This window comes from Haliotis rufescens, unplaced genomic scaffold, assembly GCF_023055435.1.
Source record: "Haliotis rufescens isolate VD_foot unplaced genomic scaffold, xgHalRufe1.0.p SCAF_2, whole genome shotgun sequence".
Taxonomy (NCBI): domain Eukaryota; kingdom Metazoa; phylum Mollusca; class Gastropoda; order Lepetellida; family Haliotidae; genus Haliotis; species Haliotis rufescens.
Genome location: NW_025963890.1, coordinates 67683661 through 67827839, shown reverse-complemented (window position 1 = coordinate 67827839; position 144179 = coordinate 67683661). Strand labels below are relative to the sequence as shown.

At 41.9% G+C, this 144179-nt stretch overlaps 3 protein-coding genes across 12 annotated transcripts; 1 reads left to right on the top strand and 2 right to left on the bottom strand.

The window, feature by feature from the left end:
- Positions 1–33271: 33271 nt before the first annotated feature.
- Positions 33272–45352, bottom strand: LOC124134606 (MAP kinase-interacting serine/threonine-protein kinase 1). Of its 3 annotated transcripts, XM_046499532.1 has the most exons (7): positions 45319–45352; positions 41356–41459; positions 36486–36672; positions 35997–36353; positions 35708–35856; positions 35183–35586; positions 33272–34933 (listed from the first exon to the last, which is right to left on the bottom strand). In XM_046499532.1, exons 1-7 carry the CDS (start codon positions 45335–45337, stop codon positions 34627–34629), a joined length of 1527 nt encoding a protein of 508 aa, XP_046355488.1. In that variant the 5' UTR covers positions 45338–45352; the 3' UTR covers positions 33272–34626. The 3 variants fall into 3 exon arrangements, with proteins under 3 accessions (XP_046355488.1, XP_046355489.1, XP_046355490.1); XM_046499533.2 differs by lacking the exons at positions 41356–41459; positions 45319–45352 and adding an exon at positions 38499–38771; XM_046499534.2 differs by lacking the exons at positions 41356–41459; positions 45319–45352 and adding an exon at positions 38040–38184.
- On the top strand, positions 41452–101098 carry LOC124134605 (calcium homeostasis endoplasmic reticulum protein-like). 7 transcript variants are annotated; one of them, XM_046499529.2, is made up of 20 exons: positions 41452–41734; positions 66988–67158; positions 72294–73237; positions 73982–74119; positions 75692–75768; positions 77264–77338; positions 77869–77980; positions 78589–78639; positions 80015–80023; positions 87085–87123; positions 87585–87756; positions 88724–89016; positions 90553–90691; positions 91721–91923; positions 93392–93525; positions 94830–95051; positions 96590–96769; positions 98126–98232; positions 99861–100052; positions 100986–101098. In XM_046499529.2, exons 1-20 carry the CDS (start codon positions 41710–41712, stop codon positions 101012–101014), a joined length of 3312 nt encoding a protein of 1103 aa, XP_046355485.2. In that variant the 5' UTR covers positions 41452–41709; the 3' UTR covers positions 101015–101098. The 7 variants fall into 7 exon arrangements, with proteins under 7 accessions (XP_046355485.2, XP_046355481.2, XP_046355482.2 ...); XM_046499525.2 differs by having other exon boundaries at positions 94830–95057; XM_046499526.2 differs by having other exon boundaries at positions 93392–93528.
- LOC124134607 (RAB7A-interacting MON1-CCZ1 complex subunit 1-like) lies at positions 98543–121924 on the bottom strand. 2 transcript variants are annotated; one of them, XM_048400446.1, is made up of 7 exons: positions 121823–121924; positions 117693–117814; positions 115072–115165; positions 111595–111647; positions 110474–110605; positions 108129–108243; positions 98543–98677 (listed from the first exon to the last, which is right to left on the bottom strand). In XM_048400446.1, exons 1-7 carry the CDS (start codon positions 121920–121922, stop codon positions 98655–98657), a joined length of 639 nt encoding a protein of 212 aa, XP_048256403.1. In that variant the 5' UTR covers positions 121923–121924; the 3' UTR covers positions 98543–98654. The 2 variants fall into 2 exon arrangements, with proteins under 2 accessions (XP_048256403.1, XP_048256402.1); XM_048400445.1 differs by lacking the exon at positions 98543–98677 and adding an exon at positions 103178–107338.
- Between the last annotated feature and the right edge of the window lie 22255 nt (positions 121925–144179).

Sequence of the window (144179 nt, the reverse complement as noted above, 5' to 3'; positions counted from 1 at the left end):
ACTATGGTACAGAATCATACCACTATGGTACAGAATCAGACCACTATGGTGCAGATTCTGATCACTGGTACAGAATCATATCACAGGTACAGAATCATTACACTATGGTACAGAATCATACCACTGTGGTACAGAATCAGACCACTATGGTGCAGAATCGGACCAGTGGTACAGAATCATATCACTGTGGTACAGAATCTGATCACTGGTACAGAATCATATCACTGTGGTACAGAATCTGATCACTGTGGTACAGAATCATATCACTCACTGGTACAGAATCATATCACTGGTAAAGAATTAGACCTGTGAAGTCAAAGAACACGTCCTCCTAGCTCTACATAGACCAACATTTATTCTAGGAAATCTTATATTACACAATTCCACAGTCATGGTGAGGACCAAGCCCTATATTACACACACCGTTTTAGTTTTCCATTACATACATTTTCTGTGTGTATCTGGGGCGGTCGGGTAGCCGAGTGGTTAAAACATTCGCTCGTCACGCCGAAGACCCGGGTTCGATTCCCGACATGGGTACAATGTGCGAAGCCCATTATTGGTGTCCCCCACCGTGACACTGCTGGAATATTGCTAAAAGCGTCGTAAAACCATACTCACTCACTGTATGTATCTACATGATACACAGATCTTTTTTGTTCAACATTACATTCTACTTTACACGCAGTTTTTCTACTTCTACATTGCGAAATCACTCGCACGTGCCGCCAAGCATAAATATATGATCCATGTTTTCAAACCCTACAAACCCTGTGATGTGACACCGTGACACAAGCACGCTCTATATCGCACACTGCACATTATGTGCCGACCTTCTATTTAACTTGTTGGCGTCCCCTGTAATGATTCCTATAACAACGTGCACACTGTATTCATCTCCCGCTGGGAGTTACACCTGAGTCGATTCAAAATTCAAACATTGCCACATCACACAGCCAATGTATACGTTGATATTTAAAACTATCGCATGGTTGGGTATATCAGCGTGGCAAACAATCGGTCACATGACCATCACACGTATGGTCGCACAACAGTCACGTGACATGTCAGCGTCGCTTGCAACAATCCGTGCCACTTATATGGCACGAGACAGTCAAGTTTGCTGCGTTCACGAGACCTGTTCCAAATCCCGTCTTGATAGAACGGAAACTCCTTTTACTGTCCAATCAGTTTCTTCTCACTATGTTGTCAACATATGTTATCTCTGTATCTTTGGGTCCAATATATGTTTGTCAGTTTGTCTTTTGGTCCAATATATGTTTGTCAGTTTCAGATTTGTTCGACCTCTGGTCAAATTAGACATGGTCTTCTGAATGAAAACATTCGCGCGAACACGGTTTGGTATGTAACGGCGCAGTGATTGAATGTGAAAACACAGGCTGATGCAATATAGACGTGGCCCCGGATGAAGAGATGGCGTGGCGCGGAGGGGGAGAGGTGGGAGGCGGGGCGTCCCTGTCAAGTTCGGCTGTAATCTCTCTCACAATTGACCGAATTCCAGCTCAGCTAAGATGCTATGTACTCGTACTACTGTAACACTGTTTAGTGGGACTGTTTATCCTGTTGCGTAGCTGAAACAGATTTTCTTTTTGTACAAATGTTTTGTAAATAACCATAGAATACCTCACAGTGACAGGCCTCAAAACATGATGTTTGCTCGATCTGCTCATCTGGGAATCACAAGGGCAATGAGTTGCTTATGCATTTGGAATACTGTTATCGAATAACGCTGCAGCACTATGCAACTGCTAGCAAGCTCCTTGCAGTGTATCATCACCAAGGTGATGTTTCTGCCTACCATTGTAAAATTGTGTTTATTAAATTCACATTCATGCCCCACCTTAAATTACTCATCGCTAGCAGTTGTTGACCCAAAGAGACTGGGAGATAAACACATATATTTCATCATGTTCTTAAGAAACACACATACAGTAAACTACGGTTATAACGAACTCAAAGGGACTACTAATTTTAGTTCGTTATAACCGTATTCGTTTTAAGCATATATGCATCATAACTACAGCAAATAGTCGGGACCAAAAAAGTAAGTTCGTTATATCCGTCAGTTCGTTATAAGCGTGTTCGTTATAACCGTAGTTTACTGTATTTTCAAAACTAGAAAACATGAAATGTAAGAGGTGGGGTAACTGTTAAACGGATTATGTTGAGTTCTGTTCTTTCAGTAGTAGGTACCTCGAATGTCGCATCATAAATATTTCAGCCATTTACAACAAGTTATTAATTTAAAAACATGCCATTATTGCCATTAGTGCATCAAAGTTGTAAATTACACTTATTTAATAGATATTCTTCAGCGTACCTTAACATTATTCAGTTGGCAGCAAGCAAGGGACAGATTTTCCGCCAGAAAAGAACGTTTTTACTCTAGGAAATATTTCGCATGAAAGTTTTTTTTTCTGAACTGTCCATTTCTTATTACATTACTTCTACTTGTATGCAAGACGTCCCTCGTGTGATTCCGGATCATAGTAGTCAGCACCATACCCGTGCTCGTGGGTTTCACCGAAGTGGTAAACGTCTGAGACCTGCATCACTTCGGGCTTTCCTCCCACATTAAGCTGACACGCCGCGATATAACTGGAGTACTGTTAAAAGCGGCGTTAAACCCAACTCACTCGCTCACTCACTCACACTCACTTTGCAGGACGCAGAGAGCACAGGGCCACGGATAGCCATACTATACTGACTGTACTGATTACAATAATTACATTTTTAATGTAATCAGTACAGTCAGTATAGTATGGCTATCCGTGGCCCTGTGGCAGAGAGTATCCAGACACCCCAGTAGAGCCTCGTCTTGAAAAGAAAGATCAGTTAGGATTTCGTGCATAGTCATTGACTTTTTTAATTTTCAAGGAATCTTTTTCTTAATCACATTACAATAATGGACCACATTCTCGTCTCGCTGTGCTGTAACAGGTATCAGTTACCAGTCATGAAGGCGGCAGCACGCCACCACAGATCGTCACGTGGAAGGATGCTCTCCGAAGTGCTGCGGAGACAGGAATAGAAACACCGGCATGTTTTTGCATGCAATCTGCTGCCACATAGACACAGAAGACTGTAACATCTGCTCAAAGGTCGACACTACCGTGGGAATCCTCCTCTCCCAGACGCACGTGCTCTGTTGCAGTTGGAGCTCAACAAACTTCATTTGCATGTTGAGAGGATTGTGCGGAGAAATTCCTTCTTTGGGTCAGAAGAAGACTAACATCTAGTCTCTGAAATGAACATATCGTACAGAAAAAACAGTTGTTCAGTTATCTTAATAAAAATATAATATTCATTTTCAGATACTGCAGTAATCTAGACTTGCCAAACATTATAGACTTGCATGGGCTGTATTTGATATATATTTGTATCAGGGTTTGTCAGACAGACTAGGTCAGAAGCAGATTCGTGTGTTCTTATGATTATATCGTATTTGTATGGATTTACTGATGCCATCTAGTGAAATTGAGTTTTTTCCTGTAATTATCTCAGATCACAGTTAATGTTGAGATCCATAATCTAAAGTTAAGATCAGAGTATACCCTCCTGCCTTGGTGGCACATTTGCTGGCCAAAGAAAGATGCATTACTGGTTTCATTGGAAATGCGGTGGGATAGCCTAGTGGTTTAAGCGAAAACCGGGGTTCAATTCCCGACATGTGAAGCCCATTTCTTGTGTCCCCCACCGTGATATTGCTGGAATATTGCTAAATGCGGCGTAAAACCATACTCACTCACTCCTGCCTTAATGCTGAGCTCGGAGATGGTTAGGTCGGTGGGGTCAGAAGATGCGTTGTGACAAATACAGATGTAATGGCCTCTAGATGAATCGTGCAATCAAAGTAATATGTGCCTTTTAAAGTGTTAATTCAGAAAACAACATTCCATTTTCGCATTCACTTAATGGCGTCTTACTCCAATGTCATTTTGACGTTAACATTTGAAATTATATAATATTTTAAATAATAATGAACATAAAAGATTTCGAATTATAAAGATTCGCGGTCCAGGTGAAGACAGTAAATGCGTTGTTGTTATTAACGTTATTACGACCGTCAGGGAACTAGGTAGTCTCTCCTTTGTTATACTAATTTCCTAAGCAAGAAGCTACTGTGTGCGACAACCCGCGCTCAGCAATATTCCAGCTACATGACGGCGGTCTGTAAATATTCGCACCAGATAATCAAGTGATTGATATCATAGGCATCGATCGCAATTGGGATACGATGACATGCATCAACCAAGTCAGCCTGCCTGACCACCCGATCTCGTTAGTCGCCTCTTACGACAAGCGTAGTCGCTCGCCTCTTACAAGAAGCATGGGTTGCTGAAGACCTATTCTACTCGTCACGGGTCTGCATGTGCTTTGTTTGGCCATGACAGAGAGTAGTTAACCTGGTACAGCAGCACAGGTCGTCTGTAGAACGTGTTGATGCCTGGGATGTTTTTGTCGACCTACGTCTCTTATACTTTTGTTATGGTTGAAACTAAAGAAGTGAGAAAATAATCACGATCAACGGGGACGGCGTTTGTGTAAGATCGTGTAACGTACATTCACGGAGTCTACACACGCGTACGTGAAGGATGCAATTTATGCGTTGTAAACAAACAGGTCTATTTCTATACCCGTCTCTGGGGTAGGACGAAATGTGGTGTGTGGTGTGGGGGGGGGGGGGGGGGGGGGGGGGGGGGGTGCATGGGTGGGTGTGCCTGCGTGTGTGCTTTGCTAGTCCGTACTATTGCGGATGGTATAGTGCTAGTTAGTACAAAGGGATACAATACCGCAATTAAACATGGATATCCGCTCAGACACAGACTACTGACTCAACCGACTCTCTCAAGCAGACGCTCTATCCACTACACCACAGAGGCGGTTTACACGTCGCTGAACAAACTGACCTTGACCTTTAACTTGGAATACAGACTTCAATCTTGAATCACTGCATGGAATTGTGAGTAAGAGTGAATCGTTTCGCTGCTAGGGAGTGTTATAGATAGACTTGAATGAAAGAGATTTAACCATAATTGAAATTTAGAAATTCTGATGTTTCCTATAGTTGGACTTTCTAACGAGTCGGGTAAGCGTCTCCAATAACGCTAAACAACTGGTAAATGTGTGGGCAAGTGTCCAGGTTCTATAAATACTATTGTTCTTGTCTTCATACTGGACGGTGTGGAGGGTCGTTCATGCTCATTAGCCACAAGCTAAACAAAGCGTAATGTTATATAGGCGTGATACGGTGTAAAACAGCGTTAATGTCCTTGTCGAGTGAGTGACTGAGTTAGATTTATTGTCATTGGTTTGTTTGTTGGTAAACGCCGCGATCAGCAATATTCCAGCTATATGACGGCGGTCTGTAAAATAATCGAGCCAGGACCAGAAAATCCAGTGATCGACTTCAGAGCATTGATCCACGCAATATGGATCGATGACATGCATCAACCAAGTCAGCGAGCCTGACCACCCGATCCCGTTAGTCGCCTTTTATGACAAGCATAGTCGCAGTTTTTTAACGGCGTGTCAGCTTAATGTGGGAGGAAAGCCCGGAGTGATGCAAGTCTCAGACGTTAACCGCTTTGTTGAAACCCAAGGGAAGCATCTTAGACGACTGGGCCATCCGTAGTCCTGCACCATGACCGTGGAATATATTTATTTTATGAAAACATAATAATCTAGAAATGCATACAAAAGCAAGTCTAGCCAGCTCAAGCTAGCTCTATTCTGAAATCAGCATAGGGAATTTTTTTTATTTTTAGAGTCAAGAAGGATATTGTGTAATATAAGATTTCAGAGACTAAATGTTAGTCTAGGCCACCCGTGCCAGACATCGAGCCACGTTAGATATGCTTGTATACAAGAACACATTGAGACAGCTGTGAAAGGTCAGAGCACCAAAGGCTTCCCTGCTATGTAGATAATGCTTATCTCGCAGGACTCAACACAGAACACCTCAAGAGCGGGTGCATGTGACACGTGACCTCTCCTCACGTTCCGCTCCGACTCACGCTCGGCTAAACCGGGTCGCCGTGATTCGGATTGACATTATACAACCATTCGTCACCACTCGCCCCTTTCCGTAACCTGCTATTCGGCTTGTCTCGGAATAACACGAGTTGGTCACGAATGGTTATACAACATCACTCAACACAAACCAGGGTATATTCATGCGCGCGGATGTATAACAGAGTATATGTCACACAATTAAGTCCCTTGCATACTTCTTCTTGTATTATGTAAACTGAAAATGTAGGGCTTTAAATAGCAACTTCTTGGCTAAGATTGCGCCATTCAAAGAATCTTTATTGGTACCACTTCTATATCGCAGCACAAGTACCCTTTAATTGTCGGCTAACCCTGCCAACAATCGCCAGCAGCTAGAGGGGTGGTGTAAGTCTTGCTGGGGACCCATGCAGAGGGACCGTACGTCCACATTGTCCCCAGTAAGGTGCCCTACTTTTGGTTGCTGGCTATCTGTAGCCTGGGGCTGTATTGTGTCTTCGTTTAATAGTCTTAGTACCTTTCCAAACTAGCTAAAATACCAATCTGTGATGTTGCAAGTTTTTTAATTGTCCTTGGGTGACAGGTTTTTAGAAAATATAAATGTTTATTTGGCGACGTGAATTTTTACTCATTCACCTAATCACTCACCCATTCATTCGTTCACTTACTCACTCACTCAGTTCTTGGCCAAGTGGTGAGGTAGGGTTAAATGGGGTTTAACGTCCCGCCCAAGATTATTGCACTTATAGTGACATGCATGCACGGTTATAAGCATGGCTACGCGTTATTTCATGGTCTTCCATTCTCACTGTAGCCTTGACGTGTTCAATTATATTCTGACTACACGTTATTCTGCGGTCTACCCATTCTCACAGTAGCCTTGACGTGTTCAGTTATAGTTCTGACTACACGTTATTTCACGGTCTTCCATTCTCACTGTAGCCTTGACGTGTTCAGTTATATTCCTGACTACACGTTATTCCGCGGTCTACCATTGTCACAGTAGCCTCGACGTGTTCAGTTATATTCCTGACTACACGTTATTCCGCGGTGTACCATTCTCACTGTAGCCTTCACGTGTTCAATTATATTCCTGACTACACGCTGTTTCACAGTCAGGTCCACCAAGTACCTTGCAAACATCATCACGATGACGGATATAGGGCGATGGGGAAGTATATGTTGCTGAAAAGTTTAATTTATACCACTCTATGGACACGATTTATGCGGAAGTCCAATTTATGTAGAAGTAAAAACAACTCATTCAAACCGTTGTCACAATGACTTGCTGTCTGTGGGATAAATTGATGCTGTTTTTTTTATTCTTCCTACATATACTGTTCAATTGTATTTGCAGATGTGACGTTTCTTGGAATGATGTCGCTTTCGCTTTGACCGGAACTTGTTTTTGGCCGGAGTTTTACACATTTTGACTAAAAAAGGTGACTATGCTTGTCGTAAAAGGTGACTATGCTTGTCGTAAAAGGTGACTATGCTTGTCGTAAAAGGTGACTATGCTTGTCGTAAAAGGCGACTTACGGGATCGGGTGGTCAGGCCCGCTGACTTGGTTGATGCATGTCATCGATCCCAATTGCGTGGATCAATGCTCATGATATTAATCACTGGATTGTCTGGTCCAGACTCGATTATTTACAGACCGCCGTCATATAGCTTGAATATTGCTGAGTGCGGCGTTAAACAACAAACCAACCAACCAACCAACAAACCACGATAGGCACATAAAGGTACCAACCCAATTATGTGAAAATGTTGTTTTCGCCAAATTAAGAAGACTATATGCACGTGGTGGTGACCAAAGATGAAGTTGACAAATTGACCCATTTTCCGTGTCTACATCTGCTAAAAACACATCAACTCGCTGCTCTTGCTCATACCATGAGTTCACACACAGAAAAAGCCGTCTGTCATGAAGCAATAGTGTGTGTGTGCTATTAGTGATTAAGATTAGGTGCCATTCGTGCAAGAGGGTTCGAATCCCAGATTCGTTTAGATCCTTCGTCTGCCAGCACATTGCCCGCCAGCGCTGGTTCATTCAAGTCTTAAAGTCTACAACCTTCGACATAGACATCCCACCCTTTTACAGGCGGCGTGAGAATACCCGACGTGAAGTCAAACGCTGACAGAAGGTTGCTTCTTTTGACTTTCGATCCCAACATGTGTTACATGCAAAGTTTCATCGTTCACATACTACTGGTTCTGGAAAACGCCATTCAAAAAGTGAACATCTCTGTTGAGTGGGTCCAATATTCCTGACCACTGAAAGTCACCCGGAAGTGTAACGTGTGCCTTACTCTTAAAGTCGAACCTCGAGTTATGCGTAAACGACGTTTTCTTTCTGATGGTCATTATGTAAATCCTGAATTATTATCCTGAATTAAGGTATCGAAGATGTCTTATTCCTGAAGGTAACTCTCAAGGCGGTTGTCCAAGATGCCTTATTCCTGAAGGTAACTCTCAAGGCGGTTGTCCAAGATGCCTTATTCCTGAAGGTAACTCTCAAGGCGGTTGTCCAAGATGCCTTATTCCTGAAGGTAATTGTCAAGGTGATTGTCCAAGATGCCTTTTTCCTGCTGGTAATTCTCAAGGCGATTGTCCAAGGTGCCTTATTCCTGCTGGTAATTGTCAAGGCGATTATCCAAGGTGCCTTATTCCTGCTGGTAATTCTCAAGGCGATTGTCCAAGATGCCTTATTCCTGAAGGTAATTGTCAAGGTGATTGTCCAAGATGCCTTATTCCTGCTGGTTATTCTCAAGGCGATTGTCCAAGATGCCTTATTCCTGAAGGTAATTGTCAAGGTGATTGTCCAAGATGCCTTTTTCTGAAGGTAATTGTCAAGGCGATTGTCCAAGGTTCCTTATTTCCGAAGGTAATTCTCCAGGCGATTGTCCAAGGTGCCTTATTCCTGCTGGTAATTCTCAAGGTGATTGTCCAAGATGCCTTTTTCTGAAGGTAATTGTCAAGGCGATTGTCCAAGGTGCCTTATTCCTGCTGGTAATTCTCAAGGTGATTGTCCAAGGTGCCTTATTCCTGCTGGTTAATCTCAAGGCGATTGTCCAAGGTGCCTTTTTCTGAAGGTAATTCTCAAGGCGATTGTCCAAGGTTCCTTATTTCCGAAGGAAATTCTCAAAGAAGCCAGCAGCGTCGTACCTGAAGGATGATTATCCCCTGAATATTGATGATACAGCTGCAGCATGGGTCCAGACGTTCACCATACGTATCTGGCAGCATTAGGGAATGGAGCTCCATTATGGCTCCATTACTTAGTTCTGTCAGAAGGAAGCTCTCAATTCATCATGACATGCTAACTTTGAATGAAAAGCATCCAAGTTTTGATTTGAAAGGGAAGTTATCTTTCGAAATACCAATACCAAATATCATTTTGGGGTTCGGCAAAAGATTTACACATATCATCTTTCATCTTCGCAGAATGCAGTTTTCGGGCCTGGCCTACAGTGTGTAGAAGTGGGTCTCGGTTATTTTCAGCCCAGTTGCAGAACGGTATGTGTGTGCATCAGGGGTAAGTGTTACAACATCCTCGCACAGGTATTGCTGACTGGCGCGCAGTAGGTCAGATACGTAATACCAGCGGTAGTCTCAGATACGTTGCCACTGACAACGGCTTCAGTCGTCAAAATTCGTATGTTCCAACTTGTAAACGTGTCTGTATATCACATGTATTACTTTTAATTAATATGACTTTTTTAATCGTTGGAAAAACTCATTCTTAAGTCCTATGTTGCTATTTGTGCGCATGTCAAACTATTTTGATTAGCCGGGACATATTTAAAGTCAATCTTAATACATGTAGCTTAAAACTATTTTACTGTTTTTTCGTCGCACGATGCACTAATTATATTTTTTGAGCATCAGTCGTTGAACTTTGGGGATTGAGAAAATTATTAACTTAAAGGAGTAATATAATGTTTATAATGTTGTTTTAATTCGTGAACAGTTGCATGTATTTGATTCAATTATTATTTCACTTACGTCAACAGTAACTAGGCGTTCCAGTCAGGTTCGGTAGCACTGGCAACAGTCGTCATGTAACGGCAACAACGCCATAAGTGTGAATAGTTGGAATAATGTAATACCGTGATCGGTTGTGTCCAAGTGCCACATGGGTAGAATGTGTGAGTCCCATTTCTAGTGTTCTAATTTTTCTGGAATATTGCTAAAGGCGGTGTTAAACTATTCTCACTCAATCCAGCCGTTGTAGTTGATCTGATAAAGGCGTAAAATACAATTGACTCACGAGTTCGTCCATGTCTTCCCTCGTCAGATATGACCACTAGAATGTGTGTCCCATTTCTGGTGTTCCCCGCCGTAATATTTCTGGAATATTGCTAAAGGCGGCGTAAAACTATACTCAATCACTCCAGCCGCTCTAGTTAATCTGATATAGGCGTAAGATACACATGAGTTCGTCCATGTCTTCCCTCGTCAGATATGACCACTAGAATGTGTGTCCCATTTCTGGTGTTCCCCGCCGTAATATTTCTGGAATATTGCTAAAGGCGGCGTAAAACTATACTCACTCACTCCAGCCGCTCTAGTTAATCTGATATAGGCGTAAAATACACATGAGTTCGTCCATGTCTTCCCTCGTCAGATATGACCACTAGAATGTGTGTCCCATTTCTGGTGTTCCCCGCCGTAATATTTCTGGAATATTGCTAAAGGCGGCGTAAAACTATACTCAATCACTCCAGCAGCTGTAGTTAATCTGATATAGGCGTAAAATACACATGAGTTCGCCCATGTCTTCCCTCGTCAGATATGACCACTAGAATGTGTGTCCCATTTCTGGTGTTCCCCGCCGTAATATTTCTGGAATATTGCTAAAGGCGGCGTAAAACTATACTCAATCACTCCAGCAGCTGTAGTTAATCTGATGTAGGCGTAAAATACACATGAGTTGGCCCATGTCTTCCCTCGTCAGATATGACCACTAGAATGTGTGTCCCATTTCTGGTGTTCCCCGCCGTAATATTTCTGGAATATTGCTAAAGGCGGCGTAAAACTATACTCACTCACTCCAGCCGCTCTAGTTAATCTGATATAGACGTAAAATACACATGAGTTCGTCCATGTCTTCCCTCGTCAGATATGACCACTAGAATGTGTGTCCCATTTCTGGTGTTCCCCGCCGTAATATTTCTGGAATATTGCTAAAGGCGGCGTAAAACTATACTCACTCACTCCAGCCGCTCTAGTTAATCTGATATAGGCGTAAAATACACATGAGTTCGTCCATGTCTTCCCTCGTCAGATATGACCACTAGAATGTGTGTCCCATTTCTGGTGTTCCCCGCCGTAATATTTCTGGAATATTGCTAAAGGCGGCGTAAAACTATACTCAATCACTCAAGCAGCTGTAGTTAATCTGATATAGGCGTAAAATACACATGAGTTCGCCCATGTCTTCCCTCGTCAGATATGACCACTAGAATGTGTGTCCCATTTCTGGTGTTCCCCGCCGTAATATTTCTGGAATATTGCTAAAGGCGGCGTAAAACTATACTCAATCACTCCAGCAGCTGTAGTTAATCTGATGTAGGCGTAAAATACACATGAGTTCGCCCATGTCTTCCCTCGTCAGATATGACCACTAGAATGTGTGTCCCATTTCTGGTGTTCCCCGCCGTAATATTTCTGGAATATTGCTAAAGGCGGCGTAAAACTATACTCAATCACTCCAGCAGCTGTAGTTAATCTGATATAGACGTAAAATACACATGAGTTCGTCCATGTCTTCCCTCGTCAGATATGACCACTAGAATGTGTGTCCCATTTCTGGTGTTCCCCGCCGTAATATTTCTGGAATATTGCTAAAGGCGGCGTAAAACTATACTCAATCACTCCAGCAGCTGTAGTTAATCTGATATAGACGTAAAATACACATGAGTTCGTCCATGTCTTCCCTCGTCAGATATGACCACTAGAATGTGTGTCCCATTTCTGGTGTTCCCCGCCGTAATATTTCTGGAATATTGCTAAAGGCGGCGTAAAACTATACTCACTCACTCCAGCCGCTCTAGTTAATCTGATATAGGCGTAAAATACACATGAGTTCGTCCATGTCTTCCCTCGTCAGATATGACCACTAGAATGTGTGTCCCATTTCTGGTGTTCCCCGCCGTAATATTTCTGGAATATTGCTAAAGGCGGCGTAAAACTATACTCAATCACTCAAGCAGCTGTAGTTAATCTGATATAGGCGTAAAATACACATGAGTTCGCCCATGTCTTCCCTCGTCAGATATGACCACTAGAATGTGTGTCCCATTGCTGGTGTTCCCCGCCGTAATATTTCTGGAATATTGCTAAAGGCGGCGTAAAACTATACTCAATCACTCCAGCAGCTGTAGTTAATCTGATGTAGGCGTAAAATACACATGAGTTCGCCCATGTCTTCCCTCGTCAGATATGACCACTAGAATGTGTGTCCCATTTCTGGTGTTCCCCGCCGTAATATTTCTGGAATATTGCTAAAGGCGGCGTAAAACTATACTCAATCACTCCAGCAGCTGTAGTTAATCTGATATAGACGTAAAATACACATGAGTTCGTCCATGTCTTCCCTCGTCAGATATGACCACTAGAATGTGTGTCCCATTTCTGGTGTTCCCCGCCGTAATATTTCTGGAATATTGCTAAAGGCGGCGTAAAACTATACTCAATCACTCCAGCAGCTGTAGTTAATCTGATATAGGCGTAAAATACACATGAGTTCGCCCATGTCTTCCCTCGTCAGATATGACCACTAGAATGTGTGTCCCATTTCTGGTGTTCCCCGCCGTAATATTTCTGGAATATTGCTAAAGGCGGCGTAAAACTATACTCACTCACTCCAGCAGCTGTAGTTAATCTGATATAGGCGTAAAATGCACATGAGTTCGCCCATGTCTTCCCTCGTCAGAAATGACCACTAGAATGTGTGAGGCCGATTAATGGTGGTCCTCGCCGTAATATTTCTGGAATATTGCTTAAGGCGGCGTAAAACTATACTCACTCCAAGCCGTAGTAAATATGACATTGCTCCACTAGTTCGTCCATGTCTCCCATGTCGTCGTTGCGTCAGACATGACCACTGAATACATCTTTGCATTAAATATGTTCGCTGTGTTACGAAGGTGTTGGCTCAACTGTTTTGTACGTAGATATATTTAGCAGTCTCGGCCAAGTGGTCTACGGTGCAATGGGGGCGGTCGGGTAGCCTAGTGGTTTAAGCGTTGGCTCGTCACGCCGAAAACCCTGGTTCGATTCCCGACATGGGTACAATGTGTGAAGCCCATTTCTGGTGTCCCCCGCCGTGATATTGCTGGAATATTGCTAAAAGCGGCGTAAAACCATACTCACTCACTCACTACAGTGCAATGAAGAAGAAGTACTCAGCAATATGTCAGTTATGTGACGAATGCCTGTATATAATCGAGTTTGGACCAGAAACATTTCAACAAGGTGTCAGTGTAATCAACATACCTTTGTAATGAACGATGCTTTTCTATACGTGATGTGGAACACCTACGTAGATATGCTGAAGTAGTTGTGATAACATGATTCATTCTCTCTCTCTCTCTTTCTCTCTCTCTTGCTTTCTCTCTCTCTCTCACATGGAATTTTGTTTTACTAACAATGAAAACATGACGTTTATCTTCAATTAGACAATTTGACAGTTTTGACGTTCAGGATCATTTATGTCAGTTTGTTATGTCGGCAATACATACACCTTAAAGTTATGACAAGAGGATGGACTTTCTGACCTAAATTATCTTTTAACTTTGGGATATTCAATCTATCTGTGACAATATCACAATCATAATCATATTTCACGTACGGTTTATGACATTGACACCTGGGTTAATCGTCCCTGACTGGGAACACTTGGACGTTGAGTGATTCAATGGATGCTGGTTTACGCCGCAATAAGTTTAATGGCTATTTTCAAGAATGAGTGAAAGAGTTGGCAATTCGCGTTGAACACCCGGGTTCGATGTCCCACAAGTGTGAATCCAATTTTTGGGCGTCCCATATGAGGAAATTGACTGAACAGTTCTAAAAGCGGTACAAAAACATACCCACTGACCTAATGGACGCATAAAGTAAAAGGATATATCTTAACACGAAACAATATTTCGCAATAGTCCGAGTTCGACATGGATGATTTTCTTTGCTGTAAATAATCTAAACCAGTAGGAGTACCGAATAAACGAGGGCGATGGGGTAGCTCAGTGGTTAACGCGTTTGCTATTCTCACCGAAGACCCGGGTTCAATTCCCAATGTGGGTACGATGTGTAAAGCCGTCATATTTCTAGAATATTGCTGAAAGTGGCGTAAAACAATACTCACTCACTCTGAACAGGTGATGATAAAACATCCAATTGCGAGACAGTTCTTTTTTAATTTTGATGTCAGTGTATATTTAGAAGTAGCCATAAGGTGCCAGCAACCTTGACCCTGCCTGGGGACATGTCTGGCCGCTGAAAACCTCACCATCTCCGAGCGACCTCGCCATCTCCGAGCGGTGATTGATGAGGGAGTCTAACTGTGATGAAGTGTGTTTTATCATTTTGTGGTCTTTTTTCATATAACAAAATAAGAATTCGTATAAGCGAGTATAAGTGAATCTATCACAGGCGACAGAGTACGCTGTGTCATATTTTCGAGCATCCTCTCCAGTCAATCATAGGGACTCTTTGCAACACCATGCGGGGAAGATTTTGCAAGCCAAGAAAATCTTAAATTAGATATTAGGAAACTTCATTAACTAATTATAAAAAATTGTAGACATTTAGCACATGGTGAACCAGTTTACGAGTAAATAAAATAATTACACGATACCAATCGCATTTCCTTTTGTGGCTCCATACGGCAGGTATATGACTACCGAAGAATTGCTTATACGCATATCGTACACATCAAGAGTGATTCAGTTGAATACGACCAGTGAAGATCCGGGGTAGAATAGGTCTTCAGCAACCCATGCTTGCCTTAAAAGGCGACTAACGGGATCGGGTGGTCAGGCTCGCTGACTTGGTTTGATGCATGTCATCGATCCCAATTGCGTGGATCGATGCTCATGATATTAATCACTGGATAGTCCGATCCATACTCGATTATTTAAAGACCGCCGTCATATAGCTGGAATATTGCTGAGTGCGGCGTAAACAACAAACCAAACCAAAACCAGTTGAATACGAGGGCTGGTCCAAAAGGTCTTAAGCCTAACAAACAAAACGAACAATTGTGAAAGTGTTTTTAATTTTATTTTTCAACATAATCTCCCTGCTTTTCAATACACTTCTCATTTCGATAGTGAAGCTTTTCAATTCAAATCAGGAAGAAGTTTTCTGAAGTCACCCTGAAAAACCCATTCACAGCAGCTTTGAGGTCATCGTTGTCGTCATAAAGCGCTTTCCACGAAGGTGTTCTTTCAGTTTAGGAAACTTTGGCTCTCAACGAGCAGATATCTTATTCATCTTTAAATGTTCATGAATAATAGTTTGAATGGATCCATGTTCTAGACCTGTGTCTTCCTCAAGTTCAGCAATGGTAATACGCCTATCTGACAGTGTACGTTTTTCGGTCTCCTTGGATTGAGTCTTCATTGATGGAAGTTGAGGGGCGTCCAGAATTAGTGTCATCATCAAGGCTTGTTCTCCCAGCTTTAAACATAGCTGCCCAACAGTGGGATAGCTAGGGCACTAATCCCCATACACTTGTGACATGCGGTCATGAATTTCTTTAGGAGTACGTTTCACAATCATAAAGTCAAACACCTGATGACTGCTCGGTTCTCGTTCTTTTCCATTTCTGTGTCCATTTGGACCTCTATCACGTTCAACAGGCTGTCACAAACATACAAACTGCCTCAACAGACCAAATACACTTGCAATGAACTACTCAAACAGTGTACTACATGGACAAGTTCACTTTGTTATGGACCATAGTTGATAGTCAGGCTTAGAACTTTTTGACCAGTCGACCCGTATATATTTGTAAGCTTTATACTTATATTGTGGTTAATTTTCATAATTAGCCACACACAATCATAAATTAAATCAACATTCGCGTTTGAAATAAATAGCAAAAAATGTTCCATATCAGCATTCTGCATTTTACTTCACCGTTTTGGCTGTACAGAGTTACTCCTATTTAGTATAACTTGATTGAGTGGTATAACTAGTATTACTGATTCGAGAACTTGATTCGAATTTGATATAATCATTTCACTGTCGCGTTATTCAAGCTCATGACCTTTCGGAATAATAACACCATATTGATAACATCACAGACATCGTACGATGATAACAGTATGATAACACACTTTATACCACTATCATGTTTACGCTCAGAGTCGTGACGTCAGTGTGTGGTGTAGTGTGAATCATGTGCATACAGATCGAAGTACACTGGTGACCTATATTTTCTTGAGTGCAGACATACAAAAGCATTTATTATTTCTTAGACATGGTTCACTACGCCAAGAAAGTCAAAATCATGGCATGGCATCTTCCCAAAATGACAGTGTAGTGTAATCTGTAATTTGACTCTGTTCCATCTTGAAGGGGTGGTCGGGTGGTTAAAGCGTTCGCTCGTCATGCCGAAGACCCGGGTTCGATTCCCGACATTGGTAATGTGAAAAGCCCATTTCTGGTGTCCTTCGCCGTTATATTGCTGGAATATTGCTAAAAGCGTCGTAAAACCATATTCACTCATCTTCCATCTTGAAAAGATCAACATTGAGAGAGGACAGTTTCCGCCCCTTTTAGCAATAATTAAACAACATCACTGCTCGAGACAGTAGAATATATTATGCTTTACAAATTATACCAATGAGGGAATCGAACCCGGATCGTCGGTGTGGGGAACATCTTGTTAATGCGTTATGGGAGTCGCAGGGACGCCGTCGACGACCTAGTGAGTCAATGCTGTTTTAAGCCTCTATCAGCTTCACTGCCGCGGCTTGGAGTGGGTGGGTATGGTTTTGCGTCGCTTGTAGCATTTTTCAAGCAATATCACGGCGGGGGATACCAGAAATGGGCTTCACACATTGTACCTGTGTGGGGAATTGAACCCGGGCCTTCGGCGTAAAGAGCTAACACTTTAACCCCGAGGCTAGACTAATATTTAGTCTCTGAAATCTTACATTACACAATATCCTTCTTGACTCTAAAAATTCAAAAAAATTCCTTATGCTGATTTCAATAGAGCTAGCTGGAGCTGGCTAGACTTGCTTTTGTATGCATTTCTAGATTTTGTTTTTTCATAAAATAAATATATTCCACGGTCATGGTGCAGGACTACCCCGAGGTTACCCCCGCGGGGTGTGGAAGTAATGGAGTCTTTTGTGGCGTGATGACACCACCAGTAATCGGTCTCACAAGCTAAGAAAGGCTCAAAGATTCAGACTTCAAAAACAGTCGTAGCTACGATGATAGCTTCTTGTAGCCTCCAGGATCAGTGCAACCCTAGACTTGACTTTAAGCGTGGTCTTGTGTTCTGATGATTAGTTTGTTTGTTTGTTTAACGCCTCACTCAGCAATAATCCAGTTATATAACGGCGGTCTGTAAATAATCCAGTCTGGACCAGACAATCCAGTGATTGAGCATCGATCCACGCAACTGGGATACGATGACATGCATCAACCAAGTCAGTGAACCTGACCACCCAATCCTGTTAGTCGCCTTTTACGACAAGCATAGTCGCCTTTCACGGCGAATATGGGTTGCTGAAGACCTATTCTACCCCGAATCTTCACGGGATGAAGTTAAGCAACGTTGGTCTCGGAAAGTAGTTGACTCCTGCGAGTTTCTGGGGCTTCGGTCCTGCCCCCCGCTGAAACCCAGGTAGCACATCGCTTTATTCAAAATATGCTTCTGTCTGTTCAACTAGCAGTAAATGGGTACCCAGTAGGATCACTGAATGTTGAACCTTCCAGCGAACGCCACAGGTAACATTCGTCTCATCTATGTGTATAGGTATTACTCCAAGTTGTCCAGTTTATCTCTTGAGTTTTATAAAAAAACATTCCGACCTAATGAAAGGAATGGGTGTGTGTTTAGTACGGGTGTCAGAAACTTGAGTGTGTCATGCCTAGTTGGAAAGGGTTTGTTTGTTTGTTTGTTTGTTTGTTTGTTTTGATGAATCACAATAACCCCGGAGGCCCACGGAAAGTGAAATGGACTGTACTCAAAACTAAACAATGCATTTGGGAACTAAATAGGATATTTCAGGCCGTTACTATTGTCCCATGTATCTGGCACTTATCATCACTGCGTAACGTAAACCATTTCGCTATTTAGATTATTTTTTTGATTTGACAAAAACAGATAAAAACTAAATGCACATTGTGCAGTGTTGACGTGGTGTCTGTATGGCAGGTTTCACGCCTCCACGCTGTCGGTGACGGTGACGACGACAGAAGTGTCTGTGTCGGTGACAGATCGGGTGCACTGTGTGTCACTAGCACAATACTGTTGACAGTTATAGGCCGATATCGGCATCTATGACGCTCTGAAGGCCGATAACGCCATGACGTCCATCTGACTTATGTCATCAAAGTTCAATGAGAGAATATACTTGTTGATTTACACCGCACTCAGCAATATTTCAGTTATCACGGAGCCTGATCAGCTGATAGACCTTACGACCAAAATAGGATGCTGGGGACCTACTCCAACCTGGGATCACTAGGGGGACAGAATGTAACAAAGATAAATTGGCAGCGCCATGTTACCGCCCTTGTACAATCGTCTGTGCCCCAGGGTTGTCACACACGCCTTCAATAATCAATTAATGATGATGATGATGATGATGATGATGAATATTGATGATGATGATGATGATGATGAATACTGATGATGAATAATGGTGATGATGATGATGATGGTGATGATGATGATGATGATGATGATGATGATGATGATAAACCAATAAATTGTTAGACAAACGTTAATAAGTAAAAACTCCCTGCTCAATGACATCGTTTCCTTTGGATATTTGTTCGAAACTTATCCATGTACTATTTCCCTACGGAGTATAGGGTGATATAAAAATGCATGTGACTCCATAGCTAATGGAATAAACCATGTTATTCATAAACACACAACGTGTTAACCGTCTTCGAGCTATGGTAATTTGAAGATGGCCAGACATATCAATATCCAGGTGCCATTGAGGGACATTACTCTACACAACGAATTCCGGCGCTTCAGAAAACTCGGCCACCATTACCCCATATGAGAAGCAAGAATCGGAATGAAGAAAGTCAGTAGATGGTATATCTCTCACATGTGACCTTCACATTTACAACTTGGTTTGTATGATTAATATTTATTTTTTAAACAGTTATCGTTCTTTATAAAAATCAATATCAATACATAGGTAAGTGGAAACACGCTTTCGGAGAACAATGCAACCATTAGATGAACGAGGCTAGAAACGGTTAGGTCTCAAGGCGATTGATGAGTTTGGTTATTGCCATAAGTTTTCAGATTTCTGGATACGACAAGGATACGGGGGAGAATGTACAACAGAAATTTCTAGTGGTCATCGTTTTGAGGGGCGGTCGGGTAGCCTAGTTAAAGCGTTCGCTCGTCACGCCGAAGACCGGGGTTCGATTCCCGACATGGATACAATGTGTGAAGCCCATTTCTGGTGTCCCCCGCCGTGATATTGCTAGAATATTGCTACAAGCGGCGTAAAACCATACTCACTCACTCACTCACTCATACATTTTGAAACTCCAATACGCTGTTCCATAAGATATGAAGACACGCAAGCGCCTCCATTCCATTGACCATTATTTGGCAATCGTCCTACATGGCCCCGTGCACTGCACACAGGTCACAAATCAGGTGCGTCCTAGGATGACCGTGTTCAGCAGCTTGGCTCCTGTGAGTTTGGGTCCGGCCCCACACAGAAGCACATGTAACACATGTGGCGTCGCCTTGGGCAAGTGACTTCGTTCGAAATGCGCCTCTGTTAACCCAGCAGGGAATGCTTACCGCTAGGATGAAATGGCACCTAACAGGCAGCTTGGGTTGTATACTCCTCGGGGAGCTGAGAATGATGTTTGAGTACACACTGATCAAGTGACCGGGCTGATAATATGGCTTTGACTATGACCCTGCTGGTGTGAAAATTGCACAATTTAAATGGCCTATTGTTATTATTATTATTCAATCTGAAAATGTGTCAGTCCTGATGACCACCTGATTTCACCAGGAACTGCACTGTCCGGAGTACTGGGAAGTCACCCTATCTCCCTGCACCGATACACGTGAATATTGTCACATAGTCCCTGAACCATACTATTTCCCTTCCGCCAAGCCCTTGCTATAATGATATAGCTCTAAATGAAGCAAGTCTAGATTTCCACAGATTCATCTCACTGGGTCTCCTAGTCCTGGGCCATGACTGTTGAATATATATATAAGGAAACTAGACTAGGTTTAGTTTGATCTAGACTTGCCTAGTAAAAAGAATATCTCCAATATATATAATATGACTCTATCTATATTATAGAGATAGACTAGATCAAACTAAACCAAGTCTAGTTTCCTTATATAATACGGCAGAAGGGGAAAGGTTCCTTTGAATAAATAAAATTATAATTATTTTTAAGAAATGCTTTCAAATCTATGTTGCTCCTTTTTACTCTAGACCCGTGAAGATCCGGGGTAGAATAGGTCTTCAGCAACCCATGCTTGCCGTAAAAGGTGATTATGCTTGTCGTAAAAGGCGACTAACGGGATCGGGAGGACAGGCTCGCTGCCCTAGGTTGTATGTCTGATTCAATATGAACAAAATGACAGTTTAGGTTTTATTCGAATCTTATATCTTCAGTACTAATACTGGACGTGGCTGAAATAGTCCAGTCGAGCGATCATTGGTTCAGGAAGAAAGTAGGGCCGCAGACAGGTGATTACAGTTATCATCGACGATCTGCCGTCTGCTCCATGTAATGGAGCCACCTGGTCGCTGTGTGGAGTAACCTTTGGTCGTCTGCTGTTGGAGTAGACTGGTAGTATAATCATTAAAGTTAAATATTCATTACGGAGACTGATAAAGGCAATATATAGCAACAGAGTTCAATAATGTCGCCCACACTATCTTTGGACTGGTTTTACTGATGATGTGCGTTCACGCAGACAGCCAAGTCAGAAGTGACCTTCAGACGGTTCCTGAAATAAGATAGGAAATTCTGACTCGTATGAAACTTGAATTAATAAAAATCGCCGTCAAAACAACTACAATAGAACATGGATATAACGAACTACAAGGGACCGGAGAAATCAGTTTGTTATATGCGTTGTTCGTTATATACATTTTCGCTAGGAAACGTCCGCCAACTTGGCTAAAACAAAACACAACACACACATACGTTCACATACACGTTTCCTCCCGCATCTACCGGTGATTTAGTTTAAAAGTACCCAATGATTACAACTTCAAAAAATATTGATAATTATAACTTTATCAGAGTAATATATTCCAATATCGTGTTATTTTAGTTACAACTTTCACCACATATATTTAAAAATGATAAGAACCATACGCGAAGCACTTTGGTACAGGTGATGGCCTGTCCTCATCTGGCCTACACCTCATATCGCCTACACTACTATCAAAACACATTTATGGATGAGTGCACATCACACTTGTACCCTAATCCCTTAAGTAAAATGAACTCTTCCAACAAGATAACAAATAATGAAAATGACTTTTGATACTGTAATTTCATTTTGTATATGAGATCATCTTCACAACTCAAAAGTTTTCACAACATCAAATATCATAAATACACATGTATTATCATAGCACTGTACATTTATATCCATTATCTTCATGTTTTATAACATTAGCACTACATCATTACTAGCAAAATAACAGTAATTTGATGAAATGTCAGACTGCATCCAGAAACTGGATCACTGATCTTCTGCCAGTAGCAAGCTGCTGCTTCAGTCTCTCGATCCTTGCATCTCGGTCTGTCAACACGAGCACGAGGTCTCATGGCACCACCAAGTCCAATCTGCCTTCTTGGCCGTCTATCTGCTGTCTCGATGTTCTTGAGTTCTTTGACAAACTGGAAGATGTTGGGATGGGCTCTCCGCATTCTCTTCTTCAGGCCGTTGTGGAAACCTTCAAGATGGTTGTTGGAGCATGGACCGGTGTTCTCGTGTTGATTCCACAAGGCTCGAGGGAACGTGGCATTGAAGTCCACCCATGTGCTGGTGACGTAGTCGTTGAACCTGGTGATCTGCTGCCCATCTGGTCCTTGCACCATCACTTCAATCCAGGCATCTTGGCCTTAGCTAGGGGTGAAGCGGCAACGCTGCAGCTCTTCTGATGTGGGTCTGCACTGCTGGGTTGTCGGTGTAGTCTCGGACCAGGCCTCTGTCCACAACTTGTCTCCACAGAGCCTGGGCGTAGTGGAAAAAACATCCCTGACGGAACTTGATGGGAAGATGATGACAGCTGCTTCGTAGTCTGTCTAGATGATGTCTGGAGAGAGGTCTACACCAGTCCTTGCGCCAACAACATCCTTCAGCAAGGTGAACAGTCGGACATAGGTCTGCTTGGTCTTGTTTGGGAGTAGGGAAAAGGCGACTGGGAACATCTTGCCATCCACAAGGCAATGGATAGTGTACACATGCAGCCACAAGGCAATGGATAGTGTACACCTGCAGCGACAAGGCAATGGATAGTGTACACCTGCAGCCACAAGCTAGGGCACACGAAGAATGTCCCATCCATGAAAATAATGTCCTGCTCACTAAGGATCTCCAACATCTCAGTTGTCGCAAACACTAACAGTCTATCATCAGCACCATCATCTATGCACAGGAAGTCTCTTCCATCTTCAGTCTTGGTCCAGGGTTCTTGTAGGTCGACAGCGGCACGGGATTCTGGCAGAGGTGGGGTGGACTTGGAGCGGTGTCGGTAGAGAGCAGCCTGGACACTGGCAAAGGACGGCATCGTGGCAGCAACATCTTCGTCAGCTCGGTCAGAAATTTGGAGATAAGTATTACCTGAGTAGACCTGTTAAAATGCTCAGATTGGATTATATCAGGTAAGGTAATGTATACACATTTACAAAACTTTTGAGATGAGTAGACTTGTTGAATGATCAAAGTGGATTATAACAGTAATCCTGTGTAAACAGTCAAAACAAACTCAAGGATCAGATACCACTATGAAAACATCGGATTAGTTCAAAGGCCCATGTACTCAGGTCATTAACTCATATTAATGAATGAAATCATTAATGGGTTAATGGACAGTACCATTGTACACAACAGGGGTGTGGAAGTAACCATTTGTATTTAGTGAAGGTTATATGAGGTGTAGGCGACATAAAGTGTAGGCCAGATGAGGGCAAGCCCAGGTGATTGCTATTGCCGGATATTTTCACGTATGGAACAATTTGACCAGTCACCGTAGGGACTTCCCGCGCTGCATGTTTTTCGAGTGCGAAAACGTTATGTTGACATTCAATAGTCAAACTACCTCAAATAGGACTTTTAACAAGTCAAAGTATGTATAGTTAACGCTAATCATTATTATTAATTCAACAATGACTCTGATGAATGATTGATTCTGAAAATAAAACTAAAATCGGGTATCTAATTCCATTCGATACTTCAAAATTAACATTAAATCTGCCCATTCGGTTCCAAATTCAATTTAGCGCAGTTAAATCAACACCTAACCCAGCTCTAAGTTGAAAACACTATAGGCATATCTCCTAAGTGAGTTCGGCTTAACGCCGCTTTGAACAGAAGTTCGGTTATATCACGGAGGTCTAAATGTGGGAAAGCCCGAAATGCCATAAACCGTATATTTACCACACTGTGAAAAAGCTTGAGCATGGATAGACTGCTGACAAATCACGAATTTGGGATTCGAACTCTAAACCAAAGATCTGTGGTGTCACTGAACCACTTGTACCCCGACCCGTGAAGATCCAGGGTAGAAAAGGTCTTCAGCAACCCATGCTTGTCGTAAAAAGCTACTATGCTTGTCGTAAGAGGCGACTAACGGGATCGGGTGGTCAGGCTTGCTGACTTGGTTGGTTGATGCATGTCATCGTATCCCAATTGCGTGGATCGATGCTCATGACATCAATCACTGGATTGTGTTGTCCAGACTCGATTATTTACAGACCGCCGTTATATAGCTGGACTATTGCTGAGTGCGGCGCTAAACAACAAACAAACAAACAAACAAACAAACAATCCCTCCCAAGAATATAAAAATGGACGTCATCGTAGGGGTTGTGTCCAGGTATCCTTATATAATCTGCTTTGTGTAGCTGCATATGAATCTTAGAAAATTGTTTTAGACATGAACAAACATCTAATTTCTAATATAGTGACAATGCGTACTTTGAACAATGTTGTGCTGAAGATCGTTCTCCGTGTGGTTGGAAACGTGCCAGAAACATATTGATGCATATACTAACGAAACAGTTTCTTAGGATCTGTTTTAAATTATTAACATTAGAAGTAGGTTAATTCCTTATGTTACCTCATTCCACATAGTTAAATACATTGATTGTACAAATGATTTAGATTTGATGACAGCTGCAGTGTTGGGCATGATCGGTTAGATGGTGACTACATACCGTTAACTCACCAGCATGATATAAAACCTTTTTAATGCACTAGTCATCTCAAAATAAAACATTCAGGCATACACACACTTTTCTTTTTCAGTGGAGAGGATGATTTCATTTCCAGTGAACAAAAACATAACAGTTATGACCCTTCGTGGGTTGACCGACATTAAATGTAAACAAGTTCCTAGTCAATCCAATCGAATACGCCTTTGCAAGTAATTGCTGACGCGATACACAAACAGTGGATCAGCTGATCTGAACCACAGCACGTGACCACGATGTATCACGGCTTTGCTGATGTATGCTTCAATATATGCAACAGATATTATAACAGCTCAAAATAAGTTAAAGAGATGAGAAATGTTAATGTAAATGTACTTGGAGAACTTGGTTAGACAGGATCGGTCACGATTCTTATGCTTTCAGATCGGGCAATGCTCAAAGGTCGATCGACCATTTACTGGTTAGGATTACCATGATGGCGTAATCGGTGACGTGTAAATGTCTGGCATTGCCCTGTTCATTTAGATTAAATGCTAGATTGACAAATTAAAGTTGAGTCAACAAACAAAGTGGATTTTGAATTGTTTTAATCAAACTTGCAACGACGGCTATGACCTGAACCAAATTCCACATTAATATGTGTTATGTTTGTTTGTTGTCTGTAAATAATCGAGTGGGGACCACACAATCCAGTGATTGACATCTTAAACATCGATCTACGCAACTGGGATACGATGACATGCATCAACCATGTCAGCGAGCCAGACCGATCCTGTTTGTCGCCTCTTACAACGAGCATGGGTTGCTGAAGACCTATTCTACCCCGATCTTCACGGGATATTCATGTGTTAAAAAATTCCAAAACATGGTATCGATTTCAAAGGTCAGCTAGATTGTTGACACATTGCCATTATCTCAGTTATTATGTTCAATTCATTAAACCATTTTGGGCAATATTTATTTATTTATTTATATATTTACCACACTTCCTCATGCATATATGTTATATATGAGGGTATAAAAGAGTTAATGTTCGTTTTGCAGATCAACCACTTTAGATGCATCATCAAAATAGAAATCAAACGTGAAGCAACTGCTTCGCCAAGCCATTGGATCAGTCGGTTTTCCGGAACACACGGAAACACACGAGTGCTTCCAAGTAAAGTGACCTACCAACGTACATCCTCGTGACGATGATTCATCATCAGTCGTACGATATGTAATCGTGACAACCCGGTCACATACTTCGCTCACTCGAATCGATACTTCCAGTCTATGTGGCAGCACAACTGTGCCAGAAAGACGTGTTAGTGACACGTTCTCAGTCGTGTGTGTTCGGTGCTTGTCCATTGTCTCCCATGCACACAGGTGCGCGGCTGGCGAGAAGCGTCGTGATGTAGATATAGATTTATGTCAGTTTGTTCAGGTAATGAAGCACACCGACATGTGGCAGTTCCAGGGGCTGCCACAAGCAGAGCACACGTTGACCATATCCACATACACAGGAGGAAAGCTTTAAGTGTTTGTGCATGTGTGTGGAGAGAGAGCGAGAGCGAGAGAGAGAGAGAGAGAGAGAGAGAGAGAGAGAGAGAGAGAGAGAGAGAGAAATCCCTAAAATTTCTTTTTTCACAAGAACCTTTACTCACCTGCTTAGTCAAGTAAACTAGACTTGGTTCAGTTTCATCTAGACTTGCTTAGGCTTTTAGTCACAGGAACTCGTTATTGGTCAGTAAATAAAAATATATAATTTTATTTACTGACCAATAACGAGTTCCTGTGCTTTTAGTACATTTATATAGGTCATAGTTCTAAAATCACTATATATTTAATCCATAATTATAGTGGTCATATATTCCACAGTCATGGCGCAGGAATAAGACATGCCCTGTAACATGTCGTCAGCAGACATTACAGACTTCTTCACCCATTGTGAACTTGCAACCAGGCAGTATCATGTAAATAAACATATCAGCTGCCCAGCCAATATAAAAGTAACTAAGTTTGCACCAAAACATTGTATTCCCTTGAAAATATATCACAATCTTCAAAACTGACCTGCTGTCATATACTGTCATGATTTTCATATACTTTCGGTGATATTCCTAGCCGTTAACACATAGCTGACCTATGCATGCACGCGAAGAGGTCGAGCACCGAGCGGCCTGCGAAGATGATGTGGTTGGCGGGGGCTGTGACCCTCCCCCCTCTTGATAATAAGTACGTACATCCCGCGTGATGTGTATTATGACGTGTATAGGAAAGGAGTAACGAACTTTGCAGACCCTCGTGTAGAGTTTGTCTTAACGGTGCGCTGCTTAGATGTTTGATCGCATTTAGCTGATGTAAACATGATATTTACCATTTAATAAATATGCTGATGCGGGTCGGATGCTGGAACCGCGTTACTGTATAGCGCCTCTCGCGTCCTTTTTCTCCCATCCCTCGCGCCTTGGGAGTGGCGGGTTTGCGTCCTGAGTTGTGAGGACTCGTTTGTTTTGATTAGTGCCATACTTCAGCCAAATACATCTTTCATACCGGGTCGCTCATCCCATGCTAACAAAACTACATGTCGGGTGAATCTGAGAGTGGGGAAGTGAGTGCGGTCGACTCCATCTGTACCACATCGGCTAAATGTCTCGGACAGGCAATTTTCTCTATTCAGAGATAGGCCCTCCCCTTCGGTGCACGTTCACACACCACCGGGCCTCACGATCATCAAAATATTTATATAGCTGTAATCTATAATTATTAGTATACATTATAGATCCTTACGACAGGCGTATGTATAGGATGCAGGGACATATGTTAAAACTACCCCCGAAAGTGATATTCCGGTTACCGCATCGTTTCAGAATTTCACTATCATGTATCGGAGTTGGTTTTTTCGTCTTAGCTATTCTTAATCCTAGCCAATAAAATATAAAAAAATGCAGCGTAAACATAAGTTAACGATTTCTGATTTTAAAAATGCTTTCATTTGACTTTAAAACGTGTCCACATATTCAAATCGTAAGTTGGTAGCGCGGTTTGAAGGAAATTCGTTATAAAAATAAACTTAGATATACAACGTATCGTGTTTCCCGTTGTATTTAAAAGATAGTTTTCCGTTTGCCCTTTAATCTGTTTAAGGAAATACCGCCAGTAATCACACAGATATGCATCACCTGTTGGTTTCGAGAAATAATGTCATAATGACAATATCCATTTAACATGTTCGCGGATCAGAGCCGATTTTTAAATTTAACCTACGGCTCCTTTGAAAACGTTCACGTCCATGTGCACAATAAAACCTCTACCTTTGATGATAACATCAGGATAGAAAAACGCTTAGTCTTTGAAAATATATAATATTGATAGAAACAAATAAATCATTTCTTTCTTTCACTTTTAGTTCAGAATTGGGGGCCACATGGCGAAGATTACAGTTTTTATACATACTTTTTACAGTATGTATAGATAACATCTCAACAACAATTATTATAAAGTATTATTTTCATTTTTATGTTTCTTTTCAAGTACAAGGCACAACCTTTCAATGTATTTATTTTTGTTGAAGACATCAATTCAGTACGTTTTGGGCGGGTAGGGTAGTTGTAATAATTCGGGATAAACTCATTTCTACTTTCTGTTCAATGAGTTCAAACCAAAAGAAAATGGTACTCATCTTTGATAACCATATAATCACAGTTTTGACATATTAATATATTTTGGCCTACATCGACTTTGCTATAACGCATTATTGGTACTTTTAGATTACGGGCAAGAAAACGAAATTTGGTTAGTGTGCCGAATATGTGCCATGTGGTGTGTGGAGTTTGCAGCGGTAGAACGCGACACGCATCGGCTCCGTAAAATAGCATACGGTCGAAATACACATTTGACTCCACAACAGAAGCTGTAAGTTCAAAGTCAACACGTAAGTGTTCAGTGTGCATGAGCGCGGTGGGGAAGCCTCGTGCTTTAAGCGTTCGCTCGTCACGCCGAAACCCGGGTTCGATACCCGACATGGGTACATTGTGTGAAGCCCATTTCTGGTGTCCACCGCCGTGATATTGCTGGAATATTACTAAAAGCGGCGTAAAACAATACTCACTCACTGTGCACGTTGTCTTGTGAATAAGAACAAAATATTTTGTTCAGAGATATTTGACGTGTTTTATATTATAACAACGGTAGCCAAGTGTGTGAATGTGAACAGTATAGTTGATGTGTCTCCCGAATTGCACGAAGGACTACATGCATGGATATCTTGGTCCAGCGTTGGCTGTTCTCCTCCGAGGAGATATAAAGATCACTTCGCTTGTAAATCTATTAAACTTTCTGAAACTCTCCTATCAAGACAGATACTAACATGGATTATTTTGAATCAATGTATATATTTGAGCGGTCACGTGCTACCGGATTATGCAGACCGTGTTCCATGTTCATGCCGGGGGTGGGGTTGAGAACGGACAAGTTATCAATCGTATGTTCCAAGACTTTTAGAATTATGTTTGGACATACAGTCGAATGTCCGCGAAATAACTCCATTTAAATTGAAAAGGAGCCCCGGTGGGATGGGAGTTTCAGAACCTGAAGAAAATCTAGACTTGCTTCATTTAGGGCTTTTTCATTACACACGTTTTTGTTCTTGTTTTACGCCGCACTCAGCAATATTACAGCTATATAACGGCGGCCTGTAAATAATTGTGTCTTGGACAGACAATCCAGTGACTAATATCATGAGCATCGATCCACGCAATTGGGATACGATGATATGCATCAACCAAGCCAACTATCCCGATCCCGTTAGTCGCCTCTTACGACAAGCATAGTCGCCCAGTACGACAAGAATGCATGGGTTGATCTTCACGGGTCATCACAGAAAGGGATGGGCGGAAGGGAAAATAATATGATTCAGGGATATATATACGTATTAAGAGTGAATAATTTGATTTTAACATTTTCCACCAGAAAAATAAACAACATAAGTCACTATCGATAGATTAGTCTACACTTTAGTCTAAATGTGATGCAGTGTGTGAATTTAACACGCTTTGAACATTACTTATGTTAAAGCTCGGAATATATGATACGGTTGAACATCACGCGAAAAACGTTTGATTTCTACTTTTAACCCATGAGCAAGGGTATATGTTCGGACCAACCAGTGATTACAATCAGGGCGAAAATTGGGTTCGAATCCACGATCTGCTGATCCTGGAACAAGTGAGGCACACAACGTTGCAAAGCAATGTCGACTGTCGGTGCCCCTGTTTATTTAACGATACAGCTTGCACGGCCGGCGAGAACGGTAGTCAGGCCTGAGCTAGACGCAGCTGTGATCGATATGGCGTTGGATGCATGAGCAATTCTCCACGTTATTGGGTTAGATGACACGCTAAATCAACCCGCCATATCTCATATGTGATCCTCTGTGGGCGGCCTTATCGGTTAAATGGCCGAAAATCGAGCTGTGTCCGTTTACTGACCGTGGATCGAACTCAGTTTGGTCCCGATTATGATCATGATGGTAGGTCGGCATCATGATCATAACCATGATGGCTGCACTCAGCTGGTACCGTAATTGATCTGGGCGCTTTGGGCTTTCCACCCAGTGCACTGACAATTTGTGATAGAACTCACTCACTCACTCACTCACTAACTGCTCAAGGCTATGGTTTCTCGGGAACCGCGTATCCGCATTTCGTGGGGATTCATCACGAACTAGTTTTACCATATATGTCGTGTCTATCCCCGTCACCCCAACGAACCTCCGACGCTCAAACGCCATACCTAGACGCCATACCTAAACGCCATATAGTCATACCTATAGACGTCATACAGGGATACCTTAGACGCCAAACAGGCATACCCAGGCGCCATACAGGCATACCTAGACGCCATACAGGCACACCTTGACGTCATACAGGCATACCTAGACGCCATACAGGCATACGTAAGACGCATACAGGCATCTTAATTTAGGCGCCATGAAAATATACCTAAACGTCATACAGGCATACCCAGACGCCATACAGGCATACCTACACGCCATACAGGCATACTTAGACGCCATACAGGCATACCTAGACGCATACAGGCATAACTAGACGTCATAGAGGCATACTTAGACGCCATACAGGCATACCTAGACGCATACAGGCATAACTAGACGTCATAGAGGCATACCTACACGCCATACAGGCATACTTAGACGCCATACAGGCATATTATTTTAGGCGCAATGAGAATATACCTAGATGTCATACAGGCATACCCAGACGCCATACAGGCATACCAACACGCCATACAGGCATACTTAGACGCCATACAGGCATACCTAGACGCATACAGGCCTAAGTAAGACGCCATACAGGCATATTAATTTAGGCGCCATGAGAATATACCTAGACGCCACACAGGCATACTTATAGGCGCCACACGGGTATACTTCGTCATACAGGGTCACCTGACACCGTAGACAGGAAAATTTAGGCTTTTTATACATGTTATATACAGTTTTACTTTACAAGCCTGTGTATCAAATCCCAAATACTGCCATATGTCAACAAGTCTGGTCAAAGCCGCCAACAAATCAAAGTTATTGACCATACAACTCTACACTGTGGAAACATGGAAGAATAGCGGGCGTAAAAATTATTGTTAATTAATACATTCTCCTGCCTAATTTCATTCAGGACGTGGTGCCCCTAAGATCAATGCACACTTTACTTAAAAGATGAGCAGATAAAATACACCTGGTTTCAACAACAAACATTACGATCACATTACAGCATACATAACATTAACCGGGCCACAGGAAAGCGAACGAGAATATTCCAAGCACCTGTCATCAACCGGCGCCCCAGGGTGCGACTTAACCCCCACCATTTACATCCCCGCCCTCCGTCACATCAAGCCAACAGTATGCGAAGATCTGCTCCATCACGGCAGGGTGTTGTCGTAAACACGGGGAATGTGGGGCAAGGCCATCGCACTTCCTCCCTAGAATAAACAAGGTTAGACTAGTCCACAAAGTTGAGAATCCTAGATGGACGAGTCTACTCAACTATATAGGGTGTGAGTATTTGATAAGAAAGAAAATCCGTCGAGTTGGTTAAAAAGATAACACGTTTTGACTCAAAACCAATAGCAAATATTACTAGAGGTAAGCAATTTGTGCCTCCAATGATAGATAAAATGATTTACTGGAAACAAATCACACTCATGTAGTGGTACAAATTATTGGGTTAATTGATTTTATCGTGCGTGCAATGTATCATTGGAAGCTTCCGGAATGGGTCTGTTTACAACAGCCACGTTCGCAATAGCCACGTATATGTTCCACAAGTTTCTAAAACATTGTGGGTTGCTTCACTGGAGAATATGACCATTGTCAAGTGCAGATACAGAATTTTGGAATGACGGGGTGTCTTTTCGAGATTCGTGTTTACCTATTGTGTAATTATGTTGAAAATATCACCAAGTGGGACGTCATAGTGTTGTCATGCATTTTACTTTTAGCTTACCTGATCATCTAGAAACTTTCTGAATGTATAAATTTTAGTATGCCTTTGTGTGTGCGTGTGTGTGCGTGCCAGTTCATTTCAGGCGACATAGTTAAGACCAATGGGCAATCCACTCAGATTTCTGGCCAGTCATTCTATATATCTATATGCATATTGTGTATGTATACCAGAGCTAACTGAGCAAAGACAAGAGTTCAAACACGGCAAAATCATTATTAAAAAAATATGGATTAATCTCAAGTGATTGGACAAAGGTCATAGAACATTAACCATAATCTATCTTCCAAGTGCAGATCCAGCATTTTTAAAAAGGAGGGGTCAAGATATCAAGATCTTCTCGAAGTCAATTTTACTGCCAGCAACATACTACCCCTGTTTTCAGAGTAACAACTTGAAGGCAGTCCGGGATAACATGATCAAAACCGATGTCAATGTACATTTATCTGGCCTTATTGATCAAGGCCTTCCTACAACATAGGATTGTCTCGTGGTGAGGATTGGATCTGGAGACATAAAACCTTGATGCTGAAAGGAAATCATGAAACAAAAACAGACAAGTTGCATTTTTTTGAAAATAGATTTATTTTATGCAAAACTTTCTCAATTAAAAAAAAATGTCGTTTCCAAAAAGAAACTGTACATCCCACCATTCTGCAATGGCCTTAGCATTTTGCCAGTACAATCACACCTTCACTTCATCACAAGCCCCTGTCTGGTGGAACAGGGGATCTCTCTATCATATGGAATTATTTGCACTTTTCATACATTTAAGATGGACATTTCACACCGTGAACAGACTCTCCATTTTTCACTTTTAAGACTTAGCACCCATGGATAACAGTCTAGGATTGTACAGTTCATTGCCGATGAGCCTCCCTCTTGTACAGGTACATAATTTCCACTTAAGTTTTATTTCTTACAGTGTAAAAAATTGCACAGTTTAACTGAAGAGTACTTAAACTCTTAACATTGAGGATTGTTTTCAGGGGTAAAAAGAATGAAAACGAAAATGCAATTTTAACTTTAAAACAAAATTGAGTAATAAAATTATCCTATACATTTTCTACTCATATTTCTCTGTCATATAATCTGCATCAATATAAAACAGTTGATATTTGAAACTTTGGTGAGATAGTTCAGAGGTTGATTGAATTTAATGCGAGATTCCAAGTCCCGAATCACAAGGCACCTCCAGCTTGGTATACACAGAAGCACTGAGTTTGCCATTTATGCTTGTTTGGCATTCAAGTATACAACATCAAATATCACAGTTTCCTTCAGAATCAGCCTCGCGACATTGGACACACCAACTTGTCGAAACTGGAGACAAATTCTGACCTTGCTTCTCTTACAACCGTTCTTTAAAGCATCCATGCTTACAAGACATGATTATGCAAGCCAAATGGCTCTTGTTTGCCCTTCTTAGGACCCTGAGATAGATCTCTGAAATGTCATATTGAGCTAAATGTGTAGAGGTACCATCGAAAAAATGATTTAACTAAATATTACTAAAAGATCCATTTCCTAGTGTATGCTGGTCCACTATCATGCAAGAACCAATTAGTCTTGTAAGCAAGGAGGCAATTCATGATTAATTTGAGAAACATGTCATAGTATTCCCACCATATCTATACCAAAATGCACTGTTCAAATGATAACGGAATGATCCACTTGATTGACAGTGGAATGACAGTAATGTACAATGCACTGTATACACAGACAACATAATGGTGGTGACAGGGTACAGATGATGACGACAATGGTCATGAGAGTTTGGAGTTTATCCACTCCAACAATGAATGATCAATTCGGACATGATTCTGGAACAGTTCACACATATTTTGAATGCTTGGGCTCAGAACCTGGACACTCATTGCAGTTTCTGGATAAGAGTTCATGGTCTCTTGCAACTATCAAAAGCACTATGTCTGCTGCGAGTTTTTTTTTCTTTTTTTTAAATATGAGATCACCCCAACAAATGTAGTTTTCCACAACGTGTCAAAGGTAGCAGAGCCTGAATATCCTGAGTTGTAACAAAACCAGTGAAACGGAAACCCGACATGCACCACAAGGCAGCCTCCATTGCCGAGTTCGATTTCAAAGGCTCAATAAAAAAATACATGCAAATGTGTCAAAAATACAAACATAATAAAACAGGACGTAGACAATGGACGATACACACTGATGATGAAATAATGAACAATGTATGTAAAATGGTAATGATTAAAATACTGAATCTGTGTAACAAGTCTATGCAACATCTCTTCCCAAGAAGATGTATCTTCCCACTCGTTCTTCCTTTCTCTCTCTCTCATTCACCCAACCCGCAAGTTTTGGCTTCCCTCCCCTATTCCCTACGCACCCCAACATGATGAAAGACATGGCGATTGGTCTGACTCGATATTATCTCTATGTAAAACAGTCATTTTATGCCCAACTGCCAGAACTTGGCAACGAGAGGCTGTCAACACTGGTGCTTGATCCGTAGTGTTCCTCGTCGTCACTTTGGCTAGACCGCATCGCCCGCCTCTTGGCCAGACTCGAACCTCCAGGGGGCGAAAGTCTCATGCGAATTTGAATTTGTTCTTCCATTGAGTCACTGTCATCTTCTTCAGTCAGTGACTGACCCACAAAGAATGAGGGTGGGTCTGATATCATCAAGTGTTGTTGCATCATACGGTTGATAGAAATAGCTGCCTCCGCAAAAGATTCCAAATCCTTGGTACTGTTATTTCTGCAAGAAAACAGAATCATAAGCATTATGATAAACATTTAGCATGTGAATAATCAATTACATAGAATATTACATCATATCACATAGATGTATTAGAAATGGGGTTATCATTTTTAAACATATTATGATGACAAAGACTTAACTCTCATCCTTAATTTAAAGACTGCAAGTGATAGATTTATAGATGCTTAAACCACATAATAATTGGGAGAGTGAAATTAATTGAGACAACTTTGTAACACAACATACCTTGTGAGCACATGTGGAGTAGCCAGGGGTGTGGCCGCTGGTGGCTGGCTGACCCATGGATGTTTGAGAACATCAGCAGCTGAGTAACGAGCCCGGGGGTCCCGCACCAACAGATGGCGGATCAAATCCTGAACAGGTTCTGACACCTCACAGAACTCGCTCTCCGGGAAGTCGAACATGCCATCCTGGATGCGAGTGAAGAGCATCTCCTGGCAGTCCTGACAGTACTCGCCCCGCTCCCAGCCACAGTCCTCTCCGCACTGGCCGTAGAACGGAGGGTAGCCGCACAGCATGATGTACAGGATAATGCCCAGGCTCCATAGATCACACTTCTTGTCGTAGGAGAACGACTCGCCCACCCAGGCATCCACCACTTCAGGGGCCATGTATTCAGCTGAACCCACCTGAGGACACAAGCAACACATTTAGAAACGCTGTTATGAGACAAAATACTGTTCTCTTGTAACACCACTCATGCATCTTCAAATATTTTCACAGGTCTTTCTCACATCTATGAATACTTACTGGTGTTAGAAGCTCTGGGGTGCGGACATCAGAATCTCCACTCTTTGGCACTCCGCTTGCCAGGTCAAAATCGCAGATCTTCAATGGAACAACCTCATCCGATTTTTGACAAAGGATATTTTCAGGTTTCAGATCTCTGTGAGCAATTCCTGCAAGAATAAGATGCAAATACCATCAAAACCTGAATTCTCTGAAATTCATGAATGTATAAATCACCATTGTTACTTTACTGAATGAATTAATGTACAAATACATAAATATTAAAAATAATAATAAAGAGTTTCCTTACCTTTGCCATGTAAAAAGTCCAGAGCTTTTGCAATTTCCTTAACGACCAAACTGGCCTCTCGCTCTGAAAGGTGCCCTCTGCTCTCGATGTTGCCCAACAGCGTCCCACCAGCCATCTTGTCAAACACCAGGTAGAAGTGCTCCTCCTCCTCGAAGTATTCCACGAGGTTGAGGATGTGCTCATTCCCGCTGCACATGCTGAAGATCTCAATCTCCTTGAACACCTTGCTCCTCGACAGACAGTGATGCTTCTCAATTATCTTTACGGCATATTCCTTGTTGGAATCTTTGTTGACAAAGGTCTGGACTGAAGCATACGCCCCATGTCCAAGGATCTCACCTGTTGATTTGTACAGGTCTGCAAAGATAATATATAGAATCAGTTACTATCCAAGTAAATAAATGCAATTGTTAATATTACAATGAATAATACATAATTCAACAAATGTTAATTCAGTACGAGATGTGAGGTAAATGATGAGGCACTCACCGTCAAACTTCTTGACAGGAATGTCTGCGGCTCGTCGCTTCTTCTTGCGACTGCCCTTCTGTCTGTTTAGGTGGTTGTTGTTGTCCATGTCCGAGAATACCATCTCCATTTCCATCGTGAGTGCGTTATCCAACATCAGAGAATTCGGTCGGGGTGGACTTGGTCGTGATGTAGATGAACTGTCCAGCTGAAGAGAAAAACAACCTATTAGCATACTGTGTACATTGGAAAACAAGGATGCACAATAGTGACATCTTTGAAATATAAATACAAGACTCAAATAGTAAGTTACATACACACGTCCTGCCTCTATCAGCTTCAAACCCTGCACTGAACTCATTTCTTTCACTTGCCAGTTATCAGCCATGGATTCAGTTTCACAAACTGAAATTCCTGAACTTACCACCACCTTCATACAAAGTGAAATATCAATGACCAATCAGATCGTCAAAGCAAATTGTGACTATCCCTGCAGGGAAATCCCCTTTGGGACTAACCTCCGCCAATCAGAAGCAAGCTATCAGTGGTAGGTGATGACTGGTCTATTTTAAGAGGGGATTTCCTATGACAGCAGAAGCAGCCTGTTGGTGATCATTACACCATATTAGGTTGGATGACAGCCAAGCAGGGTATACAGACACATGACACAGCCTGTAGCTAGCATTACATCCACCAGGGCATGGAACAATGAACACAGTCAGTCATTCAATAAACTAACAGGCCACCTGCCTCAATAATGAGGTGATGCTTCAGTGAACACAGTATTTCTTAATGAGGGTTAGTGCTGAGAGCATTGATGTATTTATGGCCCAGAGAGTATTTAAACAAACAGAAGAGATAATTGACTGCTTGTTAGCGAAAGTGCCTGAACATGTTGACACAAACCTTTGTCTAAAATATCTGCTTGCACAACAACAAACTCCACATCAACAAAATGTAAATTTGTTTAAAAAATAATTTTACTTCGAAAATGTCTTTCATACTCCGCAGGTCAAATAAAAATCTGCCTTATGCTGCAGATATTTCAAGGTTGCTTATTTTAGTTTGTTAATACTAAGACCTAGTCAATCCTCAGACATGTCATTACGCTGCACTTCCTCCTAGCAAGCTAGCCACCACTCACGGAACTTGGCAATATGATCTACACATCCTCTTACACGTAGGTCTATCCTGTTAGGAGTGGACCTGTGCCATACTACGAGCCTTGGGTAACCAGTAACTAACATCAGTCATATTTATCCCGTCTTGTTCAAGCCAAAAGATGACTGATAAGAAATATTACATCAGGGAGAGTCTATCCAAAACCAAAGTTCACAACATATACAAAAACAGTTAACTAGACATGAATCTTGACTTGAATATTAATTGCTAATCTTAGGCCTAATTAAAATTCACTAGATCTAGATCTAATCAGCAACTTGAAAATTTCATGAGTTGACTAAATTACAAATTAGACCATGTGATTTTTGTTTAAATACCTGAAAACTCCACCAAAACTGAATCAAAATAAACCGTAAGGAAGAAAACACTTGATCAAATGTAAAAGTTCCACACCTTGCCTCTTCTTCCCTGGTAGCCTATCTCCCTCAGCTCCGCAGATACCTTCACCAGCTCTTTCCCTTCTATCGCTAGGCCTACCAACCAACATATCCTCTCTATAGCTTGTTCCTGACTGAGCTGATCACTTGCCAGTCAGCAGGTAAATATCTAGCCCTGTCTAAAATTACCATCGGGTTGGGCAATGAATGAGGGGGAAACGAAACCGCCGACTGGGGTTAACCCTGCCTCAGCCGAGCGGAGCTGTTGACATCAAGATCTATTTATAGCTGGCCTACCTCACAATCACTGTGTGGCTGGAGTGCGGGCAAAACAACAACAAAGGAAGCTCGACTCAATCATGACCAAGGTGATTTAGACACCTATAGACTGTTCCCAAAACAACCCGATCGCATGACAGTAACGTTACATTCAGTGACAATGTTTGCAACAAAGATGACATCATTGAATACTTACATTTCTCATAATGAATGATAATTTTTCCAAATAGTCGCTGGTGGTTGAAGCCTCTGCTGACACAGTGCTTTCTGTTTGAATTTCCAAAATATCCTGCCCTGATGATAGGAACAGTAGCCGTGCTTCGATCGACTTTCGTTAAAATGCCTCTCTCCAACGTTCAATTTGCTCAACTGACATTGCCATAACAGCTAGGTGGCTAAAAGCCCAACTTTCCCGATCACTCGCTTTCCTCCATTGTGGTACTGATCCTACACCCTGTGAACGGCTGGCTCAGCCTTATATAGCACAGCCGTGCTACGTGGAGGTTGAGTCACGCCACCTGACCACCAATCAGAAGCCAGACAGTCACCTCAACACTGTTTACATCTACAAACTCGCAGTACTGCTTGCCTAATCACTAGCTCTGAGCTGGGCTCGCCAGGCAAGTGGGTCAACTTTGAGCTGTGGCTAGTCTCATCTAGAATGTGCCGTTACAAGGCTGCACAGCTAGCAAAACACTGATAATAATATGGCTGCCTGCGCTATTATCAGCACGAAAACAAAGAACAGAAGTTCAAATGTGAGACACATGAAGGAGATAATCACTTATTGCAGTTTAATTGACGCTAATCCCCTCCACAAACAGCTAGACTGATATTGACAGAAGTGTTGTTTTTCTTTCAGTGAAGGTCAATTACCCTTAAATACTTTATTGACAACATTCTATTAATCCCTTGGTAACAGCAAAACTAAACTTTCAGTTTTGAAGCCTGTCATAGGCTTAGGTATACAAACATTATTCATTAACATAACACAGGTGCATAAAGGGCAGTTTTGTTCTGAGGATAACCTGTAGTGTGCTTTATGGGTGCAAGGTGGTAGAGCATAAATACTTCTTTTCATATAACTATGGTAGAAATCATGCAAAATCTCTTCAGTAGTTTTTAATTTGTTCCATTTATAAATTAACATTTTCCATACTGATTGTATTAATATATTTTTTCTCAAATCTCCAATTTCACATTATGATTTTCAGGTATCAGTGCAACAAATATACAACTTGAGCAACGCAAAACAGCTATTCATATATTTATAAATGACCACAGTACTTTTCATTCAACAAAAAGCAATTAGATATCTATCTTTATATAAGCTAAATCCCTGTCCTATAAGAAACATTGCATTACCTTTAGTTTAGCCAACAATTAGTTCATGGCCCACAATCTCAAAAGATTTGGTGCCATGCAGAGGACCTTGTTACAAAAGATATTTCTTACTTTGAAAGTTAAATGACAAAAATTTGAATAATAATTATGCTATACATATTTCACTTCAGTAAACAATGATCTATGATATATAAGTATATACGGTAAATCGTCACTAAAATGATACCCAAACTTCTAAAATACAACATAAGCTTAAGGCGATGCTGAGCTAAAGGAATAATTAATGTTTGTTCACCAACATTGTTACAGCCTTTTGAGCATGTCAAGTTTATAAACAAGTTTAGTATACTTTACTATTTGTTAAACTTCAATCCAAATTTCAAGAGGATAAAATCTGCTAAATCATATATAAATATATGAAATACCGAAAATGGCATATAAAATATATGCAGTACATGTTGCGCATAACAAAACAAATATTTGAAGCAGTATTTAACATGTTCAAAATATTAATCCGGTACTCATCCATGATTCCAAACTAAGTTAATTTGCAAGGCAAACTGGCAATATAAGGTGATTTTGTTCAAATATTTGAATAAAACATTTCTTTTTTTAACATTGGATCATTGCATTTAATGCAATAATTAATATGAAACCAAAACTTCTTCCTCTTCCTCATAATATTGGGCCTGCTATCAGTGAAATACAAGTGACCTCTACAAAACCATAACTTTTGCTTTAGACATGGGGCTGAATATCTGCCTCTGATCAGTGATCACATCTAGTTCAATTCCTGCTAATATTAAGACATGGATTTGGAAATTCAATCAATAGCTAAATAACAAAAATAAACAAAAGTAAAGTAAAATGTCTCATAGTTTCACAAATACTATAAAGTGATAATAAAAGTGTGAAAAAGAAATAAGGGAACAGACATGGACAACTAAACTTTCTTTGTCTAAGTTAAGTGAGCCGTAAGTATACACTTTACAATGTTACAGTTTGCAACACATGTTCAATACAGAATAGTCTAGAACCTTATTGATGTTAATCACAGTTGATTTCTGTTAGTCATGGGGCTGTGAGTGTTCAGTAACCACTCACAGTCACTGCCTAAGGCGCTTGCTGATATTTTCCAATTCAAGCATGCATGATCAGGGCAGTGACAATTAGCAATATAGACCTTCAACATGAGGCATTATCTGAGAATTTTGTCCAGATCGAAAGAAATATAAGTATATTACTATATCCTAATTTAGCAAAACACATGACAAACATGAAAACGTTTTCAAACGAAAACAAACAATATAGGTAGTCTAATATATATCGACATAAACATGATAAATGCCACGGTTTGACTCAGAGGCAAATATTATATGCATTCTCATTAATTTATTCATGTTAATTTTATTTTTTCAATTTTAATAATCAGCACCATGACTTTATTGCAGGGGTCGTCTCAAGGACTAATTAAAAAAAAGATCGCAGCTGAACGCGTCGATTCAACGAAGCGTATAAAGCCGATAAGTCGTGCTACAAGTAGCACTATCTCGAGGAATGTTTACATCACATCAAAGTTCCCTAGAACTTTCTGGGACGTTCAAAACAAAGCCGATATTACTTATCCGGTTATATAATAAATAATTTATTGGAATGCATTTGGGGCTTTGTATAATTTAAAAATGGGCTCCGTTGAAAATGACACTTACTTTAGTCATTTCTAAGTTAAAAATCCGGTTGTTTTCCATTACATGCACTCGCATCCCTCCATTATTTTTGCAGACCGCCGCCACAGGAATTCTCAGAAACGAGGCTGCATAAATTAATGAAAAATATCGTTATTACAAATGGGCAAATCTCATAAAGTCACAAGCATTCACAATGGCGGCTATTACGACATCACAGCACTTTGAAGTTAACGAGGTCTCATCTGACCAAACAAGTAAAAAAACAGTGGAAACAGTTTTACCCACAATTCCCGTGAAGGCTTAGACGGAAGTTAGGTTAGCGGCGGACTTGTGGTGTTTTGTTGTGACTAAATCTAAACAAATATCTTAATAAGTATGGATCTTCCCAAGCCCCCAGATGGTAAGTTTATATATAGCTATATTATATGTATTATCTTCACAAGTCTTTCTTTAAAAAAACTCGCTTAGGTACCAGACAGTCAAGATCAGGGAATAATTGTCACCTGTTTTCGTGCTATTTCACATGGTGGCATGCAGTAGTGTGAATCCTTTGGTGTGTTTACAAAGACATCGTCGAATGTTATACTTAGTATATTTTAAAGATGTAAGCTGTCAGTAGATTTACATAGCGAATTTGATCGAACCATATATCAATATTAGGTTAATTGGACATGTCTTTGTCAAGAAGAAGGCAATAGCCTATTAAATTATGTTATGATAAATGATGGTATATAAATGAGTTGGCGTCATCAGCAGATTAGTGTCATAGTGTTAGGTAAGTAACTGGCCCTTCTTAAATCGTTTATGTGTTAAGAAGTTAAAATAGACTTCACCCCTTGAAATGTTTCTATTTGTGGTTATCTGGGTGCAATACACAAGATCAGGCATGTTATAACTGATTAACCATATTGTAGTGACAGAAACTTGAAGACAGGTTCACTATTTTATATTTTCTTATTATGGGTATTATTAATTATTACTTAACTGTTTCTATATAATTTTATAATTCTCCTTTGTGGATGTTTTAGACTTGAAAATTTGGAAGAACGTGATCTCATCAGTTTGCATATTGTGCCTTTTATTAACACGGCAAAATACACATTTTGGTATCACCACTTGGTACCTGGTAGATAATGGAATGTGACAACTGAACTGTTATCAAATGTCATCAGGATCACCTGTAAGTGTTCGTAGATTGAATCACAAACAAGCATATTTGAAGCTGCCCTGGAATTTCCACCTAAACCAAAGCCACATCACTACACTTTGTCAGTAATGATTGAAACTTTGTGACCTATGGCATAGATCCTCCACCTGAGAAGTTGTGGGTGTATTTGAAAGTTGCTAAATATATACCTAATAAACAGCATTCCTGTGCACAATAATAAAGACTGCTAACATCATGCGACTGGTCAACTTCAAAACTTAGGCCTGTATAGTATCTGTATCTGCATTGCTATTGACGCCACGAGTCTGCTTTTTAATCTTTAGACGAAGTGTTGTGATAGAAAGTATCTTAGGTGGAAATTCCATAACAGTTTCCAAAAGCCAAAACATCTGACATGTCCGAAAGATGAAGTTCTTGTGGTAAACAAACAGGTTGATTTATAATGGTTCAGTGGTTGGCGATCATGTAAGATTCAGAGTATTTTTTATGTTCATGATTCAGAAATACAATAGTGAATATCTGTCATTAGGAATGAGAGGAGACAGCTGTTTTCCCGGTCCCTGCCCATAATGATTATCATTCGTACATGTAGTAATAGTTTCAACAGAAGGAAATGTGAGTAGAACCCCAGAAAAACCCCTCCACTATCACTGTTGTAGCACAAGGCAGACTCCTTTGGAATTCAAATACAATGTGTCTGGTGAAGTCACAGTAACATTATAAGTGTCATATATTTACACAGCAGTAGTAGCGGTTGAAAATAACAGTTTTAGTCCACTAGTCCTTATTATAACATTTTGCAAAACCCATAAAAAGGGCAGATTTCTACTATTACTTATGATACCTAAACTATTGGACTAGTGGGGGCGGTCGGGTAGCCTAGTGGTTAAAGCGTTCGCTCCTCACGCCGAAGACCCGGGTTCGATTCCCGACATGGGTACAATATGTGAAGCCCATTTCTGGTGTCCCCCGCCGTGATATTGCTGGAATATCGCTAAAAGCGGCGTAAAACCATACTCACTCACTATTGGACTAGTGCCAATTTCTAACGCTGAGTAGTACTCTTTGAACTGGTGCCTATGCTATGCATTGAATGTTGTAGGGCACGGGTGACCAAGATGCTATGTTTACATGTAGTTGGCAGGTCAGAAACATATGATCTCGGGTTCATATCTGGGTTCACCCTGATTTTGTTTCTAGGTTTGTGAGCACCATGGTCGTGAGTTCACCAGCGGTAGAAATTGGCACTAGTCCTGTAGTCCTTGCCAAACTGCCCAATAGTAAGGTATCATAAGGACTAGTAGAAATTTGCCATTTTTAAGGGTTTTACTATATGTTATCATTATAAGGACCTGTGGACTAAAACTGTTAGTTTCTACCGCTGTTTACAATGGTGCACAATGTGGCATTAAGCCCAGCTCACTCGCTCATTGAATATTCTCTAGGAGTCTCAGATGTAATTGTTTGTTTCCTGCAAACCTCAAAGTCGAAATATTTACCTTGGCCTTGATGCCAAGTAACACATAAACACTAGGGAGAACAGCTTTGAGGGTTGGTTAAATAGCAGCACCAGTTGTGGTTTGAGTCGCTACGTAATAAATATGTTGTAAGTGATTGTGTGCCATTTGATTGGCTAACCAAGCAATTCTGTTTGTTTCCATAAACCCAAAAGTGTGAGGCCACACCACTAATGGATTCTGTTTTCTGATTGGCTAATAATAGAATCCGCCGGCCTTGTGTTGCATTATTGTGTTTAACGATGTCACTGATTTCGTACTGTTGTCGACAGGTTTGTCATAATAATAATAATAATCATAATAATTCTGGTAAATGTATTTATGTATTATTAATATTGACTTCAATACGTTTTTGCATTTATGCAGGTACAAACACAGATTTAAACAGTACATGAATGCACACCAGTTTTTATGTTTTTACCTCCATAAACGCAAAAAAACCACATACTATTACCAGACAAAGAAATGTTTTGATGAATGCCCTACCCTTATTTACCATGGCTTCTGGCAGGAATTTTTCCATGTTGTTTGAATACAAGATTCACCCTGATTATTATGCTTTTTAGTGTGATTTTTTATTTGTCAGCTCCCCCCTTTGCTCATCTATGGGGTTTCACCAAAGTTGTAAACACAGTCATAGTGGCCCAGTTGACATACATTCCTTTTTTTATCTAAAAACAGTGAGAAATGTCCTTGGCCCAATTAAGCTGAACAAATCTCATGGAAAGGGATAAATATAAGAATATAAGAATATTTTCTTTAAAATGAATTCTCCTCATTGGCAACTTGAATTCCAAAGGTCATACCCAAACATTTTTGTCAGTGCCCACGTCACACTTTAAAGAAAACAGACCTGTGAATATTCGGGTTAGAATAGGTCTTCAACAACCCATGCTTGTCTTAAGCAAGTGGTAAGAAGCAACAAGCAGAATAAGGTGGTCAGGCTCGCTGACTTGGTTGAAGCATGTCATCGTGTCCAAATTGCGTTGATTGATGCTCATGATGTCAGACTTGATGATTTTACAAACCGCCATCATATAGCTAAAAAGTTGCTGGGGGTGGCATTAAAGAACAAACGACACCAACTTTAATAAAAATGTCTATACCTGCAGATACTTTGTACATTTTTGCTGTTGAAACATGGTCATCCTGGGATCTGTATTTCTTAGTCTGACACCCCAAAGTGTATAACCCAGGACTAGCAAGGTAGACACCAAGGTACTTCTCTGAGTAAATAGAATCTTGGGTCAAGTAATGCACAGTTTCAATGAAGCTGATTAGCTGTATGACAATACTCACTGTTTGTTGGTCCAAGCATTGTGATTCTTCTTTGTGAGGGGTAAGATAACAAGGTGCCAATTAACATTAAGACCTTCACGCTTTGTGATTATGTTATGATCTGCTGTAAAGCAATAACAACTGCATTGATAGCCCTTTTGTACATGAGTCAGTGTGACAGCTGTGTGATAGGGTGATGTGTGTCAGCCATTGACGAATAAGTTTCAGGGCGTACCTAGGTAAATCGACACATACCAAAGATGTGACTGATTTTAATACTTTTGGAATGATATAGAAAGTGACAAATCTTTCAGTATCTAGGTGCATTTAATAATGATGGTGTGATCATATTGATTATTTTTGCCAAGTTGCAAACAAGACTTCATGTGTAGTCTGCCAATTGGTCTCTTTTATAATATATATGATTGATTGAAGTTTCACAATTTGAAGTCATTGAGTGTATACTATTGTTGATAAATGCAGTAATTTCAGTAAATACAGCTACTAGTCAGCAGTGAGCTGGTCACGAATCTGAGACTGTTCAAAAGTTGTAACATATTTTAATCATAAAACCTTATCATACTTATATATTGAGGTCAAGGGATCCTTGTCTTAAATGTAATGTTAAAAGTTAAATTCATGGGGCCTCCTAGATTCAAAATACTATAGCAGGAACCTGAAGGTAAACAAATTCCCCAGAATGTTCGGTTCTCAGCGATGAAGAGGGATTTTCAAATCTTTTTGTCTGCTGTATTTATTTTGCTATTACTGTGTCAAAAGGTAAGCTGTCAGATACTTAATAGCATAGGGTACCTATTTCCTATGATGGGGGACAAGTGTGGTATAAGTGGATAAAAGGTTCACTTGTCATGCCAAAGGCCTGGGTTCGATTCCCCATGGGCACATTTTTTAAAACCCATTTATAGAAATAGCTATTGTCCATTTTGTTACATGTTCATAATTAAAAGTTACGATACAATTAAGGAGCTGATTATAAATGGTTTGGTTATTTCTTTTCAGATGAATAATGTATTAAACATAGGTTAATATCTTTTCACTTTGTTTTCTCTGCGCTTTGTAATCCTGAAGTATATGCAAACTAAATGGTAGCCATCTTGGAAAAATGGCCACTTTTTACATTCCTTAAACAGCCATATCTCAAAAGGTGTTTGACATAATTTAAAAAAGAAAAGTGTTCTTTTTATTCATATTTACATGAACTAAAAGTAGATGTATAAACCTGAATAAAATAATGTATGTTCAAAATGAGCCTGACCCCCTTAGTACTAGGACAGTGTAAACCCACGTCACTCACTCACCCTACCATATGGTGCCCAGGAACCCATGCTAGCCAGAAAAGAGGGCAGAAATGATGATTGGTTAGTTTCAATATCTGTCACCTGGCTCATTATCATAATTAAACTCTTCCTACCAGCCTCTGATTATTTACAGAACACTATTATATTGTTGGAATGGTGATAGGTGTAGCATAAAACAAGACTCACTCTTTTATTCTCACCATATTCATCAACTGATGGGCACTAGTTCTGGAGTAATTGTCAGTGAGCATAGTCAGCACCACATCAGCCTTCTAAGTTGCGTTTTTGGGAGGGAGCCAAGCGATCCTAACATGAATATTTTAGGAGCCAACAGATATCTTAAGTAGATATTGTCACCAGTTATGTTGACTTTTAGCCGTAGTTTTAGGTAGCCAGTGGCAAGCAGGAGATAACTTTAGGTCGCCAACCATCGATTTAAGTTGCATTTGGCCACCTATATGGTCACTACTTAGAGGGCTGCACATGTTTGTTTTAATTCACTTGACATCTTGTGATAATACTGAACCAGTACTAGTACTGCTCAAAGAGGTTTTGAGCCCAATCGACTTTCACTATTGTGAGTGAGTGTGGGTTGATTCTATATTGAACAGTATTTCAGTTATGTCTATGGATGGGTGTTGGAGGTTTAAAGTGTATCACAATATTTTGCAAAGCACAAGGCCGTATTGCGATACGTATCTCGATATATTGTATAAGTCTAAATTTTGAATTCAGAAAAAATCTGATACATTAAGGAATGAACTGAAGTTCCTAAATGGAACAAAACAAGATGCTGGTACAACATAATGTTTACTCAGTCAATAAATACGCAGTTATCTTGGGGCCCCAGATGCTCGCACCTGGGCAGCGGAGGCATTTGGCAAGTATACATTAAACACATGATACCAATTCCAATTATAAATCACCCAATATATCGAGCATGAAAAAATGATATTGTGGTACATATCTTTGAAAGAATAAACCTCAACTTACTGTCAACCGGTAATACCCCACACCCTTAGTTATATCACAGTGTGTAAGCTCAATGTCAGAGGAAAGGGTTGAGTGATGCAGGTCATACTGTTTTACCACTTTCATAAAAATAACACTTTCCAACCTCACTTACAGTTCATTGTTCACAAGTATATCTTTGTACAATAGAACCTAAATGATAGCATTTCATGGCACAGTTCAGACAAAGAATCGAAGTGTTTTATTGTATCCGATGTGTTTGTGTTATAAAACAGATGGTGTGAATATCATTGTGTAAACTTGGTAAACACAGTAACGTTTATTTGTTTATTTATTGTTACTTACATCAGCATCCTTTTCACAAGGTTATTGTGTTCAGTTATGAGCTCTTTGTTAGATGGGCTTACAATGCTTATTCAACTGAATAATGTTTCAGGAAGGCTTCAAAATAGTGGTTTAAGCCGTAGACTGTCCTATGTATATTGACAATCCTCATATATGCATTTTTTTGTGTGTTTATGTGTTATTGTGAATACAGGTTTATCTTGATTCTGTTTACCAGTTGTTCATATAAAAATGGAGAAAAATGTAGACCATGTGAGTCACTTGGATGTCCCGTGACAACAAGGCTGTTTGTCAGTTTTCCACCTGTTGGTTTCCAACATACTTGCAACATAGGAAATGCCTGCACTTAGTGACTCACAGGTTCCTGCTTATCTCTCATGGGTACATTGTACTTTGTCATAGTTCAGTCTTCTTTTTAGCAGTCTTCTTGTTTGTTTCATGACCCACAAAATTAATTAGCAGTGTCACTGTCAGCATTTTTATAAAAATAATAATTGCAGGCTATCTGGTTTTCCTGTAACCCGTTAAGATCCGGGGTAGAATAGGTCTTCAGCAACCCATGCTTGCTGTGAAAGCGAACTATGCTTGTCGTAAGAGGTGATTAACGGGATCGGGCAGTCAGGCTCGCTGACTTGGTTGATGCATGTCATCGTGTCCCAACTGCATGGATCGATGCTCATGCAGCAATAGAAACTAACACTTTTAGTCCACTAGTCCTTATGATAACAACATCTAACAAAACCCCTAATGTGAAAATGGCAAATTTCTAATCGTCCTTATGATACCTTAACTATTGGGCAGTTTGGCAAGGACTACAGGACTAGTGTCAATTTATATCGCTGTCATGTCAATCACTGGATTGTCTGGTCCAGACTCAATTATTTTTCGGAATGCCGTCATATAGCTCGAATATTGCTGAGAGCGGCGTTAAATAAACAAACAAACAAATCATATTTCCTGCATATTATGCGGAATATGTTCCTTCTCTGCATAAAGTCAACTGCAGACGTTCTGAACTTCCTTATAGATAAAAATCCGTGTAATTGTTTTGTGAAGTTCAACTTGACATGAGACCCGTGTAGATCTGGGGTAGAATGGGTCTTCAGCAACCCATGCTTGCTGTAAAAGGCGACTATGCTTGTCGTAAGAGGCGACTAACAGGATCAGGTGGTCAGGCTCGCTGACTTGGTTGATGCATGTCATTGGTCCCAATTGCGTGGATCGATGCTCATGATATTAATCACTGGATTGTCTGGTCCAGCCTCGATTATTTACAGACTGCTGTCATATAGCTTGAACATAGCTGAGTGGGGCGTTAAACCACAAACAACTAACCTTGCCATGATTACTGAATATTTTCTTAGTTTCAAGGACAAAAGGGAAACTTTGGTTATTTGATTTTTATTTTGTACATTAATCACTGTTAAGGGTTGATTTGTGGGTCTGTTCAATTTTAATAGGTCACCTGTGAATGGAGGTAGTTTTAGATGGAAAGGTAAATGTAAACTACTTTTTAAATATTCAAGATTAAAAAACCCAAACATTTTCTGTTTCTCAAAGTATGTCAAGATTTTTCTGTTTTTACTTATGTCTACCTTTCCTCCCTTCCTGCATATATTGGGAAAATAAAGGACCAGAGTCCCTTTATACCTGGTGTTAGAGCTGACATACTGTTGGGTTAGTGCAATGGATGGCCACTACCTTACATGTTGTCTGGGTTAGAATTGGTCCTCAGCATGCCTTACTAGTTGTATGAGGCTACTTGTAGTCAGCCTTGGGGACTCGGTTGATTGTGTTTCATTATGCCCCAATGGCATGGACCGATACTCGTAATATCAATCACTGTGTTGTTTGGTCCCAGCTCAATTTTCTAAACAGGCTGCCATCATATATAGCTGGAACATTGCTAATTGTGGCCTTAAACAACAAACAAACTTAAATGAGGATTGGGTGTGGACAATGTGGGCCCCAAGGTTGTGTTGAAGTACACGGAAGTGGCAAGTGCTTCATCATTGAGTTACATATTATTTACAGGCTCTAGTGAAATAGCTAGACTATTGCTGACAGTGGTATAAGAAGCTCGCTCACTCACTCACTCACTCACTCACTCACTCACTCACTCACTCACTCACTCACTCACTCACTCACTCACTCACTCACTCACTCACTCACTCACTCACTCACTCACTCACTCACTCACTCACCCACCCACCCACCCACTCACTCACTCACTCACTCTGCCATTAAACGTAGCTTGTCAGCCCCTTGATGGAGTCGTATCTACTGACAGAGCAGTGGAGGTAAGAGACTGATAAGACAATTTCAGCCTGGGTAGGGCATTACGTGATTCCACCTGAGGCTGAAGCAATTCACTGCAAGTTTGTCAATTTATGGTCACTCTATGTCCAGTGCCCTCAGGGAAGAGCAGGAACATCAATATTATGATGGTTATGGAAAGGAGGTAACCCTACACATGTGATGATGTATTTAATTCGAAACTGCTTGCAACTATTATGGCACTACACGGCTCATTGTTACACTAAAGATATGGCATTACCGTATAACTGGATACATAAAAGCATCAAAATGCAAGCTCTAGGTTGTCAGAAAATGTGTCAATTTTATACACCAGGGGTCCGGAAAATTTTAAATCCCAATCGGACATTTGCATTTAGGCCACGCCCCCTTCAAATGGTGTATTTTCGTATAACTTTTCACACACATTAATAGTTGTTAGGTATGGTGTTCCCTCGTTATTGCGCGCTTCGGTTATTGTGCGCTTTGGTTATTGCGCACTTCGGTTATAGCGCGCGTTAAAGCATGGCTCCCAAAATTTACCAACATTTTTAATAAACTCAAGTTTTCCAATCACACGATATTTTCCCCCATCTAAAAAAAAAACCATTATCAGCTGATCACCGCGAACACGTAACACCAGAAATACTAGTATAATATACACTCTCTTTTCAATCAATTCCAATAGTGCTTTCTGCCCAAAATGTACTGACAAGCACACATTGAATATTGTATGATAATAGAGCTCTGCAAACAACTCTACAAGTTGTACTCAATAACTGTACATACATGATCCTTTCAAACTGCAATCCCCGGGTTTTGCCTTGACGTACAGAAGTGGGTCCAGAGAACCCTAATAATTAATTGTAAGGGTCCTTGCAGGCAATATGAGGGTTGTGTAAAGTCATGTGATTATGTAATGTGCAGGACATTTAGCTAATCACTTTAGAGCCTGGAATGGATCAGTGATCATGTGGACAGTGGTCATCTGATGGAGGAAATGACAGACTGTGCTGTAGGTACTATGAAAATAATTGTGGTTGGTTGGTTGGTTTGTTGTTTTACGCCGCACTCAGCAATATTCCATCTATATGACGGCGGTCTGTAAACAATCGAGTCTGGACCAGACAATCCAGTGATTAATATCATGAGCATCGATCCACGCAATTGGGATCGATGACATGCATCAACCAAGTCAGCGAGTCTGACCACCAGATCCCGTTAATCGCCTTTTACGACAAGCGTAGTCACCTTTTACGGCAAGCATGGGTTGCTGAAGACCTATTCTACCCCGGAATCTTCACGGGTCGAAAATAATTGTGCATCACTTGGGACGCAGTATATATTTTTCTGCGTCCATTCTCTACATTTGTGCGTACTGGAGGCGCATTTGTGCGTCACGTAAAACCCTGAATCCAACATAGACTGAAAAAGAATTACTTTATCAACCGTTACATTATCTGGTGATTATTGTGATTTGATACCTCTAATCAATCAATCTATCAGAGTTCCAAACTCACGGCAGCAACGTACGTCACAGCTCCCCGAAACTGTGACCTAGTAAAGATAATGAACACCGAGTATGGATGTGGCTTTGACGCGCGATGTGGGATGATGACACAATGGTTTGTCCCAGCCCAGACATATCACAGTGTTTACAGGTGTCAGTAATATGTGCAATGCGATAAGACTTAATCAGTATATTATAGGTTATCTGAAGCAGACAGCCATCTCATTGTTATTGTTGTCTACCGAGTTTCAGATCAATGTTCTCGGATGTCCATAACAACATCGGGTGATGTGCTTATCTCATAGCTGGAGATGTCATTGTATACTTGATATTGATGTATTAGTAAATTTTTAATATTAATCCTATTTCAATACAAATTTATGAATGTTGATACTAAATTAACTATTCACTTCAGAAACATTTACATCAATAAGATAACCATGGTTAAAGTTTGAACATTAAAACGGATCAGTCCAGTTTATATTTAGCATTAGATTGCAGGTCTACATCAGTGATTTTTGTCTTTGCACATACAATTTCCAGTCAATGACACCCCTGCTGATAACCTTCATCAAGTCATGATCAACAGGATTTAGAATGTATTTGTGTTGATATCTTTGTTGAAGGAACTAACCTAATTGCAAGAGCACTTTTTGAGTGAGTGAGCGAGTTTGGTTTTATGCTACTCTTTGCAATTTTCCAGCTATATTACAGCAAGAGACACCAGAAATGGGCTTAACACATTGTACCCATGTTGGGATTCGAACCTGGGGCTTTTGCATGACAAGAGAACACTTTTTCCACTTGGCTACCCCACCGCCCCATACTTTGTGAAGGTGCACTTAGAGTGACGTTAGCATGATTAGAGCTGCAAGTTATAGGCATAATTCTGTTGAAAGAATGGATCACTGTCAGTTATGCTTAGATAATATTCGCAAGAATAGGCTGTGAAAGGTCTCAAGATATATAATACAGTTATTGCAGTGTAAAGAGACAATCCCCACACGACAGTAAATGACTAGAATTTGAGAGTTGTCTTGAACATGTTGAAAATGCCTTGAATTGGAGATTCTTCTTGAATATGTTGAAAAGGCCTCACATCGAAAGCTTTACCTTGGAAAGTCCTTTAATTTTGAGGATTGTCTTGAAACAATCTTGAATTTTAGGATCGCCTTGAGAAGCCCCTTGCATTTTGAGGTTAATCTTGAAAAGGTCTTGAATCATATGAATTGTGAAGTTTTGTCTTCAAAAGGCCTTGAAGTTAATCTTGTAAGGCCTTGAATCTTGAAAGTACTTTTGAAGCCTTGAATTATGACAAAGTGGATTGAAAAATCTTCAATTTTTGTACTGCAGATAACTGCAGATAACTACGGACTGGTGAATTGTTCATTGAATAAAAGATGACATATCGCTTTCTCAAATTATGCAAAAGTGAGAAGTTTTGAAGGATCATTGACATTAATGTTCAGTTAAAGTACTCTGTCTGTAGCCTGACATTTTGAAATAAATATGATTAAGATTATGGTGTTTAGTTGGCAAAGCAATTTACATTGTGATGACAAACCTGCCCTGGGCCTGGTTGAAGTATTTACCACGCTGAGCACCAGGTTTCATACTCAATATGGGTAAAATATGTTGAGACACTTTCTGGTGTCCAATGCAGGGATGTTTGTGGAATATTGCAAAAGAAGATTAAAAGCATCTGCATCCCTCACTCACTCAGCAGCCTCGGATGTTTCTCGACCCTGGACCATGACTATACAAGGAGTACTTCAGCACAACGGTACCTGAGCTGCTTCGTGTTGTGTAACAGATCGTGAAGCACAGCTTAGTGGGAGGCAAAGAGGATTTCTACCAGACAGTCAATGTCTCTTTTTACGTCTCCAGCTAAATGTCACAGTGCCACACCCTAAGAAAGCTATCAGACATTTGGGGAAGAGAAATCAAATAATTAAAGATGTGAATTGATTTGTGAATTATTTGTTGTATAACCTCATTCGACTAATGTCATGACATGGCATGACCCAATCAAGCATTGGCCCAATACATCAAACTTCAGTCTTCAGTGTTTTTTTCCAGACTTGGGGCAGTCGGGTAGCCTAGTAGTTAAAGCGTTCGCTCCTCATGCCGAAGACCCGGGTTCGATTCCCAACATGGGTACAATGTGTGAAGCCCATTTCTGGTGTCCCCCGCCGTGATATTGCTGGAATATTGCTAAAAGCGGCGTAAAACCATACTCACTCACTCACTCCAGGGGGGCGGTCGGGTAGCCTAGTGGTTAAAGCGTTCGCTTGTCACGCCGAAGACCCGGGTTCCAATTCCTGACATGGGTACAATGTGTGAGGCCCATTTGTGGTGTCCCCCTGCCGTGATATTGCTGGAATATTGCTTAAAGCAGCGTAAAACCATACTCACTCACTCACTCACTCACTCCTTCCAGACTTGGTAGCGTGGGGCCTCTTTTGGGGTTATAAAACAGGAAACCAGTACCTCATGCTACCACTTTTACCAGATGGCACTGATCACTTTTTGCAGATTAGTGTAAAAGATACATCTAACTCTTTCAGGTGATGACATTATTGTGGATGCATTATACAAAATGCATTTCATTTTGGATCCAAAATGCATTTCATTTTGGATCCAAAATGCATTTTATTGTGGATCCAAAATGCATTTTGCCTTTTACATATGCTTGTGAATCAAGGGTTGCACCTTTTTCAAAGCCTAGTGGTCATTTCTTCCAGTCCAGGACTTGATCTGTTGTAATTAGTGCAATGTGTGAAACTGAAATAGTGTTTCGATGTACAAATTGTGCTGTCACGCATGCAATCCTTGTTAATTAATATTGTTGGACATATCTTTCATGTCTTGATCTTGTCAGGAAATATGCTTAATGCCTTTAGTCAGTTTCCAAGGACGCCAAAGACTCCAAGAACATTGTGTGAGAAGGTTCCGTGTGGCGGCGGCGCTAAGACCCACATTGACATGATAGGATTTGGGGGAACCGTTTATCATGTTTAAAGTAATCTCATTAATTGCTTGCCGGTACAACTCCGAGGCCTCACACCACCAATAGTGCACATCAGTGACGTGAATGATTATATTTTGGTTGTGGTTTGACGTCAGTATTGAGGGTCGTGCCACAATAATCTCGTCAGCACATGGAGCTGCAGGTGACGCTCGGATGGAGTGGCTAAGGATAGCACCTCAAGATCGTCTCACTACCCAGAGGCAATGGGATCAGTGTTCAAGGCTATCTTCTTGACATCACAAGGGATGTAGGACTTTGGAAGTCCACATTTTGAGTAATTGTATCAAGGGAGAGTAGGTCACAGATTCAATTGCGGGGTTGGAAATTAATATTTATTTTCACTTGTCTGCAAAAATTATCTGCTTTAAAGTTGACATCTACTCAGTGGTAAATGCAGCAGTCCACAAGGAAATGTCACTCGTCTTTCCTGATTTTTACTTGTCTTGGACTAGCAGACTAGGGCTGGGACGGGTAACTCGGGTACTCGGGTCGGGTGGGTACTGAGTAAGACCCGGGTACCCACAGGACTACCCGGACCCGTTGTAAGTCAAGTGATTATATTGTTTAATGGCAAAACATATTTTGAACTCTATGGTTACACTATAAGTGACAAATATCTGTCTGATTATACACAAATTCCTTCTGACTTCATATGTTTGCATAATTATATAACTTCAGTCAACTTAAGTGTATGCATGACCAGATCGGAGTATACATGTATCTAAATATATTTTGACAGGAGTACGGTCAAACGTTTCCCAATCAGACATTTTGTACACCTCTCTTGTGACCTTCAGCGGGTACCCGGGTAGGGTCGGTTAATAGGGGGGTGGGTACCCAGGTAGTACATTTGGACTGGTCCCAGCCCTATAGCAGACTTATGTCAATATGATAATTCCTGGTGATGAATAGTTTAATTAACTTGTTTACTGTTTGCTTGATTGGGTTTACTAAGAGTTGCAGGGATCCAGCCTGCTAGCCCATCTGTTTGTCTAATGTTAATGGTATCCTTAGGGCTTGTAGAACTTCCAGCTGTTTAAGGGTGTGTCATTCTATCATATTATTCAGTTGCATCCCTGGACTTTGGTCCCTTGAACGTAATTCGTGGAGCTGATATGTTACCACAGTTTAAAACTCTGATGTCATACTTGGAATAAAAATTTCTTATTTAGTTTTACATGTCTTTTAAATAGAAAGAGGTGAAACATTTTGATTTGGTATTCTGAAATGGAAATGAACATCGAATCCAAATATTAACAACTGTGAATAACTGACCAAAATAAGTAAACAGGTAAAGCCATTAAAACCTGCTGGTGTAATCCTGCCTCCAGTGCTTACTGCTGATGAGGGTTCGGATGATGGGAATTACTGTCGAGGTGACCGTAGCACCAGGAGTCTGACTGCCATTACTCCCATAGTGTATCCTAAGTTACATTAGGCACAGCAAGCTTACTTTAGTTGGAGTAGGAGAAGCATGTCAAATACATTATACACCCTACAGTGAAGGTTTCAAGTCTACAAGGGGCGGTTGGGGAGCCTAGTGGTTAAAGTGTTCGCCCGTCACGCCGAAGACCCGGGTTCGATTCCTGACATGGGTACAATGTGTGAAGCCGATTTCTGGTGTCCCCCACCGTGATATTGCTGGAATGTTGCTAAAACAGTAAAAGTAGCATAAAACCATACTCACTCATTCAAGTCTACAATGCAAGCATGACTTGTACCAGTGTTAGGAAGGGTGATTGTTAATTATAAGAAACATGAATTAAATTTTTATGAGAGCCTGAACTCCAAATAAGATGAAACTGAATAAATTATTGATAATAAATTATTTATTATTAATACTTAATAAATTATTATCATACAAAAAAAATATAGAATCAACTTATTTAACATGCATACATATGTTACTGTGTTGACAGGACAGGAGACTGTCTATTGTAGGCAGATTTCTAACCAGAACATGCCACCTCCGTGGTCTTCTGGTAGAGCGTCCGCCCGGAGAGTGACAGACCCTTATGTTATTCTTCTCTACTGTATAAAACCGCCTCCATGGTCTGGTGATAGAGCATTCGATCCCCGGCCGCGTCATACCAAAAGACGTTTAAAGATGGTACTTGTTGTTACCCTGTCTGGCGCTCGGCATTAAGGGGCTAAAACAAGGACTGGTCGGCTCTGAGTCAGTATAATGTGTCTGAGTGTGGTATTCATGTTAAACTGCGGGATGGTATCTCAGTGGACTAGCACTGCAAATCAGCATCAGTCCAGACTTGTACAAGCAGCCACATACACATAAGTGCAATAATCTTGGAAGTGACGTTAAACCCTATTTCCCCTCACCTCACCTTATGTTAGAGCTTAAAGTTAAATCCCTTGATTCAAATACAATGTACTTACCTCATGCAACACAGGGACCCATTCATTTCAAACATTGTCTGTTATTATAGCACTTACTTCAGCATATTTATTCCTTCAAATGCACTATGATATTATTGCTAAACATTCTTGAAAGAAATATTTAATTTCTATAATATTACTGTCAAGAATGTAGCTTAAGATTGTAGGCATGTAGGGTCATTAAGCGTTTGGTAATGAATATCTCTTTGATCAATGTTTGTCTTGAGTTCGTTACTGTGATGAGTCTGAATGTGGACTAATGTTTGCGTCACCAGGTGTTTTAAAACAGCTGGGTATTTCAGCCCCATATTGGGCTGCGTATTAAGTATTCAATGGAAAGAATAAAGTTTTCATGCTGCAACCCGCGTGAGCTGATGTTAGTCATGCCTGTTGAATCATTCCAGATAGGCTCATTGATATGCAGCCATTCAAACACACACCTGCCCTTGTCATTGATGGATGATCTAAAAATAGCAGCCTGGAAAAACCCACAACCAATTGCCAGCTGATTTGAAACTTCCTCATGTATCAGTGAACAAGGGTCTGTGACGTAGAATAATCCATTGAGTTGGAGTTAATTGTAGATGTGACTCCATTGTATTATTAGTAATGTATGCTTTGGAGAAGTGTGGCCTGATATGATGTGATGTGTCACTTGAAATAGGATCGGATGATGACCTAATTTCTGCCGATCATCATATTAAATAGTTTTTGTTAATTCATCAGTATGATGGCTTGTGCATCCTCCACATGTTCTAATGATTTTGATTTTTTTCTTTTTTGAATCACAAGATTTTGATTTTGCTTTGCCATATTTTCAATTATTTATTTGTTTCGAGTTTTATACTTCTTTGAAGATTAAGCATGAAACAAATGAAAAATTGAAAATATGGCATATCAAAAGCAAAATTTTACTCTTTCTGTCTGACAGGTAATTTTCACAGGATTGAAACATCATGAATGTACAGGCCTGTGGTCAAATTACTGCACAACCAAGAAAAGTACTGGAAGATCATTATCTAGATTTAGAAGCCACATGATTTGCTGATAAGAAAGTTAACCTAGCACGACATATAGTCGTGTCTTCCAAACTTCATGCAGCGATTTATCATATCAGAGTAACAGATCTGATTTTAATGAGATTGAGAAGATCAGCGCTGAATTCAGCTTTCCTTATCTTTAAATAGGTTCTCACCATTTGAGGGGTGTGGTTGGAAATTTTTTTCAAGGCAGGATTGTTTTTTTCAGTCACTGTTTCTAAACATAAAAAAAAGATTCTCTGAAAGAAGAAGCATAGCTTGTCATGGTGTCTAGCATGTCCAAGGAACTATCAAAAACTATTAAAATCAGATCTGATTTCTTACAATATCACACAAAGATCTGAAGACATCCGATTACAGGTCAGTCAGAATGACCTTACATCCGACCAATCAAAGTGTCCCTTACAAGATTGCGAAAGTGAAAGTTTGAATGTGTTTTCTAATCACCCAACCTCGAAAAGGTTAACATGGGACATTCCTACCACCAATTATGGGTTGTGTGACTAATTCTCTCACTTCTATTGGATAAAACATTTAAAACAAAAGAGACTATCCTTTTCTCATGGGAAGTACTGCTGTACAGTCTTCTCTGTTTATTAGACATTCCATAACTTTCCTTCGTTCAGTTTTCAAATTTTGAATCGAGGTAACAAATTTTGAATCCATGGAATTCATGGAATTGTACTTTTAGTTTGAAAATCCCCAGCCCTCCTCATCAAGTGATCAGCCAAAGTGTACCACTGACAGATGTCACAATATGGAGTGAGTGAGTGAGGTGGGTTTAACGCAACTTTTGACAGTATTCCAGTTATATTGCGGCGTGTCAGCTTAATGTGGAAGGAAAGCTCGATGTGATGCAGGTCTCAGACGTTTACCACTTCGGTGAAACCCACGAGCACAGGTATGGTGCTGACAAACCTAGAAACATAATCTGGGCGAACTGGGATTCGAACCCACAATCATAGGTTTCTGGCTTGCCCAAGGGACGCAACTCTGCACAGCGAATCGCATCACCTTAGATGACTGGGCCACCCGTGCCCCCCACAATATGGAAGTACAATACTTTTCCCCTATAGCTCTCAGATGGAACTTTTAAAATCTTTAAAATGCTCTTCCAATCTGCTGCACTCACTTCTAGAATTTTTGCCTTGTCCTGAGGAATGTGTCTCTTTTAATCCTAGAGGAGATGTCTCATCTGATCCTAGAGGTGGCATCTTCACGAGACAAGGGAGTTAACTGGCTATAAATGTGGTGTCTCGTCAGATCCTACAGGTGGTGCTTATGGTAGAGTCAAATCATGTGTGAACAAATGTCCCATCATGCTGTAGACAAGAAAATGAAACAAGGTGGAGAGAGCAGGGCTCAATTTAAGGAACTTGATTTAACCTGCACCAGCTGCATGTTGACATGAAAATGTAGGTGCACCAGACAAAACAAGGTTGCACCCTGGTCCCATAAATTTATCAAAGTTTAAACACAGATGGATCAACTAGTCTAAGTAAGTAAAATCTCCGATCTGCACATGGTGCATTTAGATATAAATATTTGGTTGCGTTTTTCAATAATAGGTTGCACTGTTGCATGTTTTATAAGCTAAATCGAGCCCTCGAGAGTAAGCAACCAGGTCAGCAAAAGTCGGTCAATCTGCTATGAAAAGAATAATAATGTCAATCTTTGGTTGACACATTTGTGCTGTGAAAACTGAGGACAGAAAAGACAGCTGGCTGATAACAGAGGTCAATGGTGACAGTGGTGACTGCCAGAAATATTCCTGTATCAATCTGTGACAAGAACAGGATGCTCAAACTTTGCATCATTTATCAATTCTTCTTTCCATATGATTTATACCCTACTAAAGTTAGTATTTGCAATAGACAATCTGCATGACATCAGCTGTGACCTGGGCAGTCTTCTTGTATCACATCAGAGCTCCAGATAAGATGCATATCTGCGTAAAATACGCATCAGAAATGCAGAAATACGCAGTAAAATAAAATCCAAGCGTATCAAATACGCAACAAACATTACAGATACGCTACAAAAATAAAACTTTTGCGTATCATAAAAATATTATGAAGTAACCCTGCGTATTCGATTAGCAAATCAGCAACTTATTTTGAAATTATAAACGGGCATTCCGTCAACCTTGCCAAACCCCATGATGACAGTTACATCACGATCATTTGCCATCACACTTTCTTATGGAAGTATCGTGGTATTTTGGAGTCCTATAAAGCTCTCTAACCCACACGACACCAGTTTGCAGGGACTCTATGATTAGTGTTTTTAAATATTTAACTTAAGTACCCACATGTGTAAAAACTAGTGGGTAACAGAAATTTGAAAACCCAGATAAAATTACTGATACCCAATGATTTTAAAATGCATGGGTAAAATACCCGCAACACCAAAAGCTTATCTGGAGCTCTGCACATAGGTCACTTGACTTTCAAATGGAGTCAAACTTGAGATCCTGGAGATTATCTGTAAACTTGTCCACTCCAGAATAAGAGGATGTAGCAAATAGAAGTATGATAACCTTAGGGTTACAGCAATAGAAGTACAATTACCACAATACTACCACAGTGTAGATACAATTACCACAACACTACCACAGTAGAGATAAAATTACCACAACACTACCACAGTGGAGATACAATTACCACAACACTACCACAGTAGAGGTACAATTACCACAACACTACCACAGTAGAGGTACAATTACCACAACACTACCACAGTAGAGATACAATTACCACAACACTACAACAGTGGAGATACAATTACCACAACACTACCACAGTAGAGGTATAATTACCACAACACTACCACAGTGGAGATACAATTACCACAACACTACCACAGTGGAGATACAATTACCACAACACTACCACAGTAGAGGTATAATTACCACAACACTACCACAGTAGAGGTACAATTACAACAACACTACCACAGTAGAGATACAATTACCACAACACTACCACAGTAGAGGTACAATTACAACAACACTACCACAGTGGAGATACAATTACCACAACACTACCACAGTAGAGGTACAATTACAACAACACTACCACAGTAGAGATACAATTACCACAACACTACCACAGTAGAGGTACAATTACAACAACACTACCACAGTGGAGATAACGAAATCGACATTTGGTCCATAAACTGACATGCTGATTTCGGTTGATTGCAGGATTTGCGAAGCATGTGTACCGTCACCTGGGCATAGACAGATATTTTCCAAATCATTCCATGTTTTTAATCAAGGTGCTCATGTGATTTGATGCACTTTGAGAAATAAGATCCATTTTATCACACTATAGATTTTAATTATCGATGACTGGGCGCCGCCATTTGTTTTAAGCGAATGCAAGTAATATGAGAGATGGGATCTGATTGGTCAATAGGAGGAACATAGAAGGGACATAACAGGTAATAGCCACTGTTGGTGCTACGGTCGAGTCCAGAAATTCCATCCTAGTTCGGCAAGGGTGGAAACTGGACTTTTACAGTCCGTTAACTCCCTTACCTTGGGAAGATGGTGAATGATGACAAATACAGAGGTGTAGGGTTTATGCCATGAAACATGCATAACAAGAAGGGGTAGAAATTGTTGTTGTTGCTGATGGGGATTACTCAAGATAACTAAATCGGCCCTGGCTAGACGACTGAAAGTTTTAGTGTTGGTTCCCTTTAACGCAGGGATTTTTTCTAGGATTCCAAACATTTGAAAAAACCCAATTTCGTTCAAAATTGGGAATTTTTAAAAGCCTGCCTGACCCTCCAAGATTATCTACGTTGCTGATGGATGGTCAATTTTGAAAAGTTGAACGCCTGATGGTTGGGAGTTAAAGTTACTAAGTTGACAATCTGTTGTTATATCTGAGAACAAACATTAAACAGTACATTACTTATGTTTACACTTTGATAACTTTTGTTCGTTAGTCCAGCAAATGCTGGACCGGCAGCATTTTATCTGGTGTGGTAATTTTCCAATGTTGCCAGTCCCACTGACTGACTGACTGAACTTTTGGGGCTGAAGCTGATGTAGAAAGGTTATTTTTCTAGATTGTGTATCAATATTTGTCCACTCAATATCAAATAGCACAAGTGTTGGAGTAGCATATACTTTTATTGATATATTTGTACCCTAATTTATTTGTACTACTTGAATATTTGGCCAGTAGGTCATTCTTTGTTAATTCTGGGTTACTTGACGTTACTTAATGATGTGCACATAATACAGGCCATCTGTTGAAAGATGGTAGGTAGTCGTGCTACACGCGAACACTGGAGCCACACTGGAGCCACGTTACTCTCCGTGTGATTCAGACTTATTGATATCCATACCTGGGGATGTGGCAGACACACGTTGACAAGTATGTGATTGATCTAATCATGTTCATAAAGAGTGACCCGAATTTGTAATGTGGGTTATGGTGTCAACGTTGGGTTGATATTGCAGCAAAAGCAATAAATATGTTGTATGAAAACTTTATTTTGATGTGTAATAAATTGATCTGGTAAGCATTGTAAATAGTACCTTTGACTTCATGATGCTCTGTCCTCAGCAACCAAAGTATCGTTTATCTGTTTGAACAAGTTCAAATGGAATTGGAGTTTTTATTGAAGTAAGATATGTTTAATGTGCCTTGCAAGGACACTATCAGTTTCATGATCTAGTGCATTATTAGTTCATGATCTAGGACATTGTCTTTCATGACCTAGGACTTCATCAGCTCATGATCTAGTGCATTATCACTTCATGATCTAGGACTTCATCAGTTCATGGTCTAGGAGATAATCAGTTCAGGATCTAGTGCATTATTAGTTAATGGTCTGGGACATTATCAGTTCATTATTTAGTACATTATCAGTTCATGCTCTTGTGCATTATCACCTCATGATGTAGGACTTCATCAGTTTGTGATAGGGACATTATCAATAATTTATCAGTTCATGATCTAGGACATTGTCAGTTCATGGTATTGGAGTAGGACATTGTCAGTTCATGATCTAGGACAGTATCAGTTCATGATCTAGGACGTTGTCAGTTCATGATCTAGGACGTTGTCAGTTCATGATCTAATACATTATCAGTTCATGGTCTGGGACATTGTCAGTTCACGGTCTGGGACATTATTTCATGATCTAGGACATGATGAGTTCATGATCTAGGACTTTGTCAGTTCACGGTCTGGGATATTATTATTTCATGATCTAGTGCATGATCAGTTCATGGCCCGGGACATTGTCATTTCATGATCTGGACTGTCTCTAGGCCTGAGGATCAATCATCGGCCGTGTCATACCAGAAAACGTAAAAAAGACGGTACCTTGCCCTATGTGTTAAAATGTGTCTGTCTGAAGATTGTTTCTTCTTGTGACAATTATTTGGCTGCCATTGTCACGGGCAGTAAGCTATTTACATATTTAATTGGGCTGTGTATTGACCAGGAATTTGTATTGCAATATATTGCCATACTTTAACCTGTATTGTGAAACGTATTGCAATATAATGCCAATTTACATTTTCATGAATTAATCAGGAGTTATACCCTGTATAAATGTCAGATACCATCAGTCAGTTATACTCTTGGTATAGAGAGCTCTGCAAACAGGGTATCACTGTGAGGAGCTTGAGAGTCGTGATGTGTACACGCTAATTGATTAAAAGATTGTCAGAGGCAAGTTGTCTCAGACAGATACTATTTTCCATCTCCATATCAATTAGGAACACATAAATATACTTATTTATATTTGCCCCAATATATTGCTACATTTACAAACGTATTGCAATACATATTGCTAAAGATTTGCACCACAATATACCATTGTATCGGTAATACCGCACACAGAGCTCCAGATAAGCTGCGTATCTGCGTAAAATACGCATCAGAAATGCAGAAATACTCAGTAAAATCAAATCCAAGCGTATCAAATACGCAACAAACATTACAGATAAGCTACAAAAATAAAACTTGTGCGTATCATCAAAATATTATGAAGTAACCCTGCGTATTCGATTAGCAAATCAGTAACTTATTTTGAAATTATAAACGGGCATTCCATCAACCTTGCCAAACTCCACAATGACAGTTACATCATGATCATTTGCCATCACACTTTCTTGTGGAAGTATCGTGGTATTTTTGAGTCCTATGAAGCTCTCGAACCCACACGACACCAGTTTGCAGGGACTAGATGAATAGTGTTTTTAAATATTTAACTTGAATACCCACATGTGTAAAAACTACTGGGTAAAAGAAATTTGAATCCCCAGATAGAATTACTGATACCCAATGATTTTAAAATGCATGGGTAAAATACTCACAACACCAAAAGCTTATCTGGAGCTCTGCCGCACACCCTTAATATTAAGCAGCGGTAGAAACTAACAGTTTTAGTCCACTAGTCCTTATAATGATAACATATAGCAAAACCCTTAAAATGGAAAATTTCTACTAGTCCTTATGATACCTTAACCATTGGGCAGTTTGGCAAGGACTATAGGACTAGTGCCAATTTCTAACGCTGTTAAAGGATAGATGCGTAAGTAAGTGTGGAAGGTGCTGAGGCTGCATGCTCCAGGGATGGGGAGGTAGCACGTGGAGCGGAGTGTGATGCAGCATCGCATGATGGCGGTTGGAGGGGACTCAGCCAGTCGTAATTACCGATTGGCGCCATGAGTAGTCTTTTTAGATCTTATGCTTTATAGATTGTGTGCTTGCTAATCAGGCTAATAAGCTTTGGTAGACTGAAAGTATATATTGAGTTTGTGTTGCTGAATATATTTCATATTTTTTAACTGATTATGTTGGATAGTTTTGGGGGTAAAATATTAATGACATTACTGCTAAAGTTCTGAATATTTTCACAGCATCATGTATATATTATTATAAACTTCTCTAAGAGCATGCTTTGTTTTCTTTATAAATGTTTGCAGATCACAGATGCTTTATTCTCATGGTATAAATGTATGTGATCAATTAATATTTTAAAAGTTAAGTTAAATTTTGTTGGAGTTTCTAATCAATTAAAGATTAATATTTCTTAGGTACACCTGATGCTCATGGTACAGCAAATATATGTAATACTGCCTTTTTCTTTAAAAAAAAATACAAACTTGTATGTCTTTTTGCTTTAGTTGGTGGAATCTGTAAACTGAAAAACAAAAATATGTCTCCTTATTTTACATTCAATGTTTGTGGCTTAGTGTGGCTACATGTCATGTTAGAGTGGGGTAGTTGAGTGGTTAATGCATTCTCTCAACATGCCAAAGGCCCAGGTTCAATTCCCTGCATGAGCACAGTGTGCGAAGCCCATCCCCATGTGTCCATCGATGTGATATTGCGGGAATATTTAGTGATGTGACACATGCATGACAACATGTATATTAAGCATGAAAAGTCATGAAATAGATTTACTTATCACCACCTCTGTGGTCTAGTGGCAGAGCGTGAGTGGAAGGTTGGGGGTTCGTTCCCCGGCCGCATCATACCAAAAGATGTTCAGAGATCAGGCATTAAGGGGCTAAAACAAGGACTGGTCAGCTCAGAGTTGTATCTCAGTGGGCTAGCACTATATAATTGACATTACTCCAGACTAGTACAAGCAGTCACACACACCCACATACACCCATGCATGCACATCGCTATGTAAATGCAATAATGTTAAACCCTGTTTTTCCTCACCATATATCCAAAAGTTCAGTGATAATAATAATATTCACCTGTCCGCAACAGGGTCAAACTTCCGAGATAGCCTAGGCTTAACACCAAGGTGAAAAATGATCTTCACATGAAAGCAGGCCTTGATGTAATGTCAGAAGAAATGTGAGATGAGACAGGGACATGCCCGCTTCTCTTATATATAGTCCAATTAGCTTCCAGAACTTTTCACACAGTGCCAGACTAGTCTAATGTCACTAGAAAATTACAGAAGATTCCACATGTTTCTATAATGCTTGACATCCGTCCATGCTATTCCGGAAGTTTACAGATAATTCGAGCATCTAGGTACATTAAATAGTACCACATTTCTAAGTTAATTCTAACAACTAATGATTGTCCAAATACAATGCAATGGGCTTCTCCTGAAACTCAACAGAAACAATGTAATACAGTACAATCATTGTTTAACACTGCCATGAAACACTTAGCATGCTTTTTGTTATTATATATGCTTCACATAAGACTATTAGCATGGTCATTGATAAAGTCTGATACTAGCGTGATAGATGAGCGTGTTTTAGAGACTAAGCTGGATTCATCAGCTTTACTCCATGCATGTAATGCATGCTGAGTTGTTATGCATGCATAACACCATTGGTGACTCTTTTTTACAAAGACGGATCTATATGAGACTTATCAGAGACATATTAGGGCATGGGTGCCTGGTTGTCTGAAAGGCTGCAACTTGATGTGCAGAGTTGCATCCCTTTGGTGTGTCAGAAACCTATGCCCATGGGCATGAATCCCAGGTTACCCTGATTATATCCTTTGGTTTGTCAGCACCATACCCATTACTGGAAATTAGGGCTGTGTGTTATGTGTATTGCCTTTGATTTTATAACCAAGTTAATAAAAATTTGTATGTGCGCTGGTGCAAATATCACATCACACGCACCAGTGTATTGTTTATGTCAGCCGGACGGCATTGTTGTCATCATTCGACTATTATTGTGACGTAATGTCAGAAACAAACAAACGAGCAAACACAGAAAAGTCATCACATTTCACCTTTGTAATATGTTCAATTTTCCTCTTCCAGATTTAGATTTGAAAAACATCATTGACAAGCTGGCCAACTTCGTCGCCCGAAATGGTCCCGAGTTTGAACACATGACAAAGCAGAAGCAAAAAGGCAATCCTCGATTTTCCTTCCTCTTTGGTGGAGAGTTCTTCAACTACTATCAGTGCAAGGTGACCACGGAACAAGCCAGTAAGCAGATACTGTCATATATAAGTTTGATGGGTAGCCAGCTCGTGGGGGATTCCTTGTCACTCTCAAAACCCAGCAAGTTGGTTCTGCAATGCATGCAGGCTTTATTCTTGGCTGTGATAGTGAAGTAGTGAAGGCATGTTGCTAAGGCAAAACCTTTTGGGGAAGGAGTGGGTTGAGGTGTGTAGGGGGAGGAGGCCTGTTTTGGTGGTGAAACAATTGGTTGGTAGATGAAAATAAATGTATAAAAAGATCTATGTAATCTTCTGAAAAATGTTTTGGATATAGGAGATGAAAAAAGAATTAACTGATCTTGGCCTGGTTTGAGTCTTTATAAATATGACAACTCTAAAATCTGACAGCAGCATTTCATTGTCATTTTTGTTATCAAAGTGGCTGTGGTGGGGTAGTCTAGTGGTTAAAGCCGGGTTCGATTCCCCATAGGTACAATGTGTGAAGCCCATTTGTGGTGTCCCCCGCCGTGGTATTGCTAAAAGCAGCGTAAAACCATACTCACTTACTCACTGTTTGGTTGTACAAATATTTGCTTCCCCCTCCTTCAAAAAACTACGGCCTTGGTACACTAAACATTTGGGTGCAGTTCACAGCTTTCAATCCTGTTTGTGACATGACTCCTCTCAAGTTAAGCTTAATCCTTTAGATATTTCCACCACAATTATTCTTGTCCCTTGATCAAGAAAAAGTGCATGAAGGATTAACAGAATAAATAAAGGGAGGCAACTCCAGTAAGTTAGTTTTGTTCCTAGTCATATGTATGCATAGTTTGTTTCTTGCTCAGCAATATCTCAGCTGTTTGACATTGGTCTTTAAATATTCATTGATATTGATGCTCATGATGTCAATCACTGGATTGTCTGGTCCAGACTTGATTATTTACAGACCGCTGTCATATAGCTGAGTGCTGCGTTAAACAACAAACAAACAAACAAACAAACAAACAAACAAACAAACAAACAAACAAAAGCTTGTCATAAAGTTCTTATAGGCCTGTTAGACAATCCTATACAAGTGTTTTTACTATCTGATGTTTGAGATGCAAAGCCAAATCCCTTTTGCAAACACTTTGTATGTGTTACTGATAAAAGTTGGCTAGATGTTTTTGGCTTGTACATATACGCTCTCCCGATCCCGAACATACTGAAGTGTCGACATTCCAGGCCATGACTGTCTGGGATGAAGCTGCAGACCTTACACCTGTGAATGTCTTCACACAAGGAAGAGCGCACTATCAATACAGGCTTTGTTAAACATCCACTTTCTCGCCTTGAAAATTGTGTTGTAAACAGCCTAAAAAATACTTGTCAATAAAGTTTTGGCGATCAAGCTGTGCCTAGGGAGGGCCGCAATTTACGTGAATTGTTTGAAATATATGGATTATTGAGATGTATTTGATTTGAGGAAATGTTTTTGCTATTGTCATTTTCGATGGGCAACACCTCTTGGCATTGAACATCCTCCCATATTTGCACAGACGCAGGAACAACGATTTAACTCGTGGCACGATCGTGTCGTATTACATATACGCCTTTGGCAGGAAATCGTGTATTTCATTTGATTTGAAGGTGCGCTTGTTATCGACACATGTGCTATTTATTGATAGTTTTGGATATGTTTGTTATCAGATTTGAGCCCAGATTGCACTGGAGTTCAAACCTCCACTCCCTTTTCACCCTTTTGTGTTTGGAGTTCATGTCTATTGTGCATGCTGTCTCTTACTGTGCATATTCAGTATTGGGAAATATTTATATAGTTAATGAGATGTTCTGTATATTGATTATTGTACAATGCAGTTATAGTAGAGGAGAAGATGGTTTAATGTGCATATTGTTTATTGTGTAATTCAGTTATAGTAGATGAGAAGATTGTTTATGTGCATATTGATTATTGTATAATTCAGTTATCAGGTTATAGTAGATGAGAAGATGGTTTAATGTGCACATTCATTGTTGTATGATTCAGTTATAGTAGATGAGAAGATGGTTTAATGTGCACATAGATTATTGTATAATTCAGTTATCAGGTTATAGTAGATGAGAAGATGGTTTAATGTGCCTATTGATTATTGTATAATTCAGTTATAGTAGACATGGTAGATGAGAATATCGTTTAATGTGCTTATTGCTTATTGTATAATTCAGTTATAGTAGATGAGAAGATGGTTTAATGTGCATATTGATTATTGTATAATTCAGTTAAGTAGATGAGAAGATGGTTTAATGTGCTTATTGATTATTGTAAATTTCAGTTGTCAGGTTATAGTAGATGAGAAGATGGTTTAATGTGCACATTTATTGTTGTATAAATATACTGTTCTTATAGAAGAGGAACTATTATAATAATCCCATGATAAAAGATGAGATGATTTTGTGCATATTATGTAATACTGATAAAATAGATAGGGGGATTGTTATGACATATATATCACATGCGCGTGGCAATGCAATAGTATGTCAGTACATCATGTTTGTAAGAAGCAGCATGTGTTATCTGGGTTTGTAACACACAACCTCAGTACCTCGTGTTTGTAAGAGACAACCCCAGTACCTTGTGTTTGTTACAGGCAACCCCTGTACCTCGTGTTTGTAAGAGGCAACTCCACTACCTCGTGTTTGTAACACACAACTCCAGTACCTCGGGTTTGTAACAAACAACTGCAGTACCTTGTGTTTGATACAGGCAACCCCTGTACCTCGTACAACCCAAGTAACTCGTGTTTGTGACAACAGGCACCATCAGTATGTTACATCAAAGTATGCTAACTAACCAATTGAAGGGATGGCATGTGTGTTATGATTTATGTGGGGTAACAGGCAAATTGTGAAAATAAATCTCACATTGCTTTAAACAAATATTAAATGTAGTTAGCAATCTAAGTGTAAAAGTATATATAATAAAACTAATTTCACATTATTGGTCCCAGTATCAATAAATTAAAGTAACTTTTTAAAAATATATTTAAATATTATCACAAGTAATAACCTTAATTTGGAAAAAATAAATTGTGAATTGTGAACGTTTGCTGCAGACCTGGGGCTGAATGGTGCCCTTACCTGGCAACGCCTAGATTAATTCCTTGCAATATCATGCTTGTGCCTTGTCACACAGCAGGACAACACAACTGCTAATTGTGGCACAACCTTTCTGTTCACAATAGTACATCCTGCGATTTGCCTGTCATGTGTTGTAAGTCTTTATTTGTTTAAGGCTGTTACAACAACACACACTGCAGAATGCTTGAATCCATCAAGGAAATGTTTGTGTCAACAAAAGTAAATACCTGCGAGATGTGGCGGAAGTGAGGCCGGCGAGCTGAACACACCACAGTGTTGTCACTTTCATAAAGTAATTCTCCAGGGCAGCTTCCCGGTCCTGGCAAGTTTAGTTGTCGCCGTCTACACCTACTCCACCTAAACACTGACGTTTCTTGGACTATACGGAAATACAATCGTATTTTTTCAATGATTGATCAAAGGACTGAAAAAGATAACAAAAGTACTTTATAAAAAAAACTTGGTTGTTTTAATTTATCATTAGACATTCATGTTTCTCTAGACAAAACTTTGCAAAAGAATAAGTAAATGTATGGTTAGTATTAAGATATGGAGAATACTCAGATTTGGTAGTTGACAAATATGTTGTTTATCTCTTCAAGTGGGGTGGTTAGTATTGATGGATTATTATCATCACCAGATGATAAAGCAACATATTTGACAACCGGCATTAAATCTTCTATTTATTATAGAATTCAAGCTGATTTTGCGATTAGGTATTTCCTGCAAGCAAACCGAGGACCAGTACATTCCTAATGTGTTGGCATGGTACTTTGATGCATAGACAAATGTTACAAACTGTCAGTTGTTAGGGAATACTTGTTACAGTAATACTAGGAATACATTCATTGTGTCACCAATACAGAAGGAACAAAACAGATATCATCATTGGGAAGACAATGTTTAGGAACACACAACAGGCCGGACAACTGCCTCTTATCAAGTGTCAAGTGTCATTCAGGGGCGGTCGGGTAGCCTAATGGTTAGAGCGTTCGCTCGTCACGCCAAAGACCTGGGTTCGATTCCCGACGTGGGTACAATGTGTGAAGCCAAATTCTGGTGTTCCCCGCCGTGATATTGCTGGAATATTACTAAAAGCGGCGTAAAACCATACTCACTCACTCACTCAAGTGTCATTATCCCACATCAAGTAGTGAGTGAGTGAGTCAATTATGAGTTGTAGCAGAATCATTCTGGGTACATGGGGTTTTATGCATACTTCGTTAGTTTTGAAACCTAATAAGGGCCTCATAAAACACCATGTTGTACCCCTTGCAATCATGCTTCAACGAATTTATCTTACCGACTTGTTTTAATGTGACATTGTAAAAGAATTTACACAAATTCAAAATTGACAGAAAACAGCTCGATGGATATGAGGTTAACTTGTACAATGTCACATGACTTCCATTGACTCGGAAAAAGCGTGCAGCTTTTTGCTTTGAAGCAGGGTATAAGGGATTTATTCTGCCTCTGAGAAATCCACATGCAGCCGGTATTGCTTGTGGCGGGGTATGGGGGAATAAATCTCTTATACCCCGTCATTTAATTACTATGTTAAGGGGCTAGAGTTGCATGTACAAATTATTAATAAACATCAGAAAATGGACCGTGTAATGATAGATGGAATATCAGAAGCTCTGCCCAAGTAATGTCTACTAGGCCTGTACACACCACGACCTGTTAGACCAGGCACATGGTCCTGTAGGGTCTGGTGTAAAATATTGGACCTAATGTGAAATAGATAATGTCAATGAAAAATAAAAGGAAAAAAAAGAATTGGCTTCATACATTGTACCTGTAACTTAAAGTTTTATGAACAGCTTGCTGTGACATAGCATGAATAGTGCTGACTGCAATGTCAATAAGCATCACTCTCTTACTCACACACTCTTTCACTCATTCAAACACTTGTTCATTTATCATATCTGGTGTTTTGATTTATTTAGTTTAATCATTGTTACAAGTTTCAGATTGGGTTGATCTACATGCTATTGTATTGGGTCAAATACTAATGTAAGTAAAGACTAATGATGCTAGTAACACTCTTGTCCTCTTTTACAGTATTCAACCAACAAAAGCAGAAGTTAGCCCAGCAGCAACAAGCATTACAGCAAGTCATATCCCAGCAGGGTTTGCAGCCAACACCATGGCAACAGAATCCAGTTCTTACACAAAACCAGCCCTTGCCACAAAACCCCTCTTTGGCACAAAGTCAAGCACTGGGACCAAATCCTGGCATGGGACCTGTTTCAGGAATAGGACCTAACCCTGGACTTGGCCCAAACCCTGGAATGGGGCCTAACCCGGGACTTGGCCCAAATTCTGGAATGGGGCCTAACCTTGGACTTGGCCCAAATTCTGGAATGGGCCCGAACCCGGAACTTGGCCCAAACCCTGGAATGGGGCCAAACCCGGGACTTGGCCCAAACCCTGGAATGGGGCCTAACCCTAGAATGGGGCATAACCCGGAACTTGGCCCAAACCCTGGAATGGGGCCAAACCCGGGACTTGGCCCAAACCCTGGAATGGGGCCTAACCCTAGAATGGGGCATAACCCGGGACTTGGCCCAAACCCTGGAATGGGCCCGAACCCGGGACTTGGCCCAAACCCAGGAATGGGGCCTAACCCGGGACTTGGCCCAAACCCTGGAATGGGCCCGAACCCTGGGATGGGACCTGGTCCTGGAATGGGGCCAAACCCGGGGCTTGGCCCAAACCCTGGACTGGGCCCAAACCCTGGAATGGGACCTGGTCCTGGAATGGTCCCAAACTCTGGAATGGGACCTAGTCCTGGACCAAATCCGGGAATGGGGCCGAGTCCAGGAATGGGGCCGAGTCCAGGAATGGGGCCTAGTCCAGGACTCTCACAGACTTTGCCACTGGAGCAGCAGATATCAGCAATACAACAAAAGATTCGGCAGCATCAGACGCACACAGCGGAGCAGGTGAAGCAGAGCGAGGCCAACTTGGCAGCACAGTACCAGAGTCTCACCCAGCAACAACAGGTAACGTACCAGAGCCTCACCCAGCAACAACAGGTAACGTACCAGAGCCTCACCCAGCAACAACAGGTAGTGTACCAGGGTCTCACCCAGCAACAACAGGTAGTGTACCAGGGTCTCACCCAGCAACAACAGGTAAAGTACCAGGGTCTCACCCAGCAACAACAGGTAACGTACTAGAGCCTCACCCAGCAACAACAGGTAACGTACCAGAGCCTCACCCAGCAACAACAGGTAACGTACCAGAGTCTCACCCAGCAACAACAGGTAACGTACCAGAGTCTCACCCAGCAACAACAGGTAACGTACCAGAGTCTCACCCAGCAACAACAGGTAACGTACCAGAGTCTCACCCAGCAACAACAGGTAACGTACCAGAGTCTCACCCAGCAACAACAGGTAACGTACCAGAGCCTCACCCAGCAACAACAGGTAACGTACCAGGGTCTCACCCAGCAACAACAGGTAAAGTTACAATCTCACCCAGCAACAACAGGTAAAGTACCAAACAAAACAAACATAGTACCAAATCTCACCCTTAAGACAGATGTAGTACCAAATCTCACCCTTAAGACAGATGTAGTACCCAAGTTCCACCCTAACCAACAGATGTAATACCCAAGTCTCACCCTTAACAAGTTCAGTACCAGAGTTTCATGTAACATCATCATTACTATTTATTTTAATATGGAAACTCATTCTAATAGTTAGATTGTAATGTGATAATTTCTTTGTTTTCTACCTCAGCACCAGATTGATGAAGCAATAGCAAACTCCCGAGACAAGAAACTGAACCAGTTGTGTATGGAGTGTGAGATAAAGATGGAGGAGCTTGACCGAACTGTGCAGCCGATCATCGACTCCTGCACTAAGGATTCTATCCTGGTAGGTCACCTCTATTCTACTCTATCCTGGTAGGTCACCTCTATTCTATTCTATCCCGGTAGGTCACCTCTATTCTACTCTATCCTGGTAGGTCACCTCTATTCTATTCTATCCCGGTAGATCACCTCTATTCTATTCTATCCCGGTAGATCACCTCTATTCTATTCTATCCCGGGAGGTCACCTCTATTCTATTCTATCCCGGTAGATCACCTCTATTCTATTCTATCCCGGTAGATCACCTCTATTCTATTCTATCCCGGTAGATCACCTCTATTCTATTCTATCCCGGTAGATCACCTCTATTCTATTCTATCCCGGTAGGTCACCTGTATTCTATTCTATCCCGGTAAATCACCTCTATTCTATTCTATCCTGGTAGGTCACCTCTGTTCAATCCTGGTAGGTCACCTCTATTCTATTCTATCCCGGTAGATCACCTCTATTCTATTCTATCCCGGTAGGTCACCTCTTTTCTATTCTATCCTGGTAGGTCACCTCTGTTCAATCCTGGTAGGTCACCTCTATTCTATTCTATCCTGGTAGGTCACCTGTATTCTATTCTATCCCGGTAGGTCACCTCTATTCTATTCTATTCTATCCTGGTAGGTCACCTCTATTCTATTCTATTCTATCCCGGTACATCACCTCTATTCTATTCTATTCTATTCTATCCCGGTAAATCACCTCTATTCTATTCTATCCCGGTAGGTCACCTCTATTCTATTCTATCCTGGTAGGTCACCTCTGTTCAATCCTGGTAGGTCACCTCTATTCTATTCTATCCTGGTAGGTCACCTCTATTCTATTCTATCCTGGTAAATCACCTCTATTCTATTCTATCCCGGTAGGTCAACTCTATTCTATTCTATCCCGGTAGGTCACCTCTATTCTATTCTATTCTATCCCGGTAGGTCACCTCTATTCTATTCTATTCTATCCCGGTAGGTCACCTATATTCCCCTCTGGACTGCCTCCATGGTCTAGTGGTAGAGCGTCCACCTGGAGAGCGGAAGGTCCGGGCTTTGATCGCGTCATACCAAAAGACGTTAAAAGATGATACTTGTTGTTACCCTGTCTGGCACTCAGGATTAAGGGGCTAAAACAAGGACTGGTCGGCTCGGAGTCAGTATACTGTGTCTGAGTGGGGTATTCATGTTAAACTGCAGCATGGTATCTCAGTGAGCTATCACTATAAATCGTCATCAGTCCAGACTAGTACACCACCTATCCCCCTCTATCCTGGTAGTGGTAGGTCACCTCTATTCTGCTCTATCTTGGGTAGTCAGCCTCTGTTCTACTCTTTCTGGTAGGTCATCTTTCTTCTACTCTGGTGGGTCACCTCTATTCTACTCTATCCTATTGTTTTGGTATGGTATGGTTGTACAACTTTAATAAAGACAGCTATACTTCATTTCTATTCCATAAGTGGTTGTACTGATATATGTTAATTGTATAATGATAACCTCTTGGCCAATGTGTCACGGGCATTCAACCTGGTGCGCAAGGGGCAGGGTCTTGACATATGATTACATTTTCTTCTCATGTTAACATTTGGGTCCTTGTGTTTCAGCATGGCAAGAACTGGCTGATGCTGCACTGTGTGACCCAGGACCATTGCAACCTGATCAGTCAGTACCTGCTCAAGAGGTGAGGAGTTGGCCTGCATCACACAGCATGCCTTGCCTGCAATGCAAGATAATAGGTTTCGGCAGGATCCTGGGACATAATATGTCCCCTGTCTCCATTGCTTGTGGAGATTCCAGAACACAATATGTCTCCTGTCTCCATTGCTTGTGGAGATTCCAAGACACAATATGTCCGCTGTCTCCATTGCTTGTGGAGATTCCAGGACACAATGTGTCCCCTGTCTCCATTGATTGTGGAGATTCCAGGACACAATATGTCCCCTGTCTCCATTGCTTGTGGAGATTCCAGAACACAATATGTCTCCTGTCTCCATTGCTTGTGGAGATTCCAAGACACAATATGTCTGCTGTCTCCATAGCTTGTGGAGATTCCAAGACACAATATGTCCCCTGTCTCCATTGCTTGTGGAGATTCCAGGACACAATATGTCTCCTGTCTCCATTGCTTGTGGAGATTCCAGGACACAATATGTCTCCTGTCTCCATTGCTTGTGGAGATTCCAGGACACAATATGTCTGCTGTCTCCATTGCTTGTGGAGATTCCAGGACACAATATGTCTGCTGTCTCCATTGCTTGTGGAGATTCCAGGACACAATATGTCTGCTGTCTCCATTGCTTGTGGAGATTCCAGGACACAATATGTCTCCTGTCTCCATTGCTTGTGGAGATTCCAGGACAAAATATGTCTGCTGTCTCCATTGCTTGTGGAGATTCCAGGACACAATATGTCCGCTGTCTCCATTGCTTGTGGAGATTCCAGGACATAATATGTTCGCTGTCTCCATTGCTTGTGGACACAATATGTCTGCTGTCTCCATTGCTTGTGGAGATTCCAGGACACAATATGTCTGCTGTCTCCATTGCTTGTGGAGATTCCAGGACACAATATGTCCCCTGTCTCCATTGCTTGTGGAGATTCCAGGACACAATATGTCCGCTGTCTCCATTGCTTGTGGAGATTCCAGGACACAATATGTCTGCTGTCTCCATTGCTTGTGGAGATTCCAGGACACAATATGTCTCCTGTCTCCATTGCTTGTGGACACAATATGTCCCCTGTCTCCATTGCTTGTGGAGATTCCAGGACACAATATGTCTCCTGTCTCCATTGCTTGTGGAGATTCCAAGACACAATATGTCTCCTGTCTCCATTGCTTGTGGAGATTCCAGGACATATTGACTATGCTTGTCGTAAAAGGCGACTAACCGGATCGGGTGGTCAGGCTAGCTGACTTGGTTGATGCATGTCATCGATCTCAATTGCATGGATCGATGTTCATGATATCAATCACTGGATTGTCTTGTCCAGACTCGATTATTTACAGACCGCCGTCATATAGCTGGAATATTGCTGAGTGCGGCGTTAAACAACAAACCAACCAACAACCAACCAGGACATTGTACAACTGAAATATTGCAAACTACAGTAAAAGAAACATTTAGTCACTTATCCATGTCAGAAACATAAGGTTTTTTTGTCTTTTTTTCTTTCAGAATCACTTCCAAAGAAGCGTCCTTTAGTTTGAGGCTGCATTTGATCTATCTGATTAACGATCTTCTCCATCATTGGTAAGTAGACATGGAGTGAATATTACTTTCAGTGTCACGATTTTCACTGAGGATTCATAATGTATCTCAAACTTACAGATATTGATCAGGAAGAAATTACTTTTAACAGACTCATCGACAAATATAAATTTTGCTTCATACTCATTGGCTAATTCATGGCTATTGTTTTAATGGTTTGCAAAGCTGCCAGTGACAACATGAAGTTGTGTTAGTACCAGTTAATCTGTCCATATCAAGTATTGCCATTTCAGCCATAGGAAAAATTGTTGATGTACAGTATTGATACCAAGATATGATTTAATATGACAATTTGTCTGTATAGAAACATTATATATAGATCTACCAGATGTACTAGAGAAACAAACTACTGAATGTACAACAAGGCGATTTGAATATATACCATGCTGATCTTAATGTAACATGTTCCATGTATACTTTGTATTTGAAATGATGGAAATAAAAGAAAAGAAAAAAAGTATTGATATTTCGGTCAGTTTTGAGGTTGTTTATGCCCAGTATTGTTCATTCAGTCAGAGGAAGAGCGTTGAGGAGCTAAAGCATGCGCTGGAGAGAGTGGTCATCCCTATTTTCTGTGCTGCCTGTCTTGGAGTAGACGAGGAACGCCGACAGAAACTAACCAAGGTATTCAGAAAGCTGGTACCATGTCACCGATGGCATCTCAAAAGTTGTTTCTCGTTTACTGTTTATCCTTCTTTTTGTCTGTTCTTTCTGTTTATATCTTCAACCTTACTTCCACATTCATTTAACATACAGGGCTATGTACATGTATGTCATTAATAACATGCAACTTTTCTCTTGTGACTTTCAAATTAATGTAATTTGGAAAATGTATTAAATATTACTGAACTTATATTATGACAATAATATGTCGCCACTCGTCAGTAATACTGTTGTTATTTTTTAACCAGATAAGAAGGTGATTTGTGATCAATAAATTCATAAAAGAGGATTAACTAATCTTTAATCAGGTCATATTCTAATACCATAGAATGCTTGGTGAGCTGAAAGAAAAAGCAAGGTTGATAAGCCTGTGATGATATCATTGCAAGGGAGACAACTCTGTGTTACATGTCCAATGTTATTTCATATAAATGGAAATACTGCATCCTACTTTAGTTGGATAAAGGAAAAGGATTTGTATTCACTGTTGATATTCATGTGAGGGATGAAATGTATGCTTTAATATTTACTAATAACTAGTGATTTATATATATGATTGTTTTTTATAGCTGCTGTCTCTCTGGGAACACAATAAATATTTTGATCAAGACACAATTGAGGTAGGTGAAGCATAGGCAGAGTGAGTTAGTGGGTGGGTGAGTGAGTGAGTGAGTGAGTGAGACTGCTGTTTTTTGTCAGCAGGATTCCAGCTAAGTCACAACAGTGTTACAATTCATCTAGAATGAGGAGTTATCTCCCCTTGGTACCCATCTCCAGCGGTCTCATTGCGTTCAGGACAACATTTGGCAGCAGGCATCCGCACCATCAGGATGCAATGATATATAATCTGCAGGGTCCTCCATTGTATCCACCTAATCCTCATTTAGTCAGCTTAGGCTTTGGTACAGAGGACCTTACCCTTGGCCAAATCTGTATAATTAATATTCCTTGGGACATTTTATCATGGAGATGACTCCTCATACTAGATGAAGAGTAATAAAATCTGCCTCCTTGACACTCTTCCTGACTTGTGAGTGAGTGAGTGAGTTGGGTTTAACGCCGCTTTTAACAGTATTCCAGTTATATCACGGCGTGTCAGCCTAATGTGGGAGAAAAGCCCGAAGTGATGCAGGTCTTAGACGTTTACCACTTCGGTGAAACCCACGAGCACGGGTATGGTGTTGACAAACCTAGAAACATAATCAGGGCGAACCGGGATTCGAACCCACAATCATAGGTTTCTGGCTTGCCCAAGGGACGCAACTCTGCACAGCGAATCGCGGCGCCTTAGACGACTTGGCAACTTTTGCCCCCTCCTGACTTATGAGAAGGATGTGTGGGGCATTAGGGAGAGTCTGTAAGTCGGTTAGATACATTGGGACTGTAAGACGCAGCTTTGTTTAGAAATGCATGATGTAATGTGATAGACCAAACAGAATTGGGCAAGTCTATTTGGACCTCTTCTGACCAGGAAATTAGGGCTTTTAGGGTCAAGGTGAAAATCAGGTCAATGTCAAACTCAATACGTTTGATTGAGCAATTAATGAATATTCATTTAGAACACCCACGTCTGAGGCCTTAATTCTTAAACTGATCTTTCTCTCCTTTAAACTTTGATTTCATCACATACCATTTTATTTCTAATTTCAATATGGTAAGTATTTCTCCGACAGTTTTAAAAAAAAAAAAATTTAATTAGATTACTTATGCAGAAAGTAAACTGGTTAAACTGAATTCAACATTAACAAAACATACATCTATATGGATAACAACTTCTGATTTATTGCAAATTGCGATATTTTGATGTAGATTGATAATGGTGTAAGAATGTCGTCCAGTGACGTTCATCGAAAATGAAGAAAATTGTGAGAGCTATTTTTAAGTTGTTTTCCGGCAACTGCTTCTGTTTGTTGGAATGCTAGTGACGTATTGTGAATAGTTAGTTGGATTTTTAGTTACATTTGGTGTTTTTTGTCTTGCTTCCATGTTCTCTAGGGCCTGAAGGTGAGCTTTTTTTGGCTGGAATGTAAATCTAGCTTGTCTAGCTTTCTGTCGGAGGGCGCTCTGTTCTTTAAGGAAATGTGTACAGTGATCTGAAATTGATGTAAAAAATATATAGTGAAGTATTTTTTGTAAGATCTGTGCATTTATCCCGGCACAAAAATACCTGTCCATGAAGATCCATGCTTGTCGTAAGAGCATTAAGCAAGAAACAAACAAAAAAATACTCATGGTTTCCATGGCACCCAGTAGGATGAGGTCATAAAGTGAATGCAAAACTTTCTTTACATAATGCCAAGGGAGCTGAGAATGCACGCTGTTGCCTTGACGAGAGTTACACTTTATGAGCTATCCCATCTGAGATGTTGAATGTTTCATAAGCGGACTGTTATTGTGATCACACACTACACACATTCCTTGGTTGACACTGATAATTCTTCAGATATGCACATTTACACTGTAATTTCAAATTTTCTCATCTTTGCTTTTTCTCTTTCTAGTTGTTTCATCTCTTGTTCTTGGATAGTGTCGACAGATTTTTATTTGCCCACATTATTTTGAGATAAACATTTATCTATCAGAGTTCTTCCGAAATTCATGATATGGCACAGCACAAGCTAAGCAACTCGACTGGGTTCTGTCTAGTCATACTGTCTACTGATCATGAACGATCTTAGTTCCAACAAAGAGTAACTGCAAACATTCGTGACAGATTCCTGAGGACTATTCCAGAATGATTCTACTTAATGCTTAATTCGACCTGTTAAGGTCCGAGTGAGAATAGGTCTTCAGCAACCCATGTTTGCTGTAAAAAGGGACTAAGCTTGTCGTAAGAGGTGACTAACGGCATCGGGTGGTCAGGCTCGTTGACTTTGTTGATGCATGTCATGGTATCCCAACTGCCATGATTGCGGGGATCGATGCTCATGATATCAATCACTGGATTGTCTGGTTCAGACTCGATTATTTACAATCCGCCGTCATATAGCTGGAATATTGCTGAGTGCGCATTAAACAACAAACAAACGAACAAAACAAACTGATACTTAATTTACCTGGACCACTGCCCAATACCAGTGATGATGGCGGATACCTTTGTTAGTCAAAATATACAGTATTATATTTCTGGTCTTTTGATTTTGCCTAAGACGATGCGATGACACGAGCAGGTTTTTTTCTTCTTCTTTTTATTTTAGACAAGTTCCTTTACATGATTTTAGCATTGGGAGGTAAAACATTGTTGTCTCCAGTAATAAATCATTAAATGCCCTTTTTGCAGCAATTCATAATAGTCCAGTAAAGTGTCTTAGCTGCCCTAATGAATCTTCACAACTTGCACACACACAACCTGCCCAGACATAAGAGGCATAGTGTGTCAGTTGCAGTTTGTACGTTCATTTTTGGAAAGCAGGTTAAAGTTACCAGGCCTTGTTAAAATCCTGGTGTATGAGATTGAAAGTGACGCAGATGGGGACCACAATCTCATTAAAATCAGATCTTAGTTTTCGCTACCACTAAACAAAAATCTGAGGACATCCCATTACGGGTCACGTCAGAACGACCTTTCGCGTATTTTGACCGTCCAATGAAATGACTGACAAGAAATCAACATTAGCCAATCAGAAGGCAGCTTTCTCGAGCTTTACGTCACCAGTTTGAAACTGGCAACTACGCTTCGAAACATATTTTGACGTATTCTTGATTAAAACATTTAAAATTGATAAGAAGATAATGGCTTAGAGATAGCCTAGATTGTATGGATAAAATCATAAAATCCGTAACTGTCATTCGGAATACCCCATGTTAAATATTTCGTGGTTGAATGATTAGAAAACACATTCCGACTGTCACTTTCATGATCTGGTAAGCGACGCTCTGATTGGTTCGATGAAAGGTCGTTCTGACGTGACCCGTAATTGGATGTCCTCAGATCTTTGTTTAGCGATAGCGAGATCTAGGATCTGGTTTTTATGAGATTGATGAGGACCAGAAACATATAGGCATCACTGACAGGAGGTTGGTTACTCCATGGAAGTAGATATGCCGATTGAAGCACTTGCCACATGAAACAAAGCATTTAATTGGCTTTATGAAAATTATTGTATAGCCTATGCTGCTGACAATAGTAAAGCACTGCTGGCATGCTGTGTAAGTGTAACACACGATTTTTGAAGTGCTTATGAGCTTGTTTGGTTATGAGCGCTTATCAAGGTTTATGACATACTTCCCTAAGATTAACCCATCCCCACCCAATACACAGAAGAAACAAAACGACTTCTTTCAGAAGCATACTATTTCCTTGGAAGTTTCTTTTTTGAGATCACAAGATGGACACAGATTTTGAAAAAGATCCACTTTCTTGTAATTGTACCTTGCCAGCTGGACTGAGCACTAGGGCTGGGACGGGCAAGTCGGGTACTTGGGTCAGATGGGTACTGAGCACTAGGGCTGGGACGGGCAAGTCGGGTACTTGGGTCAGATGGGTACTTGGGTCAGATGGGTACTTGGGTCACTAGGGTCACTAGGGCTGGGACGGGCAAGTCGGGTACTTGGGTCAGATGGGTACTGAGCACTAGGGCTGGGGCGGGCAAGTCGGGTACTTGGGTCAGATGGGTACTGAGCACTAGGGCTGGGACGGGCAAGTCGGGTACTTGGGTCAGATGGGTACTGAGCACTAGGGCTGGGACAGGCAAGTCAGGTACTTGGGTCAGATGGGTACTGAGCACTAGGGCTGGGACGGGCAAGTCGGGTACTTGGGTCAGATGGGTACTGAGCACTAGGGCTGGGGCGGGCAAGTCGGGTACTTGGGTCAGATGGGTACTGAGCACTAGGGCTGGGACGGGCAAGTCGGGTACTTGGGTCAGATGGGTACTGAGCAGTATCCGGGTACCCACAGGACTACCCGGACCCGTGGTTAGTCACGTGATATATTGTTTTATGACAAAAATTATCTAGAATTCTATGGTTAAACTACAAGTCACTAATGTTCACATTTCTTTGACTATGTACCCATTCCGACTTTTATATGTTTAAATAGAATTAAAACTTAATCAACTTCAGTGTATGCATGACCAGATCGTTATTACGTGTATCTAAATACATTTTGCTAAGGCTACAGTCAAACTATTCCCAATGAGACATTTTCTACCCAACTCTTGGGACCTACAGTGGGTACCCCGGTAGGGTCAGGTAATAGCAGGATGGGTACCCGGGTAGGGTCAGGTAATAGCAGGGTGGGTACCCAGGTAGGGTCAGGTAATAGCAGGGTGGGTACCCAGGTAGGGTCAGGTAATAGCAGGGTGGGTACCCAGGTAGGGTCAGGTAATTGCAGGATAGGTACCCGGGTAGGGTCAGGTAATAGCAGGGTGGGTACCCAGGTAGGGTCAGGTAATAGCAGGGTGGGTACCCAGGTAGGGTCAGGTAATAGCAGGGTGGGTACCCAGGTAGGGTCAGGTAATAGCAGGGTGGGTACCCGGGTAGGGTCAGGTAATAGCAGGGTGGGTACCCAGGTAGGGTCAGGTAATAGCAGGGTGGGTACCCAGGTAGGGTCAGGTAATAGCAGGGTGGGTACCCAGGTAGGGTCAGGTAATAGCAGGGTGGGTACCCAGGTAGGGTCAGGTAATAGCAGGGTGGGTACCCGGGTAGGGTCAGGTAATAGCAGGGTGGGTACCCGGGTAGGGTCAGGTAATAGCAGGGTGGGTACCCAGGTAGGGTCAGGTAATAGCAGGGTGGGTACCCAGGTAGGGTCAGGTAATAGCAGGGTGGGTACCCAGGTAGGGTCAGGTAATAGCAGGGTGGGTACCCGGGTAGGGTCAGGTAATAGCAGGGTGGGTACCCAGGTAGGGTCAGGTAATAGCAGGGTGGGTACCCAGGTAGTAAATTTGGACTCGTCTGAGCACGGATGTTCCCTTGTTGGGGGAGTGGATTAACTGTATTCCTGATGTTTCTGTACTAGCTAATGCCCTGTACATAATTCCCAATCTCAAAAAGGACCGCCTCCATGGTCTAGTGGTAGAGCGACTGCCCGGCGAGCAGAAGGTCCTGAGTTCGATCCCCGGCCGCGTCATACCAAAAGACGTTAAAAGATGGTACTTGTTGTTGCCCTGTCTGGCGCTCGGCATTAAGGGGCTAAAACAAGGACTGGTTGGCTCGGAGTCAGTATACTGTGTCTGAGTGGGGTATTCATGTTAAACTGCGGCATGGTATCCCAGTGTGCTAGCACTATAAATCGGCATCAGTCCGGTCTACTACAAGCAGCCACACACACACACATGTGCATGCACGTCGCTATATAAGTGCAATAATCTTGGACGCGACGTTGAACCCCATTTCACCTCACCTCACCCAATCTCAAAACCAACTCTTTTCTTGCTATGCTTAGATGGCACAAAGTCATTGTCTTGTCCCTCACTTGAATGTTCAATGAGATGTGGTGTATCTTTGGCTGGGAGGCTTTGTTGAGTGGGTGCTCTGAACATTATGTTTCAACACAACCCTGTGCAGGACATCTATTTGTTGTTGTTTTGTTTTGTTTTTGTTTTTGTGTATGATTTTCTGTGTCATGTTTGCCTAAGAGTAGCTAGGTGAAGGTATTTCTTTTTAAGTTCCGCTGGGGATGGTTACCCAGTCTAAGGTGCTGCCATTATCCGTTCAGAGTTGCGTCCCTTAGACATGCCAGGATTGTATTGCCATGGGATTCACCCTGGTTGTGATTCATGATCAGTTAGCACCATACCTGTGCTTGTAGATTACACCAACATGGTAAAGGCCCTCAGTGGGCCATCCTCCATCAAGCTGACACACTGTGATAGGCTATTCAAAACAGCCTCAAGTTGACACAGTGTGATAGGCTATTCAAAACAGCATCAAGTTGACACACTGTGATAGGCTATTCAAAACAGCATCAAGTTGACACACTGTGATAGGCTATTCAAAACAGCCTCAAGTTGACACACTGTGATAGGCTATTCAAAACAGCATCAAGTTGACACACTGTGATAGGCAATTCAAAACAGCATCAAGCTGACACACTGTGATAGGCTATTCAAAACAGCATCAAGTTGACACACTGTGATAGGCTATTCAAAACAGCATCAAGTTGACACACTGTGATAGGCTATTCAAAACAGCCTCAAGTTGACACACTGTGATAGGCTATTCAAAACAGCATCAAGCTGACACACTGTGATAGGCTATTCAAAACAGCATCAAGCTGACACACTGTGATAGGCTATTCAAAACAGCCTCAAGTTGACACAACGTGATAGGCTATTCAAAACAGCATCAAGTTGACACACTGTGATAGGCTATTCAAAACAGCATCAAGTTGACACACTGTGATAGGCAATTCAAAACAGCATCAAGTTGACACACTGTGATAGGCTATTCAAAACAGCATCAAGCTGACACACTGTGATAGGCTATTCAAAACAGCCTCAAGTTGACACAACGTGATAGGCTATTCAAAACAGCATCAAGTTGACACACTGTGATAGGCTATTCAAAACAGCATCAAGCTGACACTGTGATAGGCTATTCAAAACAGCCTCAAGTTGACACAACGTGATAGGCTATTCAAAACAGCCTCAAGTTGACACAACGTGATAGGCTATTCAAAACAGCATCAAGCTGACACTGTGATAGGCTATTCAAAACAGCATCAAGCTGACACACTGTGATAGGCTATTCAAAACAGCATCAAGTTGACACACTGTGATAGGCTATTCAAAACAGCATCAAGCTGACACACTGTGATAGGCTATTCAAAACAGCCTCAAGTTGACACAACGTGATAGGCTATTCAAAACAGCATCAAGTTGACACACTGTGATAGGCTATTCAAAACAGCATCAAGCTGACACTGTGATAGGCTATTCAAAACAGCCTCAAGTTGACACAACGTGATAGGCTATTCAAAACAGCCTCAAGTTGACACACTGTGATAGGCTATTCAAAACAGCATCAAGCTGACACACTGTGATAGGCTATTCAAAACAGCATCAAGTTGACACAACGTGATAGGCTATTCAAAACAGCATCAAGTTGACACACTGTGATAGGCTATTCAAAACAGCATCAAGCTGACACTGTGATAGGCTATTCAAAACAGCATCAAGTTGACACAACGTGATAGGCTATTCAAAACAGCATCAAGCTGACACTGTGATAGGCTATTCAAAACAGCATCAAGCTGACACACTGTGATAGGCTATTCAAAACAGCATCAAGTTGACACACTGTGATAGGCTATTCAAAACAGCATCAAGCTGACACACTGTGATAGGCTATTCAAAACAGCATCAAGCTGACACACTGTGATAGGCTATTCAAAACAGCATCAAGCCCAACACACTCATTAGATTTGGAGGGGCACGGGTGGCCCAGTCGTCTAAGGTGCCACTAAGGCGCTGTGCAGAGTTGCGTCCCTTGGGCACGCCAGAAACCTATGATTGTGGGTTCGAAATCCCGGTTCGCCCCAATTATGTTTCTAGGTTTGTCAGCACCATACCCGTGCTCGTGGGTTTCACCGAAGTGGTAAGCGTCTGAGACTCGCATCACTTCGAGCTTTCCTCCCACATTAAGCTGACACGCCGCGATATAACTGGAATACTGTTAAAAGCTGCATTAAACCCAACCCAACTCACTCACTCACTCATTAGATTTGGAAATGAGCAGGGTAGCCATAGTTACCCGTAACTGATCATTACTCAACTGCTGCACTTCCTTTGAAGTGGACTGTTGATAGCCTTGTGGTGTTAGCGTTTGCCCTCCTCGCTGAAGTCAGAGGTTTGCTTCCCATGATGGGTTATGTGAAGACCTTGACATTGCTGACTGCACAGTGCAACATTAAACAGGTTCTGTGTTATTCTAATGTTTCACCAAGTAAGAATAAAATCAAATTGTCACATGGTAGCTGCCAAGTTATTATCAGGAGCAGTTATTCATACTAAAGAGCGTATTTCCTTTTATTATATGGTGAAAAACACTTCCCAAGTTTGTTTTTATTTTCAAATAAATGCTTGTGGTGATCTCAGACAATAAACCTTTTCTTCCTTTTGTTGCAGCAAATGAAGCAGCCCAGTCAGTCGTTGTCGAACTATCAGGTGAGTTGGGGGAGAGGAGCGGATGGGTAGGGCTACAGCCGTACTTGCCCTGACCTTACGGGTTATGTATAGTGCTTGTATGTTGATCATTCAGAGTCAGAGCAGGTGGGTGGGGCTACAGCCGTACTTGCCCTGACCTTACGGGTTATGTATAGTGCTTGTATGTTGATCATTCAGACTCAGAGCAGGTGGGTGGGGCTACAACCATACTAGCCCTGACCTTACGGGTTATGTATAGTGCTTGTATGTTGATCATTCAGAGTCAGAGCAGGTGGGTGGGGCTACAGCCATACTAGCCCTGACCTTACGGGTTATGTATAGTGCTTGTATGTTGATCATTCAGAGTCAGAGCAGTTGGGTGGGGCTACAGCCATACCAGCCCTGACCTTACGGGTTATGTATAGTGCTTGTATGGGGATCCTTAACACCTGACTCACCTAAGTCTACCTGTCTCTCTACAGGCCAGTCTGATCACGGACAATGCCCAGATCGTGACTCAGGTGACAGCCAAGATCCAGGCCCAGTATGCCGGCCTTCAGAAGCAGCACCAGGACTTTGTGAACCACCTCAACAGCCAGCTGACACAGCTGCAGTCACAGAAGCAGGGCCTGCAGCTGCAGCAGCAACAAGCAGGTGCGTCGACTGCTGGATGCCGCATGGCAGCCTCCACTACATTCAGGAAATAACCACAGATGTCAAATTGACGTATCTCCCCGTTACCACAATACTATTGATATCAAACCATCTTTTTACTAGGCAATGACTTGCATGTCTTATGCAGGCAAATTGGGGAACTATGTGTGATTTTGTTCAAAATTTGATTTTTTAATGCTCTTAAATATGTAAATTCTGAGGTATTGGGAAATTATTTTTTTAACTTGGGAATTTTTGCTGCAGACTTAGGGCCGAATATTGGCCTCTGAGCAGGTCGAGAGAAATCCCTGCCTCTGCTTATGTTTATGGTTATGTATATAACAGACAAAGTTATTCTCAGTTGTATCAATTCCATGATCCCTGCAGTGATGTTTTTTCATCATAGTTTGTCAAAGGGGTGTCACTAGTGGCTACTTTCACAATTGTATTGCAAGAGTAACCATCAATGTACTAGAAAATAATAAGGTATTGCCGCCAGTGTCAAAGTCAGCAGTTTCCTCCCTGGTGCAACTCAAATCAAAGGGAAATAACTCGAATATGAATACAACATTTTTGCCAATCAACACATGACAGGTTTGTATTTCAACAGAGTTTTTTTACACATAATTTGTGTTATTTATAACTAATTGCAACTGTTGAAACTATTGTTATTCATACTATCGGCAGTACTATTGGCATTTTAGATTCCTATCGATAGAGTACAATCATATGAAAACAACTACAATGCATTGATAGTTTGATATATCGTTACACTCCTAGTTTGTCATATATGAAGAGTCTGGGACTTTATCAACTAATCCGGTCCCCGAGCCGCGTAACATTCAGTTTGACCTAGTAAACTCAGCTCACAATAATCCAGTTACAATGCTAAAATCAGCCGAAAAGTTCATGGTCATGAAATATATTGTTGTGGCGTAAATATTCATGTCACTCGTTCCACTTTCAGTAACCACAGCACCACCACCGATCAGTATGGTTCCGGGGAGCGTCTCAGGTGGAGTGGTCAACACAGGTGCGCCTGTACTCATACAGTCAGTGCCACCTAGTGGGGATCCAGTGTTAGCCACAAGCATGCCGCCAGGCGTGAACATGCCACCCAGTTCGGGCCCACAGAACCCACCCCGCACACCTGAGGAAGACAAACCCCCACCCATGAGACCAGGGCCAATGGGGATCGGGATGGGCATGGATGGAGGACCTCCCCCACAGCAGTCCCCGGGACCCCCAAATTTGTCTCAGGTAGGCTGAAATAAAAGGTTGATTCACCTGGATTTGTTTATTTGATGTTGTTTAACACCGCACTCAGCAGTATTCAAGCTATATGACGGCGATCTGTAAATAATCAAGTCTGGACAAGACAATCCAGTGATTGACATCATGAGCATTGATCCACACAATTGGGATATGATGACATGCATCAACAAAGTCAGCAAGCCTGACCACCTGATCTTGTTTGATCAAGGATAGTCGCCTTTTGCGGCCAGCATGGATTGCTGAAGCGTATTCCACCCCGTGTCAGCTTAATGTGGGAGGAAGGCCCGAAGTGATGCAGGTCTCAGACATTTGTTGGGGTAAATCTCGGGGTGAACCGATTATGTTTCTAGGTTAAAATAAATGAAATTAAAGGATCTTTGCACATGATTTCATTTACTTGTGTGCATGGCCCAGACACGATTATTTACAGGCCGCCCATTACAGCTGGAATATGGCTGAATATTTTCAGTTTGTAAACAACTATATGTAAGCAGTGTATTCAATGTATGAAGTACAGCTAACCAGCTTCAGTGGCAGAGAGAATAGTGTACCGTATTCGACATAATAAGCGCCCAGGGTGCTCTCAAAATTAGAAATAGGGGCCTCTTATTAGAATATTATTTTGGAGGAAAAAAAGTAAATTTTGTGGTTTATGCTGACAGCCTGAAATGTTTTTATACGACATATATATTTTTTCCAGAATCTAATTTCCCACAATTAAGGATGCATATAACACACGTATTATACACAAATAAATAAGTCTTGTGTACATTGATCAATTGGAAGGGGTACTAATTGGGATTGTTCACTAGCCAATATATCAGCAAATATCGCCGTGGGCGCTTATTAGAGAGGGGCGCTTATTACATCGAATATGGCATCATTTGATGGTAACCGATGATTTCACAATAGTTTTCAAAGTATTGTGATGTGATTTCATTGCATTCTTAGTTCTCGCTCCACCTCAGAACAACTTTTCACAATTTTTTTTTGGACTGACCAGTCAAATTACTAACAAGAAGTCGACACTAACCAATCAGAAAGCAGCTCCACTGCACTAGTTTCAAACTGGCGACTTTCGTTCCTGACTATGAACTTTGAAAAATATTTAGACAAAGTTCTCTATTCAAAATTTGAAAACTGAACAAAAGAACATCCTAGAATGTCTAACAGATGGCCGAGATTGTATGGTTATGCAAATTCTCTTCTGTTCAGATGTTGATCCCATTTAAGTGAGAGATAGACAGTGATTTTGTCTTCAACTGTTGTTAATCTTTTTTATGTTGCATGATTAGAAAGCACATTCCAACTGTTACTTTCTAGATCTGGTAAGCGACGCTCTGATTGGTCAAATAAAAGGTTGTTGTGACATGACCCGTAATGGGATGTCCTCAGATCATTGTTTAGCGACAGTGAGAATTGATTATAATGAGATTGATTGCAGCGATATTTCCTAGGTGTTATCGCGTGATCTCTTGTGGAAGCCAGATTTGGATGATAGATGATTTATCTCCCTTACAGCCGCCACCCCTTGGTCCTGGCCCAGCGTTCCCAGGAGCGTTCTCACAGCGACCCCCGGGCATGCCGCTGTTCAATACCCCACCCCCCGGCTTCAACCAGAGACCCCCTCCACAACAGTTTGATTACTCCCATGGACTGGGTAAGTCTAAATTGTGGACTGGGTAAGTCTAAATCATGGACTGGGTAAGTCTAAATCATGGCCTGGGTAAGTCTTAATCATGGTCTGGGTAAGTCTAAATTGTGGACTGTGTTAATCTAAATCATGGTCTGGGTAAGTCTAAATTGTGGACTGGGTAAGTCTATGTCAGGGTCTGGGTAAGTCTAAATTGTGGACTGGGTTAGTCAAAATCATGGACTGAGTAAGTCTATATCAGGACTGGGAAAGTCTATATCAGGGTCTGGGTAAGTCCAAATCATGGACTGGGTAAGTCTAAATTGTGGACTGGGAAAGTCTATATCAGGGTCTGGGTAAGTCCAAATCATGGACTGGGTAAGTCTAAATCATGGACTAGGTAAGTCTAAATTGTGGCATGAGTAAGTCTAAATCAGGGTCAGGCAACAAAAAGAGAAGAATCAACAGGTAATGTTCCATCTCTGTAGCCTGAGACAGAACTTTCCATTAGTACTCCTTGATTGTTTCAACTTAGGTGAAGATTGGGTGATGATGCCAAGAGACACTGGCTGTGTGATAGCATGGATCGATGCCCAGAGGGTTCATCACTTGTTTAACTGGTCCAGATTTGGATACCTCACAGATTGCCTCAGACTAACACTGCAAATATATAATATTGATAGAAACAAACAACTCCATTTAAATTGAAAAGGAGCCCTAGAAGATGATGTTCAGAACCTGGAAAATCTAGACTTGCTTCATGTAGCCTTTAGCTTTACAGTAAGGGCTGAGGTGAAGGAGAAATAATCTAGTTCAGTGGCTGTGAGACAGACTAAGACTGCCTCAACAGTGATTAATAGTATGTCACATCGGGAAGAATGAGTTAAATAATATACTGTTGGCCATTGGCTTACACTGAAAATGTTGATCAGGTCAGTTCATGCAGATATTAATTTTAGTTGACATTCACAAGAATAAGTGATGGAATGCCATGTTATATTGTTGGCTTCAGGTCTAAACTGGACATGTTGATGTGAGGTGCACTGTTCGTTTTAGGTCCCCGAGGGATGCCACCTGCAGATTTCCGCGGCCCGCCCCCGGCTGCTCCCTTGCCGCTGCCCCTCCCAGACCTGAGCAAGCCTCCCCCTGGATTCCCAGCCTTGCCTCCCCCTCCCTCCATGCTCCCCCTGGACATGGACCTCACCCCCTCCGTCCCCTACCACGAGCTGCCCGCTGGACTGATGGCTCCGCTGGTCAAGGTGAGGGAGCAGAGAGTGCTGTGATGTAGTTGTTTCATGGGTTTCAGTACAAGAGGGCTCATTTTCCATTGAAAATATCTTCAGTCTTTCTTGATTGAATACTTAGCATTGTCACTTGATGTACAAGGGGAGATTTAACAAAACAATTGTATGAAGCCAGCAGGGCTTGCTCCTTTCAAAAGTTTCTTGTCCTTTTCCAAACTAACTGGCCCACAACTAATTGATTGAGGCTCCAAATCAGCGGAACCTGAGGTCACATAGCAACTGAGTTACGAAGAGGACTATAATTTTTTTAGAATTCTTCACCCCTAAAATGCTTTTTCTTGGACTTGCATTAAATCTTGGCTTCCATTTGCCTCATTTTTGGCAATTTATGAGCAAACAAAGATGTGGTTGTACACAACATTACACAATGGCCGCCAGTTGTGTCCTTCTAACGAGCAGATCGGGATATATCTTTCTTTGGGGTAACCATTCACATGATCGCATTCCCCTAAAGATTTTCTCATTGAAACTACATGATTCATGAGCAGTGTCCTATTGAAAGACTTAAACATACATAGAAGGGGTGAAACTTTGACGAGCCAGACGGGCCATTTACTTTACTTTTCAGCAATCTTTTATTATTTTAACTGGCAATGGTCCAACAGGCCAGCAGTTAACTCAACTCCTTTGTGTAGATTGGGTTGACCTTATGACCAAGGTGATGGCATGGTGGAGGTGACTTGTATTTCACTGATAACAGGACCAAGGAGAGGAGGGTTCAAAGCTTAGTCTCACATTACTGCATTGAATGCAGTGTTCAAATACAATGTTACTTCTGAATGAAAGAAAATATGAAAGAATCCTAATGCACATATTTTCCTAATTTGCCTGACAAGAAAACTTGATTTGGTTTGAAGTCCCTGACAACCGGTCCTCCCTGTTCCAATGTACTGTGTATCCATCACAGCTATGTACGAATGCTGGAAGGGTGAAATGTCCTACGTCATAGGAGATAGACTATAATCAGGGGCAGTCGGGTAGCCTAGTGGTTAAAGCAGTCACTCGTCACGCCGAAGAGCCGGGTTTGAATCCCGACATGGGTACAATGTGTAAAGCCCATTTCAGGTGTCCCCCGCTGTGATGTTGGAATATTGCTAAAAGCAGCGTAAAACCATTCACTCGCTGAATATAATCATCAGGTTGGTTGCCTCAAGGGAGACTATGCTCCATGATCGGATAGCCATTTGTCTTGGCCTAGACATTGTAATTATTGATTTGCGTCAGTCTGAGACATTGTCTGTGAGTAAAAGAACACAAACAAAATCAGATTTTTGAGGGACTTGAATCAAATACGCTAGGACTGCCTATTATTGCAAGCCTCTCAGTTAACGCCACATCCGCAATATCACGGCTATTTTGAGAATCCTTGGCTCTTCTGAGGAATAATTTAGTCACTGATGTTCCCTATGATCGTTTATCCCAGCTGGAGGACACAGAGTACAAGGCCCTGGACCCCAACGACATCCGACTGCCGCCCCCGATGCCCCCCAGTGACCGTCTGCTGGCCGCCGTGGAAGCCTTCTACAGCCACCCCAGCCACGAGAGGCCTCGTGACAGGTAGTCAGTACACAAAACACTTTTACCTCTTTTTATTCAGTTTAATGTTCAGTTAGGAGACTAATTGTGACCTACTGTATTTTGAAGTTTCAGGTAGTCTCTTATTTTTAATCAGTCTTATTAACCTCAGATCTTAGTTCTCACTACCACTAAACAAAGATCTGACACTACCGCTGAACAAAGATCTGACACTACCGCTGAACAAAGATCTGAGGACATCCAATTACGGGTCATGTCAGACATTGTCAGATCGACCTTTTGTGAATTTGACCAATGAAATGACTAACAAGAAGTCGACATTTGCCAATCAGAAAGCAACTTTCTCAAGCTTTACGGCACTAGTTCCAAACTGGCGCCTTCCAATCCAGACAAACACTTTGAAAAAATATTGGTTCAAAAATTCTGGAATAAAAGGCCGAGATTGTGTGTCAGAATTTCCTGCAGGTTATGGAAAGTCTCTTCCATTTCAAATGTAATCCCATTGAACGATGAGTTTCACAGAATCAGTCGAAAAGCCCATAACTGTCTTTTGGAATACCCCATGTTGACATTTTCAAGATTGCATGATAAGGAAACACTTCCCGACTGTCACTTTCCCGATATGTTAAGCAGGGCTCTGATTGGTCAGATGGATGGTCGTTCTGACGTGAGCCGTTCTAGGATGTCCTCAGATCATTGTTTTATGGTAGCAAGAACAAAGATCTGATTTTGATGAGATTGATTTTAAATTTGGTACAAGGCTCTTGGTATTGTCATCTCATCATCAAGCTAGGCTTAAGGTCTAGGATGTCCAAATTGTCGCCAAAAACATTCGAGAATTTTTCGATATTGAACGTATGCAGTTCTGATCGGCAGCCTTATGTTTTATGGTTTGATATGTAGGTAATTGATGTATTCATACATGGTTTTTGTGTGAAAAGGCCTAATTTAGAGGTATCAAATGGAAGGATGATACCTCATTATAACCAGTCAGAATTAAGCATTCTTCAGTGACCTGGGAGAATTAGTTGCATTGATTAAGGCTAAGAATAATTCCAGGATTGACCACTGTCGGATAGTAAATCTCTCTTTACTGCTGGTTATAAAAGTCACAGGAACACTTTTTCTGACTAGTGGTTCATGTATTATTATGGGAGAAAACAACAAGTCCTATATTTGAATTAGTCTCAGACTAACGGTCTGGTCACCATATCACAGATAGGTATTGTAACAGAGTGAAAGATCTGATTTTAGTGAGATTAATATACTTCAGATATCTTCTTGACATAGCCACTTAATTAGAAATCAGTCATTTGTCTTTACAGCGAGGGATGGGAGAAATTGGGACTCTATGAGTTCTTCAAAGCCAAACAGAGGGCAAAGAAAATCAAAGAGCAAGAGATGGCAGAAAATCCTGCAAAATATCTGCAAGATCGTGAAAGAAGTAGGTCAAGGTCATGGTCCCCACCCAGGACAAGAGCAAGGTCACCTTCCCCTCCCAGGAGGAGGCGCAGATACAACAGCGGGGAGAGAAGACGAAGGTCAAGGTATGGGTAAGACGCAGCTTCACCCACGATCCATTTGTCTTTTTTCAACTTTTAGTATCATTAAGTTTATCCTTGGAAAGGCTGAGTCACAATAAGGACCCTTCGGGCACACTGAATCTGCTCAATTCTTGAAATGAGAAAAACATGTAAAAATCATGTTTTAGATGTTTTCATATGAATAAGAATTTGACCTCAATCTTTTCAACACTTGCCTACTGTGGACTTAAAACAACACCAAAAGTGTCTTAAAGGTTGCTTGTAGGTTTTCAGGAAGCTATTTTCCTAATATATGACCAAGAAACAAGTTTGGGGCTGGTTAATATTTGTTTGGAGATGTAAAGTACAAAGGATAGACTGAAATATTTATCGATGGACACTGTTGCACATCAAAGTTTTCTCTTCATTTGTCAACTTCATCATGTCAAATCAGAACAGTGGTAAACATCGATAACACGTCATTTATCGTGTACACTATGTGTTGACATTCGGTATCAGGCTACTCCAGGAGTTGTGTCCCTTGTCCCAAGAGCTGCTTGTGAGTTTGAATCCCTCATTTACCCAGATTATGATTCTTGGTCTGTCAACACCATTTATCGTGTACACTATATGTTGACATTGGGTATTAGGCTACTCCAGCTACTCCAGGAGTTGTGTCCCTTGTCCCAAGAGCTGCTTGTGAGTTTGAATCCCTCATTTACCCAGATTATGATTCTTGGTCTGTCAACACCATTCCCATCTTTACTGACATGCATCACTTAGAGCCTTCCTCTGACATTAGTCTACAATAGCATTTGTTGACAATCCATAACCGGGGAGAGAGTGTCAATCAGCAGATCCTGGCACAGTTTAGGGACTCAACTCTGCAAAGAATCTAATCCATGAAGAAATGAATTGTTTCTATGTAATATTTGTATGTGAGGTTTTCATGATATACAGCTTCTCCATCGAATGAAAGGCTGGTCACATGATATGATAAACATTTGAACGACACATTTTGACGTTCATATATATATATATCTATGTTTTATCACGAGATTCACGTATTCTTGAAATGACCTCAACTCTGATTCTTCCGTATACCGCATTGTAACAAGACCAAAAGATGTTACTGTTGAACAGTTTAAGCATACATTCGTTGTCATCTCTCGTTTTGAGGAAATATTTTCCTCCACTTTTCAACTGGTTGTTGTGTGGTGGTCAGTGGGACATGAAGTCACAATGCTAAATAATATTGTGTATACAAGATCTGACATTTATACAGTTGTGCCCTCAATCTATGAAGGTTCACACTAAAATGAACTCACAAAAATTAAATTTAATTCTTGAGTGTGACCTCCCCCATAACATAAGTACAACAACTTACGTTCAACAAAAACAACATTAGTGATGACTGCAGATAGACACTTCAGTTGGTCATGATCTTGGTTACAAAATTGGTTATATATGCTCATATGAATGTGTAAAAGTTGGTACTCGTACCTTCAATCAGTGGATTCTTTACAGGTCAGTGAGAAAAGATATTATCTCAATTTGAACAGGTCACGTTCGAGGTCCAGATCAAGATCTCGCTCAAGATCTCACTCAAGATCAGGGTCACGATCTAGGTCAAGGTCAAGATCACCATTGCCATACCTGCCGAGTAGTCGATCACCCACTCCTGCGGAGGTGCTGCCTCCACCACCCCGGGGAAAGTCCCGCAGCCCGACGCCGCCAAGCATGTATGTATTATGTCCATCTCTTCACTTGTCAGGGGGGGCGGTCGGGTAGCAAGTGGTTAAAGCGTTCGCTCGTCACGCCGAAGACCCGGGTTCGATTCCCGACATGGGTACAGTGTGAAGCCCATTTCTGGTGTCCCCCGCCATGATATTGCTGGAATATTGCTAAAAGCGGTGTAAAACCATACTCACTCACTCACTCACTTGTCAGGGGCAGAATAAGTACCCCATACTAGGGCTGGGATGGGTAACTCGGGTACTCGGGTCGGGTGGGTACTGAGTAGGACCTGGGTACCTAAAACTCTGTGTTTAAACTACAAGTCACTAATGTTTGAAGTTCTTTCTGACTACTACGCCCATTCCTTTTGTTTTATATTCCCTGGCTTTTATATGTTTGAATAAAAATAAAACTTCAGTCAACTTCAGTGTATGCATGACCAGATCGTTTCATACATGTATCTAAATACAGTCAAAATACAGTCTAAATACAGTACTTTTCCCAATAGGACAGTGTGTACCTACTTTTTGAGACCTACAGTTGGTACCCGGGTAGGGCTGGGTAATAGGGGGTAGGGTACCCGGGGAGTAAATACACTTATACACTTGTTCAGTATCCCATGCTTGTCTTGCACTGTTGATTCTGGGGGCATGGAGGGATCAAACCCCCCGACCTTCCGCTCTCCGACCACGAGGGTGGTAGTCACACTATAGATTATTTATATATCACAACAGAACACAGTTCAGCATTGACAGTTTGATGGTGGAAGGCATGGGTGGCAAAGTCGGGTAGACCTGCATCACTTCGGACATTTCATGCAATGATGTAGCTGAAGTACTGTTCATAGTGACACTAAAACACAACTCACTCACACACTCACACACCCACCCACCCACCCACCCACTCACTCACTCACTCACTCACTCACTCATAGACCGATGCTCATGATCTAAAAAAAATGGATAGTCTGGTCCAGTTTTGATTTTTTACAGACCGCCGTCTTATAGCTGGAATATTGCTGAATGCGGCGTTAAACAACAAACAAACATACTTCCTATTCGGGGCACAGGTGTCCCAGTTGTCTGAGGTGCCGCGATGTGCTGTGCAGACTTTGCATCCCTTGTGCACGCCAGAAACCTATGATCATGGGTTCCAATCACAGTTCTCCCCAATTATGCTTCTAGGTCTGTAAGCACCATACCCGTGCTCGTGGGTCCCACCAAAGTGTAAAACATCAGAGACCTGCATCACTTCAGGTTTCCCTATCACATTATGCTGACACGCCATTAAACCCAACTCACTCACTCACTATTTTCTATCTGCACTCACTCACTCACCCACTCTTGTATTTCTACCTGCAGGGGCAGCTCGTTCGGAAGTATGGCCAGCTTCGACCCCCTTCCTTCACTCTCCTCAGAGCCCCGACTGGGAGAAGACAACAAGGGCCACATGCTGCTGAGGAAGATGGGTACGTGGAGATATTGTACCACCTCTATGATCTTGAGTCCCATGATGCTTCAGCTGGATCTGAGGTTGGGGATATGACAACCTGTTCCTTGTAGCCATAGGGGGCACGGGTGGCCCAGTCTTCTAAGGCGCCGCGATTTGCTGTGCAGAGTTGCATCCCTTGGGAATGCCAGAAACCTATGATTGTAGGTTCGAATCCTGGTTCGCCCCGATTATGTTTCTAGGTTTGTTAGCACCATACCCGTGCTTGTGGGTTTCACCGAAGTGGTAAACGTCTGAGACCTGCATCACTTCGGGCTTTCCTCCCACATTAAGCTGACACGCCGCGATATAACTGGAATAGTGTTAAACCCAACTCACTCACTCACTCACTCACTCCCATACTTGACAGAGACACAATAGTTAAACATCCTGCTTCCCCATTCAAGTCATCTGCTGGGTGTTTGCTGAAACAAGCAACATTCTCAAGACACAACAACATGACGTAAAGAGTGTTGTTAACGCTGTGTTCTGTGGATTTGTTTCTTTGTTTCTGATATCAAGTCAAACATTAATGTTCACTGATACCATTGCTAAGTGATATCATTGTGAGAAGATCGGGTTAGAAAAGATCTCCAGCAACCCATGCTTGCTGTAAAAGGCGACTATGCTTGTCGTAAGAGGCAACTAACGGGATCGGTTGATCGACTTGGTTGATGCATGTCATTGTATCCCGATTGCGTGAATCAATGGTCATGTTGTCAATCACTTGTCTGGTCTAGACCCAATAAGAAATCATATGACATGTGAAGATTAGAATAGGTCTTCAGCAACCCATGCCTGCCGTAAAAGGCGACTATGCTTGTCGTAAAAGGCAACTATGCTTGTCTTAAGAGGCGACTAATGGGATCGGGTGGTCAGGCTCGCTGAGTTAGTTGATGCATGTCATCATATGCCAATTGTGTGGATCGATGCTCATGATGTCAATCACTGGATTGTCTAGTCCAAATTCAATTATTTAAAGACCGCCCTTCATATAGCTTGAATATTGCTGAGTGAGGCACTAAACAACAAACAAACAAATAAAACGTTTTCAGCAACCCATTCTTGCCGGAAAACCCCCTGACTATGCTTATATTTACTATATTTACAGGCTGTCGTCATATAGCAGGAATATTTCTGAGTATGGCGTTAACCAACGAACAAACAAACAAAGCTTACTAGTCATGCTAGTCATTCCTTACTGATGGCAGTGCTACTGTTATCACTGCTTACTGATATCGTTGCTAACTGATATCATTGCTTACTGATATCATTGCTTACTGATTTCATTGCTTATTGAAATCATGAATTGCTGATACCATTGCTTACTGGCATCATTACTTACTGATATCATTGCTTCTTGGTACACACCCAAGTACCTAGGCGTGAAAAAGATCTTGTGACATGAGAGCAGATCCATAATGATATATACTACTCAAAAGAAGTTAAAGAACACTCAAATAATCCATATTACTATAGGTTTTCTGTTGCAGCATATATATATACACTCTAATACAGTATACAAAATTAAGGGAGTCCATGTTCTTTTCTTTTTTTGCTACACTGATGTATCTTCCATCTTATGATCAATATCATTTCCTTGTGTAGGCTGGGGCGGCAAAGGCCTGGGGGCTTCAGAACAGGGGATTGTGGACCCGATCGAGGCTGGAGATGTTCGAGACAGGCAGGACATGTTTAAGGGCATCGGCATTGACATGAAAGACCCCTTCGAGCAGTTCCGGAAAAACAAGAGTCAGGGCTTCATCCAGCGCATGAAGTCTCGGGACGAGATGAGAGAAGGTGAGACAGGATGATTGACATAAAGTCATGGAGTAGTAATTTGTTGTGGAACTTTTGGTTGCTGTAAAATATTAAGCATTTATTTCATTCATGTAAAATGTTTAAGAAGACCCTGTGTACAAGGTAGAGATGTTGATCAACGACTTAGCTGTGTGACCCATGAAGATCCCGGATAGAATAGGTCTTCAGCAACCCATGCTTGCCGTAAAAGGCGACTATGCTTGGCATAAGAGGCGACTAACGGGATCGGGTGGTCAGGCTCGCTGAGTTGGTTGATGCATGTCACCTTATCTCAATTGCGGGGATCGATCTCATGATGTCAATCACTGGATTTTCTGGTCCAGACTCGATTATATACAGACCGCCGTCATATAGCTTGAATATTGCTGAGCACAGCATTAAACAACAAACAAACAAACAAAACTTATCTGTGTATGTAATGAGGGCAAGGCCGTAGATTCGGAGCCAGTCATCACAAAGGTTCAGTTGATGTTGTCTTCATAGCCTGGCAAGCATTTTGCAAATTCTCTCAATGGCAATGTTCCAAATAGTTTTCACATTTAAAAACTTAATCGAGAAAATACTCTTCTTGCCTCAGAACAAGGCAATTAAAAAATAAAATTGAAAAAAAATTCATTTGTCCACAGACAATTAATTATAATTGGAAAACTCAATTAAAAAAATAATTAAAAATCATATTTGAATGCATGGACTATTGTGATTCCAGGGAACTGATTGCAAACATGGTTTTGAGAATATTTTATCTGTGAATGCAGATAGTCTAGCCAGAAAAAAGATCTCACAACATTTCAGAAATAAAATCAAAAGTTTGGACTTAACAGAACTAAGGTTTGGCAAACAATGTAAGCGATGTTACTGAAATGTTATCTATCCAGCCCAACTCACACACACGCACATTACTTTATGTTGTAGGTACAAAGAAGCCAAAGTCTGGAGACTGAAAAACTAACAAGTCTGTCATCACTGCATCATTCATTTTGTATATTTTCATGTCAGATACACTGGAAGAATAAATTTGTGAATAACATTGATAGACATTTCTTGTTTATTTGATGGCTCGAATAATGCATTCTCAATCTCATAAAAATCGTTTCTTAGTTCTCACTATTGCTAAACAAAGATCTGAGGACATCCCATAACGGGTCACATCAGAACGACCTGCCATCCGAACAATCAAAGCGTTGAAAGTGATCCTGGTCATGTCTTTTCTAATGATGCAACCTTGAAAAAATTAACATTCTGAATGACAGTTACGGGTTTTATGACGGAGTCCATACTGCCTAGGCCATCTATTAGCCATTCCAGAATGTTCATTTGTTCAGTTTCCACATGTTAAATTGAGAATTTGTCAAAATATGTTTCGAAGTGAAGTTGCCTTCTGATTTGCTAATGTCGACTTCCTGTCAGTCATTCCATTGGTTGGGCACTGTTGTTCTGACGTGACCTGTAATGGGATGCCCTCAGATATTTGTTTAGCAGTAGCAAGAACTAAGATCTGATTTTAATGAGATTGAATGTGATCTAAGGGTGGATTTATTGGATCTGGATCGTCAACAGTGCCTGATGATGAGTCAGTAGAATAGTAGATTGCAGTGACACAAGACACACATTAGGTCTTGATAGGACTCATCCCACAGTGTCAAACTGCTTCAGTGGAGTTGGAGTTGTAGACTGCAGTGACACAAGACACACATTAGGTCTTGATAGGACTCGTCCCACAGTGTCAAACTGCTTCAGTGGAATTGGAGTTGTAGATTGCAGTGACACAAGACACACATTAGGTCTTGATAGGACTCGTCCCACAGTGTCAAACTGCTTCAGTGGAGTTGGAGTTGTAGATTGCAGTGACACAAGACACACATTAGGTCTTGATAGGACTCGTCCCACAGTGTCAAACTGCTTCAGTGGAATTGGAGTTGTAGATTGCAGTGACACAAGACACACATTAGGTCTTGATAGGACTCGTCCCACAGTGTCAAACTGCTTCAGTGGAGTTGGCGTTGTAGATTGCAGTGACACAAGACACACATTAGGTCTTGATAGGACTCATCCCACAGTGTCAAACTGCTTCAGTTGAGTTGGCGTTGTAGATTGCAGTGACACAAGACACACATTAGGTCTTGATAGGACTCGTCCCACAGTGTCAAACTGCTTCAGTGGAGTTGGCGTTGTAGATTGCAGTGACACAAGACACACATTAGGTCTTGATAGGACTCGTCCCACAGTGTCAAACTGCTTCAGTGGAGTTGGCGTTGTAGATTGCAGTGACACAAGACACACATTAGGTCATGATAGGACTCGTCCCACAGTGTCAAACTGCTTCAGTGGAATTGGAGTTGTAGATTGCAGTGACACAATAGAGATATTAGGTCTTGATAGGACTCGTCCCACAGTGTCAAACTGCTTCAGTGGAGTTGGCGTTGTAGATTGCAGTGACACAATAGAGACATTGATAGGACTCGTCCCACAGTGTCAAACTGCTTCAGTGGAGTTGGCGTTGTAGATTGCAGTGACACAAGACACACATTAGGTCATGATAGGACTCGTCCCACAGTGTCAAACTGCTTCAGTGGAATTGGAGTTGTAGATTGCAGTGACACAATAGAGATATTAGGTCTTGATAGGACTCGTCCCACAGTGTCAAACTGCTTCAGTGGAGTTGGCGTTGTAGATTGCAGTGACACAATAGAGACATTGATAGGACTCGTCCCACAGTGTCAAACTGCTTCAGTGGAGTTGGCATTGTAGATTGCAGTTACACAATAGAGACATAAGGTCTTGATAGGACTCGTCCCACAGTGTCAAACTGCATCTGTAGAATGGTAGATTGCAATGACAAATGAGTCAAACAGTGTCGAGTAGTGCTACAAAGTGACCTATGCTCCTTGACAATGCTAAATGTTGAAGGCAATGCTTTGCTTTAAAAAAATGCACGTTCACTGATTTAAGGTACTTTGGTAGAAGCAGTCAATGACAGAAATGTAAATAGTTCTGTTTTGAGCATGATAAAAATATGATGAACTGATACAGAGATTATGAGGCCAGTTCCAACCTGATAGCCAGGTTGTTGACACACATACAAAGTAAAAATCAACAAAGTCAAGGCTGGCAATGAATCTTTATTTGAAAATAGTGAATACGCCACAACAGGCTTATCTAGAGCACACCACTACACACAAGCTCACAGCAGTTGTCGCTCGTACTTGATACTCTCACACAAAGACAGTACTGATCGGTACGGGCCTTCAGCTGGCAATCTTGCATTTCCCAATAGAATAAAACAACATTCGGAAGCAAAACTTACAGGTGAAACAACAATTATGCAAAATCCTCTCTAAACATTGGCTCCTTGTGCATAATGTCACCTCAGCCAGACAGCATGTATACAAGAAAGTACGGGAAAGTGATACTATCAATGAACAGGATAAAGCGTCACCAGTTCTTTACAGTAAACTCTAGGTTCCTCATCTCCCGGGCGTTGGACCGATATGCGATGTAGTTGCTGTTTTTATCAATGAAACAAACAACGACCTGCTTCCAGCAAGACATCGTCCTGAGGCAAGGGAGATAACTGACTGAAAGTCCAGTTTCCACCATTGCCGAATTAGGCTGGAATTTCTGGGCTCGATTGTAGTCATATCCCTTCTATGACCCTCCTACTGATCAATCAGATTCCAACTCTCATATCACTTGCATTTGCTTCAAACAAAATGACCGATAATCAAAATCTATATAGTCTTACGAGTCTTACTTCGCAAAATGCATCAAATCATGTGAGCACCTTGATTAAAAACATAAAAAGATCTGGAATGAATCTGTTGATGCCGAATTGGCGGTACACATGCTTTGCAAATCCTGCAGTCAACTGATTTCTGCACGGCAGCATATATGAACCGGATGTCGTTTTCGTTATGCCTTTTTGATTGGACTATGCATTGACTCGTTAGTCCAGCCAAAATATAACTCCATAATACGAGCCTAGTTCGGCAAGGGTGGAAACTGGACTTTCATAGTCAGTTAACTCCCTTGCTTCGGGAAGATGCCAGCAAGATGGAACTTCTCAATGAACACTCTGGTTATATCACACAAACGGCAATGTTTCTCGCTTGACAATATTCTCATGGAACGTTCAATAGAAATGTGGTATCGGCTCTCCACATTGCTTCAAAGTCAGGAAACGGCTGGGTTCACGTTATGTTCAGACACAGAGTGGAGCTCATTTGACTTCACTTACACACAGCCTCATTCATAAGCTGACATGTCACAACTACATTGCATAACAACCGTATGTATCCCCCGGCGATGGAGGAACACAGCCTGAAGTATTGACATGGAGGACAAAGGGCTTGCATCTCACCTATGTGTGTCTATCACTGACAGCTAGGTTGGCTGTACACAAGCAATGCTTTACATAGTGTATACTTTACTTTACTTGACTACACAATATGAAGACAGTTCGTAAAACATGTTCTACTAAACTAGTAAAGCAAAATTCAGAGATGGTGTTCAATGCCTCTTTCAACAGTATTTCAGTTATATCATGGCATCACCTTGGAGGAGAGACTTAAGGGATGCAGTGCTAAAACACAGGTAGGGTGGTGACAGACCATGGATCATACACAAGGTGACGAGGGGCGCACTACACAGACCCTGGGACAAGGGACTCCGAAATACGACGTTGCAGGTTTCCCAACAATAACCACCAAACCGATACACTCCACAATCGGGCTGTTCCATCCAGTCCATGAACTCTCACAGCAAACAAGATACATAGATCTCAATAAAGAAGATGTAATGAAACCCCATTTATCCAGAGAGACACCTTCTGGAGGATCACTGTTTGGAATGTATGTATAGACAAAGATCCATGCCCAGGATTTGTAATTCCATATGATTTCACTGGGAAGGGGTTCAAGGTAAACAGATCGCAATAAACAAGAAGGGTAGATCTCGCAATAAATGATACATAGATCTCACAATAACTACATCAGAAAAAACTACAATGAAACATCGAGGAATGTGTGAATGAAGTCTTGAACAAGTCTACCTCTATGTGCTGAGTATGAGGACTACACTAAACACAGGAATACACTGGACTACACAGAATCACAAAACATACAGAAAGTGGATGTCAGGAGCCCAAATCTTTCAGAATGACCTTCATGTTCCTGTTTGAATATTAGTGTACTGGATGTTTTGTTTGTTTGTTGTTTAACGCCGCACTCAGCAATATTCCAGCTATATGTTGGCGGTCTGTAATAAACGAGTCTGGACCAGACAATTCAGTGATGAATATCATGAGCATTGATCTACACCATTGGGATACGATGACATGCATCAACAAAATCAGAGAGCCTGACCACCCGATCTCATTAGTCGCTACTTAGGACAATGTGCACTGGATGAGAGACCCTAGTTTGGACGCCATGGTATTCAGAAAATCAGATGTTGATAAGTGAAGAAAGGTTCTGTCAAGACCATGCAGTTACAGGGTCTTTCAGAGGCTGTGTGCTCCATGGTTGCTGTCTGTGATGGTTGGTCGGTCTAGTTGTAGCACGGACACTGTGTAATTAGTGTAGGACCAGATTTATTTAAAACTTGGTATACGAATCAACTCTAAACATTTGAAAAGTGAAATAATTTAATAAATAAAAAATAGTGTATTTTTTGTCCCTCTTCCAAAAATAAGCCTAGATATGATTTTTAATGAGTGAGTGAGTGAGTGAGTTGGGTTTATTAATGCCACTTTGAACAGTATGCCAGTTATATCATGGCACATCGGGTTAATGTGATGCAGGTTTCAGATGTTGACCACTTTGGTGAAACCCACGAGCACGTTCTGATGCTGACTAACCTAGAAACATAATCAGGGAGAAACGGCATTCGAAACCACGATTATAGGTTTCTGGTTTCAAGGGATGGAACTATGCAAAGTAAATAGCGGCGTCTTAGATGTCTGGGTCGCTCGGGAGTTTCAATGAGAAGATGCTGTGGTTAGAGACAAATCAGTGAATCATTCTAAAAGACTTTGTCTCCTGAGAAGGGGTTATGGCAAGAATGGACGAAGCTTTGGACGAATTGTGTACCCATGTGCCCAAACAAACATTCCAAGGAAAAATCAAGCATGTTAGGACCTAAACCCATAAATTCTGGAAAATGTGTTGATAATGAAATACACAGTTCAACACAACTATAGCAATGACATTATATACTACTCAAAAGAAGTTAAGGAACAAAATTTTGACAAATTAACTATAGTCATATGAAAGATTCAAGCGTTCCTTCACTTCTTTTGAGTAATATATGTCATATTTGGTCTGTCTTAGCTTAAAACAGTATAGAGGGTACACATGAGCTGGACAGATTCAACAAATACAACTGCATTAGGATATTGTGTGCCAGTGAGATGCGTACAGGATCGTAGAGTCTTATATTAATACGCTACTATGATTTGAACTATGGGGGCATATGAATACCATTTTCATATCTAAATAATCTGTGTTAGTGTTAGGGCTACCCACAGCTCAATGTTAAGATTGTTAAACACGGCATTGAGCTGTGAAGGTAAAACTAGAGGCTGATATTGTGAGCATCGCTGCAAGCTGTCTGGGAAGGTGTGAGCGAGTTTTAAGGAGTGAGTTTTACATTGCGTTCAGCAATATTCCATCAATATCACGGCAGAGGATGCCAGCAAAGGGCTTCACACCCTGTAGGGAATGATGCCACACTGCCGCGGAGAGTTGGTCTTCAAGAACAAGTAAAATCCAAAGTCGTCAGCCATATTGGTCATCCGATCTCCTATCCAAGGTAGCAGTATGATAATGACATGGTACCCTGTACCAGATCAAATTCCAGTACTGTAATATAGTACTGTATTGTACTGCTGTCATCAGAATAGTATGAATCACAGGGATAAAGATTGCATGCCCTGATCAGCAATATAACAGTTCTTTGTCATAACAGAAAAAAACATGTAAAGCAGATTCTCTAGGATAATCCACAACTCTCAATGTCTCTGTCAAGGACTAGCAATGTTTAGTCGTCAAAGTATCGGAGAATCTGTTGGGCTCTGTCTGTGTTCCAGCCCGCGCCTTGTAGTGGCCCCTTTATTGCCTCGATGTAGGACTTGAGGAGCCGGGTGCCGGTGTCCTTCGCCTGGAAGTCGGCCATGCTCTCAAACCCCTCTTCCTTCTGTCCCTTGACAAACCAGTAACACATCTCCCCCGCATACATCAGCGCTAGAAGGTGGGTGTCGGAGTAGATTCCTGGAACAGACAGTGTCACTGTAGATACAAATGCTTTATATAGTGGTATGATCATGAACAGGGAAGAGTTATGCCCCTTGAAAGGTGGTGGTGAGGTGATATGGGGTTAATGTTAATGGGGTTAATGTAGTACTCTTGTGTTGGGGTTAATGTGATATGGGGTTTCTGTGTGTGTGGCTGCTTGTACTAGTCCGGAATGGTGCCGATTTATAGTGCTAGCCCACAGACATACCATGCCGCAGTTAAACATGTATACCCCACTCAGACACAGTATACTGACTCCGAGCCGACCAGTCCTTGTTTAGCCCCTAAATGCCGAGCACCAGACAGGGTAAAAACAAATACCATCTTTAAACGTCTTTTGGTACAATGCGGCCGGGGATTGAACCCCGGACCTTCTGCTCTCCGGGAGGATGCCCTTCCACTAGACCATGGGGCGGTCCCCTTTGAAAGGGTGTTAGGGGATGTTGTCAAGCATATGGCTGCATGGTGCGTGTCGGGAGCAATGTGATGTTTGGTTCAATGGTGAGATGCTTGTGAAAGTGTTTCACAATAACGCAGTTGCAGACATATTTTAACATTATCCATTCCTATCCAAAAGACAGAGCCATAGTGTTCAAACTGGAACTTAAGAAGATTGCAATAAAGCTTTGGTATGAACACTATGGCTCCGTTTTATTATGACCACTACAAAGAGGATGTACCTCTCTCCTACATACATCAGTGCCAGAAGGTGGGTGTACGATATTCTATGACTGGGAGTAGTTGTTGAGTAGGTAGCATCACATACCCGACTTCATGAGAGTGAAGGTGTCATCCTCATCTCTTCCTGAACACTGGTCAGCTGGGAGTGGTCGTCTGACCGCTAGCATCTCCTGCAGGTACGTCACGCCATCGCGTAGATTCTGTGTTGACAAGCAAAAGACATGACAGAAATACCCTGCTGAAACCTTGTTCTAGCAACATCTGGGCAGTCGGGTAGCCTAGCTGTCAAAAAGGTCGCTCATCATGCCAAAGATCCGGGTTCAATTCCTGACATGGGTACAATGTGTGAAGCCCATTTCTGGTGTCCCCTGCCGTGATATTGCTGGAATGTTGCTAAAAGCGGCATAAAACCATACTCTCTCAAACAACATCTGATGTATTCTGGGCATGCAGTCATCCCACTGGCGACATCCCACAGAGGACATCCCTGCCATGTCAGTCTGCTGACAGGATTAAACAATTTGGATAAGGCACCAGACCATAGTGGTTGTGGTTAGAATTCTAGCACAATATTAGGAAATCTAATGGCTGCTAATATGGGGTGTATGTGAAACAAATGAGCAAACATTCAGTTCCTTAGGGTCCGACCATTTAATATCTTGGATACCAGGGATTTCGTATGGTGACTAGATATTTCTTTAGCTACAGTCCTGAAACCAGATATTTTTGGAATTAAAACTATCAGCCTAAATTTTTCAAACGTATTTCTTTGTCTGAAACATCCAATCAAATTACTCTTAAATGAGAGATACTGTATGTTTATTCCGAGACAGGAGGGTGGAGATACACTACACTTGATAGTGGAGTTGTGACCCCCCAGCACCCTGACCCCCATTCTCATGTTAGCCTACCCCCTGCACCTCGACCCCCATCCCCATGTTGGCCTACCCCCTACACCCTGACCCATATTCTCATGTTGGCCTACCCCCTGCACACCCATCCCCATGTTGGCCTACCCCCCTGCACACCCCCATCCCCATGTTGGCCTACCCCCCTGCACCTCGACCCCCATCCCCATGTTGGCCTACCCCCTACACCCTGACCCATATTCTCATGTTGGCCTACCCCCCTGCACACCCCCATCCCCATGTTGGCCTACCCCCTACACCCTGACCCATATTCTCATGTTGGCCTACCCCCCTGCACACCTCCATTCCAATGTTGGCCTTCCCCCAGCACCTCGACCCCCATTCTCGTGTTGGCCTTCCCCCTGAACCCCCGGCCCCATTTCCATGTTGACCGACATCCCTGCACCCTGACCCATGTTCTTGTGTTGGCCTACCTTACTGCACCCCGATCCATATTCTCGTGTTGGCCTACCCCCCGCACCCCCATCCCCATACTCGTGTTGGCCTTTCCCCTGCACCCCCACCCTAATTCTGGTGTTGGCCCACCCCCTGCAACCCCACCCCAATTCTCGTGTTGGCTTACCCCCTGCACTCCGACCCCAATTCTCCTGTTGGCCTACCCCGCTGCCCCCCCATCCCCAATTCTTGTGTTGGCCTACTCTCCTGCCCCCCCAACCCCATTCTTGTGTTGGCCTACCCCCCTGCCCTCCCACCCCCATTCTTGTGTTGGCCTACCCCCCTGCACCCCCACCCCCATTCTTGTGTTGGCCTTCCCCGAACACCCCCACCCCCATTCTCGTGTTGGCCTACCCCCCTGCACCCCCACCCCCATTCTCGTGTTGGCCTACCCCCCTGCACCCCCACCCCCATTCTCGTGTTGGCCTACCCCCCTGCACCCCCACCCCCATTCTCGTGTTGGCCTACCCCCCTGCACCCCCACCCCCATTCTCGTGTTGGCCTTCCCCGAACACCCCCACCCCCATTCTCGTGTTGGCCTACCCCGAACACCCCCACCCCAATTCTCGTGTTGGCCTACCCCCGTGCATCCCCACCCCCATTCTCGTGTTGGCCTACCCCGAACACCCCCACCCCCATTCTCGTGTTGGCCTACCCCGTGCATCCCCACCCCCATTCTCGTGTTGGTCTTCCCCCTGCACCCCCACCCCCATTCTCGTGTTGGCCTACCCCCCTGCACCCCCACCCCCATTCTCGTGTTGGCCTTCCCCGAACACCCCCACCCCCATTCTCGTGTTGGCCTACCCCCGTGCATCCCCACCCCCATTCTCGTGTTGGCCTACCCCGAACACCCCCACCCCCATTCTCGTGTTGGCCTACCCCATGCATCCCCACCCCCATTCTCGTGTTGGCCTACCCCAAACACCCCCACCCCCATTCTCGTGTTGGCCTACCCCCGTGCATCCCCACCCCCATTCTCGTGTTGGTCTTCCCCCTGCACCCCCACCCCCATTCTCGTGTTGGCCTACCCCCCTGCACCCCCACCCCCATTCTCGTGTTGGCCTACCTGCTGGAAGTTGGTCTTGTTGCGACAGAGCCTGTCCGTGTCAGGCCACGTCTGGTGACAGTACATGTAGAACAGCGCCCCCTTCCGCCACAACACACACTCCATCAGCTCAACACCCAGGCTCTCCATTGGCTGAAACACAACACATTCTCCAATCAACACCCACACTTTCTTCATATGGACGCAAAGCTCTAGAAGAGCCGAAAAGCAATTTTGGACTGTATTAACTTCATGTGGGAGAAAATAATGAAAAATCATAAAGTTTTGTATAGTTATGTTATTTAAAAAAGAATGTCCAATGTTAAGCAGGAGATTTTTCAATCCTTGCCTAAATGGTGCACCATTTGTTTCTGCTAACTGAGTGGCACTATTTCTTCATAAATATAATTTTCATGAGAATTTTTCCATCCACATTGATCCCGACTGTATCTGAAACAATCTGAAACAATCTGAAATCATGTCTTCCCTGCCACATGCTGGCTGTGTACAAATCAAGTCTGTTGGGGAATACGGTTCATCTTCCTGAGGCAGGGGAGTTAACTGACTAGGAAAGTCCAGTTTCCATCCTTGACAAACTAGGCTGTAATTTCTGGGCTCGATCTTAGCGCCACCCGTGGCTATTATGAGTTATGTCCCTTCTATGTTCCTCCTTCTGACCAATCAGATTCCACCTCTCATATCATTTGCTTTTGCTTCAAACAAAATGGCTGCACCCAGTCAAGAAGATCTCATCCATAATCAAAATCTTTTTTGTAATATTGGGTCTTACAACAAGAAGTGCATCCAATCACGTGAGCACATGGATTAAAAATGTGAAATAAAATGGAAAAAAACGAGTTGGTGGTTCACCTGCTTTGCAAATCCTGTAATCGACTGAAGTCTGCACAGCAATTTACGAGCCATTTTGATTGGACTTTGTATAGACTCATTAGTCCAGTCAAGAAATAACTCCATAATTGCAGCCTAGTTTGGCAAGGGTGGAAACTGGACTTTTATAGTCAGTTAACTCCCTTGCCTCAGGAAGATGGTGGAAGTAATATTCAAGCAAAACAAAAACACTGAAGCACCCATAAAATACCGAGACTTGTGCCAGGTACTGCAGACACTCCTGTTGTACACACCTGGATGTTAGGAAACACCTCCTTGGCCAGATCCAGCAAACTGTCAAAGTATCCTGTAAAGAGAGGCATGGTTAATATCAACGCCATTTCTCGTCAAACCGGATACCAGTAAAGCAAATGTAAGGGTATCTTCCCAAAATAACAGCATGCCAAATCACTACAATTTAAAACAACAGAGCAGATCCAGTGGGGAGCCATTCCCCTGCCTGTTCCCGTTATCCCCAAGTGGACTGGTCTTACAACATACAAATACATACTAGTGTTATCCCAAGAATAACATTCGTTACATTTGACCACTTTCAATATGGCATTGTGTGTTCATAGCTTTTGGCCATGGGAGCCGTGCCAACTTGCACTTGTCAGAGGGGTACACAAAGTACACGATCTAGACTACCAGTTGTCGGACTTTCATTTTGTGGAAGCCTCGGTGGCTGAGTGGGTTAGATTACTGACTTTGTGTGCTGGCGATTAGGTGCCTCACTCTGGCATTGTGGGTTCGCATCCCGGATGGGACTCAACCACCTTACTCAGAAAGTGTTATCCCAAATATAACATTTGTTACAAATACATACTTGTTTGAACTAAGTGTAGTGATTTTAGCATGTAGTTGTTTTTGGATTCAACCAACGTTAGCTGTGCCACAAATTAAATTGTTGACATGTGTTCACTTAAAGGGGCACTGATCTAACGCAATTCCCCGGACTGGTTGCTGCCTTTGTTATTGTTTTTTTCCCCGTGAGTACCCGGATGATACGCAACGCAACTGAGCGTGACCAGAGACTGGGCTACCGTCTGCAAGGACAGCTAAATAAACTTGGAGGCTGGAGGCAATATTTGTTTTACGCATTTTTGCATAAACACTGATTGGTTAACTGTGATCTATAAAGATTTCGACAAAGGGCGCATGTTAATTAATTTCTTCAGCCTAAACAAACAGACAAAAAGAACAGCAGAGCTCATCGGATGTCGTCATTTGGAAATACCCAAGATGGTTATAGTTTAATACTAAAAAAAGTATCCATGCAGTGAAAGCATTTTGGGATTTCGGCTTGCGTCGATAATACGATTACTACTCCCTTGTTGTCATCCACGTTTTCTCATATAACCCTACACTTGTGTATTTGTCGTCATTCACTTGATGCTCAGTTAATGAATTTATTACAGGTACAATTAGTGGTAGCACCACTTAGATTACCTGACAAAGGTTCCCATTTGGCATTTATTGTGTATGGGGTAATTATTCAATCTAAATCCAGGTTTGAAGTGAGGTGAAATGTGTGTTATGTAATATGCACGTGGCAGCCCAGCAAGAGATGAATGATCAGTTGATTTTGTTGTTGTTGTAAATCAACGGATCGTTCCTAGTCATCAAAGTATTAACAGAAAATACGTTGATTGATTAATCACTGTTATCTTGCACAGTGGATATGTCAAGAGTGAGTGTTTACATGTCTAGGTTTACTAAAACAAAGGGAATACACTCATATCATGGCGTGAAGTGCCGATGTAAAAACAACATACTTTGTTCAAAGGGTTAACTGATAATACGTTGATTGATTGATCATTGTTATCTATCACTCAATGGATTTTTTAGGAACCGTGGACGTTATGAAAATAGTTGTCACGTGGGCTTTCTCAGCCGACCATTGAGACTTGGCACCTATGTGAAACACCTGAAACAATCCAAGTGATCAGTTGAGAAACGAACACGGGTTATAATATCCCGAAACGATATATATCTTTTAAAATATTTGATTGTTACTGAGACACGTGACATCGAATAAGTTTCTTTGTACAGCTGCAGACGAGTGGGATATTGTTCCTTTGTGTGGATATTCACGGATACATTCCTCGAACAAGGAAGCTGCCTAAAATTTATACACATAAATTTGGTAGGTTGTAATTATGATATTTGCATTTTGTTTTCCTTCATTTGAACCGATTCGTTCTTGTTTCTCTACGTCTTGGTTGGAAATTCTTCAATGCGCGATAGAGGTTGTTTTCACAGGTCTTTTCCTTTGTAAGCGTGTATATATTACCGTCAATTTGTAAAGTGTGATTCACTCAGGCAATTTATAAAATGTGTAATTATTTCAGTCATTTTGACTAAAAAATCTGTCCAGATTGATTAAGACAATCAAAAGGGCCTACAAACATCACAACAGATTATCAGGTAGGATTAGAAGCCAAACAACATAGAAATGTACTTTTCAACGTAACATTTTCAGTCTCTTGGTGATGACATTAAACATCAAAATGTTTGGAATTCGTTATCATAATAATACAGATGGAAATGTTTTTCAGTCACTTTGTAAAATAACTGAATATTTAGACGTTTAATAAATTTGTTACACATTTGACAGTAAAAAAATATACACACTATAAAAAAAGCAATGCTCAGGTGAAATATTTACTTTGTGTTGCAAGTCAAAATAGTGTAAACGAAAATCGCGAAAATTACCAAGCAAGTGACTTATCAAAACTTCGTCACCATTACCGATGCTACCCACAAAGATACCTACATTTCCTTATTATCTCGAAACTGTATTTCATTTTGTTGATCAATGTGACCGTACGCCCTTATTACTACCCATAAAAGTGACTAATGCGCTTACGAATGGCGCAGCAGAGGTCGCGAACTAGTCTAGATTTCTGCTATACATCCGGGTACTCACTGGGAAAAAACAATAACAAAGGCAACAACCAGTCCCGGGGAATTGCGTTAGATCAGTGCCCCTTTAAGCATGGACAAAGTGTTAGGAAAGTGGGGCGCACTTAAAATAGATTTAAAAAATGAATGAAATTAATTCGGGAAACAATTTGCATTTGTATACCAGAAATTAGTCAATAAATTGCTATTTTCTTAAAACATGTACCAAACGATTTAGTAAAATGTTTTTAAATACAAAAACATGATTAGTATGCTTAAAAAATGCAAGGTGCGCAATCCTGCACCTCACCTCTGGAGCCACTGTGCATGTTACTTGGATATAAAACCCAGTTGGTACTTGACAAATCACACTTGAATGCAATTCTTGAACTGTATTGAAATTTCACTTTCATTCCAATCCCACAAACATGGAATAAGACAACATAAATATTGTCTCGATGCCATAATGAAGTCAAGGTAATATCACTTTAGTGATGTAAGAAGAAATTACCGATGATCGTTAGGAACATTCATTACAAATTATACCTAAGTGTAGCCAATATGAAGAGTGAGTTGGGCTTAAGACCTCTTTGAATAGTATTCCAGTTATATATTACGGAGTGTCAGCTTCATGTGCAGGTCTCAGATGACATTTACCACTTTGGTGATACCCGCAAGCATGAGTATGACACTGACAGACCTAGAAACTAAATCGAGGCAAAGCGGGGTTCAACCGCACGATCATAGGTTTCTAGCGCAGACAGGGGATGCAGACAGCACATTAGACAGTGCTCCCAGTTCAGTGAGTGATCCTGCCTAACAGTTACCCAAGATCTTGGCTATCCTGGAGCTGGTGCTTGTCTCCGGGAAGTTCTCGTCCACCAGCTCATTCTCATGGATGAATGTGAAGTCCAGCAGGATCTGCAACCAACACGGCAATTACTCAAACGTTCTTGATCTACATGTAGATGTACTACATCGATTCTTCCCCCGTGGGGAGTCCAGGTTAGAACAGGTCCCCAGAAACCCTGCTGATCGTAGGAAGCGACTTAACGGATTGTGAAAAAAATTAGTTCAAATGTCATTGAACCTAAAACTGTCCTGACTGAACCAGACAGTCATGTACATTGTCTGTGGTGGGTGTGGCTGGGGGTTGGGAAAGGGGGGTGAAAGATCAGTTCTATGTCTATTGTATATACCCGGTAAGACCTGTGAAGATCCGGGTTGTAATAGGACTTCAGCAACCCATGCTTGTCGTAAAGGCGACAATGCTTGTCATAAAAGGTGACTAACGGGATCGGGTGGTCAGGCCCGCTGACTTGATTGATGCATGTATCCCAATTGCGTGGATAGATGCTCATGATGTCAAACACTGGATTGTCAGGTCCAGACTCGATTATCTACGGACCACCGTCATAAAGCTGAAACATTGATGAGTGTGACGTTAAACAACAACCAACAACAACTATATACCCCATGCCTTCTATACTTTTCCAGAACAGAATAGCAAAGTGCTATTAATGTAGACATATGAAATAAACTTGTACATAAACAATATCTGAAGCATGAATATGATGGCTTTTGGAATAAATATACCTTCAGATCTGTTCATTGTTTAATCACATGTTCAAACTTAACCATAACAGGGAAAAATCCATGTCACTTGTAACAAGGGAGATAACTCTACCAGGCATACTGTCTGAACCAACACTTTCCTTGATGAGACTGAGCTGGCAGAGGTTGATGGTGTAGCCAGGCGGTTCCAAAGTGACACCCTGTTAGTCTGGAAACCCCATTTTCCAGGCTGCTACTGCTGTCAACACCTACATTCAGCTGAAGGGACCCCACTATATAAAATGAGATTCCATAATCCAGAAATTCATTATTTTTGGTGATTTCACTGGGAACACTATTGTTCATTCTCTCATTGGTTATCCTTGATAAAAGGAAGATTTTGATTGAGGCATTCACTATTTTAGTGAAACCAAACAGGTAGGGAGGGTGCTCAAACACCAAGATTTATCATCACTGTGAATCTGGGATTCAAACCCACAATCAGCTGATACTGGCCTGCCTAAGGGACATAACTCTGCAAATTGATATTGAATACCTCAGACAATTTGGCAATGGCCACATTTATGCCCTTTATATATTCTGCCTTTTTCTCATGTTTGGCCTCCTGTTGCTGGCTTCATAACCTTTGCTATGTGATGATACTATGAGAGAGTTACTGGGCTATTTGGCCAATGCAGGCAGAGTTCATGCCACACTGGTGTTCACCCATCCCAGTGCCATCCATTCCCAGCAGGTCTAGAGACCACTTTATTCACAGTTCACCAGGAACATTTGAAGTGCAGTGACATTTTCAGCCATCACATATATGTAGAGTGTGGCACACAATCGACTGTGTAGAGTGGTCTGTTTCACGTGTAAGGACAACATGACAGCACTGTAATAACATTTCAGTGTTATGATACCATACATTGTTTAGAAATATCGCTCCATTTGGAAAAGCAGTTTCTGAGATGTAAGATTGTATTTTCACAACATCAAATGGCCAAAGTTCAGTGTAAAAGATGGTGCCTAAATGTAATCTTTTACACAAAATGCGACCTCGATCACTGAATTTTTGTTTTTTACAAAGCTACAAATATTTTAAACTCTAAATTTAAGAAATAAACTAAATTTGTCAATTCCATGAAAGAACCAAAGTCACATAAAGGTCACATATGGTCACATCTCATTGTTTCAACTCTGTAGCCCCATAAGTTTCTGAACAGAAATTTCCAAAAGATTTTCTGAATTTTAACCAATCTTGAAATATCTTTTTTTGTCATTTTAATGCCATGAGCAGATCTAGTTACAGGCACAACACTTCAGATGGTTGGGATAAAAAGTCCAAGATGGATGGACGGACGGACGGACGGACGGACGGACGGACAGACAAACAAAACCTTAGAGATTCCTGTAAAACCAAGCCCATGTATGGCTTGATTTCTTTGAAGATTTCTTGTGGAAAAGCTTGTTAAGAAACAGGGAAATTAGTTTGTAAATGGAATTACCTAAAAAAGTAATCATTTGAAAGTAACATAATTTTTGGTTCAGTTGACTTATATTAGATATGAATTGATAAAAAGGTCATGGTAATCTTGACTTCTGCAGGAAATGATTTTGTAACCATGGTAACTATCTGCCACGTTTCCTGTGAAACTACTGAAACATCCGTACAATGGAATCATGATGCGGCTATTGTGTGATTCATGGTCCCTGTTCAGAAGTGAGTGCAGGAAGAGTGTTGAGGCCCAGTTTGTTTTATAATGGACCAGTCAATTTTTGATGAGGTAAAGGGGGAGACTATTCATAATATTTAGACTCTTCTGAACAGTTCAAGTTCACGGCTGGATCAGCCCACAATTGTCTGTATAGAAATTTAGATTCAAGAACCAACCTGTGCATATTCCTGGAGGCAGTCTTTTGTAGTATCGGCAGTAACGGCTGTTGTCTCCGTACACTTCGTCAGCAGAACATCACAGCGGTGACGACATGTGTCAAGGCTACCCTTTCCCTCAGCTGCAAACAATACCATACACTAAGCCTTTTATCATCATCTGGTCTCATAAAGGGTCCAGTATAACCGAAACACTACAGATGTGTCCCCAACAACAAGGAACTAGACCTCGTTGTTTTGAGTGAGTCTGTTATTGATTTGACAACTCTTTGATCAGTACTTTGTTTGATCACAGCATATCAGTTTACTGTGGTTGGAAGTCAGAAACCTTAGATGTTTACCACTTTGGTGAAATCCACGAGCTTGGGTACTTTGAAGACCAATCAAGGGTGTTCATCTGGCAAATATGGGATTTGAACCCACAATCATTGGATCCTGGTAGGACTAAGGGATGTGACTCTGTTCTGTAGATCTTGGATGAGATGAGGTGAGTTTCCTGCACTCATATAGTACCTGTGGCTGTTTGTACTAGTTCAGACTATTGCCAGTATAATAGTGCTAGCCCACTGAGATACCATGCCACAGTTTACAATGGGTACCCAACTCAGACACAGTTTACCCAATCCAAGCCGACAAGTCTTTGTTTTAGCCCCTTAATGCCCAGCACCAAGCAGGGAAACAACAAGTACTATCCTTTAAGATCTTTTGACATGCATGGTATCAAGCCACCCATCTCCCATTCTCAGTTACTATCTATACTGAACAACAAAAGTTCCTGTGACGTTGAATAAGATTTAATGCAAAGTTATATTTTTTACCATAGTGTAACCTATTGTCATGTAGTGTAACCTATTGTCATGTAGTGTAACCTATTGTCATGTAGTGTAACCTATTGTCATGTGGTGTAACCTATTGTCTTGCAGTGTAACCTATTGTCCGGTAGTGTAACCTATTGTCATGAAGTGTAACCTATTGTCATACAGTGTAACCTATTGTTATGCAGTGTAACCTATTGTCATGTAGTGTAACCTATTGTCATGCAGTGTAACCTATTGTCATGTAGTGTAACCTATTGTCATGTAGTGTAACCTATTGTCATGTAGTGTAACCTATTGTCTTGCAGTGTAACCTATTGTCCTGTAGTGTAACCTATTGTCATGTAGTGTAACCTATTGTCTTGTAGTGTAACCTATTGTCACGTAGTGTAACCTATTGTCATGTAGTGTAACCTACTGTCATGTAGTTTAACCTATTGTCACGTAGTGTAACCTATTGTCATGTAGTGTAACCTATTGTCTTGTAGTGTAACCTTTTGTCTTGTAGTGTAACCTATTGTCACGTAGTGTAACCTATTGTCACGTAGTGTAACCTATTGTCACGTAGTGTAACCTATTGTCATGCAGTTTAACCTATTGTCATGTAGTGTAACCTATTGTCATGTAGTGTAACCTATTGTCATGTAGTGTAACCTATTGTCATGTAGTGTAACCTATTGTCACGTAGTGTAACCTATTGTCATGTAGTGTAACCTATTGTCACGTAGTGTAACCTATTGTCATGTAGTGTAACCTATTGTCACGTAGTGTAACCTATTGTCTTGTAGTGTAACCTTTTGTCTTGTAGTGTAACCTATTGTCACGTAGTGTAACCTATTGTCACGTAGTGTAACCTATTGTCATGCAGTTTAACCTATTGTCATGCAGTGTAACCTATTGTCATGCAGTGTAACCTATTGTCATGCAGTGTAACCTATTGTCACGTAGTGTAACCTATTGTCTTGCAGTGTAACCTATTGTCATGTAGTGTAACCTATGGTCATGCAGTTTAACCTATTTTCACGTAGTGTAACCTATTGTCTTGCAGTTTAACATGTTGTGAGAAAATTGTCTTGAGATGAGCATGTACAAACCAGTGCTGTTCAGATTGTATTTTTTCTCCACATTAATGTTTTTCAGGATCTACAGAATCCTTAAACAATTTAATAAAAACGCCTTGCCTTATGACCCAACTCTAAAAATGGGTTGTAATTGAAGACAAATATACTTTATTTGCCCCTACTCATGGTACACTGATAGAATCAATGCAATCTAACTCAGCATCTCCATGCAATTCCTGTTCCGCTCTAAGGATGTATGCATCCATGTTGTGAATGTTTACTGCACAGAGGTTCGGGGTTCGATCCCCGGCCGCGTCATACCAAAAGACGTTAAAAGATGGTACTTGTTGTTGCCCTGTCTGGTGCTCGGCATTAAGGGGCTAAAACTAGGACTGGTCGGCTCGGAGTCAGTATACTGTGTCTGAGTGAGGTATTCATGTTAAACTGCGGCATGGTATCTCAGTGTGCTAGCACTATAAATCGGCATCAGTCCGGACTAGTACAAGCAGCCACACACACACGTTCATGCACGTCGCTATATAAGTGCAATAATCTTGTAAGTGACATTAAACCCAATTTCACCTCACCTCACCTTATAATGAACCACAGCTATAATGCGCTAAAATTAGTGGTCCCTATGAGTTCTTATAACCATAGTTTATTGTATTTCAATAAGTTCCCCCATATGTTTCAAATGTTTCAAGTTAACATTGATCAAGATAACACAATTTATGGTAATTTCATTTCCATTGAAGCCCAGTATATGATAACCGTATTCTATGTATATAACTTCTTTCAGTAAGTTTTGAACATTCCAAAATAAAGAATAAAGTGTTCTTTATTAAGAAAATACATAGAAATCTTATTAATGTGTAATTTTTTATGATTCTTACTTGTAATGAAGTGTTCACAAGCTGTACTGGTAAGTGTGAGTGAGTGAGTGTTGTTTATGCCACTTTTGGCAATATCCCAGCAATATCATGACAGGGGACTTTAGAAATGGGCTTCACAAATTGTTCACATGTGGGGAATCGAGCCTGGGCCTTAAAATGAATACCCCACTCAGACACAGTAGACTGACTCCAAGCTGACCAGTCTTAATGCCGAGTGCCAGACAGGGTAACAACAAATACCATCTTTTAACGTGGTGAAAAGGTAGTGAGTGTGACTAATCCATTGACAGTAGCAGTAATCCCCTACTTCTAATTTCAACACTTCTTCTGGTGATAATGTATAGTCATTCACCATCATGACAGATAGTCATGAATTCCATAGAATCCAAGAGTTGTTCAAGCACTTGCCGCCATCTTTCAAAACTCTTGGGGAAATATACTGACAGTCATGCTTCTTATAAAGTTTTAAACTGTACAAGTTGGCAAATATATTAAAGATCGACATTTAATGAATGGAAAAACAAAAAACAAATATTCCATATTTTTGTCAAGAAATATAAACTGATTAACCCTATTGTTCCCTGATTTAATAAATGATGTAAATCTATGGCATTAATTGTGTTTGTGGATGCAGTTTAAGTTTCTGTTGCTAGGTTCTGTCCCTAAGAACTTGCCCACTCCTGTAATGCCTAAACAGAAGCATGCTTACGAGATTACCTAATTTGATCAGTTATACTGTTTGACTTTGGCAATTTCTGGATTGCACTAATGTGGAATAATGATATCATAAAATGAACAGTGACTCAAGTTTGAATGAAGAGGAAAATCATTTCAAATCAATATGGACTCCCTTGTGCCTGCCATGAAGCTCAAAGTTGGCAAAATCGGCAAAATTAGATAAGGGACGCCAGAGTGGAAAGTCCTAATTGAAAATCGCAGATCAGACGCTGTGGTCAAAATGAATTAATGGTATTAAACGCCGTGGTCGGAATCAATTATCAACACCAGCGGACAACAAACAACACCTAGTCGTCATAGCTTAATGGGAGGAATCCTTTGTCCATTCGACCTTATTATGATAAAATCCTCGCCATATTTCAACATAAAATATCACACTAAGATATTTTCATCAGAACACCATTTACCATGAGCCTTTCTTTGGCAATCGTATCACATAACACCTCCACAACACATAGCAATCGTGGTGTAATTCTTATTAGAAGGTGGGCGTGGTCACAGAAAAACAGCTGATGATGAGACCGATAACCTCGCTCAAACTACTAAATGTTGCGATTGTGGGCTTGTCTGAGAGACAAAGTTCCAGATGAAAGTATATACAGAAACAGTATTTGTTTACTTACCCGACTGTGGCGTTGGGCTCTTCAGTAATATGCTATTTAAGTTATTAGCAGCATCCAAAAGCGAGCGTATATGGAACGTCTCTTCTACGGGAGCCGCCATAGTATCGCTATTGGCCTTAACTGTAGTTACTTCCCTTCGTTGTGAATTGACTAACCTGAATAAGCACATCATCCGCTCAGAGAAGCTGATTGAGTTCTCCGACAGGCCTTTTATAAAAACAGCGTTTCATCCAAGCCACGTTCAGTTGGCAATTCTATAAATCAAATCGTGAAACTGTTTATATATTCCGGGTTTTGTGGTAATTCAAATAGGTTTAACCTTTATGTGACAAAATTAGCATTTCCGTTTATAGACATACTATGCATGCAAATGGATGTTGAAAGATTAGAACATAAAGATTCAATTTTTACCCTTTTTCGGACTTAAGCAGTTAATTGTGTTCCTTTCAAATTCCTGCTTCAAACATAGTACAAATATCATATCCAAGAAAAATCGAAATTCATGTAAGTATTATCAAACTGAGTGGGTGAGTGAGGGATTATTTGACAAAATCACCATCACTGTCTGTTTTTAGCAACTCTCTTCAGTTGCTATCATCGTAAATCGGATTCTCTGTATCTGACGCCATTATGCAATATAGAAGACCTGTGAAGATCCGGGGTAGAATAGGTCTTCAGCAACCCATGTTTACCGTAAAAGGTGAGGTGAGGTGAAATTGGGTTTAACGTCGAGTCCAAGATTATTGCACTTATATAGCGACGTGCATGCACGTGTATGTGTGTGTGTGGCTGCTTGTACTAGTCCAGACTGATGCCGATTTATAGTGCTAGCTCACTGAGATACCATGCCGCAGTTTAACATGAATACCTCACTCAGACACAGTATACTGACTCCGAGCCGACCAGTCCTTGTTTTAGCCCCTTAATGCCGAGCGCCAGACAGGGTAACAACAAGTACAATCTTTTAACGTCTTTTTGTATGACGCGGCCCGGGATCGAACCCTGGCACAGGCAGGGTGGCACAGGCAGGGGCCCCACAGGCAGCAGACATTGTCCACTTCTAATAGTGACACCCCATTCGTCACCACTCGCCCCTTTCCGTAGCCGCTATTCGGCTTGTCCCGGGAGTTGGTCACGAATGGGTGACACCCTCGAGCATGGCGCTTCATTAACATAGCTCTTGGTGAGTCTTGGATTCGAACCCAAGACAAGATGACCCTTGCAACTAAGGGATGCAATACACTCACATCCACTAACTGCTGCTCACTAACAATCCGTCGACTGGGGCTTACAACGTTGGGCAAGAGCTCCCGGGATCCCCGTGCATGGTGCGACCACATGACGTAACGTCGATAGGCGATGAACCCTCACCTTTTCGCTATCCACTAAGTTTATTAGTAAATCCAATCTAACAGGACGAAGCAGATATATCTTCACTGCTGTAGACTGCACACTGACTGACTGATTGTTGGAATGACATTTTAGCCTCTTAGAATCTTTCATCCAATAAACCGCCAGTCGATTTACCCCACACGCGTGACATGTGATAGATGAACCAATTGACGCTATGTCTTCTGAAATAGTATAGCTAGTAAATTAAAACTATCTTATCTCCCAGATTCATTTTATCTATCAATATCGAGTCCTATTCCACGTGTAACACTAACAGTAGAGCCGCCAGTCTTTTGAAGTCGTCATTAACCAGTCCGACCATACCAGACCATCTCAGTGGTATTGCAAACACTCGGAGAGTCAACTGAGGGAGCAGCATTGATCTGAGTGTTGACCAGTAGAGGCCTTCAGTCTTCCCGAGGCAAGGGATTCCACTGGGCTATAAAAGTCAGTTAACTCTCTTGCCTCGGGAAGATTAGACCTACCTGCTTGGCTGTTTCAAAGAGGGTGGCGACGTACAACGCCGTGAAACTTACATTCAAAAACCAAAGGTCAACCCGCTTCACGACATAACATCGATTTAAGAGGGGTGTTTTTTGGCAGCCGTCCGATTTTGAGACGCTGTTTGATTTTTCTATTTTATTTATTTCGCTGTGGAATGAATTGTGATTCAGACATGAATATACACCCTGCGTGTAATATGCAGGGTGGGAGGGAAATGAGTGTGTTTGTTTGTTTGCTGTTTAACTCCGCGCTCATCAATATTTCAGCTGTATGACGGCGGTCTGTGAATAATCAATTCTGGACCACACATTCCAGTGATTGACATCTTGAACATCGATCCACGCAAATGGGATACGATGACATGCATCAACCAAGTCAGCGAGCCTGACCACTCGTTCCTGTTAGTCGCCTCTTACAAGCATTGATTGAATGTGTGAGAGAGTTTAGTGTGTTGAGTTAAACTCCGCTTTGAAGAGTATTTCAATTATATCAGTTGAAGGTGTGTGGACATTAGTCACACAAAACTGTCCTGTTAAAGCTTTTTCAAAACAATGATTACAGGCCAGGTGTGTGACCCAAATGTATTTGCAAACATATGCATCAGCTCATTATATTATGATATCAATTTTGCTACTGAAAGGACACACACATAAAGGTTTCAAAATTACTCGCCGCACGATGTTACGCCATTCGTGACCAACTCGTGTTATTCCGGGACAAGCCGAATAGCTGGTTACGGAAAGGGGCGAGTGGTGACGAATGGATGTTTCGCATTATTTCAGAGAAACCATGATTATTACATATTTATATAAGAGCAAAGTCAAGACCTTTTCATTACCGGGCTGACAATTTCAAGGCTTTCTGAAACATGTGCACACCTTGGAGAAACGCATGAAGTGATTATGACTGCAGATGTCCGTGTTATTGAAACCTACGGGCAAAATGTCTGGTGCTGATTGTTCGGACGTATGCGTGAAGCTTGATTCACAACGCCTGCTATGTTGAAGGGAACAGTTGTCCAGCTCTGGACTATGCCGTATTTATACGCGGATTTGAGGCAACACGTGAGTTGGAATTAGCATTGTTTTGAACGTCGTAGACGCTTCCACTTGGGTGAAACCAACACGCACGGGAATGGTACTGACAAACTGAGGATCAGATTCGAACCCAAGACATCGAAAAACGTGCGTCGGCTATGCATCATGGGATGCATAAGCCGTATGTAGCCTGTGCACGGATTTCAACCAGAACATGTGGTTCTATAGGATCGATCACCACATTAACACTATAACCAGACTGCATGTGTCGTCAGTCCTGCTGCACTGGCGTGTGTCCTCATACCCCGACTGCAACTACCGTTAGTCCTGCTGCACTGGCGTTTGTCCTCATACCCCGAGTGCAAGTACCGTTAGTCCTGATGCACTGGCGTGTGTCCTCAAACCCCGACTGCAAGTACCGTTAGTCCTGATGCACTGGCGTTTGTCCTCATACCCCGACTGCAAGTACCGTTAGTCCTGCTGCACGGGCGTTTGTCCTCATACCCCGACTGCATGTACCATTAGTCCTGATGCACTGGCGTGTGTCCTCATACCCCGACTGCATGTACCATTAGTCCTGATGCACTGGCGTGTGTCCTCATACCCAAAACTGCAACTACCGTTAGTCCTGATGCACGGGCATGTGTCCTCATACCCCGACTGCAACTACCGTTAGTCCTGATGCACTGGCGTGTGTCCTCATACCCAAAACTGCAACTACCGTTAGTCCTGATGCACTGGCGTGTGTCCTCATACCCAAAACTGCAACTACCGTTAGTCCTGCTGCACGGGCGTGTGTCCTCATACCCCGACTGCATGTACCGTTAGTCCTGATGCACTGGCGTGTGTCCTCATACCCAAAACTGCAACTACCGTTAGTCCTGATGCACGGGCATGTGTCCTCATACCCCGACTGCAACTACCGTTAGTCCTGATGCACTGGCGTGTGTCCTCATACCCAAAACTGCAACTACCGTTAGTCCTGATGCACTGGCGTTTGTCCTCATACCCCGACTGCAAGTACCGTTAGTCCTGCTGCACGGGCGTTTGTCCTCATACCCCGACTGCATGTACCATTAGTCCTGATGCACTGGCGTGTGTCCTCATACCCCGACTGCATGTACCATTAGTCCTGATGCACTGGCGTGTGTCCTCATACCCAAAACTGCAACTACCGTTAGTCCTGATGCACGGGCATGTGTCCTCATACCCCGACTGCAACTACCGTTAGTCCTGATGCACTGGCGTGTGTCCTCATACCCAAAACTGCAACTACCGTTAGTCCTGATGCACTGGCGTGTGTCCTCATACCCAAAACTGCAACTACCGTTAGTCCTGCTGCACGGGCGTGTGTCCTCATACCCCGACTGCATGTACCGTTAGTCCTGATGCACTGGCGTGTGTCCTCATACCCAAAACTGCAACTACCGTTAGTCCTGATGCACGGGCATGTGTCCTCATACCCCGACTGCAACTACCGTTAGTCCTGATGCACTGGCGTGTGTCCTCATACCCAAAACTGCAACTACCGTTAGTCCTGATGCACTGGCGTGTGTCCTCATACCCAAAACTGCAACTACCGTTAGTCCTGCTGCACGGGCGTGTGTTCTCATACCCAAAACTGAAAGTACCGTTAGTCCTGCTGCACTGGCGTGTGTTCTCATACCCAAACTGCATGTATACCGTTAGTCCTCCTGCACGGGCGTGTGTCCTCATACCACGACTGCAGGTACTGTTAGTCCTGCTGCACTGGCGTGTGTCCTTATACCCAAACTGCATGTATACCGTTAGTCCTCCTGCACGGGCGTGTGTCCTTATACCACGACTGCAGGTACCGGCAGTCCTGCTGCACTGGCGTGTGTCCTCATACCCGGACTGCAAGAACCGTTAGTCCTGCTGCACGGGCGTGTGTCCTCATACCCGGACTGCAAGTACCGTTAGTCCTGCTGCACTGGCGTGTGTTCTCATACCCCGAGTGCAAGTTTCCGTTAGTCCTGATGCACGGGCGTGTGTCCTCATACACCGACTGCACGTACTGTTAGTCCTGCTGCACGGGCTTGTGTCCTCATACCCAAACTGCATGTGCCGTTAGTCCTGCTGCACTGGCGTGTGTCCTAATACCAAAACTGCATGTGTACCGTTAGTCCTGCTACACGGGCGTGTGTCCACATACCACGACTCCAGGTACCGGCAGTCCTGCTGCACTGGCGTGTGTTCTCATACCCGGACTGCAGGTACTGTTAGTCCTGCTGCACTGGCGTGTGTCCTTATACCCAAACTGCATGTATACCGTTAGTCCTCCTGCACGGGCGTGTGTTCTCATACCACGACTGCAGGTACCGGCAGTCCTGCTGCACTGGCGTGTGTCCTTATACCCAAAACTGCAAGTACCGTTAGTCCTCCTGCACGGGCGTGTGTTCTCATACCACGACTGCAGGTACCGGCAGTCCTGATGCACTGGCGTGTGTCCTCATACCCAAACTGCATGTATACCGTTAGTCCTCCTGCACGGGCGTGTGTCCTCATACCACGACTGCAGGTACCGGCAGTCCTGCTGCACTGGCGTGTGTCCTCATACCCGGACTGCAAGTACCGTTAGTCCTGCTGCACGGGCGTGTGTCCTCATACCCGGACTGCAAGTACCGTTAGTCCTGCTGCACTGGCGTGTGTCCTCATACCCCGACTGCATGTACCGTTAGTCCTGATGCACTGGCGTGTGTCCTCATACCCAAAACTGAAAGTACCGTTAGTCCTGCTGCACGGGCGTGTGTCCTAATACCAAAACTGCATGTATACCGTTAGTCCTGCTGCACGGGCGTGTGTCCACATACCCCGACTCCAGGTACCGGCAGTCCTGATGCACTGGCGTGTGTCCTCATACCCAAAACTGCAACTACCGTTAGTCCTGATGCACTGGCGTGTGTCCTCATACCCAAAACTGAAAGTACCGTTAGTCCTGCTGCACTGGCGTGTGTTCTCATACCCAAACTGCATGTATACCGTTAGTCCTCCTGCACGGGCGTGTGTCCTCATACCACGACTGCAGGTACTGTTAGTCCTGCTGCACTGGCGTGTGTCCTTATACCCAAACTGCATGTATACCGTTAGTCCTCCTGCACGGGCGTGTGTCCTTATACCACGACTGCAGGTACCGGCAGTCCTGCTGCACTGGCGTGTGTCCTCATACCCGGACTGCAAGAACCGTTAGTCCTGCTGCACGGGCGTGTGTCCTCATACCCGGACTGCAAGTACCGTTAGTCCTGCTGCACTGGCGTGTGTTCTCATACCCCGAGTGCAAGTTTCCGTTAGTCCTGATGCACGGGCGTGTGTCCTCATACACCGACTGCACGTACTGTTAGTCCTGCTGCACGGGCTTGTGTCCTCATACCCAAACTGCATGTGCCGTTAGTCCTGCTGCACTGGCGTGTGTCCTAATACCAAAACTGCATGTGTACCGTTAGTCCTGCTACACGGGCGTGTGTCCACATACCACGACTCCAGGTACCGGCAGTCCTGCTGCACTGGCGTGTGTTCTCATACCCGGACTGCAGGTACTGTTAGTCCTGCTGCACTGGCGTGTGTCCTTATACCCAAACTGCATGTATACCGTTAGTCCTCCTGCACGGGCGTGTGTTCTCATACCACGACTGCAGGTACCGGCAGTCCTGCTGCACTGGCGTGTGTCCTTATACCCAAAACTGCAAGTACCGTTAGTCCTCCTGCACGGGCGTGTGTTCTCATACCACGACTGCAGGTACCGGCAGTCCTGATGCACTGGCGTGTGTCCTCATACCCAAACTGCATGTATACCGTTAGTCCTCCTGCACGGGCGTGTGTCCTCATACCACGACTGCAGGTACCGGCAGTCCTGCTGCACTGGCGTGTGTCCTCATACCCGGACTGCAAGTACCGTTAGTCCTGCTGCACGGGCGTGTGTCCTCATACCCGGACTGCAAGTACCGTTAGTCCTGCTGCACTGGCGTGTGTTCTCATACCCCGACTGCAGGTACTGTTAGTCCTGCTGCACTGGCGTGTGTCCTTATACCCAAACTGCATGTATACCGTTAGTCCTCCTGCACGGGCGTGTGTCCTCATACCACGACTGCATGTACCGGCAGTCCTGCTGCACTGGCGTGTGTCCTCATACCCGGACTGCAAGAACCGTTAGTCCTGCTGCACGGGCGTGTGTCCTCATACCCGGACTGCAAGTACCGTTAGTCCTGCTGCACGGGCGTGTGTCCTCATACCCCGACTGCAAGTACCGTTAGTCCTGCTGCACTGGTGTGCGTCCTCATACCCGGACTGCAAGTACCGTTAGTCCTGCTGCACGGGCGTGTGTCCTCATACCCGGACTGCATGTACCGTTAGTCCTGCTGCACGGGCGTGTGTCCTCATACCCGGACTGCAAGTACCGTTAGTCCTGCTGCACGGGCGTGTGTCCTCATACCCGGACTGCAAGTACCGTTAGTCCTGCTGCACGGGCGTGTGTCCTCATACCCGGACTGCAAGTACCGTTAGTCCTGCTGCACGGGCGTGTGTCCTCATACCCGACTGCATGTACCGTTAGTCCTGCTGCACTGGCGTGTGTCCTCATACCCAAAGTGCAAGTACCGTTAGTCCTGATGCACAGGCGTGTGTCCTCATACCCAAACTGCAAGTACCGTTAGTCCTGCTGCACTGGCGTGTGTCCTCATACCCAAACTGCAAGTACCGTTAGCCCTGCTGCACTGGCGTGTGTCCTCATACCCCGACTGCAAGTACCGTTAGTCCTGCTGCACGGGCGTGTGTCCTCATACCCGGACTGCAAGAACCGTTAGTCCTGCTGCACGGGCGTGTGTCCTCATACCCGGACTGCAAGTACCGGCAGTCCTGATGCACTGGCGTGTGTCCTCATACCCCGACTGCATGTACCGTTAGTCCTGCTGCACGGGCGTGTGTCCTCATACCCAAACTACATTTCCATAGTTTCCATAAGACTCTCAATCCAGTTTATTTTTCTGTAAAACACTTGTCTTTTGCACACGACGATAATATAACAAGTAGATTGCCGAACTTGGATTGACACCATTCATCAGACAACCAGACATCTCAGAGAAGGTTATTCCTGCAGCTACCCTTTGAAGTTTACGTATTTCACAGTATGTGGGCTTTCTTGGAGGAAATGCCCGTTATGCCCAAGGAAATGTCTGTATGTCACTGAAGCAAGTGGTATATCCAGATGTGTATCTCGTTGTCAGGAAATATCCGTGGCTCTAATAGAACTGACTGGACTTTTAGGTATGTCTGTGCTGCTCAAGGAAATGCCTGTTTTCAAATATTTTTAAAAAATAAAAAAAGGTTCACAAAAGACATAAACGTGTGTTCAAATAAAAGGATTTGGTTCTTAAAAAAACATGTCAATTATTTTCAAAGACATGCCGAGGCTCACCAAAGACATGCCAATGACTTTCATAGAAATTCCGCCGTTGACTTTGTATCAATATATAATACATCAGGGGTCATATTCCATTTACTGTTCTTATCTTGCCTCCATACGCTGGCTACATTATAGGTTAAAGTCAGTTAACGGCATATTTTCAGAACTTCAAAAGAAAAACCTGAGTAAGGCCCGTTTGATGTAAGGAATCTCTTTAAATGTCATGAAGAAGCTAAAAGGACTTAGAAAGAAAGTGTCACTTTCATCATTTGAAACTTTGTCTGCTGTTATCTGCAACCATCCCAGCAATACTGGGGAGTTTGAGTGGTAATGGCGAGCGCAGTCTGCATACTAATTGTAACCAATGGAAGTCGAAATTATCCGACTCTTTTCCACGAAAATCGATCAGGACCCATGTTGCGGAGATTAGGTCTAGCGATTTTAAGAGCTGCATCCAAAGACGTCCAAAATAGGACTTGAGAGGAGATCTGCCATTTCTCCGGGTCAGACATGTCAGGGCTTGCTACACATGTCCTTCATGTTTCGCCATGTACGACCATCCTGCTAATTTACATCTTGATGAGGCTTCAAATATCGGCGCACAAATAGAGATTGATTTGTGATCTGCTCTTTCTAAAATTGTTGCTTGGCATGCGATGTTCGGATCTATTCGTGGCATCGGTTGTAGAAATTCGGCATTTCTTTTTACCAAAACGAAAAAACTGTTTTTGCAATTTACTGTCGATCAGTTCTTGAAACCGTTTTAGACAGACAAACCTCATCGAATACGCAAAAACCCGTTTAGAAAACTTAAAATTTGAAGCATTTTCTTTGTGAACGTTGGAATGATATTCTGGTAAGAAATGTGAGCGCTTGCTTGAATAAAATTCTTCGACCTTTAAGTTCCAAAGTACATTCAGTCAATTATTAAGGCAATGGGAAGGTCATATTCAGTTAAAACCGCAGATTCATCTGGAATGTTTACCAATGCGTACTTTAAATTTGCTTTAAAGAGACAGATGCTCTTGAAGACACTTAAGGACAATGCAAGTTGATATAGACTGAAACAAACACTGATAGATAGTTTCTATTGGGTTGCGGTTAGGGGTTGGGTTCTGGGTTGATGGTTGTGGGTTGTGTTGTGTATGGAGGGGGTGGGGGTGGGGTGGATGGGTTGAGGAATGGGTTGGCCACATGGTGGTTATAGCAAATCTACAACCGACTGAAATGGAGCTTGTAGTTGGTGACACATTTCTCTTTTCTTTATCCAATCAAGCAAGCAATCAATCAGTCAGTCAGTCAGTCAGTCCTTGGGCCAACAGGGGCTTTTAACGCAAAAACATATCAACTACAAGATATATGGTCATCCCCAGTGTCAGTATGCCATATAAAAGGATGGTATACTGACACTGGGTATGACTATATATCTTGTAGCGGCTATTTTGTGTGTTACAAGCCCCTGTGTTTGGCACCACGTAGTACCAGGAATGGCAGCTAATGCATCCTTGGTATAGTTACTGTAATAAACAACATTACTTAAGTTACCAGGTTTCAAACTTTAAATAACCCCTGTTAACATGGAGGGGCATATCATCAACATATTTATGACGTAAATATATAAAATGACGCCCATCTTCAACAGCTTGTGGTTGCAGATGTTACATCCAAGATGAAGTGGCATGCGATCCGAATTCTTATTAATGGGAAGTCCTCAACAAATTAATTCTTGGATTTAAGTTTAACAAGGTATTGTTCCATTACATAAGATTCTTTTATAATCATAAATATGTCCAATGATGACGTCAGCGAAAATTCACTGAATATCACAATGTCTTATTCTCGATTTAAAATCAGGAATAAGAAGTCCTTGTTGCCAACACTTTCATGCAAAACCAAAACCATTAATCAATATAATAAAAAAATGAGTGTGTTTTACGCCGCTTTTAGCAATATTCCAGCAATATCACGGCGGGGGACACCAGAAATGGGCTTCACACATTGTACCCATGTAGGTATTCGAACCCGGACCTTCGGCGTGACGAACGAACGCTTTAACCACCAGGCTACCCCACAGCCCCTTATAGGATGAAGTAGAGATACACCACAAAGAGCAAGGAACAAAGGACAAGGACAAAGGTGAAGGGAGAAGGAATGATGTTCAGCCTCCGTTGGGGATGGTCATATTCCTCGACTTTCAGGCCAAATCTGTCGAACACAAATTGCCCCTGTGATTTATGCGTCATGACCACACGTTAATTGTGGCGGTCAATTTGTCTACTGCCCGTTGTGACCCTGCTAATTGTGAGATGGGCCTGGCTTTTAGAACCATACCCACTAATTAGACTCTTGTTCTTGATGAGGTATACGGTCATTGGGGTTAGCGTGGTGTTGCCTAGGCTACCATAATGCTACACTGGCTGGGTATTACAATTCGATTGTGTTATGTCTGGCCCACATTGTAGCATGGCTGCAGTAGAATCAGGATAGTTCGTGTTTCACAGACTTTACAAGGAACATTTAATGAAAGAAGTAGAAAAGGTGACAATGATAGAAAAGAATCCGATGGCGATTCATCCCTGATTATAAACTCATAAAGTCCTCTATGAACAGCCGGGCAAAATATATATACACTTGAAAATTGGATTTGACCAAAACGTTACAAACGTTATCAAGTTGAAAACTGTCGCCGAAAGACTGCAAACTTTAGATCCAAACACAGCTATGATACCCGTATCAAACACATCACCATCAAATAACCATTTCTTGTTTGTTTCATATTTATCCACCATCAAACATAGGTGAATACTTTCTGCTATGTAATAATTCATGATAAAACTCTGGGCACATTCGTTACCATAGCTACGTTTTGGAAGTGACGTCACCATCCCAAATTCTCTAACGGGTTACGTAAGAGTGGATGAGTGAGTGAGTATGGTTTTACGCCGCTTTTAGCAATATTTCAGCAATATCACGGCGGGGGGACACCAGAAATGAGCTTCACACATTGTACCAATGTCTGGAATCGAACCCGGATCTTCGGCGTGACGAGCGAACGCTTTAACCACCAGGCTACCCGACCGCCCCTGTTACGTAAGACACCATGATTGTGGGTTTTTTAAACAAAGTTTTAAACGTCTAGGACATACATCCCCTTGGACTATCGTCCAACACCACACTGACACGCCGTGATATAACACAACCTCAGCGTTAACACAACGTATTCACTCCATCTAAATTATAGTGATGGGTATATGCTTGGGCCTTTGAGAATAAGTGGTTCTTAACACCAACAAGGGGGAGGAAATCTCACACGGCACCAATGAGGACAATATGTAATTCTGGAGAGTTGACGACACCTTGACATTCTCATCTCTGGATGGAAGGAATTTGGTAAATATAATGTTAATATGTGTAAAACATGCGTATTCTAAGGATAGCGTAATCCCGATGGAGCAAGGATCAGGTAGGAAGAGATTGGAGTAGCAGTGCGTGGACACATGTGAGACACTAAGCCTAGGACACAGATATACCAGGTTTGTTCAAGGGACGATCTGTTTGTCTGAAATCGACTCAATAAAATCAGCTGAACACGGTCGTTGATGGGGAGCGATGGCCCTAAGCCAGCTTTACTGGGTCTCTAGGAGCTATCCATCGACACAAGCTGACACGCGGGGAGGCACCAATATTATTCCTACAGACGAAAGGCGCCTCGTCTAATCTGCTAAGTGCTAAACTCTGTCTGCCAAGTCCAGCATAGTCTTTCACCTGCTAGCAGATAGTCTACGAGAGTTCTGGCCTAGCGGGGACGAGACGCTATCGACAGAGATGGATGTGTTCTTGGCGTGGAATGACTGAAGGTCGTTAACACTTATACTGTATACTGTGTAACCTCCTTAGTCCGGACACCGGCAACTCTGTATTTCGGGCGGCATCTACGGAGAACGTCTATTAATAACTAAACATATATAACTATACATAATCCCCGTGAAGATCCGAGTAAGAATTGGTTTTCAGGAAGATGCGGTGAAATGTGGTTTAACGTCGCGTCCAAGATTATTGCACTTATACAGCGACGTGCATGCACCATCTACCACTACACCACGGAGGCGGTCGTTCTCCACCAACCTATGCTTGTGGTAAGAAGCTCGCTGACTTGGTTGATGCATGACGTATCTCAAGTGCGTAGCTCGATGCGCATGATGTAAATCACTGTATTGTGAAAGCATGGGCATTCGTTAATCAGGAAATATGTAAATCCGGGCGGTTTCAGGTGGAACTACCCTTATTAACTGTGACAGAAATATTTGCCTATCGTTCTCTAAATGGAACTGACTTGAAAATGGGATATAAATATTGGCATTGATCAATATGAAGTCGAGTTATGGGTTTTCACCATCAAGCAGGCTATCCAGCTCATCCCTGTGTTGGTCGCTGTAAATTGATCCATAATGAACTGCCCGGCTAAAGAAAGTATACACCCACGCTTGATGGTGGCTAAACTGAAACAATCAATGGGTATTCAATGGTGATGTGTTTGATACGGGTATCATAGTTGTGTTTTGGACCCTTTGTTTGCCGTGTTTCGGCGACTGTTTTCTGCCTTGTAAAGTTTTCATAACGTGAGTGAGTGAGTTGGGTGTAACGCCGCATTTAACAGTATTCCAGTTACATCGCGGCGTGTCAGCTTAATGTGGGAGGAAAGCCCGAAGTGATGCAGGTCTCAGACGTTTACCACTTCGGTGAAACCCACGAGCACGGTAATGGTGCTGACAAACCTAGAAACATAATCAGGGCGGACCGGGATTCGAAGCCACACTCATAGGTTTCTGGTGTGCCCAAGAGACGCAACTCCTCATAGCGAATCGCGGCGCCTTAGACGAGTGGGCCACCCGTGCCCCCTGTTTTCATAACGATTGCAATACGTTGGTCAAGTCTAATATTCAAGCGTATACTTTCTTAGTGGCCGTAGGTTTCATCAAAGTGGTAAACGCCAAAGACTTTCCTTACTTAATTTTAACAAAACTCACCGACTCACACACAAGCTTTAACAAAAATCGGTATCTCGTAAAAAGCCATTTCCAGTGGCTATCGTGTAAACTTCACTTTATATTATTTGTTTAAGTTTTAAAGGATTGTTCTTCCGTTCTATGTTTATGCTCTCAGTGATATACCGTCATACCCCGATGTCCGTGTTCGACGCCACATTATGGAACAATGGTTTGTGTGCACCAAGTGAGACAACTGTGTATTTATGAGGGTACGTGAGTATGGTTTCACGCCGCTTTTTACTAATATTCCCGCGATATCACGGCGGGGGAAGTCATGTCCCATGTGGGGAATCGAACAAGGGTCTTCGGCGTGACGAGCGAATACTTTAACCACTTACCCACCGCTCCCTGTCTTTATGTCGTGGTAGAAACAAGATTGAGTAAAACAGTTTTCAAAACACCATCCCACTTACATGCGAGTGGTGACTACGACAGATCGTCACATCGCGTTGACAGATGACAGCCTGATGGGGAGGAGGCTGTAGCATCTCCTAACCTATGATCTCCGGCACCCAAATTGCCCAAGGAACATCCTGAAGTTAAACTGATTTTCTCCAAATTGAATTTTTGCCAATATTCCCCGACTGCAAATATTTTCTGTATCAACAATGGAATTAATGTAACAGATTAAATACAAGGGACTTCCGTGTTTCTGTATCCGTGATTACAGGGCGGCCGTCTTCATCTGGGCACACTGCAATCTCTGATTAACGCTTGCCCACGGGGCAAAGACTTGTAAACATTCTATCGAGAGTAAAATTATTGATTTTGTGAATTTCGTGTCATATAAGCCTGACATTCCCTTTTCCGTATGCGAAATGGGATCAGGATTTTGATCATCTTTTTGTGATTTGACTGGATCCATTAACATTTTTTCTTCGTGATATTTCTGAAAACTCTTAAACTGATTTAAAGCAATTCATAATTCAAAACTTTATTTTGGTTCTATCCCGCCGCGTATTTCCAATTTCAATTTGCACACTCACGCGACCTTAATAAAAAATCCATTATGCCTTAAAATCTTCATAACAAGCATTTTTTTAAAATAAGGACAGGTTTAGTCATCATTTAGGACGACTGACGTTATGATAACAGTACGTTATTAATTAAACTCGACAGAAAAGAGAGCTTCCGGAAAACAGAGTTTTCTTTACTAACGGGGTTTTACAGTATCAAGGTTCCAGTAATCTACGCTCAACGAAACAGATCGGCAGCTAGGCTGTCTAGGCTGGTGTCGAGATCGCTGTTCACAAGGAGGTATTGACTATCAGTTAGAACATCTGCTAGAAACAAAGTAGTGCGTGTCAATAATTCGTTTTGGGAGCAGCGTTGCCCCTGAATGTTTCTGAAAGTTTCCACTGTTTTACGTAAAACCACCGCGAACTTGAACTGGTCGTTCCCTCGGACTCTGACGATTAGTTTTGTCCTTGCTCCAGGGAGCCTTTGTACAGAGCGATCTTAGCGCTAGGGTGATCGTAACGTCCATACCTTAACATAGACTTATGTCAGTCGTAGCGCTAGGGTGATCGTAACGCCCATACCTTAACATAGACTTACGTCAGTCGTGGCGCTAAGGTGATCGTAACGACCATACTTTAACATAGACTTATGTCAGTCGTAGCACTAAGGTGACCGTAACGCCCATACCTTAACATATACTTACGTCAGTCGTGGCGCTAAGGTGATCGTAACGACCATACTTTAACATAGACTTATGTCAGTCGTAGCGCTAAGGTTATCGTAACGACCATACCTTAACATAGACTTACGTCAGTCGTAGCGCTAAGGTGATCGTAACGCCCATACCTTAACATAGACTTAGTCAGTCGTAGCGCTAAGGTGATCGTCACGCCCATACCTTAACATAGACTTACGTCAGTCGTAGCGCTAAGGTGACCGTAACGCCCATACCTTAACATATACTTACGTCAGTCGTGGCGCTAAGGTGATCGTAACGACCATACTTTAACATAGACTTATGTCAGTCGTAGCGCTAAGGTTATCGTAACGACCATACCTTAACATAGACTTACGTCAGTCGTAGCGCTAAGGTGATCGTAACGCCCATACCTTAACATAGACTAACGTCAGTCGTAGCGCTAAGGTGATCGTAACGCCCATACCTTAACATAGACTTATGTCAGTCGTAGCGCTAAGGTGATCGTAACGCCCATACCTTAACATAGACTTATGTCAGTCGTAGCGCTAAGGTGATCGTAACGACCATACTTTAACATAGACTTATGTCAGTCGTAGCGCTAAGGTTATCGTAACGCCCATACCTTAACATAGACTTATGTCAGTCGTAGCACTAAGGTGACCGTAACGCCCATACCTGAACATACACTTACGTCAGTCGTAGCACTAAGGTGACCGTAACGCCCATACCTTAACATATACTTACGTCAGTCGTGGCGCTAAGGTGATCGTAACGACCATACTTTAACATAGACTTATGTCAGTCGTAGCGCTAAGGTTATCGTAACGACCATACCTTAACATAGACTTACGTCAGTCGTGGCGCTAAGGTGATCATAACGACCATACTTTAACATAGACTTATGTCAGTCGTAGCGCTAAGGTTATCGTAACGACCATACCTTAACATAGACTTACGTCAGTCGTAGCGCTAAGGTGATCGTAACGCCCATACCTTAACATAGACTAACGTCAGTCGTAGCGCTAAGGTGATCGTAACGCCCATACCTTAACATAGACTTACGTCAGTCGTAGCGCTAAGGTGATCGTAACGCCCATACCTTAACATAGACTTATGTCAGTCGTAGCGCTAAGGTGACCGTAACGCCCATACCTTAACATAGACTTACGTCAGTCGTAGCGCTAAGGTGATCGTAACGCCCATACCTTAACATAGACTTACGTCAGTCGTAGCGCTAAGGTGACCGTAACGGCCATACCTTAACATAGACTTACGTCAGTCGTAGCGCTAAGGTTGTTTTGTACAACGGCACCCAGGACTATAGCTAAACGCAAACACCCATTAACATCTCATTCTCCTCAGCCTCTCGTGAAGATCTTAACATAGAAACGTTTTGAATCAGAGCCACAAATCTGATTTCAAAGAGCTTTCTCAGTTAAGTGAACCCCGGTAAATCCAGACAGTACCTAGTTAATTATCCCGTGTGACGTTATGCGGAGTAACTTAAAATGGGTACGGCTGCTAATGTATCGCAGACAGAAAACAAGTGTCCGGAATGTGGGGTTTGCGGTTTAACGAGGTTACACTTCCTTGTGTTTAATCAACGCACCTGTCTATATCGGAAGCGCTGCAATTCATACAGACGTCAGTGTCAGGCACCGATACAGTCCCATCAGACGGAATATCACATGATTCTCTTCGTTACAGCACACGCTACCTCAAGATGCATTTGGCAAATGGTTAAGCCCTTTGTAAGCCCCGTGCCCCGTGTGTAATGGGCAGCCAGATGTCGTGAATGGCGTGGCCTGGCGCTCATGTCGTCCACGTTCTGAGACTGATGGGGGATAAGGAGGAGAATGATGTGGAACTAATGAGAAGATTCTACAATAACAACTCAACAGACGTGTTATTGATGTGATTTCTGCTGATATAAAACGCTGAAACTTTCTCGGGCTGATGGGCTCTTACCGTATTTACTGTGAAAATTACATCAGTGCAATCGGTGTAAATTTGCATACGTAAAACCCCCGGTTAAGAAGTTTCAAGCTTTTAGTGTAATGGTCTGAACGATTCCTCACGAGTTTTATAGGTTAATGAAGGCTGTCATCTTGGTCGCTGCTCGATCAATGATGTATTTACTATGGGAATTACGTGTTTAAAATAGGTTTAAATTGACGTCGGTTATTGTCATGAGAATAAAAATGTTGAATTATTCATGCTGTGATCCCAAGTGTTTTCCATTTCAGTTTCAATAAATCCAACGACACACGTATAGAAACTGATGATTTCGGCATTTATTGTCAAAATTTGTATTTTGTACAAAATATTGTCAATTGAAGTCAGCTCAGTGATTAAGCGGGATTATGTTCACAAACTTGAGACATCGCATGAAGCAATGATAATTCTGGATTTACACAATGTATTTCGAACATTTACATAAATACATCGCTGCCGAACGAGACGGTCATCAGTCCTTGTGAAGATACGTAAACCATATGTATAGAGTGAGTGAGTGAGTGAGTGAGGGAGGGAGGGATGGTGGGAGGGAGGGAGTGAGTGAGTTGGGTTTAACGCCGCTTTTAACAGTATTCAAGTTATATCGTAGCGTGTCAGCTTAATGTGGGAGGAAAGCCCGAAGTGATGCAGGTCTCAGACGTTTACCGGTTCGGTGTAACCCACGAGCTCGGGTATGGTGCTGACAGACCTAGAAACATAATCTGGGCGAACCGGGATTCGAACCCACAATCATAGGTGTCTGGCGTGCCCAAGGGATGCAACTCTGCACAGCGAATCGCGGCGCCTTAGCCGACTGGGCCACCCGTGCCCCCGTATATATGGTGGTGATAGCTGGATTTGTTACTTTATGTACTGGAGTAAGATTTCTTTATGGTGAGGTGAAATGAAGTTTAACGCCGCGTTCAGCATTATTGCACGTATATAGCGACGTGCATGCACGTGTGTGTGTATGCTTGTATTTATGCCGGCTTAAGGTGCCAGCGCACTGAGATACTAATCCGCAGTTCAACATGGGTATCCCACTCAGAGAAGCAGGCAGGGTAACAACAAGTCCCATCTTTAAACGTCTTTTGGTATGACGCGTCAAGGGATCGAACCACCGACCTTTCGCTCTCCGGGCAGATGCCCTTTCCACTAGATCACTGAGGCGCTCTTTTCTTTCTCACATGTGTCACTGAGTGAATGGGCTGGGTACCAGAGAGAAAAGGTGAGGTGAAATTGGGTTTAACGTCGCGTCAAAGATTAGTGCACCTATATAGCGACGTGCATGTACGTGTGTGTGTATGTGTTTGTGTGGCTGCTTGTACTAGTCCGGACTGATGCCGATTTATAGTGCTAGCTCACTGAGATACCATGCCGCAGTTTAACACGAATACCCCACTCAGACACAGTATACTGACTCCGAGCCGACCAGTCCTTGTTTTAGCCCCTTAATGCCGAGCGCAAGACAGGGCAACAACAAGTACCATCTTTTAACGTCTTTTGGTATGACGCGGTCGGGGTTCGAACCCCGGAGAGAGAAAAGCCAAACTTATAGTATATAGATTTTCGTCAAATAGGAATTCTTTAAAAATCAATTTTGTGAACTCAAATCGTAAGCGTATAAATCTACCATCTAGACCCTTTCAATGTGGCCTCCAAAGGCCATTAGGTATGTTCCGGAATGACATGAGATAGTCATTGTTGCATTCTCTGGATACAGCCGAGTATCCTCGGCTGTGATAATTACCATCACTTGGGACTGATGAAGTGAAGGCATCTGCTTCAGCAAGAAATCTCTTAGTTTTTAATCCAACATGTTACTTGATGAACAAGTCAAATCTCATTCTAAATCATGTTACTACCGCACAACGCTTCTCATGCGAACTCTCGTAATATCAAGACTGGACCACTGCAATTCACTTTTCTACACTATTTCCGGATTTCCACTTAACAAATTACAGAAAATAAAAAAACAACTCGTGTTGTTTCCAGGACTCATCAACTGAACACATCACATCTGTTCTACAATCCCTGTATTGGCTGCCGGCCAAGTACAGGGTCCAATTTAAGATACTCCTTCTTGCACATAACAGCATCTTTGAAACATCAACACCTCAATACCTCATGTTCCAAACAGCACACTGTGGTCTGTGGACAATTCCAGCTTGACCAGAACCAATATGGGACAGAGAGCATTCGCTGCTCCAACTCTCTGGAACACTCTCCCACTTTCAACCAGGGAAATTCCATCAGAAGCATCATTCAAAACAACTCACAAATTGCTTTTTAAACATTTTAACATCCCTGTAAACATTTCTCACTGCTGTCTTCACTGTGTGTGTGTGTGTCTTTCTCTCTTTTCTCAGTGGCGTTGAGCACCGTTTGATGGAAATTAATTATTATATGCTACTTCTGTCTGTACTGGAAGAACCCGATGACTTCCGATGGCCTCTGATTATCTCAGACTTTTTCAGAACATTTCTCCCCAATAGTGAGATGAGGATGGCAATTTTAACACGCACGCACGTACGCACACACGCACGCACACACGCACGCACGCACCCACACGCGAACGTACGCACTCACACAGATACATACACACACAAACAGATCTACAAACATACACACATGCACGCACACACACACACACACACACACACACACACACACACACACACACACACACACACACACACACACACACACACACACACACACACAAATAGACATATAGACACATACACGCATTCTACCCGTGAAGATACTGGTCAGAATAGATCTTCAGCAACCCATGCTTGGCGTAAGATTCAACTATGCTTGTCGTAAGAGGCAACTAACGGAATCAGGTGGTCAGATTGGAACCAGTTTACCGGATACCGATTCCACAACATCCCTATGACAGTGCTGTTATGGAATGTTTGCGTAGGAAACGGAAAAAGCCGAGTTGAACCGAGTGATATCCCTTCTGCAGGAACCACGTTAAAAGTGCTTCCATGATAAGACAACAAAGCTTATAGTATTTGTCTTTAAAATTCAGTTAAGTCTTCTATACAGCAAAAAATATAATAAACTTGTACGTTCATCTTTAGGAAATGAAAAGGAATTCCCACATCATCGATTATCTCGTATCTCGATTTCTTTGATTTTACACATTATCTTGGATAGGATCAGAGGAAACAATGCAAAAAAACATTTTACCCTAAAAATGATGCAAAATAGTTTTAAAGACAATATGTATCTTTGGCAAAATGAATGATTTTGCAGATTTTCGGCTACTATTTATTCTGTGAGTCTTAAGCTAATCTGTATTCAGTCACTGACTTATGATAGTCTTAGCACTAAGATCGCCCAGGCATCACATAAACATATTTGGAATAGTGGATTTTCTGACCCAATAACTTCCTCGTGATTCCGCGAGAGTCAAGTATGTCTGTGTATTTGATGTACACTGGCATTCCGGTATATTACACAGTAGAGTGGGTCTGGAGAACCTCACCGGCTGATCCACATCGGAAATCAATGGCGATTTCACCCATGACTAGCACGATGGTTTTCAGATATGATTATGAAGACAGTGAAGTATGCATGTGTTCTATCAGTCTGATGCTAGCACCGTCGGGTTGCTCAGCCTTCTGGTTGGGAATGACACCATTACGATATTTCAGGGGGAAAACAAAGACAATTTACATTAAGTGTTGGAATAATGTTTTATGATTGACCCAGTGATCCTCAGAAGGCATCTATGTGCATCGCCCTCCACTGTCTGGCGCGCTTGTGTTCTTAGATTCATTTAGTATGCAGTCAACAGTTGACTGTTTTATTGTGCATAAGGCAGTGAGTAGATTATGTTGCCAAGTTTCTTTAATCGAGTGGAAGAGTTGGGTTTACTGCCTCTTTTAACAGTATTTCAGTTGTATCATTTTTTTGAAACCAGTGAACACGCAAATGATGACCGACCAAGGGTCACGAATGTGGGATTCGAACCAACGGTCAGCAGATCCTGGTGGCATCAGCAGGGCAATATATCAAAGAAATGAAAGGGTCAATCGCCAGATAATGACACACACATCATACGATGTTAATTAGAATGATTGTTCGACCCCTTGACTGCGCTTTTAAATCTTTCCATTTTCAGTTTCATTACAAAATGCATCTTGATTGCAGTTTTGACTCCCGGGGCAAGATCTGTCATGTCTGTTGGTGATTGCTGATTCCTGGTTTAGTTTATGGATCAATTTGTCATGAACAGTGTCTCAGTTCTAACTGCCGACATAATCCTTCTTGCAAATTTTAATTCCAAATTTTAATTCCATGTTAATGTTAATAATGTCAATTCAAATGTTAGTATCATGTTCCGATTATGTTTTACAATCAACACTCTTCTTTACAACAATCATGGGGTTTGAGGACCAATCATGGGATTCGAACCCACAATCATAGGTTTCGTATTATTTCTTCAAATTATTACGATAAATACCCTGGATCCACTGTCACATAGCTTCGTGTTGAGGCCGATTCGAATTACCTAAATGACCTAACCGTCCAATCAAATTACTCCAATGAACGAGAGAACTTCTGTGCAAAGGTAACGACGTAAGAGAAGTAGATGATGTTTGTTTGTTTCTGTCCACACCCCATTTATTTACAGACGGCCGTCAAACATCTGGAATATTGCTGAGTGCGGAGTGAAACAACAAACAAACAAACAACTTCACAGGTCAAAATCCGGATCAAATTGTTGTCCATCGTTCTCTAAATGGAACTGAATTGAAAATCGGATATACCTAAGGGTATTTATCAATATGATGTCTAGTTGTGGGGTTTCCCCATCAAGCAGGCCATCTAGCTCATACTTGTGTTAGTCCATAATACTCTTTCCCAGTTTACTTTCACATCATACAGTGGATATTTAAGAACGGACGTTCACTGTATTGCAGTTTATTTGAGGATGAAGATTCCTAGAGTGAAGGCCAAACTGTATGGGCATTCCTAGACTGAGGGCCAAACTGTATGAAGATTCCTAGAGTGTGGGCCATACTGTATGAATATTCCTAGAGTGAAGGCCAAACTGTATGAACATTCCTAGAGTGTGGGCCAAACTGTATGGGCATTCCTAGAGTGAGGGACAAACTGTATGAACATTCCTAGAGTGAGGTCCAAACTGTATAGACATTCCTAGAGTGAGGGCCAAACTGTATGAACATTCCTAGAGTGAGGGCCAAACTGTACGAACATTCCTAGAGTGAGGGCCAAACTGTATGAAAATTCCTAGAGTGAGGGCCAAACTGTATGAACATTCCTA

Coding starts and splice junctions, on each gene's coding strand:
- LOC124134605 (XM_046499524.2), top strand. CDS start 41,710: ATGGATCTTCCCAAGCCCCCAGATG. Junction 67,159..72,293: donor GGTGACCACGGAACAAGCCA/GTAAGCAGATAC, acceptor CCTCTTTTACAG/TATTCAACCAACAAAAGCAG. Junction 90,692..91,720: donor TGATTACTCCCATGGACTGG/GTAAGTCTAAAT, acceptor TGTTCGTTTTAG/GTCCCCGAGGGATGCCACCT.
- LOC124134606 (XM_046499532.1), bottom strand. Junction 36,673..41,355: donor TTAACTTAGAAATGACTAAA/GTAAGTGTCATT, acceptor TTTTCTCTTCAG/CTGGACAGTTCATCTACATC. Junction 35,857..35,996: donor GGACTTTTTACATGGCAAAG/GTAAGGAAACTC, acceptor TTATTCTTGCAG/GAATTGCTCACAGAGATCTG.
- LOC124134607 (XM_048400445.1), bottom strand. CDS start 121,922: ATGGCGGCTCCCGTAGAAGAGACGTTCCATATACGCTCGCTTTTGGAT. Junction 117,815..121,822: donor GAGCCCAACGCCACAGTCGG/GTAAGTAAACAA, acceptor TATTGTTTGCAG/CTGAGGGAAAGGGTAGCCTT. Junction 111,648..115,071: donor CAGGATAGCCAAGATCTTGG/GTAACTGTTAGG, acceptor CTCTCTTTACAG/GATACTTTGACAGTTTGCTG.